The following is a 144,179-nucleotide window of genomic DNA, read 5'->3' as shown; positions in this document are numbered from 1 at the left end:
AGTGAAACCACACTTCCCAAACCTTCTCTGTGTCCCAACACTCAGTGAAACCACACTTCCAAAACCTTCTCTGTGTCCCAACACTCAGTGAAACCACACTTCCCAAACCTTCTCTGTGTCACAACACTCAGGGAAACCACGCTTCCCAAACCTTCTCTGTGTCCCAACACTCAGTGAAACCACACTTCCCAAACCTTCTCTGTGTCACAACACTCAGTGAAACCACGCTTCCCAAACCTTCTCTGTGTCACAACACTCAGTGAAACCACACTTCCCAAACCTTCTCTGTGTCACAACACTCAGTGAAACCACACTTCCCAAACCTTCTCTGTGTCCCAACACTCAGTGAAATCACACTTCCCAAACCTTCTCTGTGTCACAACACTCAGTGAAACCACACTTCCCAAACCTTCTCTGCGTCACAACACTCAGTAAAACCACACTTCCCAAACCTTCTCTGCGTCACAACGCTCAGTGAAACCCCGCTTCCCACAACGCTTCATCAACACAAATGAGGAAAAAAACATTTTGAATCACCTTGGCACTCTTTCAATTCCTGCCCCCACCGTCATCTCCTCCTGACCGCCCCTCCCTTCATCTCTGCATCGACACTTTCACTCTTTTGTCCCTGTCTGTGATTCGGTTCTGTCGTTTCCTCTCGTCATGTGACTCTTTCTCCATAACTACTGGTTTGCTCACACAGTCATTCACTCAGTCACTCAGTCACTCAGTCACTCAGTCACTCAGTCACTCATTCACTCAGTCACTCAGTCACTCAGTCACTCTCGCCATCTGTCTCTTTCGCCCTCTGTCACTCCCTTTCTACTCACCATTATCTATCCTGCAGTCTCCAGCTTTCCCCCTCCCTCCCTCCCTCCCTCCCTCCCTCCCTCCCTCCCTCCCTCCCTCCCTCCCTCCCTCCCTCCCTCCCTCCCTCCCTCCCTCCACCTCCACACCCACCACCTCCACACCCACCACCTCCACACACACTCCATGACCCCACACCAAAAAAATGCAACACTTTACAAGCCCACACACACAAACATACATGGACCCCCCCCACACACACAAACACACATGGACCCCCCCCCAACACACACACACACACACACACAAACACACATGGACCCCCCCTCCACACACATGGACCCCCCCCCTCACACATATGCACCAGCCCCCCCCTCACACACATGGACCAGCCCCATCCCCTCGCTAATCCTCCGTCACAGAACCTCCGTCATCAGTGCTTTTCTCGCTCCACCAAATCTGCCGTGACTCAAAACTATTTTCCTGAAATTTGTCATTCATTACCTCCCTCTACACCCCACCCCTCCCTCTACACCCCACCCCACCCCACCCCTCCCTCTTGCTACACCGTACATTACCAGATTCTTCAACTACATGTTGATTCCATTGACACACACTTGAGACATGGCCATAATTTCTGCAATTACAGCACTGTAATGTACAAACTATTTCATTTTTACATGTGTAGGCAGACTCTTCATCAAACATGAGTAAAACAGACTGTCTTTCTTCCTTCTTTCCCTCCACTACATGCTGCAGTCAACGTGCTCCCTCCACTCCTGGAATCTTCTTCTTAAGACATGAAGCCTCAATGTCCAGCGATACTCATGATTTCATATCTTTAATTGGCGCACTGCTCCAAAAATCAAAGCTCTCCACTTCAGATGTCGCTGACTTAAGCTTTCTTCCGCTGCTCTTCCCGAGACGCATGAAATCAGAACCAAATCCCTACTGGTAACTGACTGATTCTACTTTTCCTAATGCCTCCTTTATCATCTATGTGAACTGAAATGGATCTCCCCAAGTATACATCATTATTAACAAATCACACTCCAACAATAAATATTTTTGCTCTATTTTTCATTGCCAGTCTCCCACTCACTCAATGCGCCATCAGAATCAACCAGCACTTCTGCTTCCACCATTATTCTGCTCCTCCAACCTTCTCCCCACATCCTCCATCTCCACATCCTCCATCTCCACATCCTCCAGCTCCACATCCTCCAGCGCCACATCCTCCATCGCCTCATCCTCCATCTCCACATCCTCCATCTCCACATCCTCCATCGCCACATCCTCCATCTCCACATCCTCCATCTCCACATCCTCCATCGCCACATCCTCCATCGCCACATCCTCCATCGCAACATCTGCACTATTCACTGCCAGTTTGAAGCAGTTAATTAAACATGGCTCTCGATCTACCAGCAGTCCTAACAGTAATGTATGCTATTCACGCATAGAAATAAGAATGAATAAAACCCCATAGAAATAAGAATGAATAAAAAGGACATCTCTGTTCATGTCAATGGTGGCATAATGGGTGTATTGGTAGCCATTTTCAGTGTACCCATGCCAGGAAGTAAAAGCAGGAAGTGTACCCTGCTGTGGAAGGTGAGTAGAACACACCTTCCACGTCGTTGATTATATTCCATAGAACGCATGGCCCCTCGTTGATAGTCCCTTACACATTCCATTCCATGAGCCACATCACAGAATGAACATTCTACATTACCATGGCAATCCAGAATCAGTTGATAGAACATTCCTAAATACCATGGAACTGAATGCATCACAATACCAGGCAGCCATTGAGAGTGTACCCATGACTCACACGTTTACCAGCCAATTGCCAAGGTTAGAGCTTCCATGCCCGTTCTATGTATTCTTCTATAGCAAAACCGCTCCTGGTCTTCTTCTAAGGTATTATGGCGGTCCGCAAACAAACATTAGAGGTGCATGCCACCACCTACTGTACTGGAGTGTGTAGTCAATCACAGGTTACAGACTAAATGAATAAAGAAACAAACATTGTGAAATGTAACCCTCATACCTAATCCTGTACTGCTAAGAAAAAAGAGCCCTACTAACTTCTAACAGACCCTCGCTAATACCCCAAATCCCTTCCAACCCACATCCATCCCCGTCCAACCTCAATACCCATCAATATTTCCCTCTCTTCTACGTTTCGGTACTTACAACAATACTTTTACATGCTTGCCAACCAGATGTAATGATGAGTTCAATGTACAATGTCCGAGCAATGTCGCGGCCGAACAAACACCATCTCTTCTTCCTAATCTGACCTTTGAATCTCATACCACTAAACTTTCTTTGGCAGCATATTAATGCCGGCTTTGGCTTGCTATCCCACCTCTTCTGCCACACATCTATCATAATGGCTCTTATCTTACATTTGGCCTCACCCCCCTCTCCCGGTCATCCTGTCAGAACTTGACTGTGTATCAGAGTTCCTCACCTACCTCTCCCGGTCATCCTGTCAGAACTTGACTGTGTATCAGAGTTCCTCACCTACCTCTCCCGGTCATCCCGTCAGAACTAACTTGACTGTGTATCAGAGTTCCTCACCTACCTCTCCCGGTCATCCTGTCAGAACTTGACTGTGTATCAGAGTTCCTCACCTACCTCTCCCGGTCATCCTGTCAGAACTAACTTGACTGTGTATCAGAGTTCCTCACCTACCTCTCCCGGTCATCCTGTCAGAACTAACTTGAATGTGTATCAGAGTTCCTCACCTACCTCTCCCGGTCATCCTGTCAGAACTTGACTGTATATCAGAGTTCCTCACCTACCTCTCCCGGTCATCCTGTCAGAACTAACTTGACTGTGTATCAGAGTTCCTCACCTACCTCTCCCGGTCATCCTGTCAGAACTAACTTGACTGTGTATCAGAGTTCCTCACCTACCTCTCCCGGTCATCCTGTCAGAACTAACTTGACTGTGTATCAGAGTTCCTCACCTACCTCTCCCGGTCATCCTGTCAGAACTAACTTGACTGTGTATCAGAGTTCCTCACTTACCTCTCCCGGTCATCCTGTCAGAACTAACTTGACTGTATATCAGAGTTCCTCACCTACCTCTCCCGGTCATCCTGTCAGAACTAACTTGACTGTGTATCAGAGTTCCTCACCTACCTCTCCCGGTCATCCTGTCAGAACTAACTTGACTGTGTATCAGAGTTCCTCACCTACCTCTCCCGGTCATCCTGTCAGAACTAACTTGACTGTGTATCAGAGTTCCTCACCTACCTCTCCCGGTCATCCTGTCAGAACTAACTTGACTGTATATCAGAGTTACTCACCTACCCCTCCCGGTCATCCTGTCAGAACTTGACTGTGTATCAGAGTTCCTCACCTACCTCTCCCGGTCATCCTGTCAGAACTTGACTGTATATCAGAGTTCCTCACCTACCTCTCCCGGTCATCCTGTCAGAACTTGACTGTATATCAGAGTTCCTCACCTACCTCTCCCGGTCATCCTGTCAGAACTAACTTGACTGTGTATCAGAGTTCCTCACCTACCTCTCCCGGTCATCCTGTCAGAACTTGACTGTATATCAGAGTTCCTCACCTACCCCTCCCGGTCATCCGGTCAGAACTTGACTGTGTATCAGAGTTCCTCACCTATCTCTCCCGGTCATCCTGTCAGAACTTGACTGTATATCAGAGTTACTCACCTACCCCTCCCGGTCATCCTGTCAGAACTTGACTGTGTATCAGAGTCCCCAAATGGCGGTCCACGGGAGGTTTGTTTTTGTTGTTGTATTGTTTGTAAATCGTTGTATCTTTCAGTGTATCAGTTCTTTGTTACTTGTCATGTTTTGTGTTTTTTTTGTGGACACCAGGAAGAGTAGCTGCTGCTTCTGCAAAAGGATCCAAATAAACAAGTAAATGTCAATGTTTGGCTTGACGCGACATTCAGAAAATCCATTATGGGGGAAGTTACGTACCGTGGTAAATGTATTCCCTTTATGCAAATGTATGCATATTTAAATAAATATATAGTTAATAAACTAGTTATGTAATTGTAAGACCTTGTTACAGTTTGTCTAGTGTTTAACTTCAACTGTTAAGGAGCATTCCCATTTTGAAAACCAACCACTCTAGAATGCCATTGACAGCCAACGTTGTTTTATTCCATTTCATATAGTTATAGTGCACAGAAATAATATTTGGTGGCAGGATATGTGCTATTATCAGACCTTCTGGGAAAAAACCCTTTAAATTAATAAACCAAAAAACTACGTTTCAAGTGAAATATGAGCTTTTGTCTGAAGCCTATAAAAGACAGGAAATTCAAAAGCTAATTTGACCTTTGCACTAACAAGGCTTTTCAGCATCAGCAGCTTGACTACTGCTAGAGTACTGTACCGTTATTGATCTACTGTTCTTCAACAACAGATGTTGTTGGAATGTTTGATTAGGATTCAAACCTTCTCTGAAACAGCCTAATACACACTGTGACGTCCCTCCCACTCTGTCTGTTGGGATCTCCTGTATTGTAGTTGTTTGGATGTTAAATGACGAGACTGAGTCATTGATGCGTGTAACAAGTCTTGTTCAGCACACTGCAATGCATCCGGGTATATCAAGAACACTGGTAAAAAAAAAAACACTGGTGTTGCAATAATTAACATTTACCAACAGATGGCAACAACGTGCCATCTCACACCCATAATATTTTCCATTTTACAAAATAGGAGCTGTCAAATCACTAACAAAATGAACCTAGTAATAATATTCAACATGAACAGTTTCGTTTTTTTCCAGGTATAAAATTAACAACATATTTTGATAGTATCTTCACTTTTCCCATCCTTTTTTTGTGTGGGGGGGGGGGGTCTGAGGTAGTATCCTTGCAGAGTGTTGAGGTAGTATCCCTGCTGAGTGTTGAGGCAGTACCCCTGCTGAGTGTTGAGGTAGTATCCCTGCTGAGTGTTGAGGTAGTATCCCTGCTGAGTGTTGAGGTAGTATCCCTACTGAGTGTTGAGGTAGTATCCCTGCTGAGTGTTGAGGTAGTATCCCTGCTAAGTGTTGAGGTAGTATCCCTGCTGAGTGTTGAGGCAGTATCCCTGCTGAGTGTTGAGGTAGTATCCCTGCAGAGTGTTGAGGTAGTATCCCTGCTGAGTGTTGAGGTAGTATCCCTGCTGAGTGTTGAGGTAGTATCCCTGCTGAGTATTGAGGTAGTATCCCTGCTGAGTGTTGAGGTAGTATCCCTGCTGAGTGTTGAGGTAGTATCCCTGCTGAGTGTTGAGGTAGTATCCCTACTGAGTGTTGAGGTAGTGTCCGTGCTGAGTGTTGAGGTAGTGTCCCTGCTGAGTGTTGAGGTAGTATCCCTGCTAAGTGTTGAGGTAGTATCCCTGGTGAGTATTGAGGTAGTATCCCTGCTGAGTGTTGAGGTAGTATCCCTGCTGAGTGTTGAGGTAGTAACTCTGCTTAGTGTTGAGGTAGTATCCCTGCTGAGTGTTGAGGCAGTACCCCTGCTGAGTGTTGAGGTAGTATCCCTGCTGAGTGTTGAGGTAGTATCCCTACTGAGTGTTGAGGTAGTGTCCCTGCTGAGTGTTGAGGTAGTATCCCTGCTGAGTGTTGAGGTAGTATCCCTGCTGAGTGTTGAGGTAGTATCCCTGCTGAGTGTTGAGGTAGTATCCCTGGTGAGTGTTGAGGTAGTATCCCTGCTGAGTGTTGAGGTAGTATCCCTGCTGAGTGTTGAGGTAGTATGCCTACTGAGTGTTGAGGTAGTGTCCCTGCTGAGTGTTGAGGTAGTATCCCTGCTGAGTGTTGAGGTAGTATCCCTGCTGAGTGTTGAGGTAGTATCCCTGGTGAGTATTGAGGTAGTATCCCTGCTGAGTGTTGAGGTAGTATCCCTGCTGAGTGTTGAGGTAGTATACCTGCTGAGTGTTGAGGTAGTATCCCTACTGAGTGTTGAGGTAGTGTCCTGCTGAGTGTTGAGGTAGTGTCCCTACTGAGTGTTGAGGTAGTATCCCTGCTGAGTGTTGAGGTAGTAACTCTGCTTAGTGTTGAGGTAGTATCTCTGCTGAGTGTTGAGGTAGTATCCCTGCTGAGTGTTGAGGTAGTATCCCTGCTGAGTGTCGCGGTAGTATCCCTGCTGAGTGTCGATTGTAGTATCCCTGCTGAGTGTCGAGGCAGTACCCCTGCTGAGTGTTGAGGTAGTATCCTTGGTGATTGTTGATGTAGTATCCCTGCTGAGTGTTGAGGTAGTATCCCTGCTGAGTGTTGAGGTAGTATCCCTGCTGAGTGTTGAGGTAGTAACTCTGCTTAGTGTTGAGGTAGTATCCCTGCTGAGTGTTGAGGCAGTACCCCTGCTGAGTGTTGAGGTAGTATCCCTGCTGAGTGTTGAGGTAGTATCCCTACTGAGTGTTGAGGTAGTGTCCCTGCTGAGTGTTGAGGTAGTATCCCTGCTGAGTGTTGAGGTAGTATCCCTGCTGAGTGTTGAGGTAGTATCCCTGCTGAGTGTTGAGGTAGTATCCCTGGTGAGTGTTGAGGTAGTATCCCTGCTGAGTGTTGAGGTAGTATCCCTGCTGAATGTTGAGGTAGTATGCCTACTGAGTGTTGAGGTAGTGTCCCTGCTGAGTGTTGAGGTAGTATCCCTGCTGAGTGTTGAGGTAGTATCCCTGCTGAGTGTTGAGGTAGTATCCCTGGTGAGTATTGAGGTAGTATCCCTGCTGAGTGTTGAGGTAGTATCCCTGCTGAGTGTTGAGGTAGTATCCCTGCTGAGTGTTGAGGTAGTATCCCTACTGAGTGTTGAGGTAGTGTCCTGCTGAGTGTTGAGGTAGTGTCCCTACTGAGTGTTGAGGTAGTATCCCTGCTGAGTGTTGAGGTAGTAACTCTGCTTAGTGTTGAGGTAGTATCTCTGCTGAGTGTTGAGGTAGTATCCCTGCTGAGTGTTGAGGTAGTATCCCTGCTGAGTGTCGAGGTAGTATCCCTGCTGAGTGTCGATTGTAGTATCCCTGCTGAGTGTCGAGGCAGTACCCCTGCTGAGTGTTGAGGTAGTATCCTTGGTGATTGTTGATGTAGTATCCCTGCTGAGTGTTGAGGTAGTATCCCTGCTGAGTGTTGAGGTAGTATCCCTGCTAAGTGTTGAGGTAGTATCCCTGCTGAGTGTTGAGGCAGTACCCCTGCTGAGTGTTGAGGTAGTATCTCTGCTGGGTGTTGAGGTAGCATCCCTGCTAAGTGTTGAGGTAGTATCCCTGCTGTGTGTTGAGGTAGAATCTCTGCTGAGAATTGAGGTAGTATCCCTGCTGAGTGTTGAGGTAGTATCTCTGCTAAGTGTCGAGGTAGTATCTCTGCTGAGTGTTGAGGTAGTATCCCTGGTGAGTATTGAGGTAGTATCCCTGCTGAGTGTTGAGGTAGTATCCCTGCTGAGTGTTGAGGTAGTAACTCTGCTTAGTGTTGAGGTAGTATCCCTGCTGAGTGTTGAGGCAGTACCCCTGCTGAGTGTTGAGGTAGTATCCCTGCTGAGTGTTGAGGTAGTATCCCTACTGAGTGTTGAGGTAGTGTCCCTGCTGAGTGTTGAGGTAGTATCCCTGCTGAGTGTTGAGGTAGTATCCCTGCTGAGTGTTGAGGTAGTATCCCTGCTGAGTGTTGAGGTAGTATCCCTGGTGAGTGTCGATTGTAGTATCCCTGCTGAGTGTCGAGGCAGTACCCCTGCTGAGTGTTGAGGTAGTATCCTTGGTGATTGTTGATGTAGTATCCCTGCTGAGTGTTGAGGTAGTATCCCTGCTGAGTGTTGAGGTAGTATCCCTGCTGAGTGTTGAGGTAGTATCCCTGCTGAGTGTTGAGGTAGTATCCCTGCTGAGTGTTGAGGTAGTATCCCTGCAGAGTGTTGAGGTAGTATCCCTGCTGATTGTTGAGGTAGTATCCCTGCTGAGTGTTGAGGTAGTATCCCTGCTGAGTGTTGAGGTAGTATCCCTGGTGAGTATTGAGGTAGTATCCCTGCTGAGTGTTGAGGTAGTATTCCTGCTGAGTGTTGAGGTAGTATCCCTGCTGAGTGTTGAGGTAGTATCCCTACTGAGTGTTGAGGTAGTGTCCCTGCTGAGTGTTGAGGTAGTGTCCCTACTGAGTGTTGAGGTAGTATCCCTGGTGAGTGTTGAGGTAGTATCCCTGGTGAGTATTGAGGTAGTATCCCTGCTGAGTGTTGAGGTAGTATCCCTGCTGAGTGTTGAGGTAGTAACTCTGCTTAGTGTTGAGGTAGTATCCCTGCTGAATGTTGAGGCAGTACCCCTGCTGAGTGTTGAGGTAGTATCCCTGCTGAGTGTTGAGGTAGTATCCCTGCTAAGTGTTGAGGTAGTGTCTCTGCTAAGTGTTGAGGTAGTATCTCTGCTGAGTGTTGAGGTAGTATCTCTGCTGAGTGTTGAGGTAGTATCCCTGCTGAGTGTTGAGGTAGTATCCCTGCTGAGTGTCGCGGTAGTATCCCTGCTGAGTGTCGATTGTAGTATCCCTGCTGAGTGTCGAGGCAGTACCCCTGCTGAGTGTTGAGGTAGTATCCTTGGTGATTGTTGATGTAGTATCCCTGCTGAGTGTTGAGGTAGTATCCCTGCTGAGTGTTGAGGTAGTATCCCTGCTGAGTGTTGAGGTAGTAACTCTGCTTAGTGTTGAGGTAGTATCCCTGCTGAGTGTTGAGGCAGTACCCCTGCTGAGTGTTGAGGTAGTATCCCTGCTGAGTGTTGAGGTAGTATCCCTACTGAGTGTTGAGGTAGTGTCCCTGCTGAGTGTTGAGGTAGTATCCCTGCTGAGTGTTGAGGTAGTATCCCTGCTGAGTGTTGAGGTAGTATCCCTGCTGAGTGTTGAGGTAGTATCCCTGGTGAGTGTTGAGGTAGTATCCCTGCTGAGTGTTGAGGTAGTATCCCTGCTGAATGTTGAGGTAGTATGCCTACTGAGTGTTGAGGTAGTGTCCCTGCTGAGTGTTGAGGTAGTATCCCTGCTGAGTGTTGAGGTAGTATCCCTGCTGAGTGTTGAGGTAGTATCCCTGGTGAGTATTGAGGTAGTATCCCTGCTGAGTGTTGAGGTAGTATCCCTGCTGAGTGTTGAGGTAGTATCCCTGCTGAGTGTTGAGGTAGTATCCCTACTGAGTGTTGAGGTAGTGTCCTGCTGAGTGTTGAGGTAGTGTCCCTACTGAGTGTTGAGGTAGTATCCCTGCTGAGTGTTGAGGTAGTAACTCTGCTTAGTGTTGAGGTAGTATCTCTGCTGAGTGTTGAGGTAGTATCCCTGCTGAGTGTTGAGGTAGTATCCCTGCTGAGTGTCGAGGTAGTATCCCTGCTGAGTGTCGATTGTAGTATCCCTGCTGAGTGTCGAGGCAGTACCCCTGCTGAGTGTTGAGGTAGTATCCTTGGTGATTGTTGATGTAGTATCCCTGCTGAGTGTTGAGGTAGTATCCCTGCTGAGTGTTGAGGTAGTATCCCTGCTAAGTGTTGAGGTAGTATCCCTGCTGAGTGTTGAGGCAGTACCCCTGCTGAGTGTTGAGGTAGTATCTCTGCTGGGTGTTGAGGTAGCATCCCTGCTAAGTGTTGAGGTAGTATCCCTGCTGTGTGTTGAGGTAGAATCTCTGCTGAGAATTGAGGTAGTATCCCTGCTGAGTGTTGAGGTAGTATCTCTGCTAAGTGTCGAGGTAGTATCTCTGCTGAGTGTTGAGGTAGTATCCCTGGTGAGTATTGAGGTAGTATCCCTGCTGAGTGTTGAGGTAGTATCCCTGCTGAGTGTTGAGGTAGTAACTCTGCTTAGTGTTGAGGTAGTATCCCTGCTGAGTGTTGAGGCAGTACCCCTGCTGAGTGTTGAGGTAGTATCCCTGCTGAGTGTTGAGGTAGTATCCCTACTGAGTGTTGAGGTAGTGTCCCTGCTGAGTGTTGAGGTAGTATCCCTGCTGAGTGTTGAGGTAGTATCCCTGCTGAGTGTTGAGGTAGTATCCCTGCTGAGTGTTGAGGTAGTATCCCTGGTGAGTGTCGATTGTAGTATCCCTGCTGAGTGTCGAGGCAGTACCCCTGCTGAGTGTTGAGGTAGTATCCTTGGTGATTGTTGATGTAGTATCCCTGCTGAGTGTTGAGGTAGTATCCCTGCTGAGTGTTGAGGTAGTATCCCTGCTGAGTGTTGAGGTAGTATCCCTGCTGAGTGTTGAGGTAGTATCCCTGCTGAGTGTTGAGGTAGTATCCCTGCAGAGTGTTGAGGTAGTATCCCTGCTGATTGTTGAGGTAGTATCCCTGCTGAGTGTTGAGGTAGTATCCCTGCTGAGTGTTGAGGTAGTATCCCTGGTGAGTATTGAGGTAGTATCCCTGCTGAGTGTTGAGGTAGTATTCCTGCTGAGTGTTGAGGTAGTATCCCTGCTGAGTGTTGAGGTAGTATCCCTACTGAGTGTTGAGGTAGTGTCCCTGCTGAGTGTTGAGGTAGTGTCCCTACTGAGTGTTGAGGTAGTATCCCTGGTGAGTGTTGAGGTAGTATCCCTGGTGAGTATTGAGGTAGTATCCCTGCTGAGTGTTGAGGTAGTATCCCTGCTGAGTGTTGAGGTAGTAACTCTGCTTAGTGTTGAGGTAGTATCCCTGCTGAATGTTGAGGCAGTACCCCTGCTGAGTGTTGAGGTAGTATCCCTGCTGAGTGTTGAGGTAGTATCCCTGCTAAGTGTTGAGGTAGTGTCTCTGCTAAGTGTTGAGGTAGTATCTCTGCTGAGTGTTGAGGTAGTATCCCTGCTGAGTGTCGAGGTAGTATCCCTGCTGAGTGTTGAGGTAGTAACTCTGCTTAGTGTTGAGGTAGTATCTCTGCTGAGTGTTGAGGTAGTATCCCTGCTGAGTGTTGAGGTAGTATCCCTGCTGAGTGTTGAGGTAGTATCCCTGCTGAGTGTTGAGGTAGTAACTCTGCTTAGTGTTGAGGTAGTATCCCTGCTGAGTGTTGAGGCAGTACCCCTGCTGAGTGTTGAGGTAGTATCCCTGCTGAGTGTTGAGGTAGTATCCCTACTGAGTGTTGAGGTAGTGTCCCTGCTGAGTGTTGAGGTAGTATCCCTGCTGAGTGTTGAGGTAGTATCCCTGCTGAGTGTTGAGGTAGTATCCCTGCTGAGTGTTGAGGTAGTATCCCTGGTGAGTGTCGATTGTAGTATCCCTGCTGAGTGTCGAGGCACTACCCCTGCTGAGTGTTGAGGTAGTATCCTTGGTGATTGTTGATGTAGTATCCCTGCTGAGTGTTGAGGTAGTATCCCTGCTGAGTGTTGAGGTAGTATCCCTGCTAAGTGTTGAGGTAGTATCCCTGCTGAGTGTTGAGGCAGTACCCCTGCTGAGTGTTGAGGTAGTATCTCTGCTGGGTGTTGAGGTAGCATCCCTGCTAAGTGTTGAGGTAGTATCCCTGCTGAGTGTTGAGGTAGTATCCCTACTGAGTGTTGAGGTAGTGTCCCTGCTGAGTGTTGAGGTAGTGTCCCTGCTGAGTGTTGAGGTAGTATCCCTGCTGAGTGTTGAGGTAGTATCCCTGGTAAGTATTGAGGTAGTATCCCTGCTGAGTGTTGAGGTAGTATCCCTGCTGAGTGTTGAGGTAGTATCTCTGCTAAGTGTCGAGGTAGTATCTCTGCTGAGTGTTGAGGTAGTATCCCTGGTGAGTATTGAGGTAGTATCCCTGCTGAGTGTTGAGGTAGTATCCCTGCTGAGTGTTGAGGTAGTAACTCTGCTTAGTGTTGAGGTAGTATCCCTGCTGAGTGTTGAGGCAGTACCCCTGCTGAGTGTTGAGGTAGTATCCCTGCTGAGTGTTGAGGTAGTATCCCTACTGAGTGTTGAGGTAGTGTCCCTGCTGAGTGTTGAGGTAGTATCCCTGCTGAGTGTTGAGGTAGTATCCCTGCTGAGTGTTGAGGTAGTATCCCTGCTGAGTGTTGAGGTAGTATCCCTGGTGAGTGTCGATTGTAGTATCCCTGCTGAGTGTCGAGGCACTACCCCTGCTGAGTGTTGAGGTAGTATCCTTGGTGATTGTTGATGTAGTATCCCTGCTGAGTGTTGAGGTAGTATCCCTGCTGAGTGTTGAGGTAGTATCCCTGCTAAGTGTTGAGGTAGTATCCCTGCTGAGTGTTGAGGCAGTACCCCTGCTGAGTGTTGAGGTAGTATCTCTGCTGGGTGTTGAGGTAGCATCCCTGCTAAGTGTTGAGGTAGTATCCCTGCTGAGTGTTGAGGTAGTATCCCTACTGAGTGTTGAGGTAGTGTCCCTGCTGAGTGTTGAGGTAGTGTCCCTGCTGAGTGTTGAGGTAGTATCCCTGCTGAGTGTTGAGGTAGTATGCCTACTGAGTGTTGAGGTAGTGTCCCTGCTGAGTGTTGAGGCAGTACCCCTGCTGAGTGTTGAGGTAGTATCCCTGCTGAGTGTTGAGGTAGTATCCCTGCTGAGTGTTGAGGTAGTAACTCTGCTTAGTGTTGAGGTAGTATCCCTGCTGAGTGTTGAGGCAGTACCCCTGCTGAGTGTTGAGGTAGTATCCCTGCTGAGTGTTGAGGTAGTATCCCTACTGAGTGTTGAGGTAGTATCCCTGCTGAGTGTTGAGGTAGTATCCCTGCTGAGTGTTGAGGTAGTATCCCTGGTGAGTGTTGAGGTAGTATCCCTGCTGAGTGTTGAGGTAGTATCCCTGCTGAATGTTGAGGTAGTATGCCTACTGAGTGTTGAGGTAGTGTCCCTGCTGAGTGTTGAGGTAGTATCCCTGCTGAGTGTTGAGGTAGTATCCCTGCTGAGTGTTGAGGTAGTATCCCTGGTGAGTATTGAGGTAGTATCCCTGCTGAGTGTTGAGGTAGTATCCCTGCTGAGTGTTGAGGTAGTATCCCTGCTGAGTGTTGAGGTAGTATCCCTACTGAGTGTTGAGGTAGTGTCCTGCTGAGTGTTGAGGTAGTGTCCCTACTGAGTGTTGAGGTAGTATCCCTGCTGAGTGTTGAGGTAGTAACTCTGCTTAGTGTTGAGGTAGTATCTCTGCTGAGTGTTGAGGTAGTATCCCTGCTGAGTGTTGAGGTAGTATCCCTGCTGAGTGTCGAGGTAGTATCCCTGCTGAGTGTCGATTGTAGTATCCCTGCTGAGTGTCGAGGCAGTACCCCTGCTGAGTGTTGAGGTAGTATCCTTGGTGATTGTTGATGTAGTATCCCTGCTGAGTGTTGAGGTAGTATCCCTGCTGAGTGTTGAGGTAGTATCCCTGCTAAGTGTTGAGGTAGTATCCCTGCTGAGTGTTGAGGCAGTACCCCTGCTGAGTGTTGAGGTAGTATCTCTGCTGGGTGTTGAGGTAGCATCCCTGCTAAGTGTTGAGGTAGTATCCCTGCTGTGTGTTGAGGTATAATCTCTGCTGAGAATTGAGGTAGTATCCCTGCTGAGTGTTGAGGTAGTATCTCTGCTAAGTGTCGAGGTAGTATCTCTGCTGAGTGTTGAGGTAGTATCCCAGGTGAGTATTGAGGTAGTATCCCTGCTGAGTGTTGAGGTAGTATCCCTGCTGAGTGTTGAGGTAGTAACTCTGCTTAGTGTTGAGGTAGTATCCCTGCTGAGTGTTGAGGCAGTACCCCTGCTGAGTGTTGAGGTAGTATCCCTGCTGAGTGTTGAGGTAGTATCCCTACTGAGTGTTGAGGTAGTGTCCCTGCTGAGTGTTGAGGTAGTATCCCTGCTGAGTGTTGAGGTAGTATCCCTGCTGAGTGTTGAGGTAGTATCCCTGCTGAGTGTTGAGGTAGTATCCCTGGTGAGTGTCGATTGTAGTATCCCTGCTGAGTGTCGAGGCAGTACCCCTGCTGAGTGTTGAGGTAGTATCCTTGGTGATTGTTGATGTAGTATCCCTGCTGAGTGTTGAGGTAGTATCCCTGCTGAGTGTTGAGGTAGTATCCCTGCTAAGTGTTGAGGTAGTATCCCTGCTGAGTGTTGAGGCAGTACCCCTGCTGAGTGTTGAGGTAGTATCTCTGCTGGGTGTTGAGGTAGCATCCCTGCTAAGTGTTGAGGTAGTATCCCTGCTGAGTGTTGAGGTAGTATCCCTACTGAGTGTTGAGGTAGTGTCCCTGCTGAGTGTTGAGGTAGTGTCCCTGCTGAGTGTTGAGGTAGTATCCCTGCTGAGTGTTGAGGTAGTATCCCTGGTGAGTATTGAGGTAGTATCCCTGCTGAGTGTTGAGGTAGTATCCCTGCTGAGTGTTGAGGTAGTAACTCTGCTTAGTGTTGAGGTAGTATCCCTGCTGAGTGTTGAGGCAGTACCCCTGCTGAGTGTTGAGGTAGTATCCCTGCTGAGTGTTGAGGTAGTATCCCTACTGAGTGTTGAGGTAGTGTCCCTGCTGAGTGTTGAGGTAGTATCCCTGCTGAGTGTTGAGGTAGTATCCCTGCTGAGTGTTGAGGTAGTATCCCTGCTGAGTGTTGAGGTAGTATCCCTGCTGAGTGTTGAGGTAGTATCCCTGCTGAGTGTTGAGGTAGTATCCCTGCTGAGTGTTGAGGTAGTATGTATCCCTGCAGAGTGTTGAGGTAGTATCCCTGCTGATTGTTGAGGTAGTATCCCTGCTGAGTGTTGAGGTAGTATCCCTGCTGAGTGTTGAGGTAGTATCCCTGGTGAGTATTGAGGTAGTATCCCTGCTGAGTGTTGAGGTAGTATTCCTGCTGAGTGTTGAGGTAGTATCCCTGCTGAGTGTTGAGGTAGTATCCCTACTGAGTGTTGAGGTAGTGTCCCTGCTGAGTGTTGAGGTAGTGTCCCTACTGAGTGTTGAGGTAGTATCCCTGGTGAGTGTTGAGGTAGTATCCCTGGTGAGTATTGAGGTAGTATCCCTGCTGAGTGTTGAGGTAGTATCCCTGCTGAGTGTTGAGGTAGTAACTCTGCTTAGTGTTGAGGTAGTATCCCTGCTGAATGTTGAGGCAGTACCCCTGCTGAGTGTTGAGGTAGTATCCCTGCTGAGTGTTGAGGTAGTAACTCTGCTTAGTGTTGAGGTAGTATCTCTGCTGAGTGTTGAGGTAGTTTCCCTGCTGAGTGTTGAGGTAGTATCCCTGCTGAGTGTCGAGGTAGTATCCCTGCTGAGTGTCGATTGTAGTATCCCTGCTGAGTGTCGAGGCAGTACCCCCTGCTGAGTGTTGAGGTAGTATCCTTGGTGATTGTTGATGTAGTATCCCTGCTGAGTGTTGAGGTAGTATCCCTGCTGAGTGTTGAGGTAGTATCCCTGCTAAGTGTTGAGGTAGTATCCCTGCTGAGTGTTGAGGCAGTACCCCTGCTGAGTGTTGAGGTAGTATCTCTGCTGGGTGTTGAGGTAGCATCCCTGCTAAGTGTTGAGGTAGTATCCCTGCTGTGTGTTGAGGTAGAATCTCTGCTGAGAATTGAGGTAGTATCCCTGCTGAGTGTTGAGGTAGTATCTCTGCTAAGTGTCGAGGTAGTATCTCTGCTGAGTGTTGAGGTAGTATCCCTGGTGAGTATTGAGGTAGTATCCCTGCTGAGTGTTGAGGTAGTATCCCTGCTGAGTGTTGAGGTAGTAACTCTGCTTAGTGTTGAGGTAGTATCCCTGCTGAGTGTTGAGGCAGTACCCCTGCTGAGTGTTGAGGTAGTATCCCTGCTGAGTGTTGAGGTAGTATCCCTACTGAGTGTTGAGGTAGTGTCCCTGCTGAGTGTTGAGGTAGTATCCCTGCTGAGTGTTGAGGTAGTATCCCTGCTGAGTGTTGAGGTAGTATCCCTGCTGAGTGTTGAGGTAGTATCCCTGGTGAGTGTCGATTGTAGTATCCCTGCTGAGTGTCGAGGCACTACCCCTGCTGAGTGTTGAGGTAGTATCCTTGGTGATTGTTGATGTAGTATCCCTGCTGAGTGTTGAGGTAGTATCCCTGCTGAGTGTTGAGGTAGTATCCCTGCTAAGTGTTGAGGTAGTATCCCTGCTGAGTGTTGAGGCAGTACCCCTGCTGAGTGTTGAGGTAGTATCTCTGCTGGGTGTTGAGGTAGCATCCCTGCTAAGTGTTGAGGTAGTATCCCTGCTGAGTGTTGAGGTAGTATCCCTACTGAGTGTTGAGGTAGTGTCCCTGCTGAGTGTTGAGGTAGTGTCCCTGCTGAGTGTTGAGGTAGTATCCCTGCTGAGTGTTGAGGTAGTATCCCTGGTGAGTATTGAGGTAGTATCCCTGCTGAGTGTTGAGGTAGTATCCCTGCTGAGTGTTGAGGTAGTAACTCTGCTTAGTGTTGAGGTAGTATCCCTGCTGAGTGTTGAGGCAGTACCCCTGCTGAGTGTTGAGGTAGTATCCCTGCTGAGTGTTGAGGTAGTATCCCTACTGAGTGTTGAGGTAGTGTCCCTGCTGAGTGTTGAGGTAGTATCCCTGCTGAGTGTTGAGGTAGTATCCCTACTGAGTGTTGAGGTAGTATCCCTGCTGAGTGTTGAGGTAGTATCCCTGCTGAGTGTTGAGGTAGTATCCCTGCTGAGTGTTGAGGTAGTATCCCTATCCCTGCTGAGTGTTGAGGTAGTATCCCTGCTGAGTGTTGAGGTAGTATCCCTGCTGAGTGTTGAGGTAGTATCCCTGCTGAGTGTTGAGGTAGTATCCCTGCTGAGTGTTGAGGTAGTATCCCTGCTGAGTGTTGAGGTAGTATCCCTGCAGAGTGTTGAGGTAGTATCCCTGCTGATTGTTGAGGTAGTATCCCTGCTGAGTGTTGAGGTAGTATCCCTGCTGAGTGTTGAGGTAGTATTCCTGCTGAGTGTTGAGGTAGTATCCCTGCTTAGTGTTGAGGTAGTATCCCTACTGAGTGTTGAGGTAGTGTCCCTGCTGAGTGTTGAGGTAGTGTCCCTACTGAGTGTTGAGGTAGTATCCCTGCTGAGTGTTGAGGTAGTATCCCTGCTGAGTGTTGAGGTAGTATCCCTGCTGAGTGTTGAGGTAGTAAATCTGCTTAGTGTTGAGGTAGTATCCCTGCTGAATGTTGAGGCAGTACCTCTGCTGAGTGTTGAGGTAGTATCCCTGCTGAGTGTTGAGGTAGTATCCCTGCTAAGTGTTGAGGTAGTGTCTCTGCTAAGTGTTGAGGTAGTAACTCCGCTGAGTGTTGAGGTAGTATCCCTGCTGAGTGTCGAGGTAGTATCCCTGCTGAGTGTTGAGGTAGTATCCCTGCTGAGTGTTGAGGTAGTATCCCTGGTGAGTATTGAGGTAGTATCCCTGCTGAGTGTTGAGGTAGTATCCCTGCTGAGTGTTGAGGTAGTAACTCTGCTTAGTGTTGAGGTAGTATCCCTGCTGAGTGTTGAGGCAGTACCCCTGCTGAGTGTTGAGGTAGTATCCCTGCTGAGTGTTGAGGTAGTATCCCTACTGAGTGTTGAGGTAGTGTCCCTGCTGAGTGTTGAGGTAGTATCCCTGCTGAGTGTTGAGGTAGTATCCCTACTGAGTGTTGAGGTAGTATCCCTGCTGAGTGTTGAGGTAGTATCCCTGCTGAGTGTTGAGGTAGTATCCCTGCTGAGTGTTGAGGTAGTATCCCTGCTGAGTGTTGAGGTAGTATCCCTGCTGAGTGTTGAGGTAGTATCCCTGCTGAGTGTTGAGGTAGTATCCCTGCTGAGTGTTGAGGTAGTATCCCTGCTGAGTGTTGAGGTAGTATCCCTGCTGAGTGTTGAGGTAGTATCCCTGCTGAGTGTTGAGGTACTATCCCTGCTGAGTGTTGAGGTAGTATCCCTGCAGAGTGTTGAGGTAGTATCCCTGCTGATTGATGAGGTAGTATCCCTGCTGAGTGTTGAGGTAGTATCCCTGGTGAGTATTGAGGTAGTATCCCTGCTGAGTGTTGAGGTAGTATTCCTGCTGAGTGTTGAGGTAGTATCCCTGCTGAGTGTTGAGGTAGTATCCCTACTGAGTGTTGAGGTAGTGTCCCTGCTGAGTGTTGAGGTAGTGTCCCTACTGAGTGTTGAGGTAGTATCCCTGCTGAGTGTTGAGGTAGTATCCCTGCTGAGTGTTGAGGTAGTATCCCTGCTGAGTGTTGAGGTAGTAACTCTGCTTAGTGTTGAGGTAGTATCCCTGCTGAATGTTGAGGCAGTACCTCTGCTGAGTGTTGAGGTAGTATCCCTGCTGAGTGTTGAGGTAGTATCCCTGCTAAGTGTTGAGGTAGTGTCTCTGCTAAGTGTTGAGGTAGTAACTCTGCTGAGTGTTGAGGTAGTATCCCTGCTGAGTGTCGAGGTAGTATCCCTGCTGAGTGTTGAGGTAGTAACTCTGCTTAGTGTTGAGGTAGTATCTCTGCTGAGTGTTGAGGTAGTATCCCTGCTGAGTGTTGAGGTAGTATCCCTGCTGAGTGTCGAAGTAGTATCCCTGCTGAGTGTCGATTGTAGTATCCCTGCTGAGTGTCGAGGCAGTACCCCTGCTGAGTGTTGAGGTAGTATCCTTGGTGATTGTTGATGTAGTATCCCTGCTGAGTGTTGAGGTAGTATCCCTGCTGAGTGTTGAGGTAGTATCCCTGCTAAGTGTTGAGGTAGTATCCCTGCTGAGTGTTGAGGCAGTACCCCTGCTGAGTGTTGAGGTAGTATCTCTGCTGGGTGTTGAGGTAGCATCCCTGCTAAGTGTTGAGGTAGTATCCCTGCTGTGTGTTGAGGTAGAATCTCTGCTGAGAATTGAGGTAGTATCCCTGCTGAGTGTTGAGGTAGTATCTCTGCTAAGTGTCGAGGTAGTATCTCTGCTGAGTGTTGAGGTAGTATCCCTGGTGAGTATTGAGGTAGTATCCCTGCTGAGTGTTGAGGTAGTATCCCTACTGAGTGTTGAGGTAGTGTCCCTGCTGAGTGTTGAGGTAGTGTCCCTACTGAGTGTTGAGGTAGTATCCCTGCTGAGTGTTGAGGTAGTATCCCTGGTGAGTATTGAGGTAGTATCCCTGCTGAGTGTTGAGGTAGTATCCCTGCTGAGTGTTGAGGTAGTAACTCTGCTTAGTGTTGAGGTAGTATCCCTGCTGAATGTTGAGGCAGTACCTCTGCTGAGTGTTGAGGTAGTATCCCTGCTGAGTGTTGAGGTAGTATCCCTGCTAAGTGTTGAGGTAGTGTCTCTGCTAAGTGTTGAGGTAGTAACTCTGCTGAGTGTTGAGGTAGTATCCCTGCTGAGTGTCGAGGTAGTATCCCTGCTGAGTGTTGAGGTAGTAACTCTGCTTAGTGTTGAGGTAGTATCTCTGCTGAGTGTTGAGGTAGTATCCCTGCTGAGTGTTGAGGTAGTATCCCTGCTGAGTGTCGAAGTAGTATCCCTGCTGAGTGTCGATTGTAGTATCCCTGCTGAGTGTCGAGGCAGTACCCCTGCTGAGTGTTGAGGTAGTATCCTTGGTGATTGTTGATGTAGTATCCCTGCTGAGTGTTGAGGTAGTATCCCTGCTGAGTGTTGAGGTAGTATCCCTGCTAAGTGTTGAGGTAGTATCCCTGCTGAGTGTTGAGGCAGTACCCCTGCTGAGTGTTGAGGTAGTATCTCTGCTGGGTGTTGAGGTAGCATCCCTGCTAAGTGTTGAGGTAGTATCCCTGCTGTGTGTTGAGGTAGAATCTCTGCTGAGAATTGAGGTAGTATCCCTGCTGAGTGTTGAGGTAGTATCTCTGCTAAGTGTCGAGGTAGTATCTCTGCTGAGTGTTGAGGTAGTATCCCTGGTGAGTATTGAGGTAGTATCCCTGCTGAGTGTTGAGGTAGTATCCCTGCTGAGTGTTGAGGTAGTAACTCTGCTTAGTGTTGAGGTAGTATCCCTGCTGAGTGTTGAGGCAGTACCCCTGCTGAGTGTTGAGGTAGTATCCCTGCTGAGTGTTGAGGTAGTATCCCTACTGAGTGTTGAGGTAGTGCCCCTGCTGAGTGTTGAGGTAGTATCCCTGCTGAGTGTTGAGGTAGTATCCCTGCTGAGTGTTGAGGTAGTATCCCTGCTGAGTGTTGAGGTAGTATCCCTGGTGAGTGTCGATTGTAGTATCCCTGCTGAGTGTCGAGGCACTACCCCTGCTGAGTGTTGAGGTAGTATCCTTGGTGATTGTTGATGTAGTATCCCTGCTGAGTGTTGAGGTAGTATCCCTGCTGAGTGTTGAGGTAGTATCCCTGCTAAGTGTTGAGGTAGTATCCCTGCTGAGTGTTGAGGCAGTACCCCTGCTGAGTGTTGAGGTAGTATCTCTGCTGGGTGTTGAGGTAGCATCCCTGCTAAGTGTTGAGGTAGTATCCCTGCTGAGTGTTGAGGTAGTATCCCTACTGAGTGTTGAGGTAGTGTCCCTGCTGAGTGTTGAGGTAGTGTCCCTGCTGAGTGTTGAGGTAGTATCCCTGCTGAGTGTTGAGGTAGTATCTCTGCTGAGTGTTGAGGCAGTACCCCTGCTGAGTGTTGAGGTAGTATCCCTGCTGAGTGTTGAGGTAGTATCCCTACTGAGTGTTGAGGTAGTGTCCCTGCTGAGTGTTGAGGTAGTATCCCTGCTGAGTGTTGAGGTAGTATCCCTGCTGAGTGTTGAGGTAGTATCCCTGCTGAGTGTTGAGGTAGTATCCCTGCTGAATGTTGAGGTAGTATCCCTGCTGAGTGTTGAGGTAGTATCCCTGCTGAGTGTTGAGGTAGTATCCCTGCAGAGTGTTGAGGTAGTATCCCTGCTGATTGTTGAGGTAGTATCCCTGCTGAGTGTTGAGGTAGTATCCCTGCTGAGTGTTGAGGTAGTATCCCTGGTGAGTATTGAGGTAGTATCCCTGCTGAGTGTTGAGGTAGTATTCCTGCTGAGTGTTGAGGTAGTATCCCTGCTGAGTGTTGAGGTAGTATCCCTACTGAGTGTTGAGGTAGTGTCCCTGCTGAGTGTTGAGGTAGTGTCCCTACTGAGTGTTGAGGTAGTATCCCTGCTGAGTGTTGAGGTAGTATCCCTGCTGAGTGTTGAGGTAGTAACTCTGCTTAGTGTTGAGGTAGTATCCCTGCTGAATGTTGAGGCAGTACCCCTGCTGAGTGTTGAGGTAGTATCCCTACTGAGTGTTGAGGTAGTGTCCCTGCTGAGTGTTGAGGTAGTGTCCCTACTGAGTGTTGAGGTAGTATCCCTGCTGAGTGTTGAGGTAGTATCCCTGCTGAGTGTTGAGGTAGTAACTCTGCTTAGTGTTGAGGTAGTATCCCTGCTGAATGTTGAGGCAGTACCCCTGCTGAGTGTTGAGGTAGTATCCCTGCTGAGTGTTGAGGTAGTATCCCTGCTAAGTGTTGAGGTAGTGTCTCTGCTAAGTGTTGAGGTAGTATCTCTGCTGAGTGTTGAGGTAGTATCCCTGCTGAGTGTCGAGGTAGTATCCCTGCTGAGTGTCGATTGTAGTATCCCTGCTGAGTGTCGAGGCAGTACCCCTGCTGAGTGTTGAGGTAGTATCCTTGGTGATTGTTGATGTAGTATCCCTGCTGAGTGTTGAGGTAGTATCCCTGCTGAGTGTTGAGGTAGTATCCCTGCTAAGTGTTGAGGTAGTATCCCTGCTGAGTGTTGAGGTAGAATCTCTGCTGAGAATTGAGGTAGTATCCCTGCTGAGTGTTGAGGTAGTATTTCTGCTAAATGTCGAGGTAGTATCTCTGCTGAGTGTTGAGGTAGTATCCCTGCTGAGTGTTGAGTTAGTATCCCTGCTAAGTGTCGAGGTAGTATCTCTGCTGAGTGTTGAGGTAGTATCCCTGGTGAGTATTGAGGTAGTATCCCTGCTGAGTGTTGAGGTAGTATCCCTGCTGAGTGTTGAGGTAGTAACTCTGCTTAGTGTTGAGGTAGTATCCCTGCTGAGTGTTGAGGCAGTACCCCTGCTGAGTGTTGAGGTAGTATCCCTGCTGAGTGTTGAGGTAGTATCCCTACTGAGTGTTGAGGTAGTGTCCCTGCTGAGTGTTGAGGTAGTATCCCTGCTGAGTGTTGAGGTAGTATCCCTGCTGAGTGTTGAGGTAGTATCCCTGCTGAGTGTTGAGGCAGTACCCCTGCTGAGTGTTGAGGTAGTATCTCTGCTGGGTGTTGAGGTAGCATCCCTGCTAAGTGTTGAGGTAGTATCCCTGCTGAGTGTTGAGGTAGTATCCCTACTGAGTGTTGAGGTAGTGTCCCTGCTGAGTGTTGAGGTAGTGTCCCTGCTGAGTGTTGAGGTAGTATCCCTGCTGAGTGTTGAGGTAGTATCTCTGGTGAGTATTGAGGTAGTATCCCTGCTGAGTGTTGAGGTAGTATTCCTGCTGAGTGTTGAGGTAGTATCCCTGCTGAGTGTTGAGGTAGTATCCCTACTGAGTGTTGAGGTAGTGTCCCTGCTGAGTGTTGAGGTAGTGTCCCTACTGAGTGTTGAGGTAGTATCCCTGCTGAGTGTTGAGGTAGTATCCCTGCTGAGTGTTGAGGTAGTAACTCTGCTTAGTGTTGAGGTAGTATCCCTGCTGAATGTTGAGGCAGTACCCCTGCTGAGTGTTGAGGTAGTATCCCTACTGAGTGTTGAGGTAGTGTCCCTGCTGAGTGTTGAGGTAGTGTCCCTACTGAGTGTTGAGGTAGTATCCCTGCTGAGTGTTGAGGTAGTATCCCTGCTGAGTGTTGAGGTAGTAACTCTGCTTAGTGTTGAGGTAGTATCCCTGCTGAATGTTGAGGCAGTACCCCTGCTGAGTGTTGAGGTAGTATCCCTGCTGAGTGTTGAGGTAGTATCCCTGCTAAGTGTTGAGGTAGTGTCTCTGCTAAGTGTTGAGGTAGTATCTCTGCTGAGTGTTGAGGTAGTATCCCTGCTGAGTGTCGAGGTAGTATCCCTGCTGAGTGTCGATTGTAGTATCCCTGCTGAGTGTCGAGGCAGTACCCCTGCTGAGTGTTGAGGTAGTATCCTTGGTGATTGTTGATGTAGTATCCCTGCTGAGTGTTGAGGTAGTATCCCTGCTGAGTGTTGAGGTAGTATCCCTGCTAAGTGTTGAGGTAGTATCCCTGCTGAGTGTTGAGGTAGAATCTCTGCTGAGAATTGAGGTAGTATCCCTGCTGAGTGTTGAGGTAGTATTTCTGCTAAGTGTCGAGGTAGTATCTCTGCTGAGTGTTGAGGTAGTATCCCTGCTGAGTGTTGAGTTAGTATCCCTGCTAAGTGTCGAGGTAGTATCTCTGCTGAGTGTTGAGGTAGTATCCCTGGTGAGTATTGAGGTAGTATCCCTGCTGAGTGTTGAGGTAGTATCCCTGCTGAGTGTTGAGGTAGTAACTCTGCTTAGTGTTGAGGTAGTATCCCTGCTGAGTGTTGAGGCAGTACCCCTGCTGAGTGTTGAGGTAGTATCCCTGCTGAGTGTTGAGGTAGTATCCCTACTGAGTGTTGAGGTAGTGTCCCTGCTGAGTGTTGAGGTAGTATCCCTGCTGAGTGTTGAGGTAGTATCCCTGCTGAGTGTTGAGGTAGTATCCCTGCTGAGTGTTGAGGTAGTATCCCTGGTGAGTGTCGATTGTAGTATCCCTGCTGAGTGTCGAGGCACTACCCCTGCTGAGTGTTGAGGTAGTATCCTTGGTGATTGTTGATGTAGTATCCCTGCTGAGTGTTGAGGTAGTATCCCTGCTGAGTGTTGAGGCAGTACCCCTGCTGAGTGTTGAGGTAGTATCTCTGCTGGGTGTTGAGGTAGCATCCCTGCTAAGTGTTGAGGTAGTATCCCTGCTGAGTGTTGAGGTAGTATCCCTACTGAGTGTTGAGGTAGTGTCCCTGCTGAGTGTTGAGGTAGTGTCCCTGCTGAGTGTTGAGGTAGTATCCCTGCTGAGTGTTGAGGTAGTATCTCTGGTGAGTATTGAGGTAGTATCCCTGCTGAGTGTTGAGGTAGTATCCCTGCTGAGTGTTGAGGTAGTAACTCTGCTTAGTGTTGAGGTAGTATCCCTGCTGAGTGTTGAGGCAGTACCCCTGCTGAGTGTTGAGGTAGTATCCCTGCTGAGTGTTGAGGTAGTATCCCTACTGAGTGTTGAGGTAGTGTCCCTGCTGAGTGTTGAGGTAGTATCCCTGCTGAGTGTTGAGGTAGTATCCCTGCTGAGTGTTGAGGTAGTATCCCTGCTGAGGGTTGAGGTAGTATCCCTGCTGAGTGTTGAGGTAGTATCCCTGCTGAGTGTTGAGGTAGTATCCCTGCTGAGTGTTGAGGTAGTATCCCTGCAGAGTGTTGAGGTAGTATCCCTGCTGATTGTTGAGGTAGTATCCCTGCTGAGTGTTGAGGTAGTATCCCTGCTGAGTGTTGAGGTAGTATCCCTGGTGAGTATTGAGGTAGTATCCCTGCTGAGTGTTGAGGTAGTATTCCTGCTGAGTGTTGAGGTAGTATCCCTGCTGAGTGTTGAGGTAGTATCCCTACTGAGTGTTGAGGTAGTGTCCCTGCTGAGTGTTGAGGTAGTGTCCCTACTGAGTGTTGAGGTAGTATCCCTGCTGAGTGTTGAGGTAGTATCCCTGGTGAGTATTGAGGTAGTATCCCTGCTGAGTGTTGAGGTAGTATCCCTGCTGAGTGTTGAGGTAGTAACTCTGCTTAGTGTTGAGGTAGTATCCCTGCTGAATGTTGAGGCAGTACCCCTGCTGAGTGTTGAGGTAGTATCCCTGCTGAGTGTTGAGGTAGTATCCCTGCTAAGTGTTGAGGTAGTGTCTCTGCTAAGTGTTGAGGTAGTATCTCTGCTGAGTGTTGAGGTAGTATCCCTGCTGAGTGTCGAGGTAGTATCCCTGCTGAGTGTCGATTGTAGTATCCCTGCTGAGTGTCGAGGCAGTACCCCTGCTGAGTGTTGAGGTAGTATCCTTGGTGATTGTTGATGTAGTATCCCTGCTGAGTGTTGAGGTAGTATCCTTGGTGATTGTTGATGTAGTATCCCTGCTGAGTGTTGAGGTAGTATCCCTGCTGAGTGTTGAGGTAGTATCCCTGCTAAGTGTTGAGGTAGTATCCCTGCTGAGTGTTGAGGTAGAATCTCTGCTGAGAATTGAGGTAGTATCCCTGCTGAGTGTTGAGGTAGTATTTCTGCTAAGTGTCGAGGTAGTATCTCTGCTGAGTGTTGAGGTAGTATCCCTGCTGAGTGTTGAGTTAGTATCCCTGCTAAGTGTCGAGGTAGTATCTCTGCTGAGTGTTGAGGTAGTATCCCTGGTGAGTATTGAGGTAGTATCCCTGCTGAGTGTTGAGGTAGTATCCCTGCTGAGTGTTGAGGTAGTAACTCTGCTTAGTGTTGAGGTAGTATCCCTGCTGAGTGTTGAGGCAGTACCCCTGCTGAGTGTTGAGGTAGTATCCCTGCTGAGTGTTGAGGTAGTATCCCTACTGAGTGTTGAGGTAGTGTCCCTGCTGAGTGTTGAGGTAGTATCCCTGCTGAGTGTTGAGGTAGTATCCCTGCTGAGTGTTGAGGTAGTATCCCTGCTGAGTGTTGAGGTAGTATCCCTGGTGAGTGTCGATTGTAGTATCCCTGCTGAGTGTCGAGGCACTACCCCTGCTGAGTGTTGAGGTAGTATCCTTGGTGATTGTTGATGTAGTATCCCTGCTGAGTGTTGAGGTAGTATCCCTGCTGAGTGTTGAGGCAGTACCCCTGCTGAGTGTTGAGGTAGTATCTCTGCTGGGTGTTGAGGTAGCATCCCTGCTAAGTGTTGAGGTAGTATCCCTGCTGAGTGTTGAGGTAGTATCCCTACTGAGTGTTGAGGTAGTGTCCCTGCTGAGTGTTGAGGTAGTGTCCCTGCTGAGTGTTGAGGTAGTATCCCTGCTGAGTGTTGAGGTAGTATCTCTGGTGAGTATTGAGGTAGTATCCCTGCTGAGTGTTGAGGTAGTATCCCTGCTGAGTGTTGAGGTAGTAACTCTGCTTAGTGTTGAGGTAGTATCCCTGCTGAGTGTTGAGGCAGTACCCCTGCTGAGTGTTGAGGTAGTATCCCTGCTGAGTGTTGAGGTAGTATCCCTACTGAGTGTTGAGGTAGTGTCCCTGCTGAGTGTTGAGGTAGTATCCCTGCTGAGTGTTGAGGTAGTATCCCTGCTGAGTGTTGAGGTAGTATCCCTGCTGAGGGTTGAGGTAGTATCCCTGCTGAGTGTTGAGGTAGTATCCCTGCTGAGTGTTGAGGTAGTATCCCTGCTGAGTGTTGAGGTAGTATCCCTGCAGAGTGTTGAGGTAGTATCCCTGCTGATTGTTGAGGTAGTATCCCTGCTGAGTGTTGAGGTAGTATCCCTGCTGAGTGTTGAGGTAGTATCCCTGGTGAGTATTGAGGTAGTATCCCTGCTGAGTGTTGAGGTAGTATTCCTGCTGAGTGTTGAGGTAGTATCCCTGCTGAGTGTTGAGGTAGTATCCCTACTGAGTGTTGAGGTAGTGTCCCTGCTGAGTGTTGAGGTAGTGTCCCTACTGAGTGTTGAGGTAGTATCCCTGCTGAGTGTTGAGGTAGTATCCCTGGTGAGTATTGAGGTAGTATCCCTGCTGAGTGTTGAGGTAGTATCCCTGCTGAGTGTTGAGGTAGTAACTCTGCTTAGTGTTGAGGTAGTATCCCTGCTGAATGTTGAGGCAGTACCCCTGCTGAGTGTTGAGGTAGTATCCCTGCTGAGTGTTGAGGTAGTATCCCTGCTAAGTGTTGAGGTAGTGTCTCTGCTAAGTGTTGAGGTAGTATCTCTGCTGAGTGTTGAGGTAGTATCCCTGCTGAGTGTCGAGGTAGTATCCCTGCTGAGTGTCGATTGTAGTATCCCTGCTGAGTGTCGAGGCAGTACCCCTGCTGAGTGTTGAGGTAGTATCCTTGGTGATTGTTGATGTAGTATCCCTGCTGAGTGTTGAGGTAGTATCCCTGCTGAGTGTTGAGGTAGTATCCCTGCTAAGTGTTGAGGTAGTATCCCTGCTGAGTGTTGAGGTAGAATCTCTGCTGAGAATTGAGGTAGTATCCCTGCTGAGTGTTGAGGTAGTATTTCTGCTAAGTGTCGAGGTAGTATCTCTGCTGAGTGTTGAGGTAGTATCCCTGCTGAGTGTTGAGTTAGTATCCCTGCTAAGGGTGTGTGTGTGTGTGTGTGTGTGTGTGTGTGTGTGTGTGTGTGTGTGTGTGTGTGTGTGTGTGTGTGTGTGTGTGTCTGAGGCAGTATCCCTGCTGAGTGTTTGTGTATGTGTGTGTGTGTGTCTGATGCAGTATTCCTGCTGAATGTTTGTGTGTGTGTGTGTGTGTGTGTGTGTCTGATGCAGTATTCCTGCTGAGTGTGTGTGTGTGTGTATGTCTGATGCAGTATTCCTGCTGAGTGTGTGTGTGTCTGATGCAGTATTCCTGCTGAGTGTTTGTGTGTGTGTGTTTGTGTGTGTCTGATGCAGTATTCCTGCTGAGTGTGTGTGTGTGTGTCTGATGCAGTATTCCTGTTGAGTGTGTGTGTGTGTGTGTCTGATGCAGTATTCCTGCTGAGCATGTCACTCACATACATATCCTGTCCTATACAGCACCGTGAGGTTGCATCTTTGTATAGCCAGTAACATGCTTTGCAGTCATTTCAGGGTGTTCAGAAAAGGCTTGCTGAATACAGCAACAAGTGGCTTGCGATCTGTCTCCGCGGTAATGTTGTCTTATCTGTACAGGTAGTTGAGGAAGCATTGGCCTGCAAACACAATGCTGAGTCACTCCTCTATCTGGGCATAGCTCTGCTCTGTTGGAGTGAGTGCCCTAGAGGCCTATGCCACAGGCTGGCCCTCCTGCATGAGGCAACAGTCCAGGCCATACTGGCTTGAGTCACTCTGAATCGTGACAGGTTTTCACACATTGTAGTATCGCAGTACAGGTGTCTGGGTGAGCAGGTGTCTGGGTGAGCAGGTGTCTGGGTGAGCAGGTGTCTGGTTGACCAGGTGTCTGGGTGACCAGTTGCTTTATTTGCCTCACCTCTGTGCCGTGTTTTGGAAGCCAATGCCAGATGGCGTCCTTGTCACGCCAGATGGCATCCTTGTCCATGAGCCTCTTTAGTGGCTCACACAACTTGGCCAGGGAGGTTACGAATTGAAGGGCTGCACTGCCTTAACATCAGATGTCCAATATAGCCTTCACTTTCTCAGGATCCGCCTTCAATCCGGTGGAGGACAAGATGTGGCCAAGAAAGCGAACATCTGGCACTTTGAGCTGACGATTTTTTATGCTTAGCTTTAGCTTGACCTGTCTGCATCTGTCCATCAGGTCCAGCAGCTTGGCGTCATGGTCACATTCTGCCTCCTCATCACTGTCCCCACAACGAGGATGCCATCTGCTATGGGTTCCACGCTATCTGCTATGGGTTCCACGCCACTGAGTCCCATTAGCAGCTTGTGCTGTTTCTGCTGAGCCACGGAGACCGCAAACGGGAGCTGCAACCACCTCTTCCTGCCCCAGGGTGTCCAAAAGGTGGTCATGTGTCTGCTGGGCTCGTCGAGCTTGCATTGCAGGAGGCATCTCTGGCGTCCATGAGGGTGAAGACTCTGGCCTTTGGGAGCTTGTAAAGAACATCCTCCAACGTGGGCATAATGTAATGTGAACGTCGCAGAGCCTGGTTGAGGTGTTTAGGATCAATGCATATCCGTAGCTTGTCTGGATTCTTGACGATAACCATACTACTTATCCAGTCTGCAGGCTCTGTGACAGATATGATGTTGCCATCTGCTTCTTATTTGTCAAGTTGAGCCTTCACAGCTGCTACATGGCCACTGGTACATTGCGGGGTGCACACTGGACAGGCTGGACTGCTGCGTCCAACTTAAGGTGGACTTCGCCGGGGATCTGACAGGACCGGTACATTGAAGACATCATGGTATTTGCTTAGGAGTGTCTCCTTGCTCCATGGCCTGGACTTTGTATATTTAAGGTCTGCTGGGATGGTGAAGATAATCTGAGGCGCTCGCATGTGGACCCTGACAGTAATGGCTGTTGATTAGCCTCAACTATTTTAAACTCTGGCCACGCACAACACAATGTCACAAGCAGGCCTAAAAAGGTCAATAATCTGGCCTGAAAACAGTTTCATCTTGGTGCTACTCTGTGTGGTTTTGTCTCTGGCCCCTGAATCTAGTTGGTATTGCTGTGGTTATTAAGACAAACCACCTTTTTCCTTTGGCCCTCACTGCCCCTAAGCACTCGCTAGCATAGACATCCTTCTGTGTGTGGTTGTTCCCTTCATCTGTGTTTGTTTCAATGGACTTTACCCTCATTTCTCTTGCTTTTCATGCAGACCCTCGCAAAGTGATTAGCTGTACCACAGGATTTGCATATTTTCCCATAGGCAGTGTTCTTTTCCCCCGTCCACGAGAAATGCCACAATATCTGCACGTATTGGGGCTGTCTATTGCGGAGTTGACTGAAGTATTAGCATTAGCAATTTAATTACTGGCTGCCTGAATGTAACATTGACATTGTCCAAATGTTGCCTTTCTAGCTCTATGGACCTTATATGGATATCAGTAAGCTCTGTTGTATGGCATGTCTCCACTGCCAAGACCAGCGCCCAGCCACACTCTGCTGCACGGCATGTCTCCACTGCCAAGACCAGCGCCCGGTCACGCTCTGCTGCGCGGCATGTCTCCACTGCCAAGACCAGCACCCGGTCACGCTCTGCTGCACGGCATGTCTCCACTGCCAAGACCAGCGCCCGGTCACGCTCTGCTGCGCGGCATGTCTCCACTGCCAAGACCAGCACCCAGTCACGCTCTGCTGCGCGGCATGTCTCCACTGCCAAGACCAGCACCCGGTCACGCTCTGCTGCGCGGCATGTCTCCACTGCCAAGACCAGCGCCCGGTCACGCTCTGCTGCGCGGCATGTCTCCACTGCCAAGACCAGCGCCCGGTCACGCTCTGCTGCGCGGCATGTCTCCACTGCCAAGACCAGCACCCGGTCACGCTCTGCTGCGCGGCATGTCTCCACTGCCAAGACCAGCACCCGGTCACGCTCTGCTGCGCGGCATGTCTCCACTGCCAAGACCAGCACCCGGTCACGCTCTGCTGCACGGCATGTCTCCACTGCCAAGACCAGCACCCGGTCACGCTCTGCTGCACGTCATGTCTCCACTGCCAAGACCAGCGCCCGGTCACATTCTCTCAGCAAACGTCTACCCCTCAACAGCTGTACCAAGCGCTATCTTATCTCTGATCAGTTCATCTCTTAAAGCACCATATTCAAACTGTTCCCTGGTGACGAAGCTGTCAATGGACTCCCCGTCCTTCTATTTGCTACAGCCGAAAACATAACGATTGTGGATAACGTTGCTGGCTTAAAGTAAATGTTGAAGAGCATCAAGAATAGCTGTTGCGTTACCTTGCTGAGCTGCTGTTAGGTTCAGGTTGTGTTGGTATTCGGCTCCCATTATAGTCCTCAATGTGGCAGCCACTACATCATCATCCTTTTCCAGAAGTTCTGTGGCTAGTGTATAGTACTCCCATTCATCTCTAAACGTATCCCAGTTCATGCTCCAATCTCCGCTGACCTTCATAACAGCAGGAGGAGGAATGTTCTAACAACATTGAAGCTAACTGCTAACTAGCAAACTTACTGTAGCTAAGGTGAATTACGGCTAAATTTTACTCATGGGAGCATATTTTGTAAACCAGAACAGTTTGCTCTAATTTCCGGAAATCATGGATAGTTATCCCACTTCTGTCACCATGTTTGGATGTTAAATGTGTTGCAATAATGAACATTTACCAAAAGATGGCACCATCGTGATATATTACACCCATAACACTAGTCTGCTTGTTGCAGGTGGACAGTGGGTAGAGCTGGGAGGATTGTCAGCTGATGTGGCAAACTTGGGCGGGCTTGGTCTGTAGGCTATAAAGGGTTGCCACATCAGCCAAAACTATCTCTCTTCCCTGACTGGCAGGCTGGCTTCCTCCACCTTTTGGTTGCTGGTCTGTTTTCACCATACAACACTGTTTCTCTTCCCTGACTGGCAGGCTGGCTTCCTCCACCTTTTGGTTGCTGGTCTGTTTTCACCAACACCCTCTCCCCTCATCCACAAACTGCAGACACTACCAACCCGACACACGTCTACAGCTTGTTACATTTTAGTATTTAGTTTAATAAATGTATTCCTTTTTCCATTTCAGTCATGTGTGGTCTCCATTTGTTGTTATGAACTATGAGCCAGGTCCTAACAATATTCGTAGATTAGGTTAACTCATTAATGTATTTGGTAATGTAAACACGTTTTTTTCAGCCAGGAAGTACTGGGAGATGGAGTTGGCTGCTATAGAATCACTGAGACAGTCAGAGACAGAGAGATGTACTTAGTCAGTGTGGCAGAACAGGGGGTTTGGTCAAAATATTTACACAGATCAGACACGGACAGAGTAGGATTAGCTCGGATTCAAGGGTGTTTATTTGAATAACAAACCAAAAGAAAAGGTCTCCCCCATGAGACCCTCTCCGGGAAATCATCTTCTGGGCTCCGGGTATTGCTGTATCCTGTGGGGAACAAAAACGGAACTCCTTTAACTTCTGGAACCGTCCGGTGAACAGGTCAGGGTTCCATAGTCGCAGGCAGAACAGTTGAAACTGGAGCAGCAGCACGGCCAGGTAGTCCTGAGGCATGGTCCAGGGCTCAGGTCCTCCGAGAGAGAGAAAGAAAGAGAGAATTAGAGAGAACATACTTAAATTCACACAAGACACCGGATAAGACAGGAGAAGTACTCCAGATATAACAAACTGACCCTAGCCCCCCGACACATAAACTACTGCAGCATTAATACTGGAGGCTGAGACAGGAGGGGTCAGGAGACACTGTGGCCCCATCCGATGATACCCCCGGACAGGGCCAAACAGGCAGGATATAACCCCACCCACCTTGCCAAAGCACAGCCCCCACACCCCTAGAGGTATAACTTCAACCACCAACTTACCATCCTGACACAAGGCCGAGTATAGCCCACAAAGATCTCCGCCACGGCACAACCCAAGGCGTGGCGCCAACCCAGACAGGAAGATCACGTCAGTGACTCAACCCACTCAAGTGACGCACCCCTCCTAGGGATGGCATGGAAGAGCACCAGTAATCCAGTGACTCAGCCCCTGTAATAGAGTTAGAGGCAGAGAATCCCAGTGGAAAGAGGGGAACCGGCCAGGCAGAGACAGCAAAGGCGTTTCGTTGCTCCAGAGCCTTTCCGTTCACCTTAACACTCCTGGGCCAGACTACACTCAATCATATGACCTACTGAAGAGATGAGTCTTCAGTAAAGACTTAAAGGTTGAGACCGAGTCTGCGTCTCTCACATGGGTAGGCAGACCATTCCATAAAAATGCAGCTCTATAGGAGAAAGTCCTGCCTCCAGCTGTTTGCTTAGAAATTCTAGGGACAATTAGGAGCCCATGTAATGCTTTGTAGGTTGGCTGCAATAGAACCCTGACACCTGAACCATGACCCTATAGAGGACGAGGGAGGTGTGACGACAATAATGAAGACCATAACACGCCACGCAAACCAGATAGAGGAAGAGAGTGTTAATGAGAGAATTCAGACAGTTGACCACGTCTCCAGTTATCACCTGGGGCCAGCTACACTGTAAGGTAATCCAACATGATACACCTGGGGCCAGCTACCCTGTAAGGTAATCCAACATGATACACCTGGGGCCAGCTACCCTGTAAGGTAATCCAACATGATACACCCGGGGCCAGCTACCCTGTAAGGTAATCCACCATGATACACCTGGGGCCAGCTACCCTGTAAGGTAAAACACCATGATACACCCGGGGCCAGCTACCCTGTAAGGTAACACACCATGATACACCTGGGGCCAGCTACCCTGTAAGGTAACACACACCATGATACACCTGGGGCCAGCTACCCTGTAAGGTAATCCACCATGATACACCTGGGGCCAGCTACCCTGTAAGGTAATCCACACCATGATACACCTGGGGCCAGCTACCCTGTAAGGTAACACACACCATGATACACCTGGGGCCAGTTACCCTGTAAGGTAATCCACCATGATACACCTGGGGCCAGCTACCCTGTAAGGTAACACACACCATGATACCCCTGGGGCCAGCTACCCTGTAAGGTAATCCACCATGATACACCTGGGGCCAGCTACCCTGTAAGGTAATCCACCATGATACACCCGGGGCCAGCTACCCTGTAAGGTAACACACACCATGATACACCTGGGGCCAGCTACCCTGTAAGGTAATCCACCATGATACACCTGGGGCCAGCTACCCTGTAAGGTAATCCACCATGATACACCCTGAGCCAGCTACCCTGTAAGGTAATCCAACATGATACACCCGGGGCCAGCTACCCTGTAAGGTAATCCAACATGATACACCTGGTGCCAGCTACCCTGTAAGGTAACACACACCATAATACACCTGGGGCCAGCTACCCTGTAAGGTTATCCACCATGATACACCTGGGGCCAGCTACCCTGTAAGGTAATCCAACATGATACACCTGGTGCCAGCTAACCTGTAAGGTAACACACACCATAATACACCTGGGGCCAGCTACCCTGTAAGGTAATCCACCATGATACACCTGGGGCCAGCTACCCTGTAAGGTAATCCACCATGATACACCCGGGGCCAGCTACCCTGTAAGGTAATCCAACATGATACACCCGGGGCCAGCTACCCTGTAATGTAATCCAACATGATACACCTGGTGCCAGCTACCCTGTAAGGTAACACACACCATAATACACCTGGGGCCAGCTACCCTGTAAGGTAATCCACCATGATACACCTGGGGCCAGCTACCCTGTAAGGTAATCCACCATGATACACCTGGGGCCAGCTACCCTGTAAGGTAATACACCATGATACACCCGGGGCCAGCTACCCTGTAAGGTAATACACCATGATACACCTGGGGACAGCTACCCTGTAAGGTAATACACCATGATACACCTGGGGCCAGCTACCCTGTAAGGTAACACACCATGATACACCTGGGGCCAGCTACCCTGTAAGGTAATCCAACATGATACACCTGGGGCCAGCTACCCTGTAAGGTAAAACACACCATAATACACCTGGGGCCAGCTACCCTGTAAGGTTATCCACCATGATACACCTGGGGCCAGCTACCCTGTAAGGTAATCCAACATGATACACCTGGGACCAGCTACCCTGTAAGGTAATCCAACATGATACACCTGGGGCCAGCTACCCTGTAAGGTTATCCACCATGATACACCTGGGGCCAGCTACCCTGTAAGGTAATCCAACATGATACACCTGGGGCCAGCTACCCTGTAAGTAATCCACCATGATACACCTGGGGCCAGCTACCCTGTAAGGTAATCCACCATGATACACCCGGGGCCAGCTACCCTGTAAGGTCATCCAACTTGATACACCTGGGGCCAGCTACCCTGTAAGGTAATCCACCATGATACACCTGGGGCCAGCTACCCTGTAAGGTAATCCAACATGATACACCTGGGGCCAGCTACCCTGTAAGTAATCCACCATGATACACCTGGGGCCAGCTACCCTGTAAGGTAATCCACCATGATACACCCGGGGCCAGCTACCCTGTAAGGTCATCCAACTTGATACACCTGGGGCCAGCTACCCTGTAAGGTAACACCCACCATAATACACCTGGGGCCAGCTACCTTGTAAGGTAACACACACCATGATACACCTGGGGCCAGCTACCCTGTAAGGTAATACACCATGATCCACCTGGGGCCAGCTACCCAGTAAGGTAATCCAACATGATACACCTGGGGCCAGCTACCCTGTAAGGTAACACACACCATAATACACCTGGGGCCAGCTACCCTGTAAGGTAATCCACCATGATACACCCGGGGCCAGCTACCCTGTAAGGTCATCCAACTTGATACACCTGGGGCCAGCTACCCTGTAAGGTAACACCCACCATAATACACCTGGGGCCAGCTACCTTGTAAGGTAACACACACCATGATACACCTGGGGCCAGCTACCCTGTAAGGTAATACACCATGATCCACCTGGGGCCAGCTACCCAGTAAGGTAATCCAACATGATACACCTGGGGCCAGCTACCCTGTAAGGTAATACACCATGATCCACCTGGGGCCAGCTACCCAGTAAGGTAATCCAACATGATACACCTGGGGCCAGCTACCCTGTAAGGTCATCCAACATGATACACCCGGGGCCAGCTACCCTGTAAGGTCATCCAACATGATACACCTGGGGCCAGCTACCCTGTAACATCTCATTTACAACGGCGACCTGGCCAAGATAAAGCAAAGTAGTGCGACACAAACAACAACACAGAGTTACACATGGAGTAAACAAACATATAGTAAAATAAGTCTATATACAGTGTGTGCAAATGGCGTGAGGAGGTAAGGCAATAAATAGGCCATAGTAGCGAAGTAATTACAATTTAGCAAATTAACACTGGACTGATAGATGAGCAGATGATGATGTGCAAGTAGAAATACTGGTGTGCAAAAGAGCAAAAACATAAATAAAAACAATATGGGGATGAGTTAGGTAGATTGGATGGGCTATTTATAGATGGGCTATTTACATATGGGCTATTTACATATGGGCTATTTACAGATGGGTATTTACAGATGGGCAATTTACAGATGGCACAGGCCAAATGACAGCCGGTATGACGTAGCATTTTGATGAAGCTACCTGGCTCTGACAACTTGGATGGGATATTACGGAGGATAATAGGAGTGTCAATATCTTCCGCTATTTTTAATCAACCTTATAATAGGTAATGATTTATATATTTCCAAAAGAAAGACGCATGTACAGTATTTGTTCCTCAACGTCTTTGCTTTTGTTAATAAAATAATGATTAAAAAAGACTCAAAATGCAGATGTTTATTACAACTACATCTTAATGAATCAATGAAATGTACAGTTGAAGTAGGAAGTTTACATACACTTAGGTTGGAGTCATTAAAACTCATTTTTCAACCACTCCACACATTTCTTGTAAACAATCTATAGTTTTGGCAAGTCAGTTAGGACATCTACTTTGTGCATGACACAAGTAATTTTTCCAACAATTATTTACAGACAGATTATTTCACTGTATCACAATTCCAGTGGGTCAGAAGTTTACATACACTAAGTTCAATGTGCCTTTAAATAGCTTGGAAAATTCCAGAAAATTATGTCATGGGCTAATTGACATAATTTGAGTCAATTGGAGGTGTACCTGTGGATATATTTCAAGGCCTACCTTCAAACTCAGTGCCTCTTTGCTTGACATCATGGGAAAATCAAAATAATTCAGCCAAGACCTCAAACGAAATTGTAGACCTCCACAAGTCTGGAGCAATTTCCAAACACCTGAAGGTACCACGTTCATCTGTACACACAATAGTATGCAAGTATAAACACCATCGGACCACGCAGCCACCATACTGCTCAGGAAGGAGAAGCGTTCTGTCTCCTAGAGATAAACGTACTTTGGTGCGAAAAGTGCAAATCAATCCCAGAACAACAGCAAAGGACCTTGTGAAGTTCCTCGGCGTACACATCACAGACAAACTGAATTGGTCCACCCACACAGACAGCATCATGAAGAATGCGCAGCAGCGCCTCTTCAACCTCAGGAGGGTGAAGAAATTCGGCTTGTCACCAAAAGCACTCACAAACTTCTACAGATGCACAATCGAGAGCATCCTGTCGGGCTGTATCACCGCCTGGTACGGCAACTGCTCCGCCCACAACCGTAAGGCTCTCCAGAGGGTAGTGAGGTCTGCACAACGCATCACCAGGGGCAAACTACCTGCCCTCCAGGACACCTACACCACCCGATGCCACAGGAAGGCCATAAAGATCATCAAGGACAACAACCACCCGAGCCACTGTCTGTTCACCCCGCTATCATCCAGAAGGCGAGGTCAGTACAGGTGCATCAAAGCTGGGATCGAGAGACTGAAAAACAGCTTCTATCTCAAGGCCATCAGACTGTTAAACAGCCACCACTAACATTGAGTGGCTGCTGCCAACACACTGACTCAACTCCAGCCACTTTAATAATGGGAATTGATGTAAAAATATATCACTAGCCACTTTAAAGAATGCTACTTAATATAAAGTTTACATACCCTACATGATTTATCTCATATGTATACGTATATACTGTACTCTATATCATCGACTGCATCCTTATGTAATACATGTATCACTAGCCACTTTAAACTATGCCACTTTGTTTACATACTCATCTCATATGTATATACTGCACTCGATACCATCTACTGCATCTTGCCTATGCCGCTCTGTACCATCACTCATTCATATATCTTTATGTACATATTCTTTATCCCTTTACATTTGTGTGTATAAGGTAGTAGTTTTGGAATTGTTAGTTAGATTACTTGTTGGTTATTACTGCATTGTCGGAACTAGAAGCACAAGCATTTCGCTACACTCGCATTAACATCTGCTAACCATGTGTATGTGACAAATAACATGTGATTTGATTTGATTTGATTTGAAGATGCTGGAGGAAACGTAAAAAAGTACCTGTATAGAAGTGTCTATATTCACAGTAAAACAAGTCCTATATCGACATGACCTGAAAGTCTGCTCAGCAAGGAAGAAGCCATTGCTCCATAACCGCCATAGAAAAGTCAGACAAGGGTTTGCAACTGCACATGGGGACAAAGATCATACTTTGTGGAGAAATGTCCTCTGGTCTGATGAAAAAAAAATTGAACTGCTTGGCCATAATGACCATTGTTGTGTTTGGAGGAAAAAGGGGGAGGCTTGCAAGCCAAAGAACACCATCCCAACCGTAAAGCACGGAGGTGGCAGAATCATCTTGTGGGGGTGCTTTGCTGCAGGAGGGGCTGGTGCACTTCACAAAATAGATAGCTTCATGATGGAGCAAAATTATGTGGATATATTGAAGCAACATCTCAAGACATCAGTCGGGAAGTTAAAGCTTGGTCACATATGGGTCTTCCAAATGGACAATGACCCCAAGCATACTTCCAAAGTTATGGCATAATGGCTTAAGGACAACAAAGTCAAGGTATTGGAGTGGCCATCACAAAGCCCTGACCTCAATCCTATAGAAAATTTGTGGGCAGAACTGAAAAAGCGTGTGCGAGCAAGGAGGCCTACAAACCTGACTCAGATACACCAGCTCTGTCAGGAGGAATGGGCCAAAATTCACCCAATTTATTGTGGGAAGCTTGTGGAAGGCTCCCCGAAAGTTAAGTTATACAATTTAAAGGCAATGCCAACAAATACTAATTGAGTATGTAAACTTCTGCCCCACTGGGAATGTGATGAAAGAAATAAAAGCTGAAATAAATCATTCTCTCTACTATTATTCTGACATTTCATATTCTTAAAATTAAGTGGTGTTCCTAACTGACCTAAGACAATTTTTACTAGGATTAAATGTCAGGAATTGTGAAAAACTGAGTTTAAATGTATTTGGCTAAGGTGTATGTAAACTTCCGACCTGAACATAGCCCTGACCTGTTCACCGGACGTGCACCTGTCCTGACCTGCTGTTTGACTCGCTCTCTACCGCACCTGCTGTCTCCAACTCTGACACTTAGAGGACCGGCCACCCCTCATAGCCTGGTTCCTCTCTAGGTTTTCCACCGTGCTTCTACACCTGCATTGTTTGCTGTTTGGGGTTTTAGGCTGGGTTTCTGTACATCACTTTGAGATATCAGCTGATTTAAGAAGGGCTATATAAATAAATTTGATCATCGCTTGGTATGGCAACTGCTTGGCATCCAACCGCAAGGCGCTATAAAGGGTTGTGCGAACAGCCTAGTAAATCACTGGGGCTGACCAAGCTCCCTGTCATCCAGGACCTATAAATATTGTCAAAGACTCCATCCACCCAAGTCATAGACTGTTCTCTCTGCTATTCCATGCTACCGATGCACAAAGTCTGAAACCAACAGGACAGCTTCTATCCCCAAGCCACAAGACTGCTATACAGTTTGTTGAATAGTTAACCAAATAGCTACCCGGACTCTCTGCATTGACCCTATTTGCACCAACTCTTTTGACTGCTTAAATACGCTGCTGTTACTGTTTATCTATCCTGTTGTCTAGTCACAATACCCCTACCTACAGTATACTGCTATTACTGTCTATCCTTTACCCCTACCTACAGTATACTGCTGTTACTGTCTATTATCTATCCTTTACCCCTACCTACAGTATACTGCTGTTACTGTCTATTATCTATCCTTTACCCCTACCTACAGTATACAGCTGTTACTGTCTATCCTTTACCCCTACCTACAGTATACTGCTGTTACTGTCTATTATCTATCCTTTACCCCTACCTACAGTATACTGCTGTTACTGTCTATTATCTATCCTTTACCCCTACCTACAGTATACTGCTGTTACTGTCTATTATCTATCCTTTACCCCTACCTACAGTATACTGCTGTTACTGTCTATTAGCTATCCTTTACCCCTACCTACAGTATACTGCTGTTACTGTTTATCCTTTACCCCTACCTACAGTACACTACTGTTACTGTCTATCCTTTACCCCTACCTACAGTATAGTGCTGTTACTGTCTATTATCTATCCTTTACCCCTACCTACAGTATACTGCTGTTACTGTCTATTATCTATCCTTTACCCCTACCTACAGTATACTGCTGTTACTGTCTATCCTTTACCCCTACCTACAGTATACTGCTGTTACTGTCTATTATCTATCCTTTACCCCTACCTACAGTATACTGCTGTTACTGTCTATTATCTATCCTTTACCCCTACCTACAGTATACTGCTGTTACTGTCTATTATCTATCCTTTACCCCTACCTACAGTATACTGCTGTTACTGTCTACTATTTACGTAATGCATTCCACCTCTATACATGCAGTGGGGCAAAAACGTATGTAGTCAGCCACCAATTGTGCAAGTTCTCCCACTTAAAAAGATGAGTGAGGCCTGTAATTTTCATCATAGGTACACATCAACTATGACAGACAAAATGAGAAAAAAAATCTAGAAAATCACATTGTAGGATTTTTAATGAATTTATTTGCAAATTATGGTGGAAAATAAGTATTTGGTCAATAACAAAACTTTCTCTAAATACTTTGTTATATACCCTTTGTTGGCAATGACAGAGGTCAAACGTTTTCTGTAAGTCTTCAAAAGGTTTTCACACACTGTTGCTGGTATTTTGGCCCATTCCTCCATGCAGATCTCCTCTAGAGCAGTGATGTTTTGGGGCTGTTGCTGGGCAACACGGACTTTCAACTCCCTCCAAAGACTTTCTATGGGGTTGAGATCTGGAGACTGGCTAGGCCACTCCTGGACCTTGAAATGCTTCTTACGAAGCCACTCCTTCGTTGCCCGGGCGGTGTGTTTGGGATCATTGTCGTGCTGAAAGACCCAGCCACATTTCATCTTCAATGCCCTTGCTGATGGAAGGAGGTTTTCACTCAAAATCTCACGATACATGGCCCCATTCATTCTTTCCTTTACACGGATCAGTCATCCTGGTCCCTTTGCAGATAAACAGCTCCAAAGCATGATGTTTCCACCCCCATGCTTCACAGCAGGTATGGTGTTCTTTGGATGCAACTCAGCATTCTTTGTCCTCCAAACACGACGAGTTGAGTTTTTACCAAAAAGTTATATTTTGGTTTCATCTGACCATATGACATTCTCCCAATCTTCTTCTGGATCATCCAAATGCTCTCTAGCAAACTTCAGACGGACCTGGACATGTACTGGCTTAAGCAGGGGGACACGTCTGGCACTGCAGGATTTGAGTCCCTGGCGGCGTAGTGTGTTACTGATGGTAAGTGGGAGAACTTGCACAATTGGTGGCTGACTAAATACTTTTTTGCCCCACTGTTTCTACCTTTACATAATGCATTCCACCCCTATACATATCTACCTTTACATAATGCATTCCACCCCTATACATATCTACCTTTACATAATGCATTCCACCCCTATACATATCTACCTTTACATAATGCATTCCACCCTACATATCTACCTTTACATAATGCATTCCACCCTACATATCTACCTTTACATAATGCATTCCACCCTACATATCTACCTTTACATAATGCATTCCACCCCTATACATATCTACCTTTACATAATGCATTCCACCCCTATACATATCTACCTTTACATAATGCATTCCACCCTACATATCTACCTTTACATAATGCATTCCACCCCTATACATATCTACCTTTACATAATGCATTCCACCCCTATACATATCTACCTTTACATTGTAGTCACTCTAGCAGCATGAGCTACTAGTGAACAAACATCCCAAAATGGAAACATCACAAATAACAAGTAGACATGTTCATCATTTATCAGACACTCTTATCCAGAGCGAGGGTTAAGTGCCTTGCTCAATGGCACAGAGAGATTTTCACCTAATCGGCTAAGGGATTCAAATCAGCAACCTTTCAGTTACTAGTTCAATGCTCTTAACCTCTAGGCAAATTGCCGCCCCAAGTAACAAAATCAATCTTCTCAGGACCTGTTGATGAATGAAGTTGACACCTACCAGAATAATGATCCCATGGTACAGGGTCCTCCTCTCATATAGGGTATTGCTTGGTCTGCTACTTCATCATTGTGGACATGACAGGTCAACTTGCATGCATGATATCAGACAGGCTACAACATTTTTTTAAATGGCTAAATAAGCTATTTTACTGACTGTTTAGGAATTATTAATAGCCAGAATAGTGGTGTTTCCCTTTGAAGCTAATATTGCATCAGGGCTGCTAATGTTGTTTTCTTCTAATGAGTAGGTTTACATTGTGATGAATTAATACAACTATCATACCCGGGCATATTATTAAATGACAATGATGCTCAAGATAACAGTTTTATTGTGATCGATAACTAATATTGAAAAGGTAATATGATGCAATCTAACTAGATTGGTCTAAGGTCTAAAATACCTCATCCTAATGTAAGATACATAGATTGGAGAGTGATAAAGGATAACATGTCCAATATAATTCTATAAATATATATCAAACAGGAATATAAACTCAGGGTCCAGTTTATTATTATTTATTACCTCCCCTGTTCACTAAAATGGATCGCTCCTACAGACAGTGAGTCACGTGGCCAACGGCTTACTATATAAAGCAGGCAGACAGGCATCAAGTCATTCAGTTACTGTTCCATTGAATGATAGAATGGGTGAAAGGAGTGACCTAAGCGACTTTAAGCATGGTATGATCGTCGGTGAGAGGCGTGTTGGTTTATTATCTCAGAAACAGCTTTTCACACAGGACAGTGTCTAGGGTTTAGAATCTCGCAATCTAATAGGCAGGCCACAAACAGGCAAATAACTGTGCAGGACAACAGTGGTGAGAAGAAAGGCTTCTCGGAATGCACAACTCGTCGGTCATTGTCACAGATGTGCTATTGCAGTAGACAACCACTCCTATCATCTAAAAACAAGAAGAAGTGGCTCCAGTTGGCACGAGAACACCAACACTGGACACTTGAGGAGTGGAGAAATGTTGCACGTTCTGATGAATCCTGGTTCCCGTTGCATCATGCTGATGGCAGAGTTAGGATTTGTCAAAAGAAGCACGAGCCCATGGCCCCATCTTGCATGGTGTCAATGATACAGGGTGGTGGCGGTGGTGTAATGGTGAGGGGAATGTTTTCCTGGCAAAATGTCCATCCCTTGACAGCAATTAAGCACTGTTTCCATGTCTTGAAGAATTCATGCTGTTCTGGAGGTAAAGAGGTCTGACCCGGCACTAGGTGGATGTACCTGAGTGTACACTACAGTGTATACACAGTACCAGTAAAAACCTACTCATTCAAAGGTTTTTCTTTATTTTTACTATTTTCTACATTGTAGAATAGTAGTGAAGATATCAAAACTATGAAATAACACACATGGAATCATGTAGTAACCAAAAAATGTAAACAAATTAAAATACATTTTATATTCTTCAAAGTAGCCATCGTTTGTCTTGATGACAGGTTTGCACACTATTTGCATTCTCTCAACCAGCTTCACCTGTAATGCTTTTCCAACAGTCTTGAAGGAGTTCCCACATATGCTGAGCACTTGCTGACTGCTTTTCCTTCACTCTGCGGTCCAACTCATCCCAAGCCATCTCAATTGGGTTGAGGTTGGGTGATCACTCTCCATCTTGGTCAAATAGCCCTTACACAGTCTGAAGATGTGTTTTGGGTCAGTGTTGAGGATCAGCAGGAGTGGAGATGTTGTTTCCTACCTTCACCACCTGGGGGTGGCCCGTTAGGAAGTCCAGGTTAAGTTGCACAGGACGGGGTCAAGACCCAGCGACTCAAACTTAATGATGAGTTTGGTGGGTACTATGGTGTTGAATGCTGAGCTGTCGTCAATGAACAGCATTCTTACATAGGTATTCCTCTTGTCCAGATGGGATAGGGCAGTGTGATGGTGATTTCATCGTCTGTGGACCCATTGGGGAAGTGCGGAAATTGAAGTGGGTCTATGGTGACAGGTAAGGTGGAGGTGATATGATCCTTTACTAGTCTCTCAACTTCCGGCGTCGACAGAGATGGTCGCCTTGCTTCGCGTTCCTAGGAAACTATGCAGTTTTTTTTACATGTTATTTCTTACATTTGTACCCCAGGTCATCTTAGGTTTCATTACATACAGTCGAGAAGAACTACTGAACATAAAAGCAGCGTCAACTCACCATCAGTACGACCAAGAATATGACTTTCGCGAAGCGGATCCTGTGTTCTGCCTTTCACCCAGGACAACGGAATGGATCCCAGCCGGCGACCCAAAAAAACGACTTCGTAAAAGGGGGAAACGGAGCGGTCTTCTGATCAGACTCCGGAGACGGGCACATCGTGCACCACCCTCTAGCATTCTTCTCGCCAATGTCCAGTCTCTTGACAACAAGGTTGATGAAATCCGAGCAAGGGTAGCATTCCAGAGGGACATCCGAGACTGTAACGTTCTTTGCTTCACAGAAACATGGCTCACTGGAGACACGCTATCGGAGTCGGTGCAGCCAACTGGTTTCTCCATGCATCGCGCAGACAGAAACAAACATCTTTCTGGTAAGAAGAGGGGGGGGGTGTATGCTTCATGGTTAACGTGACGTGGTGTGATCATAACAACATACAGGTACTCAAGTCCTTCTGTTCACCTGATTTAGAATTCCTCACAATCAAATGTCGACCGCATTATCTACCAAGGGAATTCTCTTTGATTATAATCACAGCCGTATATATTCCCCCCCAAGCAGACACATCGATGGCTCTGAACGAACTTTATTTGACTTTGCAAACTGGAATCCATTTATCCGGAGGCTGCATTCATTGTAGCTGGGTATTTTAACAAGGCTAATCTGAAAACAAGACTCCCTCCGATTGCGCAACCAGGGCTGGAAAAACCTTGGATCACTGCTATTCTAACTTCCGCAATGCATATAAGGCCCTGCCCCGCCCTCCTTTCGGAAAAGCTGACCACGACTCCATTTTGTTGATCCCTGCCTACAGACAGAAACTAAAACAAGAAGCTCCCACGCTGAGGTCTGTTCAACGCTGGTCCGACCAATCTGATTCCACACTCCAAGACTGCTTCCATCACGTGGACTGGGATATGTCAGACAACAACATTGACGAATACGCTGATTCGGTGAGTGAGTTCATTAGAACGTGCGTTGAAGATGTCGTTCCCATAGCAACGATTAAAACATTCCCAAACCAGAAACCGTGGATTGATGGCAGCATTCGCGTGGAACTGAAAGCCTGAACCACTGCTTTTAATCAGGGCAAGGTGACCGGAAACATGACCGAATACAAACAGTGTAACTATTCCCTCCGCAAGGCAATCAAACAAGCTAAGCGTCAGTATAGAGACAAAGTAGAATCTCAATTCAACGGCTCAGACACAAGAGGTATGTGGCAGGGTCTACAGTCAATCACGGATTACAAGAAGAAAACCAGCCCCGTCACGGACCAGGATGTCTTGCTCCCAAGCAGACTAAATAACTTTTTTGCCCGCTTTGAGGACAATACAGTGCCACTGACACGGCCCGCAACTAAAACATGCGGACTCTCCTTCACTGCAGCCGACGTGAGGAAAACATTTAAACGTGTCAACCCTCGCAAGGCTGCAGGCCCAGACGGCATCCCCAGCCGCGCCCTCAGAGCATGCGCAGACCAGCTGGCTGGTGTGTTTACGGACATATTCAATCAAACCTATCCCAGTCTGTTGTTCCCACATGCTTCAAGAGGGCCACCATTGTTCCTGTTCCCAAGAAAGCTAAGGTAACTGAGCTAAACGACTACCGCCCCGTAGCACTCACTTCCGTCATCATGAAGTGCTTTGAGAGACTAGTCAAGGACCATATCACCTCCACCCTACCTGACACCCTAGACCCACTCCAATTTGCGTACCGCCCAAATAGGTCCACAGACGATGCAATCTCAACCACACTGCACACTGCCCTAACCCATCTGGACAAGAGGAATACCTATGTGAGAATGCTGTTCATCGACTACAGCTCGGCATTTAACACCATAGTGCCCTCCAAGCTCGTCATCAAGCTCGAGACCCTGGGTCTCGACCCCGCCCTGTGCAACTGGGTACTGGACTTCCTGACGGGCCGCCCCCAGGTGGTGAGGGTAGGCAACAACATTTCCACCCCGCTGATCCTCAACACTGGGGCCCCACAAGGGTGCGTTCTGAGCCCTCTCCTGTACTCCCTGTTCACCCACGACTGCGTGGCCACGCACGCCTCCAACTCAATCATCAAGTTTGCGGACGACACAACAGTGGTAGGCTTGATTACCAACAACGACGAGACGGCCTACAGGGAGGAGGTGAGGGCCCTCGGAGTGTGGTGTCAGGAAAATAACCTCACACTCAACGTCTACAAAACTAAGGAGATGATTGTGGACTTCAGGAAACAGCAGAGGGAACACCCCCCTATCCACATCGATGGAACAGTAGTGGAGAGGGTAGTAAGTTTTAAGTTCCTCGGCGTACACATCACAGACAAACTGAATTGGTCCACCCACACAGACAGCATCGTGAAGAAGGTGCAGCAGCGCCTCTTCAACCTCAGGAGGCTGAAGAAATTTGGCTTGTCACCAAAAGCACTCACAAACTTCTACAGATGCACAATCGAGAGCATCCTGTCGGGCTGTATCACCGCCTGGTACGGCAACTGCTCCGCCCACAACCGTAAGGCTCTCCAGAGGGTAGTGAGGTCTGCACAACGCATCACCGGGGGCAAACTACCTGCCCTCCAGGACACCTATACCACCCGATGTCACAGGAAGGCCATAAAGATCATCAAGGACAACAACCACCCGAGCCACTGCCTGTTCACCCCGCTATCATCCAGAAGGCGAGGTCAGTACAGGTGCATCAAAGCTGGGACTGAGAGACTGAAAAACAGCTTCTATCTCAAGGCCATCAGACTGTTAAACAGCCACCACTAACATTGAGTGGCTGCTGCCAACACACTGACTCAACTCCAGCCACTTTAATAATGGGAATTGATGGGAAATTATGTAAAATATATCACTAGCCACTTTAAACAATGCTACCTAATATAATGTTTACATACCCTACATTATTCATCTCATATGTATATGTATATACTGTACTCTATATCATCTACTGCATCTTTATGTAATACATGTATCACTAGCCACTTTAACTATGCCACTTTGTTTACATACTCATCTCATATGTACAGTGCCTTGCGAAAGTATTCGGCCCCCTTGAACTTTGCGACCTTTTGCCACATTTCAGGCTTCAAACATAAAGATATAAAACTGTATTTTTTTGTGAAGAATCAACAACAAGTGGGACACAATCATGAAGTGGAACGACATTTATTGGATATTTCAAACTTTTTTAACAAATCAAAAACTGAAAAATTGGGCGTGCAAAATTATTCAGCCTCCTTAAGTTAATACTTTGTAGCGCCACCTTTTGCTGCGATTACAGCTGTAAGTCGCTTGGGGTATGTCTCTATCAGTTTTGCACATCGAGAGACTGAAATATTTGCCCATTCCTCCTTGCAAAACAGCTCGAGCTCAGTGAGGTTGGATGGAGAGCATTTGTGAACAGCAGTTTTCAGTTCTTTCCACAGATTCTCGATTGGATTCAGGTCTGGACTTTGACTTGGCCATTCTAACACCTGGATATGTTTATTTTTGAACCATTCCATTGTAGATTTTGCTTTATGTTTTGGATCATTGTCTTGTTGGAAGACAAATCTCCGTCCCAGTCTCAGGTCTTTTGCAGACTCCATCAGGTTTTCTTCCAGAATGGTCCTGTATTTGGCTCCATCCATCTTCCCATCAATTTTAACCATCTTCCCTGTCCCTGCTGAAGAAAAGCAGGCCCAAACCATGATGCTGCCACCACCATGTTTGACAGTGGGGATGGTGTGTTCAGGGTGATGAGCTGTGTTGCTTTTACGCCAAACATAACGTTTTGCATTGTTGCCAAAAAGTTCAATTTTGGTTTCATCTGACCAGAGCACCTTCTTCCACATGTTTGGTGTGTCTCCCAGGTGGCTTGTGGCAAACTTTAAACGACACTTTTTATGGATATCTTTAAGAAATGGCTTTCTTCTTGCCACTCTTCCATAAAGGCCAGATTTGTGCAATATACGACTGATTGTTGTCCTATGGACAGAGTCTCCCACCTCAGCTGTAGATCTCTGCAGTTCATCCAGAGTGATCATGGGCCTCTTGGCTGCATCTCTGATCAGTCTTCTCCTTGTATGAGCTGAAAGTTTAGAGGGACGGCCAGGTCTTGGTAGATCGCTTGCACAGTGCTCCTTGGGATGTTTAAAGCTTGGGAAATCTTTTTGTATCCAAATACGGCTTTAAACTTCTTCACAACAGTATCTCGGACCTGCCTGGTGTGTTCCTTGTTCTTCATGATGCTCTCTGCACTTTTAACGGACCTCTGAGACTATCTCAGTGCAGGTGCATTTATACGGAGACTTGATTACACACAGGTGGATTGTATTTATCATCATTAGTCATTTAGGTCAACATTGGATCATTCAGAGATCCTCACTGAACTTCAGGAGAGAGTTTGCTGCACTGAAAGTAAAGGGGCTGAATAATTTTGCACGCCCAATTTTTCAGTTTTTGATTTGTAAAAAAAGTTTGAAATATCCAATAAATGTTGTTCCACTTCATGATTGTGTCCCACTTGTTGTTGATTCTTCACAAAACAATACAGTTTTATATCTTTATGTTTGAAGCCTGAAATGTGGTAAAAGGTCGCAAAGTTCAAGGGGGCCGAATACTTTCGCAAGGCACTGTATATACTTCACTCAATACCATCTACTGTATCTTGCCTATGCCGCTCTGTACCATCACTCATTCATATATCTTTATGTACATATTCTTTATCCCCTTACACTTGTGTCTATAAGGTAGTAGTTTTGGAATTGTTAGCTAGATTACTTGTTGGTTATTACTGCATTGTCGGAACTAGAAGCACAAGCATTTCGCTACACTCGCATTAACATCTGCTAACCATGTGTATGTGACAAATAACATTTGATTTGATTTGATTTGATTTGACTTCATGATGACAGAAGTGAGTGCTAAGGGGTGATAGCCATTTAGTTCAGTTACATTTGCCTTCTTGGGTACAGGAAAAATGGTGGCCATCTTGAAGCATGTGGGGACAGCAGACTGGGATAGGGAGAGATTGAATATGTCCGTAAACACACCACCCAGCTGGTCTTCGCATGCTCTGAGAACGCGGCTAGACATGCCTTCTGGGCCGGCAGCCTTGTGAGGGTTAACATGTTTAAATGTCTTACTCACATCGGCCATAGAGAAGGAGAGGGGGGGGGCAAAGTCCTTGGTAGCAGGCCGCGGGTCGGTGGCACTGTATTATGAAAAAGTCCATTTACAAATTCACTTGTGCTTTATTCCTGGTCCCCCAAGCATAGCCTCCGTGCTTTATTCTTGGTCCCCAAAGCATAGCCTCCGTGCTTTATTCTTGGTCCCCCAAGCATAACCTCCGTGCTTTATTCTTGGTCCCCCAAGCATAGCCTCCGTGCTTTATTCTTGGTCCCCCAAGCATAGCCTCCGTGCTTTATTCCTGGTCCCCAAAGCAAAGCCTCTGTGCTTTATTCCTGGTCCCCCAAGCATAGCCTCCGTGCTTTATTCCTGGTCCCCCAAGCATAGCCTCCGTGCTTTATTCTTGGTCCCCCAAGCATAGCCTCCGTGCTTTATTCTTGGTCCCCCAAGCATAACCTCCGTGCTTTATTCTTGGTCCCCCAAGCATAGCCTCCGTGCTTTATTCTTGGTCCCCCAAGCATAGCCTCCATGCTTTATTCCTGGTCCCCAAAGCATAGCCTCCGTGCTTTATTCTTGGTCCCCCAAGCATAGCCTCCGTGCTTTATTCTTGGTCCCCCAAGCATAACCTCCGTGCTTTATTCTTGGTCCCCCAAGCATAGCCTCCGTGCTTTATTCTTGGTCCCCCAAGCATAGCCTCCATGCTTTATTCCTGGTCCCCAAAGCAAAGCCTCTGTGCTTTATTCCTGGTCCCCCAAGCATAGCCTCCGTGCTTTATTCCTGGTCCCCCAAGCATAGCCTCCGTTCTTCACCTGACTCACAGTGCTCCTCTGGCACCACTAGGTTTGTATTTATTTATTTTATTTAACCTTTATTTAACTAGGCAAGTCAGTAGAGAAAAAAAATATTATTTACAATGACGGCTTACAGCGGCCAACCCCAATCACGGCCGGTTGTGATACAGCCTGGAATCGAACCCGTGTCTGTAGGGACGTGGGGAGCCTACTCGGAAGCGCACTCAACAAAGAGCTGCAGTTATGTTCAGAATGGGTGGCAAGGAATAAGTTAATCTTAAAAATTTCAAAAACTAAAAGCATTGTGTTTGGCACAAATCCTTCACTAAACCCTAAACCTTAACTAAATCTTGTAATGAATAATGTGGAAATTGAGCAAGTTGAGATGACTGTCATGGTCAAAACATATTGATGCAACATTAGCTAAGATGGGGAGAAGTCTGTCTATAATAAAGCACTGCTCTGCATTCTTAACAACACTATCAACAAGGCAGGTCCTACAGGCCCTAGTTTCTACCTTCTTAACAACACTATCAACAAGGCAGGTCCTACAGGCCCTAGTTTCTACCTTCTTAACAACACTATCAACAAGGCAGGTCCTACAGGCTCTAGTTTCTACCTTCTTAACAACACTATCAACAAGGCAGGTCCTACAGGCCCTAGTTTCTACCTTAACAACACTATCAACAAGGCAGGTCCTACATGCTCTAGTTTCTACGTTCTTAACAACAATATCAACAAGGCAGGTCCTACATGCTCTAGTTTCTACGTTCTTAACAACAATATCAACAAGGCAGGTCCTACAGGCTCTAGTTTCTACCTTCTTAACAACACTATCAACAAGGCAGGTTCTACAGGCTCTAGTTCTACCTTCTTAACAACAATATCAACAAGGCAGGTCCTACAGGCTCTAGTTTTGTCGCACCTGGACTTCTGTTCAGGTGTTTGATCAGGTGCCACAAAGAGGGACCTCGGAAAATTACAATTGGCTCAGAACAGGGCCCTTAAATGTATGCGGAGAGCTAACATTAGTAATATGCAGTGGTGTAAAGTACTTAAGTAAAAATACTTAAGTCGTTTTTAAGTGTATCTGCACTTTACTTTGGTATTTATATTTTTGGCAACGTTTCCTTTTCCTTCACTTCTAAAGAAAATAATGTACTTTCTACTCCATACATTTCCCGAAGGGTACTCTTTACATTTTGAGAGGTTAAAGGTCACACACTTATCAAGAGAACATCCATGGTCCATCCCTACTGCCTCTGATCTGGAGGACTCACTAAACAGAGAACATCCCTGGTCATCCATACTGCCTCTGATCTGGAGGACTCACTAAACAGAGAACATCCCTGGTCATCCCTACTGCCTCTGATCTGGTGGACTCTCTAAACAGAGAACATCCCTGGTCATCCATACTGCCTCTGATCTAGAGGACTCACTAAACAGAGAACATCTCTGGTCATCCCTACTGCCTCTGATCTGGTGGACTCACTAAACAGAGAACATCCCTGGTCATCCATACTGCCTCTGATCTAGAGGACTCACTAAACAGAGAACATCTCTGGTCATCCCTACTGCCTCTGATCTGGTGGACTCACTAAACAGAGAACATCCCTGGTCTTCCATACTGCCTCTGATCTGGTGGACTCACGAAACAGAGAACATCCCTGGTCATCTCTACTGCCTCTGATCTGGAGGACTCACTAAACAGAGAACATCCCTGGTCATCCCTACTGCCTCTGATCTGGTGGACTCTCTAAACAGAGAACATCCCTGGTCATCCCTACTGCCTCTGATCTGGTGGACACTCTAAACAGAGAACATCCCTGGTCATCCATACTGCCTCTGATCTGGAGGACTCACTAAACAGAGAACATCTCTGGTCATCCCTACTGCCTCTGATCTGGTGGACTCACGAAACAGAGAACATCCCTGGTCATCTCTACTGCCTCTGATCTGGTGGACTCACTAAACAGAGAACATCCCTGGTCATCCCTACTGCCTCTGATCTGGTGGACTCACTAAACAGAGAACATCCCTGGTCACCCCTACTGCCTCTGATCTGGAGGACTCACTAAACAGAGAACATCCCTGGTCATCCATACTGCCTCTGATCTGGTGGACTCACTAAACAGAGAACATCCCTAGTCATCCACACTGCCTCTGATCTGGCGGACTCACTAAACACAAATGCTTCATATGTAAGAGTGTTGGAGTGTTGCCCCTGGCTATCTGTAAATAAAATAAAAACAAGGTTTGGTTGGTTTGCATAATATAAGGAAGTTAACATGATTTATATTTTTGCTTTTGATACTTAAATATATTTAAAACCAAATACTTTTACTCAAGTAGTATTTTACTGGGCGACTTTTACTTGAGTCATTTTGTATTAAGGTATCTTTACTTTTATTCAAGACAACTTAGTACTTTTTCCACCACTGGTATTATGCATGTACATCTGACAAGGCTCAAAGTGGAGGAGAGATTGACTTCAGCACTACTCGTTTTTGCAAGAAGGGGCGGCAGGGTAGCCTAGTGGTTAGAGCGTTGGACTAGTAATCGGAAGGTTGCAAGTTCAAACCCCCCGAGCTGACAAGGTACAAATCTGTCGTTATGCCCCTGAACAGGCAGAACCCACTGTTCCAAGGCCGTCATTGAAAATAAGAATTTGTTCTTAACTGACTTGCCTAGTCAAATAAAGTTAAATAAAGGTAAAAAAAAATGCACCCAGGCGTCTGTTTAAACTATTAACACACCGCTCGGACACCCATACATTCCCTACAAGACAACCCACCAAAAGGTCTCTTCAACTGGGCTGTAGGCTCCTTACGCAATATCCTCGTGACGGGGGTGACGAGAATACGCCCCAAACTACAACACATGCGGCGGTGTCGACCTCCTGCTGTAGCCGACTGAGCGCTCTACATTTTTCGTTTGTTACTCTACACTCAGACACGCCAAAGGACCGTTCTGTATCAACAAGAGTTTCTGAAGTTGGTTGGGCAAACCTTACAGCCGCATATATCTCCTTTGCGCGCCCTCTCTTCCACATAATGGATAATTCTAAATCAAATCCTGTCGCGGTTAACGTAGTGAACGGACATTCTAAAAGTGATGAAGCTTCGGTTACCGAATCCACCGTAGAGTCACCCGTGTTTTGCTGCGGCTGTCTGAGGCGGATCAGAGGCTGGATCCCCGTGCATTATAAAGAAGAGATTGGCCAAATTCTGAAACTAGCGGGACCGGTGGTGAGACTGCAGGCTAAGAACGTTGTCTCTAACAATGAATGACCGGGTGTTGCTGAAATGTCATTCCTTTAGTTCATACCAAAGTAACTGTTGCAGTGATTGGTCCGTTGTTATGGTGGTGATAATGTATTTTTTTTCTGAATCTTTAGTTGTTCCATATATTTTCTTATAATATATACTAGTGTTGCTGAACTGCTATTCTTCTGCTCACACGAGGCATGATGATGGTGATAATTTCCTCTGTTCTCTCCAGGTTATATCCCAGCTGATGATCTTTCTGATCAGTTTTGTCAGCACCGTGTTCTGTGGTCACCTGGGGAAGACTGAGCTGGCTGGGGTGGCACTGGCTATAGCGGTGATACAATCCTATCTATCTGTCTATCTGTCTCTATCTATCTACCTACTTACCTACCTACAGTGGTAAGAAAAAGGATGTGAACCCTTTGGAATTATCTGTATTTCTGCATAAATTGGTCAATCTGATCTTCAGCTAAATTACAACAATAGACAAACACAGTCTGGTTAAACTAATAACACACAAACAATTATACATTTTCATTTCTTTATTGAACAAACCATGTAAACATTAAACTCCAAATGTATTTGTCACATACACATGGTTAGCAGATGTTAATGCGAGTGTAGCGAAATGATTGTGCTTCTAGTTTCAACAGTGCAGTAATATCTAACTAGTAATCTAACAATTCCCCAACAACTACCTAATACACACATCAAAAGGGATGAATGAGAATATGTACATATAAGTATCTGGATGAGTGATGGCCGAGCGGCATAGGCAAGATGCAGTAGATGGTATAAAATCAAACAATCAATCCAATTTATTTATATAGCCCTTCTTACATCAGCTGATATCTCAAAGTGCTGTACAGAAACCCAGCCTAAAACCCCAAACAGCAAGCAATGCAGGTGTAGAAGCACGGTGGCTAGGAAAAACTCCCTAGAAAGACCAGAACCCAGGAAGAAACCTAGAGAGGAACCAGGCTATGAGGGGTGGCCAGTCCTCTTCTGGCTGTGCTGGGGGGAGAGGAACCAGGCTCTGAGGGGTGGCCAGTTCTCTTCTGGACTGGGCGGGTGGAGATTATAACAAAACATGGCCAAGATGTTCAAATGTTTATAAATGACCAGCAGGATCAAATAATAATAATCACAGTGGTTGTCGAGGGTGCAACAGGTCAGCACCTCAGGAGTAAATGTCAGTTAGCTTTTCATAGCCGATCATTCAGAGTATCTCTACCGCTCCTGCGGTCTCTAGAGAGTTGAAAACGGCAGGCCTGGGACAGGTAGCACTTCCGGTGAACAGGTCAGGGTTCATAGCCACAGGAAGAATAGTTGAAACTGGAGCAGCAGCATGACCAGGTGGACTGGGGACCGCAAGGAGTCATCAGGCATGGTCCTAGGGCTCATGTCCTCTGAGAGAAAGAAAGAAAGAGAGAGAAAGAGAGAGAGAACTAGAGAGAGAGAATTAGAGAGAGCATAATTCAATTCACACAGGACACCGGATAAGACAGGAGAAGTACTCCAGATATAACAGACTGACCCTAGCCCCCTGCACAAACTACTGCAGCATAAATACTGGAGGCTGAGACAGGAGGGGTCGGGAGACACCGTGGCCTCATCCGACGATACCCCCGGACATGGCTAAACAGGCAGGATATAATCCCACCCACTTTGCCAAAGCATAGCCCCCACACCACTAGAGGGATATCTTCAACCACCAATTTACCATCCTGAGACGAGGCTGAGTATAGTCCACAAAGATCTCCGCCACGGCACAACCCAACGGGCGGGGGGGGGGGTCGCGTCAGTGACTCAACTCACTCAAGCGACGTACCCCTCCTAGAGACGGCATGGAAGAGCACCAGTAAGCCAGTGACTCAGCCCCTGTAATAGGGCTAGAGGCAGAGAATCCCAGTGGAGAGAGGGGAACTGGCCAGGCAGAGGTTCGTTGCTCCTGTGCCTTTCCGTTCACCTTCACACTCCTGGGTCAGACTACACTCAATCATATGACCCACTGAAGAGAAGAGTCTTCAGTAAAGATTTAAAGGTTGAGACAGTCTGCGTCTCTCACATGGGTAGGTAGACCATTCCATAAAACGGAGCTCTATACGAGAAAGCCCTGCCTCCAGCTGTTTGCTTAGAAATTCTAGGGACAATAAGGAGGCCTGCGTCTTGTGACCTTAGTGTACGTGTATGTATGTACGGCAGGACCAAATTGGAAAGATAGGTAGGAGCAAGCCCATGTAATGCTGTGTAGTTTATCAGTAAAACCTTGAAATCAGCCCTATCCTTAACAGCAAGCCAGTGTGGAGAGGCTAGCGCTGGAGTAATATGATCACATTTTTTGGTTCTAGTCAGGATTCTAGCAGCCGTGTTAAGCACTAACTGAATTTTATTTAGTGCTTTATCCGGGTAGCCGGAAAGTAGAGCATTGCAGTAGTCTAACCTAGAAGTAAAAAATGCATGGATTAATTTTTCTGCATCATTTTTGGACTGAAAGTTTCTGATTTTTGCAATGTTACGAAGATGGAAAAAAGTAGTCCTTTTAAGTCTTGATATGTTCGTCAAAAGAGAGATCAGGGTCCAGAGTAACGCAGAGTCCTTCACAGTTTTATTTGAGACGACTGTATAGCCATCAAGATTAATTGTCAGATTCAACAGAAGATCTTTGTTTCTTGGGACCTAGAACAAGCATCTCTGTTTTGTCCGAGTTTAAAAGTAGAACATTTGCAGCCATCCACTTCCTTATGTCTGAAACACAGGCTTCCAGGGAGTGCAATTTTGGGGCTTCACCTTGTTTCATTGAAATGTACAGCTGTGTGTCATCCGCATAGCAGTGAAAAGTTAACATTATGTTTACAAATGACATCACCAAGAAGTAAAATATATAGTGAAAACAATAGTGGTCCTAAAACGGAACTTTGAGGATCACTGAAATTTACAGTTGATTTGTCAGAGGACAAACCATTCACAGAGACAAACTGATATCTTTCCTACAGATAAGATCTAAACCAGGCCAAAACTTGTCCGTGTAGACCAATTTGGGTTTCCAATCTCTCCAAAAGAATGTGGTGATCGATGGTATCAAAAGCAGCACTAAGGTCTAGGAGCACGTGGACAGATGCAGAGTCTCGGTCTGACGCCATTAGAAGGTAATTTACCACCTTTACAAGTGCAGTCTCAGTGCTATGATGAAAATACTGTATATGTATACTGTACTGTACAATATGAGTAATGTAAGATATGTAAACATTATTAAAGTTGTATTATTTAGTGTGCATTTTATAAAGTGACTTGTGATCCATTTATTAAAGTGGCCTGTGATTTGGTCTCAATGTAGGCAGCAGCCACTCTAAGTGATTGCTGTTTAACAGTCTGGTGGCCTTAAGCTGAAGCTGTTTTTCAGTCTCTCGGTCCCAGCTTTGATGGACCTGTACTGACCTCGCCTTCTGGATGGTAGCGGTGTGAAACAGGTAGTCGATGATATCAAGCTATCCAGGCCCTGAGGCAGCAAAGAACATCAAGGCTTTTAGAAATACAGTGCCTTGCGAAAGTATTCGGCCCCCTTGAACTTTGCGACCTTTTGCCACATTTCAGGCTTCAAACATAAAGATATAAAACTGTATTTTTTTGTGAAGAATCAACAACAAGTGGGACACAATCATGAAGTGGAACGACATTTATTGGATATTTCAAACTTTTTTAACAAATCAAAAACTGAAAAATTGGGCGTGCAAAATTATTCAGCCCCTTTACTTTCAGTGCAGCAAACTCTCTCCAGAAGTTCAGTGAGGATCTCTGAATGATCCAATGTTGACCTAAATGACTAATGATGATAAATACAATCCACCTGTGTGTAATCAAGTTTCCGTATAAATGCACCTGCACTGTGATAGTCTCAGAGGTCCGTTAAAAGCGCAGAGAGCATCATGAAGAACAAGGAACACACCAGGCAGGTCCGAGATACTGTTGTGAAGAAGTTTAAAGCCGGATTTGGATACAAAAAGATTTCCCAAGCTTTAAACATCCCAAGGAGCACTGTGCAAGCGATAATATTGAAATGGAAGGAGTATCAGACCACTGCAAATCTACCAAGACCTGGCAGTCCCTCTAAACTTTCAGCTCATACAAGGAGAAGACTGATCAGAGATGCAGCCAAGAGGCCCATGATCACTCTGGATGAACTGCAGAGATCTACAGCTGAGGTGGGAGACTCTGTCCATAGGACAACAATCAGTCGTATATTGCACAAATCTGGCCTTTATGGAAGTGTGGCAAGAAGAAAGCCATTTCTTAAAGATATCCATAAAAAGTGTTGTTTAAAGTTTGCCACAAGCCACCTGGGAGACACACCAAACATGTGGAAGAAGGTGCTCTGGTCAGATGAAACCAAAATTGAACTTTTTGGCAACAATGCAAAACGTTATGTTTGGCGTAAAAGCAACACAGCATATCACCCTGAATACACCATCCCCACTGTCAAACATGGTGGTGGCAGCATCATGGTTTGGGCCTGCTTTTCTTCAGCAGGGACAGGGAAGATGGTTAAAATTGATGGGAAGATGGATGGAGCCAAATACAGGACCATTCTGGAAGAAAACCTGATGGAGTCTGCAAAAGACCTGAGACTGGGACGGAGATTTGTCTTCCAACAAGACAATGATCCAAAACATAAAGCAAAATCTACAATGGAATGGTTCAAAAATAAACATATCCAGGTGTTAGAATGGCCAAGTCAAAGTCCAGACCTGAATCCAATCGAGAATCTGTGGAAAGAACTGAAAACTGCTGTTCACAAATGCTCTCCATCCAACCTTACTGAGCTCGAGCTGTTTTGCAAGGAGGAATGGGCAAATATTTCAGTCTCTCGATGTGCAAAACTGATAGAGACATACCCCAAGCGACTTACAGCTGTAATCGCAGCAAAAGGTGGCGCTACAAAGTATTAACTTAAGGAGGCTGAATAATTTTGCATGCCCAATTTTTCAGTTTTTGATTTGTTAAAAAAGTTTGAAATATCCAATAAATGTCGTTCTACTTCATGATTGTGTCCCACTTGTTGTTGATTCTTCACAAAAAAATACAGTTTTATATCTTTATGTTTGAAGCCTGAAATGTGGCAAAAGGTCGCAAAGTTCAAGGGGGCCGAATACTTTCGCAAGGCACTGTACTTTTGTAACCCTTTCCAGCTTTATGCAAGTCAGCAATTCTTAATCTTCGGTCTTCTGAGATCTCATTTGTTCGAGGCATAGTTTACATCAGGCAATGCTTCATGTGAATAGTAAACTCACATTTTGTGAGTCTATTTTATATTGCAGTGCAGCTCGAACCAACATCTCCAATCTCATCTCATTGATTGGACTCCAGGATAGGTGACTCCTGACTCCAAATAGCCTAGTGGGTTTCACATACTTTTTCCAACCTACACTGTGAATGTTTAACTTATGTATTCAATATAGACAAGAAAAATGCAATAATTTGTGTGTTATTAGTTTAAGCACATTGTGTCTGTCTGTTGTTGTGACTTACAGGAAGATCAGATAACCAGGTAATTCCAAAGGGTTCACATACTTTATCTATCTATCTATCTATCTATTTTATCCATCTATCTTATCCATCCATCCATATGAACAAAAGTTGGGGTCACTTAGAAATGTCCTTGTTTTTGAAAGAAATACTTTTTTTTTGTCCATCAAAATAACATCAACTTGATCAGAAATACAGTGTAGACATGGTTAATGTTGTAAATGACTATTGTGGCTGGAAACGGCAGATTTTTATGGAATATCTACATAGTCGTACAGAGGCCAATAATCAGCAACCATCACCCCTGTGTTCCAATGGCACATTGTGTTAGCTAATCCAAGTTTATAATTTTAAAAGGCTAATTTATTATTAGAAAACCCTTTTGCAATTATGTTAGCACAGCTGAAAACTGTTGTTTTGATTAAAGAAGCAATAAAACTGGCCATTAGACTAGTTGAGTATGTGGAGCATCAGCTGTTGTGGGTTCAATTACAGGCTCAAAACGGCCAAAAACAAAGGACTTTCTTCTGAAACGCATCAGTCTATTCTTGTTCTGAGAAATTAAGGCTATTCCATGAGAGAAATTGCCAAGAAACTGAAGATCTCGTACAATGCTGTGTACTACTCCCTTCACAGAACAGCGCAAACTGTCTCTAACCAGAATAGAAAGAGGAGTGGGAGGCCCCGGTGCACAACTGAGCAAGAGGGCAAGTACATTAGAGTGTCTAGTTTGAGAAACAGACACCTCACAAGTCCTCAACTGGCAGCTTCATTAAATAGTACCAGCAAAACACCAGTCTCAATGTCAACAGTGACATTGACAAGTCTCCGGGATGCTGGCCTTCTAAGCAGAGTTCCTCTATCCAGTGTCTGTGTTCTTTTATCCATCTTAATTTTTTCTTTTTATTGGCCAGTCTGAGATTTGGCTTTTTCTTTGCTTAGAAGGCCGGCATCCCGGAGTCGTCTCCTCAATGGAGAGTCGTTTCTGTCCGTTTTGAGCCTGTAATCGAACCCACAAATGCTGATGCTCCAGATACTCAACTAGTCTAAAGAAGGCCAGTTATATTGCTGCTTTAATCAGAACAACAGTTTTCAGCTGTGCTAACATGATTGCAAAAGGGTTTTCTAATTTTTAAATGATAAACTTGGATTAGCTAACACAATGTGCCATTGGAACACAGGAGTGATGGTTGCTGATTATTGGCCTCTGTACGACTGTGTAGATTTTCCATAAAAATCATTTACAACATTAACAATGTCTACACTGTATTCCTGATCAATTTGATGTTTTTTTAATGGAACAAAAATGTGCTTTTCTTTCAAAACAAGGACATTTCTAAGTGACCAAAACCTTTTGAAAGGTAGTGTGTATGTATGACTGGGTTGGCACGGGCTATAGCTGTGAGGAAAGACAACCTTCACAATACAGTTAAACAGAATACAGGACACGTCTATTTATCGAGCAGAGCAGGGATTATCTCTTGGTTTGCTCTTTGACAATTGTTGGTAATTAATAATAGGTCCATAGCAGTTAATATCTCACAAACAATAACATAGAAAAGGATGTCTCTTTAACCCAGATCTTAGTTAATATGCTTTATGTAAACGGGATGTATTTTAAATAACTTTCCTTGATTGATTTAATGAAAGTTAGGCTGTAGTTTTTCCAGTTATCTTCAGTGTAATTTTGTTAGTGTTCTCTGTATAGACGGAACATATACACCAAGCCTATACCTGGTTCATATCCACCAAGTCTATACCTGGTTCATATCCACCAAGTCTATACCTGGTTCATATCCACCAAGTCTATACCTGGTTCATATCCACCAAGACTATACCTGGTTCATATCCACCAAGTCTATACCTGGTTCATATCCACCAAGTCTATACCTGGTTCATATCCACCAAGTCTATACCTGGTTCATATCCACCAAGTCTATACCAGGTTCATATCCACCAAGTCTATACCTGGTTCATATCCACCAAGTCTATACCTGGTTCATGTCCACCAAGTCTATACCTGGTTCATATCCACCAAGTCTATACCTGGTTCATGTCCACCAAGTCTATACCTGGTTCATATCCACCAAGTCTATACCTGGTTCATATGTACCTGCCTGTTCTGATTGTCTCCAGGTGATCAATGTCACCGGCCTCTCCATTGGCTCTGGCCTGGCATCAGCCTGTGATACTCTCATATCTCAGGTACGTTTCCTGGACAGGTGTGCTCACCTGAATAGGTTTACTGTTGATGTTCTGTCTTTCTGTGGTCGTTGGTGGATTGGGATGGTCACTCTTATCAACGTGTGAATATATCAATCAAGGCCATCCAGTGTTGGTCTTTTATGGAAAAGTTTGGGAGCGTTAATCTCCTCTCTCTCTCTCTCTCTCTCTCTGTCTCTCTGTCTCTCTGTCTCTCTGTCTCTCTGTCTCTCTGTCTCTCTGTCTCTCTGTCTCTCTGTCTCTCTGTCTCTCTGTCTCTCTGTCTCTCTGTCTCTCTGTCTCTCTGTCTCTCTGTCTCTCTGTCTCTCTGTCTCTCTGTCTCTGTGTGTGTAGACATTTGGCAGTGGTAATATGAATCGTGTTGGCATGATTCTACAAAGGGGGGTTCTGATTCTGCTCCTGGCCTGCTTCCCCTGCTGGGCTCTTCTCATCAACACTGAACCCATCCTATTGGCTGTTAAACAGAGCCCGGAGGTCGCCAGGTCAGCCAGAAACACACTCACTCACCACGCACACAAAATGTCACTGTGCTGTTCTAACTGAAGCACCTGACTACATAATGTAACTGAACCATCAGGCTACATAATGTGACAACCATCTGACTACATAATGTAACTGAACCATCAGACTACATAATGTGACAACCATCTGACTACATAACGTCACTGTACTAACTGAACCATCTGACTACATTACGTCACTGTACTAACTGAACCATCTGACGACATAATGTAACTGAACCATCTGACGACATAACGTCAATGTACTGTTCTAACTGAACCACCTGACTACATAATGTAACTGAACCATCAGACTACATAATGTGACAACCATCTGACTACATTACGTTACTGTACTAACCGAACCATCTGACTACATTACGTTACTGTACTAACTGAACCATCTGACCACATAATGTAACTGTGCAAACTGAACCATCTGACTACATAATGACACTGTTCTAACTGAACCATCTGACTACATAACGTCACTGTGCTGTACTGACTGAACCATCTGACTACATAATGTCACTGTGCTGTACTAACTGAACCATCTGACTACATTACATCAATTTACTGTGCAAACTGAACCATCTGACTACATAATGACACTGTTCTAACTGAACCATCTTACTACATAATGACACCGTACTGTACTGACTGAATCATCTGACTACATTACGTCACTGTACTAACTGAACCATCTGACTACGTAACGTCACTCTGCAAACTGAACCATCTGGCTACATTACGTCACTGTACTAACTGAACCATCTGACTACATAACGTCACTGTGCTGTACTGACTGAACCATCTGACTACATAATGTCACTGTGCTGTACTAACTGAACCATCTGACTACATTACATCAATTTACTGTGCAAACTGAACCATCTGACTACATAATGACACTGTACTAACTGAACCATCTGACTACATTACGTCACTGTACTAACTGAACAATCTGACTACATAATGACACTGTTCTAACTGAACCATCTGACTACATAATGACACCGTACTGTACTAACTGAACAATCTGACAACATTACGTCACTGTACTAACTGAACCATCTGTCTACATAACGTCACTCTGCAAACTGAACCATCTGGCTACATAATGACACTGTACTAACTGACTACATGAAGTCACTGTGCTGTACTGACTGAACCATCTGACTACATAATGACACTGTACTGACTGAACCATCTGACTACATTACGTCACTGTACTAACTGAACCATCCGACTACATAATGTAACTGAACCATCTGACTACATAATGTCACTGTGCTGTACTGACTGAACCATCTGACTACATTACGTCTATGTACTGTGCAAACTGAACCATCTGACTACATAATGACACTGTACTAACTGAACCATCTGACTACATAACGTTACTGTACTAACTGAACCATCTGACTACATAATGTAACTGAACCATCTGACGACATAACGTCAATGTACTGTACTAACTGAACCATCTGACTACATAATGTCACTGTGCTTTACTAACTGAACCATCTGACTACATAATGTAACTGAACCATCTGACTACATAATGTAACTGAACCATCTAACTACATAACGTCACTGTGCTTTACTAACTGAACCATCTGACTACATAATGTCACTGTGCTTTACTAACTGAACCATCTGACTACATAATGTCACTGTGCTGTATTAACTGAACCATCTGACTACATAATGTAACTGAACCATCTGACTACATAATGTCACTGTGCTTTACTAACTGAACCATCTGACTACATAACGTCACTGTGCTGTACTAACTGAACCATCTGACTACATAACGTCACTGTGCTGTACTGACTGAACCATCTGACTACATAACATCACTGTGCTGTACTGACTGAACCATCTGACTACATAACGTCACTGTGCTGTACTGACTGAACCATCTGACTACATAACGTCACTGTGCTGTACTAACTGAACCATCTGACTACATAACGTCACTGTGCTTTACTAACTGAACCATCTGACTACATAATGTCACTGTCCTGTACTAGCTGAACCATCTGACTACATAATGTCACTGTCCTGTACTAACTGAACCATCTGACTACATAATGTCACTGTGCTGTACTGACTGAACCATCTGACTACATAATGTCACTGTCCTGTACTAACTGAACCATCTGACTACATAGAGCATATAGCATCATGATTCATTGTGATTCAACATCTTGTGTTCCAGGCTCTCCCAGCTGTATGTGATGATCTTCATGCCAGCATTGCCGGTGAGTTCTCTCTGACATGTCTTGCTGCTCTCCTCTGTCTGCTCTCTCTCTCTCTCTCTCTCTCTCTCTCTCTCTCTCTCTACATGCCTTCTCTCTTTTCTCTTTCTATTCACTCTCTCATCTCAGACTCCCCTCTGTCTCTGCAGGCTGCCTTCATGTTCCTGCTGCAGGGGAAATATCTGCAGAATCAGGTGCAGTGTATTACAGCTCCATCATCAGGAGGACAGGTCTTCAGATAATGTATTGATGAGGAGGACATGTCTTTAGATAATGTATTGATCAGGAGGACATGTATTTTATATAATGTATTGACCAGTACAGGTCTTTAGATAATGTATTGATCAGAGGGACAGATCTTTAGATAATGTATTGATCAGGATCGCTCTTTATATAATGTATTGACCAGTACAGTTCTTTATATAATGTATTGATCAGAAGGACAGGTTTTTAGATACTTTAATGATCAGGAGGACATGTCTTTAGATAATATATTGATCAGGAGGACATGTCTTTAGATAATGTATTGATCAGGAGGACATATCTTTAGATAATGCATTGATCTGGAGGACAGGTCTTTAGATAATGTATTGATCTGGAGGACAGGTCTTTACATAATCTATTGATCAGGAGGACATGTCTATAGATAATGTATTGATCAGACAGACGTCCTTTGATAATGCATTGATCTGGAGGACAGGTCTTTACGTAATGTATTGATTAGGAGGAGATGTCTATAGATAATGTATTGATCAGGCAGACATGTCCTTTGATAATGCATTGATGCGTAGGACATGTCTTTAGATAATGCATCGATCTGGAGGACAGGTCTTTAGATTATGTATTGATCTTGAGGACATGTCTTTAGATAATGTATTGAGCTGGAGGACAGGTCTTCAGATAATCTATTGATCTGGAGGACAGGTCTTTAGATAATGCATTGATCAGACCGACATGTCCTTTGATAATGTATTGATCAGGAGGACATGTATTTTATATAATGTATTGACCAGTACAGGTCTTTAGATAATGTATTGGACAGGAGGACAGGTCTTTAGATAATGTATTGATCAGAAGGACATATCTTTAGATAATGTATTGATCAGGACTGGTCTTTAGATAATGTATTGATCAGAGGGACAGATTTTTAGATACTGTATTGATCAGGACTGGTCTTTAGATAATGTATTGATCAGAGGGACAGGTTTTTAGATACTTTAATGATCATAACAGGTCTTTAGGTAGTCAATCAAATTTATAAAGCCCTTCGTACATCAGCTGATATCTCAAAGTGCTGTACAGAAACCCAGCCTAAAACCCCAAACAGCAAGCAATGTAGGTGTAGAATCACGGTGGCTAGGAAAAACTCCCTAGAAAGGCCAGAACCTAAGAAGAAACCTAGAGAGGAACCAGGCTGTGAGTGGTGGCCAGTCCTCTCCTGGACTGGGCGGGTGGATATTATAACAGAACATGGCCAAGATGTTCAAATGTTCATAAATGACCAGCAGGATCAAATAATAATAATAATCACAGTGGTTGTCAAGGGAGCGCAGTCCTCAGGAGTAAATGTCAGTTGGCTTTTCTAGCTGATCATTCAGACTAGTCCTGAGGCATGGTCCTATGGCTCAGGTCCTCCGAGAGAGAGAAAGAAAGAAAGAAAGAGAGAGCATCCTTAAATTCACACAGGACACTGGATCAGACAGGAGAAATACTCCAGATATAACAGACTGACCCTAGCCCCCCGACACATAAACTACTGCAGCATAAATACTGGAGGCTGATAATGTATTGATCAGGAGGACAGGTCTTTAGAAAATGTATTGATCAGGAGGACATGTCTTTTGAAAATGTATTGATCAGGAGGACATGTCTTTAGATAATGTATTGATCAGGAGGACAGGTCTTTAGAAAATGTATTGATCAGGAGGACATGTCTTTAGATAATGTATTGATCAGGAGGACATGTCTTTTGAAAATGTATTGATCAGGAGGACATGTCTTTAGATAATGTATTGATCAGGAGGACAGGTCTTTAGAAAATGTATTGATCAGGAGGACAGGTCTTTAGAAAATGTATTGATCAGGAGGACATGTCTTTAGAAAATGTATTGATCAGGACAGGTCTTTAGATAATGTATTGATCAGGACAGGTCTTTAGAAAATGTATTGATCAGGAGGACATGTCTTTAGATAATGTATTGATCAGGAGGACAGGTCTTTAGAAAATGTATTGATCAGGAGGACATGTCTTTAGAAAATGTATTGATCAGGACAGGTCTTTAGATAATGTATTGATCAGGACAGGTCTTTAGAAAATTTATTGATCAGGACAGGTCTTTAGATAATGTTTTGTTCTGGACAGCTGACAGGTCTCTATATCTGTAATGAATTGAGTGGTGGGTCTATAGATAACAACATCTGGCCCTACAGTGGTAATAGGAGTGGTGGGTCTATAGATAACATCTGTCCCTACAGTGGTAATAGGAGTGGAGGGTCTATAGATAACAACATCTGTCCCTACAGTGGTAATAGGAGTGGTGGGTCTATAGATAACATCTGGACCTACAGTGGTAATAGGAGTGGTGGGTCTATAGAGAACAACATCTGGCCCTACAGTGGTAGTAGGAGTAGTGGGTCTATAGAGAACAACATCTGTCCCTACAGTGGTAATAGGAGTAGTGGGTCTATAGAGAACAACATCTGGCCCTACAGTGGTAATAGGAGTGGTGGGTCTATAGAGAACAACATCTGGCCCTACAGTGGTAATAGGAGTGGTGGGTCTATAGATAATGTTGTGTTTCTTCCTACAGGGTATCATCTGGCCTACCGTGCTAGTAGGAGTGGTGGGGAACATTCTCAATGCTCTCATCAACTACATCTTCCTCTACGTGCTGGACCTGGGCGTAGCGTGAGTCATACATACTATACATTCAGTGTAGATACCAGAGGTCTCCAACTCTGGATCGAGGAACACACAGAAGGAACTGCCAGATGCATCATTTCCCCCCCAGGACCAGCCACACTGGGAGACATATTTGAAATAGAATCCATGGTGCAGGGTGGAGAAAATCCCATTAAAACATGATTTTAAATGTTTCTCCTGAAAGGCTGTCATCACCATTCAATTAATACATTAAATATATACATTTCATCGTAGTGGAGCTATTTTATATTTTTTCCACGGGTCTTTTATTTCCCCATTTCAATCTCATGGCAACCCTATGCTTGGTGTGGCTGATATGAGCAAAGCAGACCATCTGATATGCCCTTCAATATTTTGTTAGGCAAACCTGAATTTAAGATGTAGTGATTCTATTGAAACGAATGTCACAATTGTCCCGTTTGCGAGCCATGTTGTTAGGCTATGTTTGATCATAGTTTCCTCTTCAGAGCACACTGGTGAGAAACAAAATAATTTAACTTCAAGTTTAGCACTGTATCTACACATGTTGAATGATCTGAATGATGATGATGGTGATTGAATTTACATTGGAAATTGGGTGGTTTGAGCCCTGAATTCTGATTGGCTGAAAGCCATGGTATGGCAGACCGTATACCACGGGTTTGACAAAACATGTATTTTTCCTGATCTAATTACGTTGGTAACCAGTTTATAATAACAATAAGGCACCTCTGGGGTTTGTGATATATGGTCAATATACCACGGCTAAGGGCTGTGTCCAGGCACCTCTGGGGTATGTGGTATATGACCAATATACCACGGCTAAGGGCTGTGTCCAGGCACCTCTGGGGTATGTGGTATATGACCTAAGGGCTGTGTCCAGGCACCTCTGGGGTATGTGGTATATGACCTAAGGGCTGTGTCCAGGCACTCCACATTGCGTTGTGCTTAAGAACAGCCCTTAGCCGTGGTATATTAGCCATATATACCACACCTCCTCGGGCCTTATTGGTTAAAAATACAACAGAGGTTGGCAACTAGGTTTGGCCTTCAGACAATTTTTTTCTGAGTTTGTTGCTAGTCGGCTGGCCAGAACATTACTATTAGCAATAGCCTACTAGCTGCCCAGTTCATAGGCCTACCCTATACATTTAACACATGTAATTAGTGGTCAAATCAATGACAATAACCTAAGGATTTCCATCTGATTTACAGTGGTAAAATCACCAACATCTGGCCCTACAGTGGTAATAGGATTATTTAATACCTACTCAGGCTATTCATCTTACCGTGATCTGCCACTGCGAGGATGATCAGCAGTTCGTCCTGTCTTCCTGTAGCGCCGTCTTAGGCATCTCACATTGCAGTCTATTGCCCTGGCCACATCTGCAGTCCTCATGCCTCCTTGCTGCTTTTTATTTGACCTTTATTTAACTCGGCAAGTCAGTAAGAACAAATTCTTATTTTCAATGACGGCCTAGGAACAGTGGGTTAACTGCCTGTTCAGGGGCAGAACGACAGATTTGTACCTTGTCAGCTCGGGGGTTTGAACTTGCAACCTTCCGGTTACTAGTCCAACACACTAACCACTAGGCTATCCTGCCGCCCCATTATGACAGACCAGCTAGATGACTACTAACTAGTAGCTAGTTAGCTGGCTAGCTTCTGAAGGGGATTCCGTTAATAGAAATAGCAGATCCATACCACATTGGGTGAGGTGGGTTGCAGGAGAGTATATTCAGTCCTTAGATGGAAAGACTAAAGAGATTAAAGTATACAGGGAAAAAAACGAGGAAAACAATATTTACACGAGACAGGACAGGACAAGACCAAACTCACGACCGACTGCTACGCCATTTTGGAACAATTCTTGTAGGAGTAGGTTAGCTATACTAGGCTATTAGACTACATGTCAGTGAAGTAGGCTAAACTATACTATTTCATTTGTTCACGTCATCTAAACTGATTGGATACCCCTCTCCAAAACTCTCTCTACTGAACAAATGTGCTATACAGCACAAACCCCGCCAGCCAAATGATCTCCAGCCCACACCACCCATTCCGACACTGTTTTCATCTCCCATCAGCTCAGAGAAATCAGCCAATTAAATGGCTGCGACCTCCGGGAGGAGTTTCACCTCAGGGGTTATTTCTATTATGGGATGGGAGGGTAGGTATCTGTCTGACTGTTTCTATTATGGGATGGGAGGGTAGGTATCTGTCTGACTGTTTCTATTATGGGATGGGAGGGTAGGTATCTGTCTGACTGTTTCTATTATGGGATGGGAGGGTGGGTATCTGTCTGACTGTTTCTATTATGGGATGGGAGGGTAGGTATCTGTCTGACTGTTTCTATTATGGGATGGGAGGGTAGGTATCTGTCTGACTGTTTCTATTATGGGATGGGAGGTATCTGTCTGACTGTTTCTATTATGGGATGGGAGGTATCTTGTCTGACTGTTTCTATTATGGGATGGGAGGTATCTGTCTGACTGTTTCTATTATGGGATGGGAGGGTAGGTATCTGTCTGACTGTTTCTATTATGGGATGGGAGGTATCTGTCTGACTGTTTCTATTATGGAATGGGAAGGTGGGTATCTGTCTGACTGTTTCTATTATGGGATGGGAGGTATCTGTCTGACTGTTTCTATTATGGGATGGGAGGGTAGGTATCTGTCTGACTGTTTCTATTATGGGATGGGAGGTATCTGTCTGACTGTTTCTATTATGGGATGGGAGGGTAGATATCTGTCTGACTGTTTATATTATGGGATGGGAGGGTAGGTATCTGTCTGACTGTTTCTATTATGGGATGGGAGGTATCTGTCTGACTGTTTCTATTATGGAATGGAATGGGAGGGTGGGTATCTGTCTGACTGTTTCTATTATGGGATGGGAGGGTAGGTATCTGTCTGACTGTTTCTATTATGGGATGGGAGGGTAGGTATCTGTCTGACTGTTTCTATTATGGAATGGGAGGTATCTGTCTGACTGTTTCTATTATGGGATGGAAGGGTAGGTATCTGTCTGACTGTTTCTATTATGGGATGGGAGGTATCTGTCTGACTGTTTCTATTATGGAATGGGAGGGTGGGTATCTGTCTGACTGTTTCTATTATGGGATGGGAGGTATCTGTCTGACTGTTTCTATTATGGGATGGGAGGGTAGGTATCTGTCTGACTGTTTCTATTATGGGATGGGAGGGTAGGTATCTGTCTGACTGTTTCTATTATGGGATGGGAGGTATCTGTCTGACTGTTTCTATTATGAATGGGAGGGTGGGTATCTGTCTGACTGTTTCTATTATGGGATGGGAGGTATCTGTCTGACTGTTTCTATTATGGGATGGGAGGGTAGGTATCTGTCTGACTGTTTCTATTATGGGATGGGAGGTATCTGTCTGACTGTTTCTATTATGGGATGGGAGGGTAGGTATCTGTCTGACTGTTTCTATTATGGGATGGGAGGTATCTGTCTGACTGTTTCTATTATGGGATGGGAGGGTAGGTATCTGTCTGACTGTTTCTATTATGGGATGGGAGGTATCTGTCTGACTGTTTCTATTATGGAATGGGAGGGTGGGTATCTGTCTGACTGTTTCTATTATGGGATGGGAGGTATCTGTCTGACTGTTTCTATTATGGGATGGGAGGGTAGGTATCTGTCTGACTGTTTATATTTTGGGATGGGAGGGTAGGTATCTGTCTGACTGTTTCTATTATGGGATGGGAGGTTTCTGTCTGACTGTTTCTATTATGGTATGGGAGGGTAGGTATCTGTCTGACTTTCGATTATGGGATGGGAGGTATCTGTCTGACTGTTTATATTATGGGATGGGAGGGTAGGTATCTGTCTGACTGTTTCTATTATGGGATGGGAGGTATCTGTCTGACTGTTTCTGTCTGTTTTTTCCTGCAGTGTTTCCTATACAGTATGTTTTGTTTGTGTTAATTAAATGCTCAGATTTTCCTTTTCAAATAAACACGAATCTAAATAGTTTTGCTTTTCCGTTGACATGCATTTAAACAGCCTTTTTCAGGACCCTGTCTTTCAAAGATAAATCGTAAAATCCGAATAACTTCACAGGTCTTCATTGTAAAGGGTTTAAACACTGTTCCCATGCTTGTTCAATGAACCATAAACAATTAATAAACATGCACCTGTGGAACGGTCATTAAGACACTAACAGCTTACAGACGGTAGGCAATTTTATTTTTATTTATTTTTATTTCACCTTTATTTAACCAGGTAGGCTAGTTGAGAACAAGTTCTCATTTACAACTGCGACCTGGCCAAGATAAAGCATAGCAGTGTGAGCATACAACAAAGAGTTACACATGGAGTAAACAATTAACAAGTCAATAACACAGTAGAAAACGAAGGGGGGGTCTATATACAATGTGTGCAAAAGGCATGAGGAGGTAGGCAAATAATTACAATTTTGCAGATTAACACTGGAGTGATAAAAGATCAGATGGTCATGTACAGGTAGAGATATTGGTGTGCAGAAGAGCAGAAAAGTAAATAAATAGAAACAGTACGGGGATGAGGTAGGTGAAAAGGGTGGGCTATTTACCAATAGACTATGTACAGCTGCAGCGATCGGTTAGCTGCTCAGATAGCTGATGTTTGAAGTTGGTGAGGGAGATAAAAGTCTCCAACTTCAGCGATTTTTGCAATTCGTTCCAGTCACAGGCAGCAGAGTACTGGAACGAAAGGCGGCCAAATGAGGTGTTGGCTTTAGGGATGATCAGTGAGATACACCTGCTGGAGCGCGTGCTACGGATGGGTGTTGCCATCGTGACCAGTGAGCTGAGATAAGGCGGAGCTTTACCTAGCATAGACTTGTAGATGACCTGGAGCCAGTGGGTCTGGCGACGAATATGTAGCGAGGGCCAGCCGACTAGAGCATACAAGTCGCAGTGGTGGGTAGTATAAGGTGCTTTAGTGACAAAACGGATGGCACTGTGATAGACTGCATCCAGTTTGCTGAGTAGAGTGTTGGAAGCCATTTTGTAGATGACATCGCCGAAGTCGAGGATCGGTAGGATAGTCAGTTTTACTAGGGTAAGCTTGGCGGCTTGAGTGAAGGAGGCTTTGTTGCGGAATAGAAAGCCGACTCTTGATTTGATTTTCGATTGGAGATGTTTGATATGAGTCTGGAAGGAGAGTTTGCAGTCTAGCCAGACACCTAGGTACTTATAGACGTCCACATATTCTAGGTCGGAACCATCCAGGGTGGTGATGCTAGTCGGGCATGCAGGTGCAGGCAGCGACCGGTTGAAAAGCATGCATTTGGTCTTACTAGCGTTTAAGAGCAGTTGGAGGCCACGGAAGGAGTGTTGTATGGCATTGAAGCTTGTTTGGAGGTTAGATAGCACAGTGTCCAAAGACGGGCCGAAAGTATATAGAATGGTGTCGTCTGCGTAGAGGTGGATCAGGGAATCGCCCGCAGCAAGAGCAACATCATTGATATACACAGAGAAAAGAGTCGGCCCGAGAATTGAACCCTGTGGCACCCCCATAGAGACTGCCAGAGGACCGGACAGCATGCCCTCCGATTTGACACACTGAACTCTGTCTGCAAAGTAATTGGTGAACCAGGCAAGGCAGTCATCCGAAGAACCGAGGCTACTGAGTCTGCCGATAAGAATATGGTGATTGACAGAGTCGAAAGCCTTGGCGAGGTCGATGAAGACGGCTGCACAGTACTGTCTTTTATCGATGGCGGTTATGATGTCGTTTAGTACCTTGAGTGTGGCTGAGGTGCACCCATGACCGGCTCGGAAACCAGATTGCACAGCGGAGAAGGTACGGTGGGATTCGAGATGGTCAGTGACCTGTTTGTTGACTTGGCTTTCGAAGACCTTAGATAGGCAGGGCAGGATGGATATAGGTCTGTAACAGTTTGGGTCCAGGGTGTCTCCCCCTTTGAAGAGGGGGATGACTGCGGCAGCTTTCCAATCCTTGGGGATCTCAGACGAGATGAAAGAGAGGTTGAACAGGCTGGTAATAGGGGTTGCGACAATGGTGGCAGATAGTTTCAGAAATAGAGGGTCCAGATTGTCAAGCCCAGCTGATTTGTACGGGTCCAGGTTTTGCAGCTCTTTCAGAACATCTGCTATCTGGATTTGGGTAAAGGAGAACCTGGAGAGGCTTGGGCGAGGAGCTGCGGGGGGGGCGGAGCTGTTGGCCGAGGTTGAAGTAGCCAGGCGGAAGGCATGGCCAGGTCACTGTCACGTCTAATCAAGGTGGGTGGAATCAGGCGCAGAGAGCAGATAGCGATATAGAGTTTATTCTCCAGTGAACAAAACAAACACGGTCAACCCAAACACACACAGGGTGAAATGATCCAACACAGGATAACAGACTAACCGGAGAATAAGAAACACAATAACACCGACAGACGAAAATGAATGACAAAATAAACAATCCTGCACAAAACAAGGGTGGGACAACCTACATTATATACAGACACTAATTAACTAAACAACACACAGGTGAAACCAATCAGACAAAACCAACAGATACACGAAAAGGGATCGGTAGTGGCTAGTAGGACGGTGACGACGACCGCCGAGCACCGCCCGAACGGGCAGGAGAGCCAACCTCGTGACAGTCACAGTCATGAAAACTTAGGACACTAAGGAGGCCTTTCTACTGAAAAACACCAAAAGAAAGATGGCCAGGGTCCCTGCTCATCTGCGTGAACATGCCTTAGGCATGCGGCAGGTAGCCTAGTGGTTAGAACGTTGGACTAGTAACCGAAAGGTTGCAGTGTCAAATCCCCAAACTGACAATGTACAAATCTGTTGTTCTCCCCCTGAACACGGCAGTTAATCCACTATACCTAGGCCGTCATTGAAAATAACAATTTGGTCTTAAAACCTCTTAAAGCTAGGGGGCAGAATTGTCACTTTTGGATAAATAGCGTGCCCAATTTCAACTTCCTGCTACACATGCCAAGAATATAAGATATGCATATTATTCATAGATTTGGATAGAAAAGTTTATAAAACTGTTTGAATCATGTCTGTGAGTGTAACAGAACTTATGTAGCAGGCAAAACCCTGAGGACTAACTGTTCAGATTTTTTCCACCTCTCTGTTCACTATATTGTCTTTGCCATTGGATATTTCATGGGAACCTATTTTCAGTTCCTACCGCTTCCACACGATGTCGCCGGTCTTTGGAATATGGTTGAGTTTATTCCTTTGTGCTATGAAGAAGTAGGCCAACTCGGAACTGGGGACACTTTTGTGAGTTGCGCAAAACGTGAAAGCAGTGCTGGTTTCTTTTCGTTCCTATATTGAATACAGATTGCTCCGTCTACAATTTGACCGATTATTAACGTTTAAAAATACCTAATGTTGTATTACAAAAGTAGTTTGAAATATTTTGGCAAAGTTTATAGGCAACCTTTGAAATATTTTGTACTGACGTTGCATTTTTGTAAGCTGTTTTTTTCTGGATCAAACGCGCTTTATAAATGGACATTTTGGATATATATGGACGGAATTAATCAAACAAAAGGACCAATTGTGATGTTTATGGGACATATTGGAGTGCCAACAAAAGAAGCTCGTCAAAGGTAATGCATATTTTATATTTTATTTCAGCGTTTTGTGCAGCGCCTGCAGGGTTGTAATTTGCTAGCTCCTTTGTTCACTGCTGGTGCAGATGGTGCAGGCAATCAGATAATAGCTTCTTATGCTTTTGCCGAAAAGCATTTTTTATAGCATTTTATTTGAATCTCGCGCTCTGCATTTCCCCTGGCAATTGGCCAGTTGAGACGTTAGCGTCTCCGCTATCCATAAGAGGTTTTAACTGACTTGCCTAGTTAAATAAAGGTAAAAACAATAATAATAATTATACAATATATATATATATATATAATTCTCTGTCTGTCTCAGTGGTTCTATAATAACCAACTCCATCTCCCAGTACTACTTGACTTTATAAATCTCTGTCTGTCTCAGTGGTTCTGCTGCAGCCAACTCCATCTCCCAGTACTCCCTGGCTGTCTTTCTCTACTGCTATATTGTCTGGCAGGGTCTGCACAAGGCCACCTGGGAAGGTATGTGTAACTCTAACCCCTAACCACAAGCACCTATTACCTAAACACTAGCCGCTAGCCACTACGCCCTAATCCCCAGCACCTTCCCCTAGCCACTACGCCCAATCCCTAGCACATTCCCCTAGCCACTACGCCCTAATCCCCAGCACCTTCCCCTAGCCACTACGCCCTAATCCCCAGCACATTCCCCGAGCCACTACGCCCTAATCCCCAGCACATTCCCCTAGCCACTACGCCCTAATCCCTAGCACATTCCCCTAGCCACTACGCCCTAATCCCTAGCACATTCCCCTAGCCACTACGCCCTAATCCCCAGGACCTTCCCCTAGCCACTACGCCCTAACCCCCAGCACCTTCCCCAAGCCACTACGACCTAGCCCCTACCACGTACCCTGAAAAGCAGTGATCTCAGGGCAGATGTCCTCTCCTGGTCAGCCTAAATTGACCCTAGTGTCTCAGTGTAATAGTAATACGTGACAGGAGATGTTATATCACAAGGCTACTCTTTAACCACCTGGGAGGGAGGGAGGGAGGCAGGGAGCGAGGGAGAGGGAGCGAGGGAGGGAGGGAGCAAGGGAGGGAGCAAGGGAGGGAGCGAGGGAGCGAGCGAGGGAGGTCAGAACAGGAAGGCTTTGTTCACGTTATGACATAACCTTTAGTTGTAGTTTGGTCAGAGATGGTCTATAATGTTGAGGTTGTATTTGAGCTCCGGTCCCAGGCCAGAGTCCAACTGTGTGTGAACAGATCATCTATCTGAGAGAGGAGTAGCAGTCTGTTCTGTTCCCATGCACTATAGGGTTTCCCAATCCTGCTCCTGGGAACCCAAAGGGATGCACATTTCTGGTTTTGGCCGTAGCACTAACATACTTGATTCAACTAATCAATGTATCATCAAGCCTTAAGTTTGAATCCGGTGTGTAGCACTAGGGCTGAGTGCTAAGGATCAGGATTGAGAAACCCTACAGTAAAAGGTTCTGTATCACCACTAACCTTCCATATCAAAGGTTCTGTATCACCTCTAACCTGCCATCTCAAAGGTTCTGTATCACCTCTAACCTGCCATCTCAAAGGTTCTGTATCACCTCTAACCTGCCATCTCAAAGGTTCTGTATCACCTCTAACCTGCCATCTCAAAGGTCCTGTTTCACTCCACTAACCTGCCATCTACGCATTCTGAGACGTTTCTATTGGTGGGGGTGATCCCTGACCTCTTACCCCTAGGTTGGTCAGCTGACTACCTGCAGGAATGGGGTCAGTTCCTCACCCTGGCCTCTTACTCCTAGGTTGGTCAGCTGACTACCTGCAGGAATGGGGTCAGTTCCTCACCCTGACCTCTTACTCCTAGGTTAGTCAGCTGACTACCTGCAGGAATGGGGTCAGTTCCTCACCCTGACCTCTTACCCCTAGGTTGGTCAGCTGACTACCTGCAGGAATGGGGTCAGTTCCTCACCCTGACCTCTTACCCCTAGGTTGGTCAGCTGACTGCCTGCAGGAGTGGGGTCAGTTCATCACACTGGCCATCCCAAGTATGCTAATGCTGTGTCTGGAATGGTGGACCTATGAGATCGGCGGTTTCCTGGCAGGTACGGTTGTATAATAAGAATAATTCAGCCTATGTCTAAAATGGCACCCTATTCCAGCGTTTCCCAAATGTTGGTCGCCGGGAGCCCAAGGGGTGCACGGTTAGTTTATGCCCCAACATTACACAGCTGATTTAAATGATCAAAGCTTCATGATGATTTCAATCAGCTGTTTAGTGTTAGGGCAATAACCAAAACGTGCACCCCTTGCGGTCCCTAGGACCGAGTTTGGGAAAGTTTCTGCCCTATTCCATATATACAGCCCCACACTGGAAGTGTCATAATACCCATAAAACCTAGCAGCCAAACAGGGAAATGGGTCCAATTGTTTTTCCACAATGAATTTTTCACATAGGGGATTTTAAAAACACTTCAAATAAGGGCTGTGTTCAGTGTAGGTTTACCCTGGCGTTTTGATAACCATGTAAATCTATAGAACAAGGTGACTTTTCAATATGTTCGGCTCTACTCTCCCCGCTCTCCTCTCTCCACTCTCTCCCCGCTCTCCTCTCTCCCCTCTCTCCCCGCTCTCCCCGCTCTCCTTTCTCCACTCTCTCCCCGCTCTCCTCTCTCCCCTCTCTCCCTGCTCTCCTCTCTCCCCTCTCTCCCCGCTCTCCCCCGCTCTCCTCTCTCCCCTCTCTCCCCGCTCTCCCCGCTCTCCTCTCTCCACTCTCTCCCCGCTCTCCTCTCTCCCCGCTCTCCTCCCTCCCCTCTCTCCCGCTCTCCTCTCTCCACTCTCTCCCCGCTCTCCTCTCTCCCCGCTCTCCTCCTCCCTCTCTCCCCGCTCTCCTCTCTCCCCTCTCTCCCCGCTCTCCCCTCTCTCCCCGCTCTCCTCTCTCCTCTCTCCCCTCTCTCCCCGCTCTCCTCTCTCCACTCTCTCCCCTCTCTCCCCGCTCTCCTCTCTCCCCGCTCTCCTCTCTCCCTCTCTCCCCGCTCTCCTCTCTCCACTCTCTCTCCTCTCCACTCTCTCCTCTCTCCCCTCTCTCCCCGCTCTCCTCTCACCCCGCTCTCCTCTCTCCCCTCTCTCTCCTCTCTCCCCTCTCTCCCCCGCTCTCCTCTCTCCCCGCTCTCCTCTCTCCCCGCTCTCCTCTCTCCCCGCTCTCCTCTCTCCCCGCTCTCCCCGCTCTCCTCTCTCCTCTCTCCCCTCTCTCCCCGCTCTCCTCTCTCTCCTCTCTCCACTCTCTCCCCGCTCTCCTCTCTCCCCGCTCTCCCCCTCTCTCCTCGCTCTCCTCTCTCCACTCTCTCCCCGCTCTCCTCTCTCCACTCTCTCCCTGCTCTCCCCTCTCTCCCCGCTCTCCTCTCTCCCCGCTCTCCTCTCTCCCCTCTCCCCTCTCTCCCTGCTCTCCTCTCTCCCCTCTCTCCCCGCTCTCCTCTCTCCCCGCTCTCCTCTCTCCACTCTCTCCCCTCTCTCCCCGCTCTCCTCTCTCCCCTCTCTCCCCGCTCTCCTCTCTCTCCTCTCTCCCTGCTCTCCTCTCTCCCCGCTCTCCTCTCTCCCCTCTCTCCCCGCTCTCCTCTCTCCACTCTCTCCCCTCTCTCCCCGCTCTCCTCTCTCCACTCTCTCCCCGCTCTCCTCTCTCCACTCTCTCTCCTCTCCACTCTCTCCTCTCTCCCCTCTCTCCCCGCTCTCCTCTCTCCCCTCTCTCCCCTCTCCCCTCTCTCCCCGCTCTCCTCTCTCCCCTCTCTCCCCTCTCTCCTCTCTCCTCTCTCCCCCCTCTCTCCCCGCTCTCCTCTCTCTCCTCTCTCCACTCTCTCCCCGCTCTCCTCTCTCCCCGCTCTCCTCTCTCCCCGCTCTCCTCTCTCCCCTCTCTCCCCCGCTCTCCTCTCTCCCCTCTCTCCACTCTCTCCCCTCTCTCCCCGCTCTCCTCTCTCCCCTCTCTCCCCGCTCTCCTCTCTCCACTCTCTCCCCGCTCTCCTCTCTCCACTCTCTCTCCGCTCTCCCTGTCCCCTCATCATCACTCTCTCCATATGTTCCCTTTCTTTCCTCATCTCCCCTCTCCCCGTCTCCTCATCATCACTCTCTCCTCATCACCCCTCTCTCCATATCTTCCCTTTCTCTCCTCATCACCCCTCTCTCCATATCTTCCCTTTCTCTCCTCATCACCCCTCTCTCCATATCATCACTCTCTCCTCATCACCCCTCTCTCCATATCTTCCCTTTCTCTCCTCATCACCCCTCTCTCCATATCTTCCCTTTCTCTCCTCATCACCCCTCTCTCCATATCATCACTCTCTCCTCATCACCCCTCTCTCCATATCATCACTCTCTCCTCATCACCCCTCTCTCCATATCTTCCCTTTCTCTCCTCACCCCCCCTCTCTCCATATCTTCCCTTTCTCTCCTCATCACCTCTGTCCTCATCACCCCTCTCTCCTCATCACCCCTCTCCATATCTTCCCTCTATTTCCCTCTGCCTCTCACCCCCTCTCTCGATTTCTCCTCTCTCCCTCTACCTCTTTCCCCTCTCTCGTCTCTCTCCTGATCTCCCCTCTCTCCATATCTTCCCACTCTTGATTCTCTCCTGTCTCTCTCCATTCTCTCTCCCTTTCTCTCTTCCCCCTTCCCTTCTCTATCTTATGTATCTTCCCTCTCTCCCTATGTCCCCTTCTCTCTCCATCTCTCCCCTCTCCCATTTCTTAATCTCTCCTTATCTTCCCATCTTCTGCCTCTCCCCTCTCATAGGTCTTATCAGTGAGGTGGAGTTGGGGGCTCAGTCTGTTGTCTATCAGCTAGCTGTCATCACCTACATGGTAACATCACACTGTCTATCAGCTAGCTACCATGGTAACATCACACTGTCTATTTGCTAGCTACCATCACCTACATGCTAACATCACACTGTCTATCAGCTAACTACCATGGTAACATCACAATGTCTATTAGCTATCTACCATGGTAACATCACACTGTCTATCAGCTAGCTACCATGGTAACATCACACTGTCTATCAACTATCTACCATGGTAACATCACACTGTCTATCAGCTAGCTACCATGGTAACATCACACTGTCTATTTGCTAGCTACCATCACCTACATGGTATCATCACACTGTCTTTCAGCTAGCTACCATGGTAACATCACACTGTCTATCAGCTAGCTACCATCACCTACATGGTAACATCACAATGTCTATCAGTTAGCTACAATGGTAACATCACACTGTCTATCAACTATCTACCATGGTAACATCACACTGTCTATCAGCTAGCTACCATGGTAACATCACACTGTCTATCAACTAGCTACCATGGTAACATCACACGGTCTATTAGCTAGCTACCATCACCTACATGGTAACATCACAATGTCTATCAGTTAGCTACCATGGTAACATCACACCGTCTATTTGCTATCTACCATGGTAACATCACACTGTCTATCAGCTAGCTACCATGGTAACATCACACTGTCTATCAGCTAGCTACCATGGTAACATCACACTGTCTATCAGCTGTCTACCATGGTAACATCACACTGTCTATCAAATCAAATCAAATGTATTTATATAGCCCTTCGTACATCAGCTGATATCTCAAAGTGCTGTATAGAAACACAGCCTAAAACCCCAAACAGCAAGCAATGCAGGTGTAGAACTGTCACACTGTCTATTTGCTATCTACCATGGTAACATCACACTGTCTATCAGCTATCTATCATGGTAACATCACACTGTCTATTTGCTATCTACCATGGTAACATCACACTGTCTATCAGCTATCTATCATGGTAACATCACACTGTCTATCAGCTAGCTACCATCACCTACATGGTAACATCACAATGTCTATTTGCTATCTACCATGGTAACATCACACTGTCTATCAGCTATCTATCATGGTAACATCACACTGTCTATCAGCTATCTATCATGGTAACATCACACTGTCTATCAAGTATCTACCATGGTAACATCACAGTGTCTATCAACTAGCTACCATGGTAACATCACACGGTCTATCAGCTATCTATCATGGTAACATCACAATGTCTATCAGTTAGCTACCATGGTAACATCACACTGTCTATCAGCTATCTATCATGGTAACATCACACAGTCTATTAGCTAGCTACCATCACCTACATGCTAACATCACACTGTCTATCAGCTAGCTACCATGGTAACATCACACTGTCAATCAGTTCGCTACCATGGTAACATCACACTGTCTATCAGCTATCTATCATGGTAACATCACACAGTCTATTTGCTAGCTACCGTCACCTACATGCTAACATCACACTGTCTATCAGCTAGCTACCATGGTAACATCACACTTCCTATTAGCTATCTACCATGGTAATATCACACTGTGTATCAGCTAGTTACCATGGTAACATCACACTGTCTATCAACTATCTACCATGGTAACATCACGCTGTCTATCAGCTATCTACCATGGTAACATCACACTGTCTATCAACTATCTACCATGGTAACATCACACTGTCTATCAGCTAGCTACCATGGTAACATCACACTGTCTATTTGCTAGCTACCATCACCTACATGGTAACATCACACGGTCTATCAGCTAGCTACCATGGTAACATCACACTGTCTATCAACTATCTACCATGGTAACATCACACTGTCTATCAGCTAGCTACCATGGTAACATCACACTGTCTATTTGCTAGCTACCATCACCTACATGCTAACATCACACTGTCTATCAGCTAGCTACCATGGTAACATCACACTATCTATTTGCTAGCTACCATCACCTACATGCTAACATCACACTGTCTATCAGCTAGCTGTCATCACCTACATGGTAACATCACACTGTCTATCAGCTAGCTACCATGGTAACATCACACTGTCTATTTGCTAGCTACCATCACCTACATGCTAACATCACACTGTCTATCAGCTAACTACCATGGTAACATCACACTGTCTATTAGCTATCTACCATGGTAACATCACACTGTCTATCAGCTAACTACCATGGTAACATCACACTGTCTATCAGCTAACTACCATGGTAACATCACACTGTCTATCAGCTATCTACCATTGTAACATCACACTGTCTATCAGCTAACTACCATGGTAACATCACACTGTCTATTAGCTATCTACCATGGTAACATCACACTGTCTATCAGCTAACTACCATGGTAACATCACACTGTCTATTAGCTAGCTACCATGGTAACATTACACTGTCTATCAGCTAGCTAACATTACACTAAGATACATTACATCATGATATTTAGAACAAAAATATAATTTTTCTAGCTCACATCTCTCTCTCTCTCTCTCTCTCTCTCTCTCTCTCTCTCTCTCTCTCTCTCTCTCTCTCTCTCTCTCTCTCTCTCTCTCTCTCTCTCTCTCTCTCTCTCTCTCTCTCTCTCTCTCTCTCTCTCTCTCTCTCTCTCTCTCTCTCTCTCTCTCTCTCTCTCTCTCTCTCTCTCTCTCTCTCTGTCTCTCTCTCTGTCTCTCTCTCTGTCTCTCTCTCTGTCTCTCTCTCTGTCTCTCTCTCTGTCTCTCTCTGTCTCTCTCTCTGTCTCTCTCTGTCTCTCTTTCTCTCTGTCTCCTCTCTCTCTGTCTGTCTGTCTGTCTGTCTCTGCCTTTCTCTCTGTCTCTCTCTGTCTCTCTCCTTCTCTCCCCACATCGTCCTCTTTCAGTTTCCTCTTGGATTCTCAGTAGCAGCCAGTGTGAGGGTGGGCAACGCTCTGGGTGCAGGGAACACAGAACAGGCCAAGCTGTCTGGGAAGGTTGCCTCCATCTGTGCATGTACGTAGCAGCAACTAGCTAGTGATGCTAGCATGGCTCTAATATGGGCCAGATCTTAATGGACCAAGCATGACAGGTCCTGTTTCACTCCACTAACCTGCCATCTAGCATTCTGAGACGTTTCTATTGGTGGGGGTGATCCCTGACCTCTTAACCCTAGGCTGGTCAGCTGACTGCCTGCAGGAGTGGGGTCAGTTCAACTCTAGAGCCAGAATAAAATAAAATTAAAAAATTGTTTTCTTTTTGTCTTTATGAGGATGTTTTATTGAATCCATTTTAGAATAAGGCCGTAATGTAACAAAGTGTGGATAAGGTCAAGGGGTCTGAATACTTTCCGAATGCACTGTATAATGAATAATATTAATGATTGTCAGAATGGTTACTAACTCTTTGTCTTTTCTGTCCAGTCATCGTCTCGTGTTTTGTCAGTACGTTTGTCCTCGTGACTAAAGACGTGATGGGGTACATCTTTACCACAGAACAGTGAGTACAGACACACACCCACCACACTGATTAACTTTAGAAACCTTGTGTGTGTGTGTGTGTGTGTGTGTGTGTGTGTGTGTGTGTGTGTGTGTGTGTGTGTGTGTGCGTGTGTGTGTGTGACATCTTGTAGACACACAGACACCACATAACTTCCGTAACATCCAGTAATCATGTTATAACCTGCTTCACCAACAGCATGACACTGTAGGCGTTATGAACCCGTAGATCTCTGTAGTACCTTAGCCTGGAGGCCAGTTTGTTTGGAATGTTACCACCAATAGGTCTGGGACCACTCTAGTAGAACCCAGTGGCACCTTAGCCTGGGGGCAAGTTTGTTTGGAATGTTAGCACCAACAGGTCTGGGACCACTCTAGTAGAACCCAGTGGCCCCTTAGCCTGGGGGCCAGTTTGTTTGGAATGTTAGCACCAACAGGTCTGGGACCACTCTAGTAGAACCCAGTGGCCCCTTAGCCCTGAAGAACCTGTCTCTCTGTGTGTTCCAGGGACATTGTGAAGAGGGTGGCTGACATCATGATCCTGTATGGCTTCTTCCATCTGGCAGACACCTTCGTGGTGAGATTACACTGTGTGTGTGTGACAGGGCGTAATGTGTGTGTGACAGGGCGTGATTTGTGTGTCGTGACAGGGCGTGATGTGTGTGTCGTGACAGGGAGTAATGTGTGTGTCGTGACAGGGCGTGATGTGTGTGTCGTGACAGGGCGTGATGTGTGTGTCGTGACAGGGAGTGATGTGTGTCGTGAGATGGTGTAATGTGTGTGTCGTGACAGGGCGTGATGTGTGTGTCGTGACAGGGAGTGATGGGCAGTGTCGTGACAGGGCGTGATGTGTGTGTCGTGACAGGGCGTAATGTGTGTGTCGTGACAGGGCGTGATGAGCAGTGTCGTGACAGGGCGTGATGTGTGTGTCGTGACAGGGCGTGATGTGTGTGTCGTGAAAGGGCGTGATGTGTGTGTCGTGACAGGTCATGATGTGTGTCATGACAGGACGTGATGTGTGTCGTGACAGGACGTGATGTGTGTCGTGACAGGGCGTAATCTGTGTGTCGTGACAGGGCATGATGTGTGTGTCGTGACAGGGAGTGATGGGCAGTGTTGTGACAGGGCGTGATGTGCGTGTCGTGACAGGGCGTGATGTGGGTGTCGTGACAGAGTGTAATGTGTGTGTCGTGACAGGGGGTGATGGGCTGTGTCGTGACAGGGTGTGGTGTGTGTGTCGTGACAGGGCGTGATGTGTGTGTCGTGACAGGGCGTGATGTGTGTGTCGTGACAGGGCGTAATTTGTGTGTCGTGACAGGGCGTGATGTGTGTGTCGTGACAGGGCGTGATGTGTAAGTCGTGACAGGGCGTGATGTGTGTGTCGTGACAGGGCATGATGTGTGTGTCGTGACAGGGAGTGATGGGCAGTGTTGTGACAGGGCGTGATGTGCGTGTCGTGACAGGGCGTGATGTGGGCGTGATGTGTGTGTCGTGACAGGGGGTGATGGGCAGTGTCGTGACAGGGCGTGATGTGTGTGTCGTGACAGGGCGTGATGTGTGTGTCGTAAAAGGCGTGATGTATGTGTCGTGACAGGGCGTAATGTGTGTGTCGTGACAGGGCGTAATGTGTGTGTCGTGACAGGGCGTGATGGGCAGTGTCGTGACAGGGCGTGATGTGTGTGTTGTGACAGGGCATGATGGGCAGTGTCGTGACAGGGCGTGATGTGTGTGTCGTGACAGGGCGTGATGTGTGTGTCGTAAAAGGCGTGATGTATGTGTCGTGACAGGGCGTGATGTGTGTGTCGTGACAGGGCTTGATGTTTGTGTCGTGACAGGGCGTAATGTGTGTGTCGTGACAGGGCGTGATGAGCAGTGTCGTGATGTGTGTTTCTTGACAGGGCGTGATGTGTGTGTCATGAGAGGGTGTAATATGTGTGTCGTGACAGGGTGTGATGTGTGTGTCGTGACATGACGTGATGTGTGTGTCGTGACAGGGCCTAATATGTGTGTGTCGTGACGGGGACTAATATGTGTGTCGTGACAGGGCCTAATGTGTGTCGTGACAGGGCGTAATGTGTGTGTCGTGAGAGGGCGTAATGTGTGTGTCGTGACAGGGCGTGATGTGTGTGTTGTGACAGGGCATGATGGGCAGTGTCGTGACAGGGCGTGATGTGTGTGTCGTGACAGGGCGTGATGTGTGTGTCGTAAAAGGCGTGATGTATGTGTCGTGACAGGGCGTGATGTGTGTGTCGTGACAGGGCTTGATGTTTGTGTCGTGACAGGGCGTAATGTGTGTGTCGTGACAGGGCGTGATGAGCAGTGTCGTGATGTGTGTTTCGTGACAGGGCGTAATATGTGTGTGTCGTGACAGGGACTAATATGTGTGTCGTGACAGGGCCTAATGTGTGTCGTGACAGGGCGTAATGTGTGTGTCGTGAGAGGGCGTAATGTGTGTGTCGTGACAGGGCGTGATGTGTGTGTCGTGACAGGGCGTGATGTGTGTGTCGTGACAGGGTGTGGTTTGTGTTTCGTGAGAGGGCGTAATATGTGTGTCGTGACAGGGCGTGATGTGTGTGTCGTGACAGGGCGTGATGTGTGTGTCGTGACAGGCCGTGATGTGTGTGTCATGACAGGGAGTAATGTCTTTCATGAGAGGGCGTAATGTGTGTGTCGTGACAGGGCGTAATGTGTGTTTCGTGAGAGGGCGTGATGTGTGTGTCGTGACAGGGCGTGATGAGTGTGTCGTGACAGGACGTAATGTGTTTGTCGTGACAGGGCGTGATGTGTGTGTCGTGACAGGGCGTGATGTGTGTATCGTGACAGGGCCTAATATGTGTGTCGTGACAGGGCGTAATGTGTGTGTCGTGACAGGGCGTGATGTGTGTGTCGTGACAGGGCGTGATGTGTGTGTCGTGACAGGGTGTGGTTTGTGTTTCGTGAGAGGGCGTATTATGTGTGTCGTGACAGGGCGTGATGTGTGTGTCGTGAGAGGGTGTATTATGTGTGTCGTGACAGGGCGTGATGTGTGTGTCGTGAGAGGGTGTAATGTGTGTGTCGTGACAGGGCGTGATGTGTGTGTCGTGACAGGGCGTAATGTGTTTGTCGTGACAGGGCGTAATGTGTGTGTCGTGACACGGCGTGATGTGTGTGTCGTGACAGGGCGTGATGTGTGTGTCGTGACAGGGCGTAATGTGTGTGTCGTGAGAGGGCGTAATGTGTGTGTCGTGACAGGGCGTGATGTGTGTGTCATGAGAGGGTGTAATATGTGTGTCGTGACAGGGCGTGATGTTTGTGTCGTGACAGGACGTGATGTGTGTGTCGTGACAGGGCCTAATATGTGTGTGTCGTGACAGGGACTAATATGTGTGTCGTGACAGGGCCTAATGTGTGTCGTGACAGGGCGTAATGTGTGTGTCGTGAGAGGGCGTAATGTGTGTGTCGTGACATTGCGTGATGTGTCTGTCATGAGAGGGTGTAATATGTGTGTCATGACAGGGCGTAATGTGTGTGTCGTGACAGGGTGTGGTTTGTGTTTCGTGAGAGGGTGTAATATGTGTGTCGTGACAGGGCGTGATGTGTGTGTCATGACAGGGCGTGATGTGTGTGTCGTGACAGGGCGTAATGTGTGTTTCGTGACAGGGCGTAATGTGTTTGTCGTGACACGGCGTGATGTGTGTGCCGTGACAGGGCGTGATGTGTGTGTCATGACAGGGCGTGATGTGTGTGTCGTGACAGGGCGTAATGTGTGTGTCGTGAGAGGGCGTAATGTGTGTGTCGTGACAGGGCATGATGTGTGTGTCGTGACAGGGCGTGATGTGTGTTTCGTGAGAGGGCGTATTGTGTGTGTCGTGACAGGGCGTGATGTGTGTTTCGTGAGAGGGCGTATTGTGTGTGTCGTGACAGGGCGTGATGTGTGTGTCGTGACAGGACGTGATGTGTGTGTCGTGACAGGGCGTAATGTGTGTGTCGTGAGAGGGCGTAATGTGTGTGTCGTGACAGGGCATGATGTGTGTGTCGTGACAGGGCGTGATGTGTGTTTCGTGAGAGGGCGTATTGTGTTTGTCGTGAGAGGGCGTAATGTGTGTGTCGTGAGAGGGCGTAATGTGTGTGTCGTGACAGGGCGTGATGTGTGTGTCATGAGAGGGTGTAATATGTGTGTCGTGACAGGGTGTAATGTGTGTCGTGACAGGGTGTAATGTGTGTGTCGTGACAGGGCGTAATGTGTGTGTCGTGACAGGGCGTAATGTGTGTGTCGTGACACGGCGTGATGTGTGTGCCGTGACAGGGCGTGATGTGTGTGTCATGACAGGGCGTGATGTGTGTGTCGTGACAGGGCGTAATGTGTGTGTCGTGAGAGGGCGTAATGTGTGTGTCGTGACAGGGCATGATGTGTGTGTCGTGACAGGGCGTGATGTGTGTTTCGTGAGAGGGCGTATTGTGTGTGTCGTGACAGGGCGTGATGTGTGTTTCGTGAGAGGAGGTATTGTGTGTGTCGTGACAGGGCGTGATGTGTGTGTCGTGACAGGGCGTGATGTGTGTGTCGTGACAGGGCGTAATGTGTGTGTCGTGAGAGGGCGTAATGTGTGTGTCGTGAGAGGGCGTAATGTGTGTGTCGTGACAGGGCGTGATGTGTGTGTCATGAGAGGGTGTAATATGTGTGCCGTGACAGGGTGTAATGTGTGTCGTGACAGGGTGTAATGTGTGTGCCGTGACAGGGCGTAATGTGTATGTCGTGACAGGGCGTAATGTGTGTATCGTGGCACGGCGTGATGTGTGTGTCGTGACATGGCGTGATGGGTGTGTCATGACAGGGTGTGATGTGTGTGTCGCGACAGGGCGTGATGTGTGTGTCGTGACAGGGCATAATGGGCGGTGTCGTGACAGGGCGTAATGTGTTTGTCGTGACAGGGCGTGATGGGCGGTGTCGTGCGTGGAGCAGGAAAGCAGAAGATTGGAGCGTTGTGTAATCTGGTGGGCTACTACTTCATTGGCTTCCCCATTGGAGTCTCCCTCATGTTCCCTAACAAGATGGGCATCATAGGTGAGTAGAGGATAAATAACAGCATGGTAATATATCAGAGGTGAGTAGAGGAGAGACAACATGGTAATATACCCTCTCTCTCTCTCTTTCTATTCTCTCTCTCTGCCTCCCCTATTCTCCCTCTTTTCCCCTCCCTCTCTCTTTCTCTCAGGTTTGTGGATAGGCCTGTTTACCTGTGTGTTAATCCAGTCCTTGTTCTTGGTAGTTCTGCTGTGTAAACTGGACTGGAAAAAAGCCAGTCAAGAGGTCAGTCACTATTTATGTCCTGTGTTTTAACCTCACTAGTTGCCTCTAATAGCTGATTTGTTTCGTCAGGCCCTGCTCTCTCTCTCTCTGTGTGTGTGTGTGTGTGTGTGTGTGTGTGTGTGTGTGTGTGTGTGTGTGTGTGTGTGTGTGTGTGTGTGTGTGTGTGTGTGTGTGTGTGTGTGTGTGTGTGTGTGTGTGTGTGTGTGTGTGGTGGGGGGGGTTGGTTTTCTGGTACCCACAAGGATAGTAAAACTTCGCACAAGTGGGGACATTTCACCAGACCCCACAAGGAACAATGCAATTGTAGTGTTAGGTTAAGGGTTGGGGTTAAGGAAAATAGCATTTTGAATGGGAATCATTTGTTAGGTTCCCCCCCCCAAAAAAAAAAAATATGTGTGTGTTGTTAGGCTCTGGTGAGGGCAGGAGTCCAGCTCCCTGAAAGGAAAGAAGAGCAGTTTGGACTGGAGATGAGAGGTAACATTCCAGCAGTTCCATATATTCTAAATCCCATGGTTCCATTCATTCTAAATCCCATGGTTCCACATATTCTAAATGCCACTGTTCCATATATTCTAAATCACACAGTTCCACATATTCTAAATCCCACGGTTCCATTTATTCTAAATCCCACGGTTCCATATATTCTAAATCTCAAGGTCCATATATTCTAAATCACACAGTTCCATATATTCCAAGTTAAGGTTCCATATATTCTAAATCCCACGGTTCCATATATTCCCAGTTTTACGGTTCCTTATATTCTAAATCGCACGGTTCCATATATTCTAACTCCCACAGTTCCATATATTCCAAGTTTTACGGTTCCATATATTCTAAATCCCACGGTTCCATATATTCTAAATCCCACGGTTCCATATATTCTAAAACCCACGGTTCCATTTATTCCAAGTTTTACGGTTCCATATATTCTAAATCTCAGGGTTCCATATATTCTAAATCTCAGGGTTCCATATATTCTAAATCCCACGGTTCCATATATTCCAAGTTTTACTGTTCCATATATTTTAAATCCCACGGTTCCATATATTCTAAATCTCAGGGTTCCATATATTCTAAATCCCACGGTTCCATATACTCTAAATCCCACGGTTCCATATATTCCAAGTTTTACGGTTCCATATATTCTAAATCCCACGGTTCCATATATTCTAAATCTCAGGGTTCCATATATTCTAAATCCCACGGTTCCATATACTCTAAATCCCACGGTTCCATATATTCCAAGTTTTACGGTTCCATATATTCTAAATCCCACGGTTCCATTTATTCCAAGTTTTACGGTTCCATATATTCTAAATCCCACGGTTCCATATATTCTAAATCTCAGGGTTCCATATATTCTAAACCTCACGGTTCCATATATTCTAAGTTTTACGGTTCCATATATTCTAAATCCCACGGTTCCATATATTCCAAGTTTTACGGTTCCATATATTCTAAATCTCAGGGTTCCATATATTCTAAATCCCACGGTTCCATATATTCTAAGTTTTACGGTTCCATATATTCTAAATCTCAGGGTTCCATATATTCTAAATCCCATGGTTCCATATATTCTAAATCCCACGGTTCCATATATTCCAAGTTTTACGGTTCCATATATTCTAAATCCCACGGTTCCAAATATTCCAAGTTTAAAGGTTCCATATATTCTAAATCTCACAGTTCCATATATTCTAAATCCCATGGTTCCATATATTCTAAATCCCACGGTTCCAAATATTCCAAGTTTTACGGTTCCATATATTCTAAATCTCACGGTTCCATATATTCTAAGTTTAAAGGTTCCATATATTCTAAATCCCACGGTTCCATATATTCTAAGTTTAAAGGTTCCATATATTCTAAATCCCACGGTTCCATATATTCTAAGTTTTACGGTTACATATATTCCAAGTTTTACGGTTCCATATATTCTAAATCTCACGGTTCCATATATTCTAAATCCCAAGGTTCCATACATTCTGAGTTTTAGGGTTCCATATATTCTAAATCCCACGGTTCCATATATTCCAAGTTTTACAGTTCCATATATTCTAAATCCCACGGTTCCATATATTCTAAATACCACGGTTCCATATATTATGAATCCCGCGGTTCCATATATTCCAAGTTTTACGGTTCCATATATTCTAAATCCCACGGTTCCATATATTCTAAATCCCACAGTTCCATATATTCTAAATCCCACAGTTCCATATATTCCAAAATGTATGTTTCCATATATTCTAAATCCCACGGTTCCATATATTCTAAAACCCACGGTTCCATATTTTCCAAGTTTTACGGTTCCATATATTCTAAATCCCACAGTTCCATATATTCCAAGTTTCATGGTTACATATATTCTAAATCCCACGGTTCCATATATTCTAAATCCCACGGTTCCATATATTCTAAATCCCACGGTTCCATATATTCCAAGTTTCATGGTTCCATATATACCAAGTTTTACGGTTCCATATATTGCAAATACCACGGTTCCATATATTCCAAGTTCCATGATTACATATACAGTATGACATTTGACATATAGAGCTCTGAAAGCTTTGCCATGCTTTTTTTTTTACAGCAGCCCTATGTCTTTACATGGTGTGTAACTTTACATGGTGTGTAACCCTCTAGGCTGGTCGGAGGCGGTCCCACCCAGCGATGAGAGCCCTGGGGAGGGAAAGACGGACGTGGAGGGGCTGGGTGGGGACAGGGGGGAAGGCGGGGGGGAGTTAGAGGCTGAGGCGGGGCCGGTGGTCAGTACGGTGAGGTTGACTGTCAGACAGCTGGTGCTTCGTCGTGGGCTAGTTGTCATCCTCATGTTCCTCATCCTCACTGCTGGAATCATCCTCAGTGAACTGCTCACCAGCCTGCTGCTCAGATAAACTGAGCCAAAGAGATTACCCACAGCCACATATACAGTACAGGAGGTTACTACAGCCACATATACAGTACAGGAGGTTACTACAGCCACATATACAGTACAGGAGGTTACCACAGCCACATATACAGTACAGGAGGTTACTACAGCCACATATACAGAACAGGAGGTTACCACAGCCACATATACAGTACAGGAGGTTACTACAGCCACATATACAGACAGGAGGTTACTACAGCCACATATACAGAACAGGAGGTTACCACAGCCACATATACAGTACAGGAGGTTACTACAGCCACATATACAGTACAGGAGGTTACCACAGCCACATATACAGTACAGGAGGTTACCCACAGTACAGGAGGTTACCACAGCCACATATACAGTACAGGAGGTTACTACAGCCACATATACAGTACAGGAGGTTACTACAGCCACATATACAGAACAGGAGGTTACTACAGCCACATATACAGTACAGGAGGTTACTACAGCCACATATACAGTACAGGAGGTTACTACAGCCACATATACAGTAAAGGAGGTTACCACAGCCACATATACAGTACAGGAGGTTACCCACAGTACAGGAGGTTACCACAGCCACATATAAGGTACAGGAGGTTACTACAGCCACATATACAGAACAGGAGGTTACCACAGCCACATATAAAGTACAGGAGGTTACTACAGCCACATATACAGACAGGAGGTTACTACAGCCACATATACAGAACAGGAGGTTACCACAGCCACATATACAGTACAGGAGGTTACTACAGCCACATATACAGTACAGGAGGTTACCACAGCCACAGCCACATATATAGTACAGGAGCTTTCCCACAGCCACATATACAGTACAGGAGGTTACCCACAGCCACATATGCAGTACAGGAGGTTACCCACAGCCACATATGCAGTACAGGAGGTTACCCACAGTACAGGAGGTTACACACAACCACATATACAGTACAGGAGGTTACCACAGCCACATATACAGTGCTTGAGGTAACCAATAGCCACATATACAGTACAGGAGGTTACCCACAGTACAGGAGGTTACACACAACCACATATACAATACAGGAGTTACTCACAGCCACATATACAGTACAGGAGGTTACACACAGCCACATATACAGGAGGTTACACACAGCCACATATACAGTACAGGAGGTTACACACAGCCACATATACAGGAGGTTACACACAGCCACATATACAGGAGGTTACACACAGCCACATATACAGGAGGTTACACACAGCCACATATACAGGAGGTTACACACAGCCACATATACAGGAGGTTACACACAGCCACATATACAGGAGGTTACACACAACCACATATACAGTACAGGAGGTTACACACAACCACATATACAGGAGGTTACAGTCAACCACATATACATGAGGTTACAGTCAACCACATACACAGTACAGGGAGTTACAGTCAACCACATATACAGGAGGTTACACACAACCACACAACGTGCTTCTACACCTGCATTGCTTGCTGTTTGGGGTTTTAGGCTGGGTTTCTGTATAGCACTTTGAGATATCAGCTGATGTACGAAGGGCTATCTAAATAAATTTGATTTGATTTGAACCACATATACAGTACAGGAGGTTACACACAACCGCATATACAGTACAGGAGGTTACCCACAGCCACATATACAGTACAGGAGGTTACCCACAGCCACATATACAGTACAGGAGGTTACCCACAACCACATATACAGGAGGTTACAGTCAACCACATATACAGTACAGGGGGTTACAGTCAACCAAATATACAGGAGGTTACACATAACCACATATACAGTACAGGAGGTTACACACAACCACATATACAGTACAGGAGGTTACCCACAGCCACATTTACAGTCAGGAGGTTACCCACAGTACAGGAGATTACCCACAGCCACAGCCACATATATAGTACAGGAGCTTTCCCACAGCCACATATACAGTACAGGAGGTTACCCACAGCCACATATGCAGTACAGGAGGTTACCCACAGTACAGGAGGTTACACACAACCACATATATAGTACAGGAGCTTTCCCACAGCCACATATATAGTACAGGAGCTTTCCCACAGCCACATATACAATACAGGAGGTTACCCACAGCCACATATACAGTGCTTGAGGTAACCAATAGCCACATATACAATACAGGATGTTACTCACAACCACATATACAGTACAGGAGGTTACCACAGCCACATATACAGTACAGGAGGTTACTCACAACCACATATACAGGAGGTTACACACAACCACATATACAGTACAGGAGGTTACCACAGCCACATATACAGTACAGGAGGTTACTCACAACCACATATACAGGAGGTTACAGTCAACCACATATACAGGAGGTTAAAGTCAACCACATATACAGTACAGGGAGTTACAGTCAACCACATATACAGGAGGTTACACACAACCACATATATAGTACAGGAGGTTACCCACAGCCACATATACAGGAGGTTACTCACAACCACATATACAGGAGGTTACACACAACCACATATATAGTACAGGAGCTTTCCCACAGCCACATATACAGTACAGGAGGTTACTCACAACCACATATACAGGAGGTTACACACAACCACATATATAGTACAGGAGGTTTCCCACAGCCACATATACAGTACAGGAGGTTACTCACAACCACATATACAGGAGGTTACAGTCAACCACATATACAGTACAGGAGGTTACAGTCAACCACATATACAGTACAGGAGGTTACAGTCAACCACATATACAGTACAGGAGGTTACAGTCAACCACATATACAGTACAGGAGGTTACAGTCAACCACATATACAGTGCAGGAGGTTACAGTCAACCACATATACAGTGCAGGAGGTTACAGTCAACCACATATACAGTACAGGAGGTTACAGTCAACCACATATACATGAGCCATATATATTTCAACCAAAGATGGTACTCACACAGCCATACAGGAGTTACTGTATGACCCAAAGGGTTCACTGCTGTGGACATTTAGTCATGGACAATAGAAGGGAATGATCACTAACCCAGAATGCAACATTTGGCACATTATGTCGTCTTAATAATGTAATTTACTGGTTATTAACTGGATAAGAATTTGTATAGCCAGATGACAACCCTGGTCTCTGTTACCAGTTAGACATATCTTGACAAGATCAGGATGGGAAGGATTTTGGTTGTTATCAGATTACAGACAGATGTATTTTTCTGGTTGGTAAAAAGACGTTAACAAAACTTCCTACAACCGGTATACAACCTGACCATTGTGACCAGTTTTGCCCACTGGGAACAGGTTCAGGGTTGGTCATCCCTTGAAGGTTATTAACACTGTTAGCATTGCAGGGCATGTCGGAATGGCTTTCACTGACTTGAGAAGGTCGTGGAAACAATGCTCTTCATTAGATAAGGAGATATGTGTTCCATAACAAAGCTCTTTTTTAAGTGGATGTTTTTCTGGTGGCTACTAATAACAATAAGTCTGTTGTGTTTTGAAGTGGAGCTGGTTCCCTATTCTGCTTTTCACGTTCTGTCATCATTAAATTAAATCTGCATAAACTGTGCTGTGCTCTTCTTGTTTCACTGGCATGGGTATACAATGCTGACAATCCCTAGCATGGGTTTATAGGATGCTAGTCCCTAGCATGGGTTTATAGGAAGCTAGTCCCTAGCATGGGTTTATAGGAAGCTAGTCCCTAGCATGGGTTTATAGGAAGCTAGTCCCTAGCATGGGTTTATAGGAAGCTAGTCCCTAGCATGGGTTTATAGGATGTGTAGAGAAATGCTAATTCTTATGTAGGTGACCAAACTATTGTTAAGGGGGGGCTACCACTCAGAGTTGAGCCTGGGGGGTCCCCTACAGGATAGCTCCCGCATTACACTAATGGCCAAAACCAGCGCACACACACATGATCTCCTTTGTCTCTGAACGTTGAATGCCCGAAGAGGATTCTACGATGACGGACAGACTACTGAGCCAATGGCGGAAGACTACAGACTACACCCCAGCTGAACCAATCCAAAGATCCGATCTTCCAGAATCAACCTACTTTCTTTTCTATATAATAGTGGTGTACTGATTGTAACGGCCTCTTCTTCGTCTGCGCTTCCGTACGAACCAGCGGGAGAGCCGTAATTACGCTGTTCTAGATATCTTCACTCTGAATAAACTGTAGCTTGTCATACAATTTACCACCTTGTCTGAGTCGATCCTTGACCGACTCGTCCGTCTACATATCCAATTACTAACAGATGCTAGTCCCTAGCATGGGTTTATAGGATGCTAGTCCCTAGCATGGGTTTATAGGAAGCTAGTCCCTAGCATGGGTTTATAGGAAGCTAGTCCCTAGCATGGGTTTATAGGAAGCTAGTCCCTAGCATGGGTTTATAGGATGTGTAGAGAAATGCTAATTCTTATGTAGGTGACCAAACTATTGTTAAGGGGGGGCTACCACTCAGAGTTGAGCCTGGGGGGTCCCCTACAGGATAGCTCCCGCATTACACTAATGGCCAAAACCAGCGCACACACACATGATCTCCTTTGTCTCTGAACGTTGAATGCCCGAAGAGGATTCTACGATGACGGACAGACTACTGAGCCAATGGCGGAAGACTACAGACTACACCCCAGCTGAACCAATCCAAAGATCCGATCTTCCAGAATCAACCTACTTTCTTTTCTATATAATAGTGGTGTACTGATTGTAACGGCCTCTTCTTCGTCTGCGCTTCCGTACGAACCAGCGGGAGAGCCGTAATTACGCTGTTCTAGATATCTTCACTCTGAATAAACTGTAGCTTGTCATACAATTTACCACCTTGTCTGAGTCGATCCTTGACCGACTCGTCCGTCTACATATCCAATTACTAACAGATGCTAGTCCCTAGCATGGGTTTATAGGATGCTAGTCCCTAGCATGGGTTTATAGGAAGCTAGTCCCTAGCATGGGTTTACAGGATGCTAATGTTCCTAGCATGGGTTTATAGGACACTAGTCCCTAGCATGGGTTTATAAGATGCTAGTCCCTAGCATGGGTTTATAGGATGCTAGTCCCTAGCATGGGTTTATAGGAAGCTAGTCCCTAGCATGGGTTTATAGGAAGCTAGTCCCTAGCATGGGTTTATAGGATGCTAGTCCCTAGCATGGGTTTATAGGATGCTAGTCCCTAGCATGGGTTTATAGGATGCTAGTCCCTAGCATGGGTTTATAGGATGCTAGTCCCTAGCATGGGTTTATAGGATGCTAGTCCCTAGCATGGGTTTATAGGATGCTAGTCCCTAGCATGGGTTTATAGGATGCTAGTCCCTAGCATGGGTTTACAGGATGCTAATGTTCCTAGCATGGGTTTATAGGATGCTAGTCCCTAGCATGGGTTTATAGGATGCTAGTCCCTAGCATGGGTTTACAGGATGCTAATGTTCCTAGCATGGGTTTATAGGATGCTAGTCCCTAGCATGGGTTTATAGGATGCTAGTCCCTAGCATGGGTTTATAGGATGCTAATGTTCCTAACATAGGCATGTGTGTGTTGTGCATTATTACGAACAAAACAAATACAAAACAGAAATATACAAACAAGAGTACATAATCCGAACAGACGGGTGTATTACATATCGAGATACATTTTCAATTTGTCAAAATGTCACACTTACTGATAATTTCAAAATAATATTCAAATTCTGTCTTTAACCAGGTGAAGAGGGGTTTGTACTCCGACAGCTTCATTTTATGGATGAAGAATTTGCCATGAAAGATAAACAAATGAACAACGAAAGGTTTAAATCAGGGTCCATATCATTTGGATCAAAATAAAACAGAATATCAGAGACTCAGATTAACATTAATCTTCTAACTCACTTCAAAATCTTCTGACATAAGAGCAGTCCCTAAATAAATGGTGAAGAGTCTCTGGGTCACAACCACAAAATACACATTTGTTATCAACAGCTAATTAGAATCTGTGTATAATAAAGGTCTTTACAGGGTAGATTCTATTAATGAGTTTGTATGATACTTCTGTCACCTTATTAGATACAATATTTACCAGACAACAATGAAACGTTGTTCCAGTTACCTTGTCCTAGGGCTGTATTCCAGTACATTTTAGCAGTGGGAATAGTAACATATTGACATAGTTTCCTTATATACATGTTATTACATTTATAGTTTAAAATGTAAATTCCTTCTAATTGTATTGAGGCTACAACATCCTCAACAGTTGCACAGGAGTATTGTTATATTCTCCCAAGAGAAGAATAGCACCTTTAGGGACAACTCTAACAGCACCTTTAGGGACAGCTCTAACAACACCTTTAGGGACAGCTCTAACAACACCTTTAGGGACAGCTCTAACAACACCTTTAGGGACAGCTCTAACAACACCTTTAGGGACAACACCTTTAGGGACAGCTCTAACAACACCTTTAGGGACAGCTCTAACAGCACCTTTAGGGACAGCTCTAACAGCACCTTTAGAGACAGCTCTAACAACACATTTAGGGACAACACCTTTAGGTAGAGCTCTAACAACACCTTTAGGGACAGCTCTAACAGCACCTTTAGGGACAGCTCTAACAACACATTTAGGGACAGCTCTAACAGCACCTTTAGGGACAGCTCTAACAACACCTTTAGGGACAGCTCTAACAACACCTTTAGGGACAGCTCTAACAACACCTTTAGGGACAGCTCTAACACACATTTAGGGACAGCTCTAACAACACCTTTAGGGACAGCTCTAACAACACCTTTAGGGACAACACCTTTAGGGACAGCTCTAATAGCACCTTTGGGGACAGCTCTAACAGCACCTTTAGAGACAGCTCTAACAACACCTTTAGGGACAACACCTTTAGGTAGAGCTCTAACAACACCTTTAGGGACAGCTCTAACAACACCTTTAGGGACAGCTCTAACAACACCTTTAGAGACAGCTCTAACAACACCTTTAGGGACAACACCTTAGGGACAGCTCTAACAACACCTTTAGGGACATCTCTAACAACACCTTCAGGGACAGCTCTAACAACACCTTACGGACAACACCTTTAGGGACAACACCTTTAGGGACAGCTCTAACAACACCTTTAGGGACAGCTCTAACGACACCTTTAGGGACAATACTAACAACACCTTTAGGGACAGCTCTAACAACACCTTTAGGGACAACACCTTTAGGGACAACAACACCTTTAGGGACAGCTCTAACAACACCTTTAGGGACAGCTCTAGCAACACCTTTAGGGACAGCTCTAGCAACACCTTTAGGGACAGCTCTAGCAACACCTTTAGGGACAGCTCTAGCAACACCTTTAGGGACAGCTCTAACAACACCTTTAGGGACAGCTCTAACAACACCTTTAGGGAAAACAACACCTTTAGGGACAGCTCTAACAACACCTTTAGGGAAAGCTGTAATAGCACCTTTAGGGACAGCTCTAACAGGACCTTTAGGGACAGCTCTAACAACACCTTTAGGGACAGCTCTAACAACACCTTTAGGGACAGCTCTAACAGCACCTTTAGGGACAGCTCTAACAACACCTTTAGGGACAGCTCTAACAACACCTTTAGGGACAGCTCTAACAACACCTTTAGGGACAACACCTTTAGGGACAGCTCTAACAGCACCTTTAGGGACAGCTCTAACAACACCTTTAGGGACAGCTCTAACAACACCTTTAGGGACAGCTCTAACAACACCTTTAGGGACAACACCTTTAGGGACAGCTCTAACAACACCTTTAGGGACAGCTCTAACAGCACCTTTAGGGACAGCTCTAACAGCACCTTTAGGGACAGCTCTAACAACACCTTTAGGGACAGCTCTAACAACACCTTTAGGGACAGCTCTAACAACACCTTTAGGGACAACACCTTTAGGGACAGCTCTAACTACACCTTTAGGGACAGCTCTAACAGCACCTTTAGGGACAGCTCTAACAGCACCTTTAGGGACAGCTCTAACAACACCTTTAGGTACAACACCTTTAGGGACAGCTCTAACAACACCTTTTGGGACAGCTCTAACAACACCTTTAGGGACAGCTCTAACAACACCTTCAGGGACAGCTCTAACAGCACCTTTAGGGACATCTCTAACAGCACCTTCAGGGACAGCTCAAACAACACCTTTAGGGACAGCTCTAACAACACCTTCAGGGACAGCTCTAACAGCACCTTTAGGGACAGCTCTAACAGCACCTTCAGGGACAGCTCTAACAACACCTTTAGGGACAGCTCTAACAACACCTTTAGGGACAGCTCTAACAACACCTTTAGGGACAGCTCTAACAGCACCATTAGGGACAGCTCTAACAGCACCTTTAGGGACAGCTCTAACAACACCTTTAGGTACAACACCTTTAGGGACAGCTCTAACAACACCTTTAGGGACAGCTCTAACAACACCTTTAGGTACAACACCTTTAGGGACAGCTCTAACCACACCTTTATGGACATCCCTAACAGCACCTTTAGGGACAGCTCTAACAACACCTTTAGGGACAGCTCTAACAGCACCTTTAGGGACAGCTCTAACAGCACCTTTAGGGACAGCTCTAACAACACCTTTAGGGACAGCTCTAACAACACCTTTAGGGACAGCTCTAACAACACCTTTAGGGACAACACCTTTAGGGACAGCTCTAACTACACCTTTAGGGACAGCTCTAACAGCACCTTTAGAGACAGCTCTAACAGCACCTTTAGGGACAGCTCTAACAGCACCTTTAGGGACAGCTCTAACAACACCTTTAGGGACAGCTCTAACAACACCTTTAGGGACAACACCTTTAGGGACAGCTCTAACTACACCTTTAGGTACAACACCTTTAGGGACAGCTCTAACAACACCTTTTGGGAGAGCTCTAACAACACCTTTAGGGACAGCTCTAACAACACCTTCAGGGACAGCTCTAACAGCACCTTTAGGGACATCTCTAACAGCACCTTCAGGGACAGCTCAAACAACACCTTTAGGTACAACACCTTTAGGGACAGCTCTAACAACACCTTTAGGGACAGCTCTAACAACACCTTCAGGGACAGCTCTAACAGCACCTTTAGGGACAGCTCTAACAGCACCTTCAGGGACAGCTCTAACAACACCTTTAGGGACAGCTCTAACAACACCTTTAGGGACAGCTCTAACAACACCTTTAGGTACAACACATTTAGGGACAGCTCTAACAGCACCTTTAGGGACAGCTCTAACAACACCTTTAGGGACAGCTCTAACAACACCTTTAGGGACAGCTCTAACAACACCTTTAGGGACAGCTCTAACAACACCTTTAGGGACAACACCTTTAGGGACAGCTCTAACTACACCTTTAGGGACAGCTCTAACAGCACCTTTAGGGACAGCTCTAACAGCACCTTTAGGGACAGCTCTAACAACACCTTTAGGTACAACACCTTTAGGGACAGCTCTAACAACACCTTTTGGGACAGCTCTAACAACACCTTTAGGGACAGCTCTAACAACACCTTTAGGGACAGCTCTAACAGCACCTTTAGGGACAGCTCTAACAACACCTTTAGGGACAGCTCTAACAACACCTTTAGGGACAGCTCTAACAACACCTTTAGGGACAACACCTTTAGGGACAGCTCTAACAGCACCTTTAGGGACAGCTCTAACAACACCTTTAGGGACAGCTCTAACAACACCTTTAGGGACAGCTCTAACAACACCTTTAGGGACAACACCTTTAGGGACAGCTCTAACAACACCTTTAGGGACAGCTCTAACAGCACCTTTAGGGACAGCTCTAACAGCACCTTTAGGGACAGCTCTAACAACACCTTTAGGTACAACACCTTTAGGGACAGCTCTAACAACACCTTTAGGGACAGCTCTAACAACACCTTTAGGTACAACACATTTAGGGACAGCTCTAACAGCACCTTTAGGGACAGCTCTAACAACACCTTTAGGGACAGCTCTAACAGCACCTTTAGGGACAGCTCTAACAACACCTTTAGGGACAACACCTTTAGGGACAGCTATAACTACACCTTTAGGGACAGCTCTAACAGCACCTTTAGGGACAGCTCTAACAGCACCTTTAGGGACAGCTCTAACAACACCTTTAGGTACAACACCTTTAGGGACAGCTCTAACAACACCTTTTGGGACAGCTCTAACAACACCTTTAGGGACAGCTCTAACAACACCTTCAGGGACAGCTCTAACAGCACCTTTAGGGACATCTCTAACAGCACCTTTAGGGACAGCTCTAACAGCACCTTTAGGGACAGCTCTAACAACACCTTTAGGGACAACACCTTTAGGGACAGCTCTAACTACACCTTTAGGGACAGCTCTAACAGCACCTTTAGGGACAGCTCTAACAGCACCTTTAGGGACAGCTCTAACAACACCTTTAGGTACAACACCTTTAGGGACAGCTCTAACAACACCTTTTGGGACAGCTCTAACAACACCTTTAGGGACAGCTCTAACAACACCTTCAGGGACAGCTCAAACAACACCTTTAGGGACAGCTCTAACAACACCTTCAGGGACAGCTCTAACAGCACCTTTAGGGACAGCTCTAACAGCACCTTCAGGGACAGCTCAAACAACACCTTTAGGGACAGCTCTAACAACACCTTCAGGGACAGCTCTAACAGCACCTTTAGGGACAGCTCTAACAGCACCTTCAGGGACAGCTCTAACAACACCTTTAGGGACAGCTCTAACAACACCTTTAGGGACAGCTCTAACAACACCTTTAGGGACAGCTCTAACAGCACCATTAGGGACAGCTCTAACAGCACCTTTAGGGACAGCTCTAACAACACCTTTAGGTACAACACCTTTAGGGACAGCTCTAACAACACCTTTAGGGACAGCTCTAACAACACCTTTAGGTACAACACCTTTAGGGACAGCTCTAACAACACCTTTAGGGACAGCTCTAACAACACCTTTAGGGACAACACCTTTAGGGACAGCTCTAACAACACCTTTAGGGACAGCTCTAACAGCACCTTTAGGGACAGCTCTAACAGCACCTTTAGGGACAGCTCTAACAACACCTTTAGGTACAACACCTTTAGGGACAGCTCTAACAACACCTTTAGGGACAGCTCTAACAACACCTTTAGGTACAACACATTTAGGGACAGCTCTAACAGCACCTTTAGGGACAGCTCTAACAACACCTTTAGGGACAGCTCTAACAGCACCTTTAGGGACAGCTCTAACAACACCTTTAGGGACAACACCTTTAGGGACAGCTATAACTACACCTTTAGGGACAGCTCTAACAGCACCTTTAGGGACAGCTCTAACAGCACCTTTAGGGACAGCTCTAACAACACCTTTAGGTACAACACCTTTAGGGACAGCTCTAACAACACCTTTTGGGACAGCTCTAACAACACCTTTAGGGACAGCTCTAACAACACCTTCAGGGACAGCTCTAACAGCACCTTTAGGGACATCTCTAACAGCACCTTTAGGGACAGCTCTAACAGCACCTTTAGGGACAGCTCTAACAACACCTTTAGGGACAACACCTTTAGGGACAGCTCTAACTACACCTTTAGGGACAGCTCTAACAGCACCTTTAGGGACAGCTCTAACAGCACCTTTAGGGACAGCTCTAACAACACCTTTAGGTACAACACCTTTAGGGACAGCTCTAACAACACCTTTTGGGACAGCTCTAACAACACCTTTAGGGACAGCTCTAACAACACCTTCAGGGACAGCTCAAACAACACCTTTAGGGACAGCTCTAACAACACCTTCAGGGACAGCTCTAACAGCACCTTTAGGGACAGCTCTAACAGCACCTTCAGGGACAGCTCAAACAACACCTTTAGGGACAGCTCTAACAACACCTTCAGGGACAGCTCTAACAGCACCTTTAGGGACAGCTCTAACAGCACCTTCAGGGACAGCTCTAACAACACCTTTAGGGACAGCTCTAACAACACCTTTAGGGACAGCTCTAACAACACCTTTAGGGACAGCTCTAACAGCACCATTAGGGACAGCTCTAACAGCACCTTTAGGGACAGCTCTAACAACACCTTTAGGTACAACACCTTTAGGGACAGCTCTAACAACACCTTTAGGGACAGCTCTAACAACACCTTTAGGTACAACACCTTTAGGGACAGCTCTAACCACACCTTTATGGACATCCCTAACAGCACCTTTAGGGACAGCTCTAACAGCACCTTTAGGGACAGCTCTAACAACACCTTTAGGTACAACACCTTTAGGGACAGCTCTAACAACACCTTTAGGGACAGCTCTAACAGCACCTTTAGGGACAGCTCTAACAGCACCTTTAGGGACAGCTCTAACAACACCTTTAGGGACAGCTCTAACAACACCTTTAGGGACAGCTCTAACAACACCTTTAGGGACAACACCTTTAGGGACAGCTCTAACTACACCTTTAGGGACAGCTCTAACAGCACCTTTAGGGACAGCTCTAACAGCACCTTTAGGGACAGCTCTAACAGCACCTTTAGGGACAGCTCTAACAACACCTTTAGGGACAGCTCTAACAACACCTTTAGGGACAACACCTTTAGGGACAGCTCTAACTACACCTTTAGGTACAACACCTTTAGGGACAGCTCTAACAACACCTTTAGGGACAGCTCTAACAACACCTTCAGGGACAGCTCTAACAGCACCTTTAGGGACAGCTCTAACAGCACCTTCAGGGACAGCTCTAACAACACCTTTAGGGACAGCTCTAACAACCCCTTTAGGGACAGCTCTAACAACACCTTTAGGTACAACACCTTTAGGGACAGCTCTAACAACACCTTTAGGGACAGCTCTAACAACACCTTCAGGGACAGCTCTAACAGCACCTTTAGGGACAGCTCTAACAGCACCTTCAGGGACAGCTCTAACAACACCTTTAGGGACAGCTCTAACAACACCTTTAGGGACAGCTCTAACAACACCTTTAGGGACAACAACTTTAGGGACAGCTCTAACAACACCTTTAGGGACAGCTCTAACAGCACCATTAGGGACAGCTCTAACAGCACCTTTAGGGACAGCTCTAACAACACCTTTAGGTACAACACCTTTAGGGACAGCTCTAACAACACCTTTAGGGACATCTCTAACAACACCTTTAGGGGCAGCTCTAACAACACCTTTAGGAAAACACCTTTAGGGACAGCTCTAACAACACCTTTAGGGACAACACCTTTAGGGACAACAACACCTTTAGGGACAGCTCTAAAAACACCTTTGGGGACAGCTCTAACAACACCTTCAGGGACAGCTCTAACAACACCTTTAGGGACAGCTCTAACGACACCTTTAGGGACAACACCTTTAGGGTCAACAACACCTTTAGGGACAGCTCTAACAACACCTTTAGGGACAACACCTTTAGGTACAGCTCTAACAACACCTTTAGGGACAGCACCTTTAGGGACAAAAACACCTTTAGGGACAGCTCTAAAGACACCTTTAGGGACATCACCTTTAGGGACAACAACACCTTTAGTGACAGCACTAACAACACCTTTAGGGACAACAACTTTAGGGACAGCTCTAACAACTCTAACAACACCTTTAGGGACAGCTCTAACAACACCTTTAGGGACAACAACACCTTTAGGGACAGCTCTAACAACACCTTTAGTGACAGCTCTAACAGCACCTTTAGGGACAGCTCTAACAACACCTTTAGGGACAGCTCTAACAACACCTTTAGGGACAGCTCTAACAACACCTTTAGGGATAGCTCTAACATCACCTTTAGGGACAACACCTTAGGGACAGCTCTAACAACACCTTTAGGGACAACACCTTTAGGTACAGCTCTAACAACACCTTTAGGGACAACAACACCTTTAGGGATAGCTCTAACAACACCTTTAGGGACTGCTCTAACGACACCTTTAGGGACAACACCTTTAAGAACAACAACACCTTTAGGGACAGCTCTAACAGCACCTTTAGGGACAGCTCTAACAACACCTTTAGGGACAGCTCTAACAACACCTTTAGGGACAGCTCTAACAACACCTTTAGGGATAGCTCTAACAACACCTTTAGGGACAACACCTTAGGGACAGCTCTAACAACACCTTTAGAGACATCTCTAACAACACCTTTAGGGACAGCTCTAACAACACCTTTAGGGACAACACCTTTAGGTACAGCTCTAACAACACCTTTAGGGACAACAACACCTTTAGGGATAGCTCTAACAACACCTTTAGGGACTGCTCTAACGACACCTTTAGGGACAACACCTTTAAGAACAACAACACCTTTAGGGACAGCTCTAAAAACACCTTTGGGGACAGCTCTAACAACACCTTCGGGGACAGCTCTAACAACACCTTTAGGGACAGCTCTAACAACACCTTTAGGGACAACAACACCTTTAGGGACAACAACACCTTTAGGGACAGCTCTAACGACACCTTTAGGGACAACACCTTTAGGGACAACAACACCTTTAGTGACAGCACTAACAACACCTTTAGGGACAACAACTTTAGGGACAACAACACCTTTAGGGACAGCTCTAATAGCACCTTTAGGGACAGCTCTAACAGCACCTTTAGGGACAGCTCTAACAACACCTTGAGGGACAACACTAACAACACCTTTAGGGACAGCTCTACAACACCTTTAGGGACAACACCTTTAGGGACAACAATACCTTTAGGGACAGCTCTAAAAACACCTTTAGGGACAGCTCTAACAACACCTTTAGGGACAACACCTTTAGGGACAGCTCTAACAACACCTTTTGGGAGAGCTCTAACAACACCTTTAGGGACAGCTCTAACAACACCTTCAGGGACAGCTCTAACAGCACCTTTAGGGACATCTCTAACAGCACCTTCAGGGACAGCTCAAACAACACCTTTAGGTACAACACCTTTAGGGACAGCTCTAACAACACCTTTAGGGACAGCTCTAACAACACCTTCAGGGACAGCTCTAACAGCACCTTTAGGGACAGCTCTAACAGCACCTTCAGGGACAGCTCTAACAACACCTTTAGGGACAGCTCTAACAACACCTTTAGGGACAGCTCTAACAACACCTTTAGGTACAACACATTTAGGGACAGCTCTAACAGCACCTTTAGGGACAGCTCTAACAACACCTTTAGGGACAGCTCTAACAACACCTTTAGGGACAGCTCTAACAACACCTTTAGGGACAGCTCTAACAACACCTTTAGGGACAACACCTTTAGGGACAGCTCTAACTACACCTTTAGGGACAGCTCTAACAGCACCTTTAGGGACAGCTCTAACAGCACCTTTAGGGACAGCTCTAACAACACCTTTAGGTACAACACCTTTAGGGACAGCTCTAACAACACCTTTTGGGACAGCTCTAACAACACCTTTAGGGACAGCTCTAACAACACCTTTAGGGACAGCTCTAACAGCACCTTTAGGGACAGCTCTAACAACACCTTTAGGGACAGCTCTAACAACACCTTTAGGGACAGCTCTAACAACACCTTTAGGGACAACACCTTTAGGGACAGCTCTAACAGCACCTTTAGGGACAGCTCTAACAACACCTTTAGGGACAGCTCTAACAACACCTTTAGGGACAGCTCTAACAACACCTTTAGGGACAACACCTTTAGGGACAGCTCTAACAACACCTTTAGGGACAGCTCTAACAGCACCTTTAGGGACAGCTCTAACAGCACCTTTAGGGACAGCTCTAACAACACCTTTAGGTACAACACCTTTAGGGACAGCTCTAACAACACCTTTAGGGACAGCTCTAACAACACCTTTAGGTACAACACATTTAGGGACAGCTCTAACAGCACCTTTAGGGACAGCTCTAACAACACCTTTAGGGACAGCTCTAACAGCACATTTAGGGACAGCTCTAACAACACCTTTAGGGACAACACCTTTAGGGACAGCTATAACTACACCTTTAGGGACAGCTCTAACAGCACCTTTAGGGACAGCTCTAACAGCACCTTTAGGGACAGCTCTAACAACACCTTTAGGTACAACACCTTTAGGGACAGCTCTAACAACACCTTTTGGGACAGCTCTAACAACACCTTTAGGGACAGCTCTAACAACACCTTCAGGGACAGCTCTAACAGCACCTTTAGGGACATCTCTAACAGCACCTTTAGGGACAGCTCTAACAGCACCTTTAGGGACAGCTCTAACAACACCTTTAGGGACAACACCTTTAGGGACAGCTCTAACTACACCTTTAGGGACAGCTCTAACAGCACCTTTAGGGACAGCTCTAACAGCACCTTTAGGGACAGCTCTAACAACACCTTTAGGTACAACACCTTTAGGGACAGCTCTAACAACACCTTTTGGGACAGCTCTAACAGCACCTTTAGGGACATCTCTAACAGCACCTTCAGGGACAGCTCAAACAACACCTTTAGGGACAGCTCTAACAACACCTTCAGGGACAGCTCTAACAGCACCTTTAGGGACAGCTCTAACAGCACCTTTAGGGACAGCTCTAACTACACCTTCAGGGACAGCTCTAACAACACCTTCAGGGACAGCTCTAACAGCACCTTTAGGGACAGCTCTAACAGCACCTTCAGGGACAGCTCTAACAACACCTTTAGGGACAGCTCTAACAACACCTTTAGGGACAGCTCTAACAACACCTTTAGGGACAGCTCTAACAGCACCATTAGGGACAGCTCTAACAGCACCTTTAGGGACAGCTCTAACAACACCTTTAGGGACAGCTCTAACAACACCTTTAGGTACAACACCTTTAGGGACAGCTCTAACCACACCTTTATGGACATCCCTAACAGCACCTTTAGGGACAGCTCTAACAGCACCTTTAGGGACAGCTCTAACAACACCTTTAGGTACAACACCTTTAGCGACAGCTCTAACAACACCTTTTGGGACAGCTCTAACAACACCTTTAGGGACAGCTCTAACAACACCTTTAGGGACAGCTCTAACAACACCTTTAGGTACAACACCTTTAGGGACAGCTCTAACCACACCTTTATGGACATCCCTAACAGCACCTTTAGGGACAGCTCTAACAACACCTTTAGGGACAGCTCTAACAGCACCTTTAGGGACAGCTCTAACAGCACCTTTAGGGACAGCTCTAACAACACCTTTAGGGACAGCTCTAACAACACCTTTAGGGACAGCTCTAACAACACCTTTAGGGACAACACCTTTAGGGACAGCTCTAACTACACCTTTAGGGACAGCTCTAACAGCACCTTTAGGGACAGCTCTAACAGCACCTTTAGGGACAGCTCTAACAGCACCTTTAGGGACAGCTCTAACAACACCTTTAGGGACAGCTCTAACAACACCTTTAGGGACAACACCTTTAGGGACAGCTCTAACTACACCTTTAGGTACAACACCTTTAGGGACAGCTCTAACAACACCTTTTGGGAGAGCTCTAACAACACCTTTAGGGACAGCTCTAACAACACCTTCAGGGACAGCTCTAACAGCACCTTTAGGGACATCTCTAACAGCACCTTCAGGGACAGCTCAAACAACACCTTTAGGTACAACACCTTTAGGGACAGCTCTAACAACACCTTTAGGGACAGCTCTAACAACACCTTCAGGGACAGCTCTAACAGCACCTTTAGGGACAGCTCTAACAGCACCTTCAGGGACAGCTCTAACAACACCTTTAGGGACAGCTCTAACAACACCTTTAGGGACAGCTCTAACAACACCTTTAGGTACAACACCTTTAGGGACAGCTCTAACAACACCTTTAGGGACAGCTCTAACAACACCTTCAGGGACAGCTCTAACAGCACCTTTAGGGACAGCTCTAACAGCACCTTCAGGGACAGCTCTAACAACACCTTTAGGGACAGCTCTAACAACACCTTTAGGGACAGCTCTAACAACACCTTTAGGGACAACAACTTTAGGGACAGCTCTAACAACACCTTTAGGGACAGCTCTAACAGCACCATTAGGGACAGCTCTAACAGCACCTTTAGGGACAGCTCTAACAACACCTTTAGGTACAACACCTTTAGGGACAGCTCTAACAACACCTTTAGGGACATCTCTAACAACACCTTTAGGGGCAGCTCTAACAACACCTTTAGGAAAACACCTTTAGGGACAGCTCTAACAACACCTTTAGGGACAACACCTTTAGGGACAACAACACCTTTAGGGACAGCTCTAAAAACACCTTTGGGGACAGCTCTAACAACACCTTCAGGGACAGCTCTAACAACACCTTTAGGGACAGCTCTAACGACACCTTTAGGGACAACACCTTTAGGGTCAACAACACCTTTAGGGACAGCTCTAACAACACCTTTAGGGACAACACCTTTAGGTACAGCTCTAACAACACCTTTAGGGACAGCACCTTTAGGGACAGCTCTAAAGACACCTTTAGGGACATCACCTTTAGGGACAACAACACCTTTAGTGACAGCACTAACAACACCTTTAGGGACAACAACTTTAGGGACAGCTCTAACAACTCTAACAACACCTTTAGGGACAGCTCTAACAACACCTTTAGGGACAACAACACCTTTAGGGACAGCTCTAACAACACCTTTAGTGACAGCTCTAACAGCACCTTTAGGGACAGCTCTAACAACACCTTTAGGGACAGCTCTAACAACACCTTTAGGGACAGCTCTAACAACACCTTTAGGGATAGCTCTAACATCACCTTTAGGGACAACACCTTAGGGACAGCTCTAACAACACCTTTAGAGACATCTCTAACAACACCTTTAGGGACAGCTCTAACAACACCTTTAGGGACAACACCTTTAGGTACAGCTCTAACAACACCTTTAGGGACAACAACACCTTTAGGGATAGCTCTAACAACACCTTTAGGGACTGCTCTAACGACACCTTTAGGGACAACACCTTTAAGAACAACAACACCTTTAGGGACAGCTCTAACAGCACCTTTAGGGACAGCTCTAACAACACCTTTAGGGACAGCTCTAACAACACCTTTAGGGACAGCTCTAACAACACCTTTAGGGATAGCTCTAACAACACCTTTAGGGACAACACCTTAGGGACAGCTCTAACAACACCTTTAGAGACATCTCTAACAACACCTTTAGGGACAGCTCTAACAGCACCTTCAGGGACAGCTCTAACAACACCTTTAGGGACAGCTCTAACAACACCTTTAGGGACAGCTCTAACAACACCTTTAGGTACAACACCTTTAGGGACAGCTCTAACAACACCTTTAGGGACAGCTCTAACAACACCTTCAGGGACAGCTCTAACAGCACCTTTAGGGACAGCTCTAACAGCACCTTCAGGGACAGCTCTAACAACACCTTTAGGGACAGCTCTAACAACACCTTTAGGGACAGCTCTAACAACACCTTTAGGGACAACAACTTTAGGGACAGCTCTAACAACACCTTTAGGGACAGCTCTAACAGCACCATTAGGGACAGCTCTAACAGCACCTTTAGGGACAGCTCTAACAACACCTTTAGGTACAACACCTTTAGGGACAGCTCTAACAACACCTTTAGGGACATCTCTAACAACACCTTTAGGGGCAGCTCTAACAACACCTTTAGGAAAACACCTTTAGGGACAGCTCTAACAACACCTTTAGGGACAACACCTTTAGGGACAACAACACCTTTAGGGACAGCTCTAAAAACACCTTTGGGGACAGCTCTAACAACACCTTCAGGGACAGCTCTAACAACACCTTTAGGGACAGCTCTAACGACACCTTTAGGGACAACACCTTTAGGGTCAACAACACCTTTAGGGACAGCTCTAACAACACCTTTAGGGACAACACCTTTAGGTACAGCTCTAACAACACCTTTAGGGACAGCACCTTTAGGGACAGCTCTAAAGACACCTTTAGGGACATCACCTTTAGGGACAACAACACCTTTAGTGACAGCACTAACAACACCTTTAGGGACAACAACTTTAGGGACAGCTCTAACAACTCTAACAACACCTTTAGGGGCAGCTCTAACAACACCTTTAGGAAAACACCTTTAGGGACAGCTCTAACAACACCTTTAGGGACAACACCTTTAGGGACAACAACACCTTTAGGGACAGCTCTAAAAACACCTTTGGGGACAGCTCTAACAACACCTTCAGGGACAGCTCTAACAACACCTTTAGGGACAGCTCTAACGACACCTTTAGGGACAACACCTTTAGGGTCAACAACACCTTTAGGGACAGCTCTAACAACACCTTTAGGGACAACACCTTTAGGTACAGCTCTAACAACACCTTTAGGGACAGCACCTTTAGGGACAGCTCTAAAGACACCTTTAGGGACATCACCTTTAGGGACAACAACACCTTTAGTGACAGCACTAACAACACCTTTAGGGACAACAACTTTAGGGACAGCTCTAACAACTCTAACAACACCTTTAGGGACAGCTCTAACAACACCTTTAGGGACAACAACACCTTTAGGGACAGCTCTAACAACACCTTTAGTGACAGCTCTAACAGCACCTTTAGGGACAGCTCTAACAACACCTTTAGGGACAGCTCTAACAACACCTTTAGGGACAGCTCTAACAACACCTTTAGGGATAGCTCTAACATCACCTTTAGGGACAACACCTTAGGGACAGCTCTAACAACACCTTTAGAGACATCTCTAACAACACCTTTAGGGACAGCTCTAACAACACCTTTAGGGACAACACCTTTAGGTACAGCTCTAACAACACCTTTAGGGACAACAACACCTTTAGGGATAGCTCTAACAACACCTTTAGGGACTGCTCTAACGACACCTTTAGGGACAACACCTTTAAGAACAACAACACCTTTAGGGACAGCTCTAACAGCACCTTTAGGGACAGCTCTAACAACACCTTTAGGGACAGCTCTAACAACACCTTTAGGGACAGCTCTAACAACACCTTTAGGGATAGCTCTAACAACACCTTTAGGGACAACACCTTAGGGACAGCTCTAACAACACCTTTAGAGACATCTCTAACAACACCTTTAGGGACAGCTCTAACAGCACCTTCAGGGACAGCTCTAACAACACCTTTAGGGACAGCTCTAACAACACCTTTAGGGACAGCTCTAACAACACCTTTAGGTACAACACCTTTAGGGACAGCTCTAACAACACCTTTAGGGACAGCTCTAACAACACCTTCAGGGACAGCTCTAACAGCACCTTTAGGGACAGCTCTAACAGCACCTTCAGGGACAGCTCTAACAACACCTTTAGGGACAGCTCTAACAACACCTTTAGGGACAGCTCTAACAACACCTTTAGGGACAACAACTTTAGGGACAGCTCTAACAACACCTTTAGGGACAGCTCTAACAGCACCATTAGGGACAGCTCTAACAGCACCTTTAGGGACAGCTCTAACAACACCTTTAGGTACAACACCTTTAGGGACAGCTCTAACAACACCTTTAGGGACATCTCTAACAACACCTTTAGGGGCAGCTCTAACAACACCTTTAGGAAAACACCTTTAGGGACAGCTCTAACAACACCTTTAGGGACAACACCTTTAGGGACAACAACACCTTTAGGGACAGCTCTAAAAACACCTTTGGGGACAGCTCTAACAACACCTTCAGGGACAGCTCTAACAACACCTTTAGGGACAGCTCTAACGACACCTTTAGGGACAACACCTTTAGGGTCAACAACACCTTTAGGGACAGCTCTAACAACACCTTTAGGGACAACACCTTTAGGTACAGCTCTAACAACACCTTTAGGGACAGCACCTTTAGGGACAGCTCTAAAGACACCTTTAGGGACATCACCTTTAGGGACAACAACACCTTTAGTGACAGCACTAACAACACCTTTAGGGACAACAACTTTAGGGACAGCTCTAACAACTCTAACAACACCTTTAGGGACAGCTCTAACAACACCTTTAGGGACAACAACACCTTTAGGGACAGCTCTAACAACACCTTTAGTGACAGCTCTAACAGCACCTTTAGGGACAGCTCTAACAACACCTTTAGGGACAGCTCTAACAACACCTTTAGGGACAGCTCTAACAACACCTTTAGGGATAGCTCTAACATCACCTTTAGGGACAACACCTTAGGGACAGCTCTAACAACACCTTTAGAGACATCTCTAACAACACCTTTAGGGACAGCTCTAACAACACCTTTAGGGACAACACCTTTAGGTACAGCTCTAACAACACCTTTAGGGACAACAACACCTTTAGGGATAGCTCTAACAACACCTTTAGGGACTGCTCTAACGACACCTTTAGGGACAACACCTTTAAGAACAACAACACCTTTAGGGACAGCTCTAACAGCACCTTTAGGGACAGCTCTAACAACACCTTTAGGGACAGCTCTAACAACACCTTTAGGGACAGCTCTAACAACACCTTTAGGGATAGCTCTAACAACACCTTTAGGGACAACACCTTAGGGACAGCTCTAACAACACCTTTAGAGACATCTCTAACAACACCTTTAGGGACAGCTCTAACAACACCTTTAGGGACAACACCTTTAGGTACAGCTCTAACAACACCTTTAGGGACAACAACACCTTTAGGGACTGCTCTAACGACACCTTTAGGGACAACACCTTTAAGAACAACAACACCTTTAGGGACAGCTCTAAAAACACCTTTGGGGACAGCTCTAACAACACCTTCGGGGACAGCTCTAACAACACCTTTAGGGACAGCTCTAACAACACCTTTAGGGACAACAACACCTTTAGGGACAACAACACCTTTAGGGACAGCTCTAACGACACCTTTAGGGACAACACCTTTAGGGACAACAACACCTTTAGTGACAGCACTAACAACACCTTTAGGGACAACAACTTTAGGGACAACAACACCTTTAGGGACAGCTCTAATAGCACCTTTAGGGACAGCTCTAACAGCACCTTTAGGGACAGCTCTAACAACACCTTGAGGGACAACACTAACAACACCTTTAGGGACAGCTCTACAACACCTTTAGGGACAACACCTTTAGGGACAACAATACCTTTAGGGACAGCTCTAAAAACACCTTTAGGGACAGCTCTAACAACACCTTTAGGGACAGCTCTAGCAACAACTTTAGGGACAGCTCTAGCAACACCTTTAGGGACAGCTCTAGCAACACCTTTAGGGACAGCTCTAACAACACCTTTAGGGACAACAACACCTTTAGGCACAGCTCTAACAACACCTTTAGGGACAACACCTTTAGGGACAACAACACCTTTAGGGACAGCTCTAACAACACCTTTAGGGACAGCTCTAACGACACCTTTAGGGACAACACTAACAACACCTTTAGGGACAGCTCTAACAACACCTTTAGGGACAGCTCTAACAACACCTTTAGGGACAGCTCTAACAACACATTTAGGGACAACAACACCTTTAGGCACAGCTCTAATAGCACCTTTAGGGACAGCTCTAACAGCACCTTTAGGGACAGCTCTAACAACACCTTGAGGGACAACACCTTTAGGGACAGCTCTAACAACACCTTCAGGGACAGCTCTAACAACACCTTTAGGGACATCTCTAACAAGACCTTTAGGGACAACACCTTTAGGGACAGCTCTAACAACACCTTTAGTGACAGCTCTAACAGCACCTTTAGGGACAGCTCTAACAACACCTTTAGGGACAGCTCTAACAACACCTTTAGGGACAGCTCTAACAACACCTTTAGGGATAGCTCTAACAACACCTTTAGGGACAACACCTTAGGGACAGCTCTAACAACACCTTTAGGGACATCTCTAACAACACCTTTAGGGACAGCTCTAACAACACCTTTAGGAACAACACCTTTAGGGACAGCTCTAACGACACCTTTAGGGACAACACCTTTAGGGACAACAACACCTTTAGGGACAGCTCTAAAAACACCTTTAGGGACAGCTCTAACAACACCTTTAGGGACAACACCTTTAGGGGCAACAACACCTTTAGGGACAGCTCTAACAACACCTTTAGGGACAACACCTTTAGGTACAGCTCTAACAACACCTTTAGGGACAACACCTTTAGGGACAACAACACCTTTAGTGACAGCACTAACAACACCTTTAGGGACAACAACTTTAGGGACAGCTCTAACAACTCTAACAACACCTTTAGGGACAGCTCTAACAACACCTTTAGGGACAACAACACCTTTAGGGACAGCTCTAACAGCACCTTTAGGGACAGCTCTAACAGCACCTTTAGGGACAGCTCTAACAACACCTTTAGGGACAGCTCTAACAGCACCTTTAGGGACAGCTCTAACAACACCTTTAGGGATAGCTCTAACAACACCTCTAGGGACAACACTAACAACACCTTTAGGGACAGCTCTAACAACACCTTTAGGGACAACACCTTTAGGGACAACAATACCTTTAGGGACAGCTCTAAAACACCTTTAGGGACAGCTCTAACAACACCTTTAGGGACAGCTCTAACGACACCTTTAGGGACAACACTAACAACACCTTTAGGGACAGCTCTAACAACACCTTTAGGGACAACACCTTTAGGGACAACAATACCTTTAGGGACAGCTCTAAAAACACCTTTAGGGACAGCTCTAACAACAACTTTAGGGACAGCTCTAGCAACACCTTTAGGGACAGCTCTAGCAACACCTTTAGGGACAGCTCTAACAACACCTTTAGGGACAACAACACCTTTAGGCACAGCTCTAACAACACCTTTAGGGACAACACCTTTAGGGACAACAACACCTTTAGGGACAGCTCTAACAACACCTTTAGGGACAGCTCTAACGACACCTTTAGGGACAACACTAACAACACCTTTAGGGACAGCTCTAACAACACCTTTAGGGACAGCTCTAACAACACCTTTAGGGACAGCTCTAACAACACCTTTAGGGACAACACCTTTAGGGACAGCTCTAACAACACCTTTAGTGACAGCTCTAACAGCACCTTTAGGGACAGCTCTAACAACACCTTTAGGGACAGCTCTAACAACACCTTTAGGGACAGCTCTAACAACACCTTTAGGGATAGCTCTAACAACACCTTTAGGGACAACACCTTAGGGACAGCTCTAACAACACCTTTAGGGACATCTCTAACAACACCTTTAGGGGCAGCTCTAACAACACCTTTAGGAAAACACCTTTAGGGACAGCTCTAACGACACCTTTAGGGACAACACCTTTAGGGACAACAACACCTTTAGGGACAGCTCTAAAAACACCTTTGGGGACAGCTCTAACAACACCTTCAGGGACAGCTCTAACAACACCTTTAGGGACAGCTCTAACGACACCTTTAGGGACAACACCTTTAGGGACAAAAACACCTTTAGGGACAGCTCTAAAGACACCTTTAGGGACATCACCTTTAGGGACAACAACACCTTTAGTGACAGCACTAACAACACATTTAGGGACAACAACTTTAGGGACAGCTCTAACAACTCTAACAACACCTTTAGGGACAGCTCTAACAACACCTTTAGGGACAACAACACCTTTAGGGACAGCTCTAACAACACCTTTAGTGACAGCTCTAACAGCACCTTTAGGGACAGCTCTAACAACACCTTTAGGGACAGCTCTAACAACACCTTTAGGGACAGCTCTAACAACACCTTTAGGGACAGCTCTAACGACACCTTTAGGGACAACACTAACAACACCTTTAGGGACAGCTCTAACAACACCTTTAGGGACAGCTCTAACAACACCTTTAGGGACAGCTCTAACAACACCTTTAGGGACAACACCTTTAGGGACAGCTCTAACAACACCTTTAGTGACAGCTCTAACAGCACCTTTAGGGACAGCTCTAACAACACCTTTAGGGACAGCTCTAACAACACCTTTAGGGACAGCTCTAACAACACCTTTAGGGATAGCTCTAACAACACCTTAGGGACAACACCTTAGGGACAGCTCTAACAACACCTTTAGGGACATCTCTAACAACACCTTTAGGGGCAGCTCTAACAACACCTTTAGGAAAACACCTTTAGGGACAGCTCTAACGACACCTTTAGGGACAACACCTTTAGGGACAACAACACCTTTAGGGACAGCTCTAAAAACACCTTTGGGGACAGCTCTAACAACACCTTCAGGGACAGCTCTAACAACACCTTTAGGGACAGCTCTAACGACACCTTTAGGGACAACACCTTTAGGTACAGCTCTAACAACACCTTTAGGGACAACACCTTTAGGGACAAAAACACCTTTAGGGACAGCTCTAAAGACACCTTTAGGGACATCACCTTTAGGGACAACAACACCTTTAGTGACAGCACTAACAACACCTTTAGGGACAACAACTTTAGGGACAGCTCTAACAACTCTAACAACACCTTTAGGGACAGCTCTAACAACACCTTTAGGGACAACAACACCTTTAGGGACAGCTCTAACAACACCTTTAGTGACAGCTCTAACAGCACCTTTAGGGACAGCTCTAACAACACCTTTAGGGACAGCTCTAACAACACCTTTAGGGACAGCTCTAACAACACCTTTAGGGATAGCTCTAACAACACCTTTAGGGACAACACCTTAGGGACAGCTCTAACAACACCTTTAGGGACAACACCTTTAGGGACAAAAACACATTTAGGGACAGCTCTAAAGACACCTTTAGGGACATCACCTTTAGGGACAACAACACCTTTAGTGACAGCACTAACAACACCTTTAGGGACAACAACTTTAGGGACAGCTCTAACAACTCTAACAACACCTTTAGGGACAGCTCTAACAACACCTTTAGGGACAACAACACCTTTAGGGACAGCTCTAACAACACCTTTAGTGACAGCTCTAACAGCACCTTTAGGGACAGCTCTAACAACACCTTTAGGGACAGCTCTAACAACACCTTTAGGGACAGCTCTAACAACACCTTTAGGGATAGCTCTAACAACACCTTTAGGGACAAACACCTTAGGGACAGCTCTAACAACACCTTTAGAGACATCTCTAACAACACCTTAGGGACAGCTCTAACAACACCTTTAGGGACAACACCTTTAGGTACAGCTCTAACAACACCTTTAGGGACAACAACACCTTAGGGATAGCTCTAACAACACCTTTAGGGACTGCTCTAACGACACCTTTAGGGACAACACCTTTAAGAACAACAACACCTTTAGGGACAGCTCTAAAAACACCTTTGGGGACAGCTCTAACAACACCTTCGGGGACAGCTCTAACAACACCTTTAGGGACAGCTCTAACACCACCTTTAGGGACAACAACACCTTTAGGGACAACAACACCTTTAGGGACAGCTCTAACGACACCTTTAGGGACAACACCTTTAGGGACAACAACACCTTTAGTGACAGCACTAACAACACCTTTAGGGACAACAACTTTAGGGACAGCTCTAACAACACCTTTAGGGACATCTCTAACAGCACCTTTAGGGACAGCTCTAACAGCACCTTCAGGGACAGCTCTAACAACACCTTTAGAGACAGCTCTAACAGCACCTTTAGGGACAGCTCTAACAACACCTTTAGGGACAGCTCTAACAGCACCTTTAGGGACAGCTCTAACAACACCTTTAGGGACAGCTCTAACAACACCTTTAGGGACAGCTCTAACAACACCTTTAGGTACAGCTCTAACAGCACCTTCAGGGACAGCTCTGACAACACCTTTAGAGACAGCTCTAACAGCACCTTTAGGGACATCTCTAACAACACCTTTACGGACAGCTCTAACAACACCTTTAGAGACAGATCTAACAGCACCTTTAGGGACAGCTCTAACAACACCTCTAGGGACAGCTCTAACAGCAGCTTTAGGGACAGCTCTAACAGCACCTTTAGGGACAGCTCTAACAACACCTTTAGGGACAGCTCTACAACACCTCTAGGGACAACACTAACAACACCTTTAGGGACAGCTCTAACAACACCTTTAGGGACAACACCTTTAGGGACAACAATACCTTTAGGGACAGCTCTAAAAACACCATTAGGGACAGCTCTAACAACACCTTTAGGGACAGCTCTAGCAACACCTTTAGGGACAGCTCTAGCAACACCTTTAGGGACAGCTCTAGCAACACCTTTAGGGACAGCTCTAACAACACCTTCAGGGACAGCTCTAACAACACCTTTAGGGACAACACCTTTAGGTAGAGCTCTAACAACACCTTAAGGGACAACACCTTTAGGGACAACAACACCTTTAGGGACAGCTCTAACAACACCTTTAGGGACAGCTCTAACGACACCTTTAGGGACAACACTAACAACACCTTTAGGGACAGCTCTAACAACACCTTTAGGGACAGCTCTAACAACACCTTTAGGGACAACAACACCTTTAGGCACAGCTCTAACAGCACCTTTAGGGACAGCTCTAACAGCACCTTTAGGACAGCTCTAACAACACCTTGAGGGACAACACCTTTAGGGACAGCTCTAACAACACCTTTAGGGACAGCTCTAACAACACCTTTAGGGACAGCTCTAACAACACCTTTAGGGACAGCTCTAACAACACCTTTAGGGACAGCTCTAACAACACCTTTAGGGACAGCTCTAACAGCACCTTTAGGGACAGCTCTAACAACACCTTTAGGGACAGCTCTAACAACACCTTTAGGGACAGCTCTAACAACACCTTTAGGGACAGCTCTAACAACACCTTTAGGGACAGCTCTAACAACACCTTTAGGGACAGCTCTAACAACACCTTTAGGGACAGCTCTAACAACACCTTTAGGGACAACACCTTTAGGGACAGCTCTAACAACACCTTTAGGGACAGCTCTAACAACACCTTTAGGGACAGCTCTAACAGCACCTTTAGGGACAGCTCTAACAACACCTTTAGGGACAACTCTAACAACACCTTTAGGGACAGCTCTAACAACACCTTTATTGACAGCTGTAACAACACCTTAGGGACAGCTCTAACAACACCTTTAGGGACAGCTCTAACAACACCTTTAGGGACAACACCTTTATTGACATCTCTACAAACACCTTTAGGGACAGCTCTAACAGCACCTTAGGGACAGCTCTAACAACACCTTTAGGGACAGCTCCTAACAACACCTTTAGGGACAGCTCTAACAACACCTTTAGGGACAGCTCTAACAACACCTTTAGGGACAGCTCTAACAACACCTTTAGGGACAACACCTTTAGGGACAGCTCTAACAACCACCTTTAGGGACAGCTCTAACAAACACCTTTAGGACAGCTCTAACAACACCTTTAGGGGACAGCTCTAACAACACCTTTAGGGACAGCTCTAACAACACCTTTAGTGACAACACCTTTATTGACATCTCTAACAACACCTTTAGGGACAGCTCTAACAGCACCTTTAGGGACAGCTCTAACAGCACCTTTAAGGACAGCTCTAACAATACCTTTAGGTACAACACCTTTAGGGAAAGCTCTTAACAACACCTTTAGGGACAGCTCTAACAACACCTTTAGGGACAGCTCTAACAACACCTTTAGGGACAGCTCTAACAACACCTTTAGGGACATCTCTAACAGCACCTTTAGGGACAGCTCTAACAGCACCTTCAGGGACAGCTCTAACAACACCTTTAGAGACAGCTCTAACAGCACCTTTAGAGACAGCTCTAACAGCACCTTTAGGGACAGCTCTAACAACACCTTTAGGGACAGCTCTAACGACACCTTTAGGGGACAACACTAACAACACCTTAGGGACAGCTCTAACAACACCTTTAGGGACAGCTCTAACAACACCTTTAGGGACAGCTCTAACGACACCTTTAGGGACAACACTAACAACACCTTTAGGGACAGCTCTAACAACACCTTTAGGGACAGCTCTAACAACACCTTTAGGGACAGCTCTAAACTAAAACACCTTTAGGGACAACACCTTTAGGACAGCTCAAACAACACCTTTAGTGACAGCTCTAACAGCACCTTTAGGGACAGCTCTAACAACACCTTTAGGGACACAGCTCTAACAACACCTTTAGGGACAGCTCTAACAACACCTTTAGGGATAGCTCTAACAAACACCTTAGGGACAACACCTTAGGGACAGCTCTAACAACACCTTTAGGGACATCTCTAACAACACCTTTAGGGGCAGCTCTAACAACACCTTTAGGAAAACACCTTTAGGGACAGCTCTAACGACACCTTTAGGGGACAACCCCTTTAGGGACAACAACACCTTTAGGGACAGCTCTAAAAACACCTTTGGGGACAGCTCTAACAACACCTTCAGGGACAGCTCTAACAACACCTTTAGGGACAGCTCTAACGACACCTTTAGGGACAACACCCTTTAGGTAACAGCTCTACAACACCTTTAGGGACAACACCTTTAGGGACAAAAACACCTTTAGGGACAGCTCTAAAGACACCTTTAGGGACATCACCTTTAGGGACAACAACACCTTTAGTGACAGCACTAACAACACCTTTAGGGACAACAACTTTAGGGACAGCTCTAACAACTCTAACAACACCTTTAGGGACAGCTCTAACAACACCTTTAGGGACAACAACACCTTTAGGGACAGCTCTAACAACACCTTTAGTGACAGCTCTAACAGCACCTTTAGGGACAGCTCTAACAACACCTTTAGGGACAGCTCTAACAACACCTTTAGGGACAGCTCTAACAACACCTTTAGGGATAGCTCTAACAACACCTTTAGGGACAACACCTTAGGGACAGCTCTAACAACACCTTAGGGGACAACACCTTTAGGGACAAAACACATTTTAGGGACAGCTCTAAAGACACCTTTAGGGACATCACCTTTAGGGACAACAACACCTTAGTGACAGCACTAACAACACCTTAGGGACAACAACTTTAGGGACAGCTCTAAACAACTCTAACAACACCTTTAGGGACAGCTCTAACAACACCTTTAGGGACAACAACACCTTTAGGGACAGCTCTAACAACACCTTTAGTGACCGCTCTAACAGCACCTTTAGGGACAGCTCTAACAACACCTTTAGGGACAGCTCTAACAACACCTTTAGGGACAGCTCTAACAACACCTTTAGGATAGCTCTAACAACACCTTTAGGGACAACACCTTAGGGACAGCTCTAACAACACCTTTAGAGACATCTCTAACAACACCTTTAGGGACAGCTCTAACAACACCTTTAGGGACAACACCTTTAGGTACAGCTCTAACAACACCTTTAGGACAACAACACCTTTAGGGATAGCTCTAACAACACCTTTAGGGACTGCTCTAACGACACCTTTAGGGACAACACCTTTAAGAACAACAACACCTTTAGGGACAGCTCTAAAAACACCTTTGGGGACAGCTCTAACAACACCTTCGGGGACAGCTCTAACAACACCTTTAGGGACAGCTCTAACACCACCTTAGGGACAACAACACCTTTAGGGACAACAACACCTTTAGGGACAGCTCTAACGACACCTTTAGGGACAACACCTTTAGGGACAACAACACCTTTAGTGACAGCACTAACAACACCTTTAGGGACAACAACTTTAGGGACAGCTCTAACAACACCTTTAGGGACATCTCTAACAGCACCTTTAGGGACAGCTCTAACAGCACCTTCAGGGACAGCTCTAACAACACCTTTAGAGACAGCTCTAACAACACCTTTAGGGACAGCTCTAACAACACCCTTTAGGGACAGCTCTAACAGCACCTTTAGGGACAGCTCTAACAACACCTTTAGGGACAGCTCTAACAACACCTTTAGGGACAGCTCTAACAACACCTTTAGGTACAGCTCTAACAGCACCTTCAGGGACAGCTCTGACAACACCTTTAGAGACAGCTCTAACAGCACCTTTAGGGACATCTCTAACAAACACCTTTACGGACAGCTCTAACAACACCTTTAGAGACAGATCTAACAGCACCTTTAGGGACAGCTCTAACAACACTCTAGGGACAGCTCTAACAGCAGCTTTAGGGACAGCTCTAACAGCACCTTTAGGGACAGCTCTAACAACACCTTTAGGGACAGCTCTAACAACACCTCTAGGGACAAACACTAACAACACCTTTAGGGACAGCTCTAACAACACCTTTAGGGACAACACCTTTAGGGACAACAATACCTTTAGGGACAGCTCTAAAAAACACCATTAGGGACAGCTCTAACAACACCTTTAGGGACAGCTCTAGCAACACCTTTAGGGACAGCTCTAGCAACACCTTTAGGGACAGCTCTAGCAACACCTTTAGGGACAGCTCTAACAACACCTTCAGGGACAGCTCTAACAACACCTTTAGGGACAACACCTTTAGGTAGAGCTCTAACAACACCTTAAGGGACAACACCTTTAGGGACAACAACACCTTTAGGGACAGCTCTAACAACACCTTTAGGGACAGCTCTAACGACACCTTTAGGGACAACACTAACAACACCTTTAGGGACAGCTCTAACAACACCTTTAGGGACAGCTCTAACAACACCTTTAGGGACAACAACACCTTTAGGCACAGCTCTAATAGCACCTTTAGGGACAGCTCTAACAGCACCTTTAGGGACAGCTCTAACAACACCTTGAGGGACAACACCTTTAGGGACAGCTCTAACAACACCTTCAGGGACAGCTCTAACAACACCTTTAGGGACAGCTCTAACAACACCTTTAGGGACAACACCTTTAGGGACAGCTCTAACAACACCTTTAGGGACAGCTCTAACAGCACCTTTAGGGACAGCTCTAACAACACCTTTAGGGACAGCTCTAACAACACCTTTAGGGACAGCTCTAACAACACCTTTAGGGACAGCTCTAACAGCACCTTTAGGGACAGCTCTAACAACACCTTTACGGACAGCTCTAACAGCACCTTTAGGGACAGCTCTAACAACACCTTTAGGGACAGCTCTAACAACACCTTTAGGGACAGCTCTAACAACACCTTTAGGGACAGCTCTAACAACACCTTTAGGGACAGCTCTAACAACACCTTTAGGGACAACACCTTTAGGGACAGCTCTAACAACACCTTTAGGGACAGCTCTAACAACACCTTTAGGGACAGCTCTAACAGCACCTTTAGGGACAGCTCTAACAACACCTTTAGGGACAGCTCTAACAACACCTTTAGGGACAGCTCTAACAACACCTTTAGGGACAGCTCTAACAACACCTTTAGGGACAGCTCTAACAACACCTTTAGGGACAGCTCTAACAACACCTTTAGGGACAACACCTTTAGGGACAGCTCTAACAACACCTTTAGGGACAGCTCTAACAGCACCTTTAGGGACAGCTCTAACAACACCTTTAGGGACAGCTCTAACAACACCTTTAGGGACAGCTCTAACAACACCTTTAGGGACAGCTCTAACAACACCTTTAGGGACAGCTCTAACAACACCTTTAGGGACAACACCTTTAGGGACAGCTCTAACAACACCTTTAGGGACAGCTCTAACAACACCTTTAGGGACAGCTCTAACAGCACCTTTAGGGACAGCTCTAACAACACCTTTAGGGACAACTCTAACAACACCTTTAGGGACAGCTCTAACAACACCTTTAGGGACAGCTCTAACAACACCTTTAGGGACAGCTCTAACAACACCTTTAGGGACAGCTCTAACAACACCTTTAGTGACAACACCTTTATTGACATCTCTAACAACACCTTTAGGGACAGCTCTAACAGCACCTTTAGGGACAGCTCTAACAGCACCTTTAAGGACAGCTCTAACAATACCTTTAGGTACAACACCTTTAGGGAAAGCTCTAACAACACCTTTAGGGACAGCTCTAACAACACCTTTAGGGACAGCTCTAACAACACCTTTAGGGACAGCTCTAACAACACCTTTAGGGACAGCTCTAACAACACCTTTAGGGACAGCTCTAACAGCACCTTTAGGGACAGCTCTAACAACACCTTTAGGGACAGCTCTAACAGCACCTTTAGGGACAGCTCTAACAACACCTTTAGGGACAGCTCTAACAACACCTTTAGGGACAGCTCTAACAACACCTTTAGGGACAGCTCTAACAACACCTTTAGGGACAGCTCTAACAACACCTTTAGGGACAGCTCTAACAGCACCTTTAGGGACAGCTCTAACAACACCTTTAGGGACAGCTCTAACAACACCTTTAGGGACAACACTAACAACACCTTTAGGGACAGCTCTAACAACACCTTTAGGGACAACACCTTTAGGGACAACAATACCTTTAGGGACAGCTCTAAAAACACCTTTAGGGACAGCTCTAACAACACCTTTAGGGACAGCTCTAGCAACACCTTTAGGGACAGCTCTACAACACCTTTAGGGACAGCTCTAACAACACCTTCAGGGACAGCTCTAACAACACCTTTAGGGACAACACCTTTAGGTAGAGCTCTAACAACACCTTAAGGGACAACACCTTTAGGGACAACAACACCTTTAGGGACAGCTCTAACAACACCTTTAGGGACAGCTCTAACGACACCTTTAGGGACAACACTAACAACACCTTTAGGGACAGCTCTAACAACACCTTTAGGGACAGCTCTAACAACACCTTTAGGGACAACAACACCTTTAGGGACAGCTCTAATAGCACCTTTAGGGACAGCTCTAACAGCACCTTTAGGGACAGCTCTAACAACACCTTGAGGGACAACACCTTTAGGGACAGCTCTAACAACACCTTTAGGGACAGCTCTAACAACACCTTTAGGGACAGCTCTAACAACACCTTTAGGGACAACACCTTTAGGGACAGCTCTAACAACACCTTTAGGGACAGCTCTAACAGCACCTTTAGGGACAGCTCTAACAACACCTTTAGGGACAGCTCTAACAACACCTTTAGGGACAGCTCTAACAACACCTTTAGGGACAGCTCTAACAACACCTTTAGGGACAGCTCTAACAGCACCTTTAGGGACAGCTCTAACAACACCTTTAGGGACAGCTCTAACAACACCTTTAGGGACAGCTCTAACAACACCTTTAGGGACAGCTCTAACAGCACCTTTAGGGACAGCTCTAACAACACCTTTAGGGACAGCTCTAACAGCACCTTTAGGGACAGCTCTAACCACACCTTTAGGGACAGCTCTAACAACACCTTTAGGGACAGCTCTAACAACACCTTTAGGGACAGCTCTAACAACACCTTTAGGGACAGCTCTAACAGCACCTTTAGGGACAGCTCTAACAGCACCTTTAGGGACAGCTCTAACACACCTTTAGGGACAGCTCTAACAGCACCTTTAGGGACAGCTCTAACAACACCTTTAGGGACAGCTCTAACAACACCTCTAGGGACAACACTAACAACACCTTTAGGGACAGCTCTAACAACACCTTTAGGGACAACACCTTTAGGGACAACAATACCTTTAGGGACAGCTCTAAAAACACCTTTAGGGACAGCTCTAACAACACCTTTAGGGACAGCTCTAGCAACACCTTTAGGGACAGCTCTAGCAACACCTTTAGGGACAGCTCTAACAACACCTTCAGGGACAGCTCTAACAACACCTTTAGGGACAACACCTTTAGGTAGAGCTCTAACAACACCTTAAGGGACAACACCTTTAGGGACAACAACACCTTTAGGGACAGCTCTAACGACACCTTTAGGGACAACACTAACAACACCTTTAGGGACAGCTCTAACAACACCTTTAGGGACAGCTCTAACAACACCTTTAGGGACAACAACACCTTTAGGCACAGCTCTAACAGCACCTTTAGGGACAGCTCTAACAGCACCTTTAGGGACAGCTCTAACAACACCTTGAGGGACAACACCTTTAGGGACAGCTCTAACAACACCTTCAGGGACAGCTCTAACAACACCTTTAGGGACAGCTCTAACAACACCTTTAGGGACAACACCTTTAGGGACAGCTCTAACAACACCTTTAGTGACAGCTCTAACAGCACCTTTAGGGACAGCTCTAACAACACCTTTAGGGACAGCTCTAACAACACCTTTAGGGACAGCTCTAACAACACCTTTAGGGACAGCTCTAACAGCACCTTTAGGGACAGCTCTAACAGCACCTTTAGGGACAGCTCTAACAACACCTTTAGGGACAGCTCTAACAGCACCTTTAGGGACAGCTCTAACAACACCTTTAGGGACAGCTCTAACAGCACCTTTAGGGACAGCTCTAACAACACCTTTAGGGACAGCTCTAACAACACCTTTAGGGACAGCTCTAACAACACCTTTAGGGACAGCTCTAACAACACCTTTAGGGACAGCTCTAACAACACCTTTAGGGACAGCTCTAACAACACCTTTAGGGACAGCTCTAACAACACCTTTAGGGACAGCTCTAACAACACCTTTAGGGACAGCTCTAACAACACCTTTAGGGACAGCTCTAACAACACCTTTAGGGACAGCTCTAACAACACCTTTAGGGACAGCTCTAACAACACCTTTAGGGACAACACCTTTAGGGACAGCTCTAACAACACCTTTAGGGACAGCTCTAACAACACCTTTAGGGACAGCTCTAACAACACCTTTAGGGACAGCTCTAACAACACCTTTAGGGACAGCTCTAACAACACCTTTAGGGACAGCTCTAACAACACCTTTAGGGACAGCTCTAACAACACCTTTAGGGACAGCTCTAACAACACCTTTAGGGACAGCTCTAACAGCACCTTTAGGGACAGCTCTAACAATACCTTTAGGTACAACACCTTTAGGGACAGCTCTAACAACACCTTTAGGGACAGCTCTAACAACACCTTTAGGGACAGCTCTAACAACACCTTTAGGGACAGCTCTAACAACACCTTAGGGACAGCTCTAACAACACCTTTAGGGACAGCTCTAACAACACCTTTAGGGACAGCTCTAACAACACCTTTAGGGACAGCTCTAACAGCACCTTTAGGGACAGCTCTAACCACACCTTTAGGGACAGCTCTAACAGCACCTTTAGGGACAGCTCTAACAACACCTTTAGGGACAGCTCTAACAACACCTTTAGGGACAACTCTAACAACACCTTTAGGGACAGCTCTAACAACACCTTTAGGGACAACACCTTTAGGGACAGCTCTAACAACACCTTTAGGGACAGCTCTAACAACACCTTTAGGGACAGCTCTAACAACACCTTTAGGGACAGCTCTAACAACACCTTTAGGGACAGCTCTAACAACACCTTTAGGGACAGCTCTAACAACACCTTTAGGGACAGCTCTAACAACACCTTTAGGGACAGCTCTAACAACACCTTTAGGGACAGCTCTAACAGCACCTTTAGGGACAGCTCTAACAACACCTTTAGGTACAACACCTTTAGGGACAGCTCTAACAACACCTTTAGGGACAGCTCTAACAACACCTTTAGGGACAGCTCTAACAACACCTTTAGGGACAGCTCTAACAACACCTTGGGGACATCTCTAACAGCACCTTTAGGGACAGCTCTAACAGCACCTTCAGGGACAGCTCTAACAACACCTTTAGAGACAGCTCTAACAGCACCTTTAGGGACAGCTCTAACCACACCTTTAGGGACAGCTCTAACAGCACCTTTAGGGACAGCTCTAACAACACCTTTAGGGACAGCTCTAACTACACCTCTAGGGACAACACTAACAACACCTTTAGGGACAGCTCTAACAACACCTTTAGGGACAACACCTTTAGGGACAACAATACCTTTAGGGACAGCTCTAAAAACACCTTTAGGGACAGCTCTAACAACACCTTTAGGGACAGCTCTAGCAACACCTTTAGGGACAGCTCTAGCAACACCTTTAGGGACAGCTCTAACAACACCTTCAGGGACAGCTCTAACAACACCTTTAGGGACAACACCTTTAGGTAGAGCTCTAACAACACCTTAAGGGACAACACCTTTAGGGACAACAACACCTTTAGGGACAGCTCTAACAACACCTTTAGGGACAGCTCTAACGACACCTTTAGGGACAACACTAACAACACCTTTAGGGACAGCTCTAACAACACCTTTAGGGACAGCTCTAACAACACCTTTAGGGACAACAACACCTTTAGGCACAGCTCTAATAGCACCTTTAGGGACAGCTCTAACAGCACCTTTAGGGACAGCTCTAACAACACCTTGAGGGACAACACCTTTAGGGACAGCTCTAACAACACCTTCAGGGACAGCTCTAACAACACCTTTAGGGACAGCTCTAACAACACCTTTAGGGACAACACCTTTAGGGACAGCTCTAACAACACCTTTAGTGACAGCTCTAACAGCACCTTTAGGGACAGCTCTAACAACACCTTTAGGGACAGCTCTAACAACACCTTTAGGGACAGCTCTAACAACACCTTTAGGTACAGCTCTAACAGCACCTTCAGGGACAGCTCTGACAACACCTTTAGAGACAGCTCTAACAGCACCTTTAGGGACAGCTCTAACAACACCTTCAGGTACAGCTCTAACAGCACCTTCAGGGACAGCTCTAACAACACCTTTAGAGACAGCTCTAACAGCACCTTTAGGGACAGCTCTAACAACACCTTTAGGGACAGCTCTAACAGCACCTTTAGGGACAGCTCTAACAACACCTTTAGGGACAGCTCTAACAACACCTTTAGGGACAACACCTTTAGGGACAGCTCTAACAACACCTTTAGGGACAGCTCTAACAACACCTTTAGGGACAGCTCTAACAGCACCTTTAGGGACAGCTCTAACAACACCTTTAGGGACAACTCTAACAACACCTTTAGGGACAGCTCTAACAACACCTTTAGGGACAGCTCTAACAACACCTTTAGGGACAGCTCTAACAACACCTTTAGGGACAGCTCTAACAGCACCTTTAGGGACAGCTCTAACAATACCTTTAGGTACAACACCTTTAGGGAAAGCTCTAACAACACCTTTAGGGACAGCTCTAACAACACCTTTAGGGACAGCTCTAACAACACCTTTAGGGACAGCTCTAACAACACCTTTAGGGACAGCTCTAACAACACCTTAGGGACATCTCTAACAGCACCTTTAGGGACAGCTCTAACAGCACCTTCAGGGACAGCTCTAACAACACCTTTAGAGACAGCTCTAACAGCACCTTTAGAGACAGCTCTAACAGCACCTTTAGGGACAGCTCTAACAACACCTTTAGGGACAGCTCTAACAGCACCTTTAGGGACAGCTCTAACAACACCTTTAGGGACAGCTCTAACAACACCTTTAGGGACAACACCTTTAGGGACAGCTCTAACAACACCTTTAGGGACAGCTCTAACAACACCTTTAGGGACAGCTCTAACAGCACCTTCAGGGACAGCTCTAACAACACCTTTAGGGACAGCTCTAACAGCACCTTTAGGGACAGCTCTAACAACACCTTTAGGGACAGCTCTAACAGCACCTTTAGGGACAGCTCTAACAACACCTTTAGGGACAGCTCTAACAGCACCTTTAGGGACAGCTCTAACAACACCTTTAGGGACAGCTCTAACAACACCTTTAGGGACAGCTCTAACAACACCTTTAGGGACAGCTCTAACAACACCTTTAGGGACAGCTCTAACAACACCTTTAGGGACAACACCTTTAGGGACAGCTCTAACAACACCTTTAGGGACAGCTCTAACAACACCTTTAGGGACAGCTCTAACAGCACCTTTAGGGACAGCTCTAACAACACCTTTAGGGACAACTCTAACAACACCTTTAGGGACAGCTCTAACAACACCTTTAGGGACAGCTCTAACAACACCTTTAGGGACAGCTCTAACAACACCTTTAGGGACAGCTCTAACAACACCTTTAGGGACAGCTCTAACAACACCTTTAGGGACAGCTCTAACAACACCTTAGGGACAGCTCTAACAACACCTTTAGGGACAGCTCTAAACAGCACCTTTAGGGACAGCTCTAACAACACCTTTAGGGACAGCTCTAACAGCACCTTTAGGGACAGCTCTAACCACACCTTTAGGGACAGCTCTAACAGCACCTTTAGGGACAGCTCTAACAACACCTTTAGGGACAGCTCTAACAACACCTTTAGGGACAACTCTAACAACACCTTTAGGGACAGCTCTAACAACACCTTTAGGGACAACACCTTTAGGGACAACAACACCTTTAGGGACAGCTCTAAAAACACCTTTAGGGACAGCTCTAACAACACCTTTAGGGACAGCTCTAGCAACACCTTTAGGGACAGCTCTAACAACACCTTTAGGGACAGCTCTAACAACACCTTCAGGGACAGCTCTAACAACACCTTTAGGGACAACACCTTTAGGTACAGCTCTAACAACACCTTAAGGGACAACACCTTTAGGGACAACAACACCTTTAGGGACAGCTCTAACAACACCTTTAGGGACAGCTCTAACGACACCTTTAGGGACAACACTAACAACACCTTTAGGGACAGCTCTAACAACACCTTTAGGGACAGCTCTAACAACACCTTTAGGGACAACAACACCTTTAGGGACAGCTCTAACAGCACCTTTAGGGACAGCTCTAACAGCACCTTTAGGGACAGCTCTAACAACACCTTGAGGGACAACACCTTTAGGGACAGCTCTAACAACACCTTTAGGGACAGCTCTAACAACACCTTTAGGGACAGCTCTAACAACACCTTTAGGGACAACACCTTTAGGGACAGCTCTAACAACACCTTTAGGGACAGCTCTAACAGCACCTTTAGGGACAGCTCTAACAACACCTTTAGGGACAGCTCTAACAACACCTTTAGGGACAGCTCTAACAACACCTTTAGGGACAGCTCTAACAACACCTTTAGGGACAGCTCTAACAACACCTTTAGGGACAGCTCTAACAGCACCTTTAGGGACAGCTCTAACAACACCTTTAGGGACAGCTCTAACAACACCTTTAGGGACAGCTCTAACAACACCTTTAGGGACAGCTCTAACAGCACCTTTAGGGACAGCTCTAACAACACCTTTAGGGACAGCTCTAACAACACCTTTAGGGACAGCTCTAACAACACCTTTAGGGACAGCTCTAACAACACCTTTAGGGACAACACCTTTAGGGACAGCTCTAACAACACCTTTAGGGACAGCTCTAACAACACCTTTAGGGACAGCTCTAACAGCACCTTTAGGGACAGCTCTAACAACACCTTTAGGGACAACTCTAACAACACCTTTAGGGACAGCTCTAACAACACCTTTAGGGACAGCTCTAACAACACCTTTAGGGACAGCTCTAACAACACCTTTAGGGACAGCTCTAACAGCACCTTTAGGGACAGCTCTAACAATACCTTTAGGTACAACACCTTTAGGGAAAGCTCTAACAACACCTTTAGGGACAGCTCTAACAACACCTTTAGGGACAGCTCTAACAACACCTTTAGGGACAGCTCTAACAACACCTTTAGGGACAGCTCTAACAACACCTTAGGGACATCTCTAACAGCACCTTTAGGGACAGCTCTAACAGCACCTTTAGGGACAGCTCTAACAACACCTTTAGGGACAGCTCTAACAGCACCTTTAGGGACAGCTCTAACAACACCTTTAGGGACAGCTCTAACAACACCTTTAGGGACAACACTAACAACACCTTTAGGGACAGCTCTAACAACACCTTTAGGGACAACACCTTTAGGGACAACAACACCTTTAGGGACAGCTCTAAAAACACCTTTAGGGACAGCTCTAACAACACCTTTAGGGACAGCTCTAACAACACCTTTAGGGACAGCTCTAACAACACCTTTAGGGACAGCTCTAACAACACCTTTAGGGACAGCTCTAACAACACCTTTAGGGACAACACCTTTAGGTACAGCTCTAACAACACCTTTAGGGACAACACCTTTAGGGACAACAACACCTTTAGGGACAGCTCTAACAACACCTTTAGGGACAGCTCTAACAACACCTTTAGGGACAACACTAACAACACCTTTAGGGACAGCTCTAACAACACCTTTAGGGACAGCTCTAACAACACCTTTAGGGACAACAACACCTTTAGGGACAGCTCTAACAGCACCTTTAGGGACAGCTCTAACAGCACCTTTAGGGACAGCTCTAACAACACCTTTAGGGACAACACCTTTAGGGACAGCTCTAACAACACCTTTAGGGACAGCTCTAACAACACCTTTAGGGACAGCTCTAACAACACCTTTAGGGACAACACCTTTAGGGACAGCTCTAACAACACCTTTAGGGACAGCTCTAACAACACCTTTAGGGACAGCTCTAACAACACCTTTAGGGACAGCTCTAACAACACCTTTAGGGACAGCTCTAACAACACCTTTAGGGACAGCTCTAACAACACCTTTAGGGACAGCTCTAACAACACCTTTAGGGACAGCTCTAACAACACCTTTAGGGACAGCTCTAACAACACCTTTAGGGACAGCTCTAACAACACCTTTAGGGACAGCTCTAACAACACCTTTAGGGACAGCTCTAACAACACCTTTAGGGACAGCTCTAACAACACCTTTAGGGACAGCTCTAACAACACCTTTAGGGACAGCTCTAACAACACCTTTAGGGACAGCTCTAACAACACCTTTAGGGACAACACCTTTAGGGACAGCTCTAACAACACCTTTAGGGACAGCTCTAACAACACCTTTAGGGACAGCTCTAACAACACCTTTAGGGACAGCTCTAACAACACCTTTAGGGACAGCTCTAACAACACCTTTAGGGACAGCTCTAACAACACCTTTAGGGACAGCTCTAACAACACCTTTAGGGACAGCTCTAACAACACCTTTAGGGACAGCTCTAACAACACCTTTAGGGACAGCTCTAACAACACCTTTAGGTACAACACCTTTAGGGACAGCTCTAACAACACCTTTAGGGACAGCTCTAACAACACCTTTAGGGACAGCTCTAACAACACCTTTAGGGACAGCTCTAACAACACCTTTAGGGACAGCTCTAACAACACCTTAGGGACAGCTCTAACAACACCTTTAGGGACAGCTCTAACAACACCTTTAGGGACAGCTCTAACAACACCTTTAGGGACAGCTCTAACAACACCTTTAGGGACAGCTCTAACAACACCTTTAGGGACAGCTCTAACAACACCTTTAGGGACAGCTCTAACAACACCTTTAGGGACAGCTCTAACAACACCTTTAGGGACAGCTCTAACAACACCTTTAGGGACAACACCTTTAGGGACAGCTCTAACAACACCTTTAGGGACAGCTCTAACAACACCTTTAGGGACAGCTCTAACAACACCTTTAGGGACAGCTCTAACAACACCTTAGGGACAGCTCTAACAGCACCTTTAGGGACAGCTCTAACAACACCTTTAGGGACAGCTCTAACAACACCTTTAGGGACAGCTCTAACAGCACCTTTAGGGACAGCTCTAACACACCTTTAGGGACAGCTCTAACAGCACCTTTAGGGACAGCTCTAACAACACCTTTAGGGACAGCTCTAACAACACCTTTAGGGACAGCACTAACAACACCTTTAGGGACAGCTCTAACAACACCTTTAGGGACAACACCTTTAGGGACAACAACACCTTTAGGGACAGCTCTAAAACACCTTTAGGGACAGCTCTAACAACACCTTTAGGGACAGCTCTAGCAACACCTTTAGGGACAGCTCTACAACACCTTTAGGGACAGCTCTAACAACACCTTCAGGGACAGCTCTAACAACACCTTTAGGGACAACACCTTTAGGTACAGCTCTAACAACACCTTAAGGACAACACCTTTAGGGACAACAACACCTTTAGGGACAGCTCTAACAACACCTTTAGGGACAGCTCTAACGACACCTTTAGGGACAACACTAACAACACCTTTAGGGACAGCTCTAACAACACCTTTAGGGACAGCTCTAACAACACCTTTAGGGACAACAACACCTTTAGGCACAGCTCTAATAGCACCTTTAGGGACAGCTCTAACAGCACCTTTAGGGACAGCTCTAACAACACCTTGAGGGACAACACCTTTAGGGACAGCTCTAACAACACCTTCAGGGACAGCTCTAACAACACCTTTAGGGACAGCTCTAACAACACCTTTAGGGACAACACCTTTAGGGACAGCTCTAACAACACCTTTAGTGACAGCTCTAACAGCACCTTTAGGGACAGCTCTAACAACACCTTTAGGGACAGCTCTAACAACACCTTTAGGGACAGCTCTAACAACACCTTTAGGGACAGCTCTAACAGCACCTTTAGGGACAGCTCTGACAACACCTTTAGGGACAGCTCTAACAGCACCTTTAGGGACAGCTCTAACAACACCTTTAGGGACAGCTCTAACAACACCTTAGGGACAGCTCTGACAACACCTTTAGAGACAGCTCTAACAGCACCTTTAGGGACAGCTCTAACAACACCTTTAGGGACAGCTCTAACAGCACCTTTAGGGACAGCTCTAACAACACCTTTAGGGACAGCTCTAACAACACCTTTAGGGACAACACCTTTAGGGACAGCTCTAACAACACCTTTAGGGACAGCTCTAACAACACCTTTAGGGACAGCTCTAACAGCACCTTTAGGGACAGCTCTAACAACACCTTTAGGGACAACTCTAACAACACCTTTAGGGACAGCTCTAACAACACCTTTATTGACAGCTCTAACAACACCTTTAGGGACAGCTCTAACAACACCTTTAGGGACAGCTCTAACAGCACCTTTAGGGACAGCTCTAACAATACCTTTAGGTACAACACCTTTAGGGAAAGCTCTAACAACACCTTTAGGGACAGCTCTAACAACACCTTTAGGGACAGCTCTAACAACACCTTTAGGGACAGCTCTAACAACACCTTTAGGGACAGCTCTAACAACACCTTGGGGACATCTCTAACAGCACCTTTAGGGACAGCTCTAACAGCACCTTCAGGGACAGCTCTAACAACACCTTTAGAGACAGCTCTAACAGCACCTTTAGGGACAGCTCTAACACACCTTTAGGGACAGCTCTAACAACACCTTTAGGGACAGCTCTAACAGCACCTTTAGGGACAGCTCTAACAACACCTTTAGGGACAGCTCTAACAACACCTTTAGGGACAGCTCTAACAACACCTTTAGGGACAGCTCTAACAACACCTTTAGGGACAGCTCTAACAACACCTTTAGGGACAGCTCTAACAACACCTTTAGGGACAGCTCTAACAGCACCTTTAGGGACAGCTCTAACAACACCTTTAGGGACAGCTCTAACACACCTTTAGGGACAGCTCTAACAACACCTTTAGGGACAGCTCTAACAACACCTTTAGGGACAGCTCTAACAACACCTTTAGGGACAGCTCTAACAACACCTTTAGGGACAGCTCTAACAACACCTTTAGGGACAGCTCTAACAACACCTTTAGGGACAGCTCTAACAACACCTTTAGAGACAGCTCTAACAGCACCTTTAGGGACAGCTCTAACAACACCTTTAGGGACAGCTCTAACAGCACCTTTAGGGACAGCTCTAACAAGCACCTTTAGGGACAGCTCTAACAACACCTTTAGGGACAGCTCTAACAACACCTTTAGGGACAGCTCTAACAACACCTTTAGGGACAGCTCTAACAACACCTTTAGGGACAGCTCTAACAACACCTTTAGGGACAGCTCTAACAACACCTTTAGGGACAGCTCTAACAGCACCTTTAGGGACAGCTCTAACAACACCTTTAGGGACAGCTCTAACCACACCTTTAGGGACAGCTCTAACAGCACCTTTAGGGACAGCTCTAACAACACCTTTAGGGACAGCTCTAACAACACCTTTAGGGACAACACTAACAACACCTTTAGGGACAGCTCTAACAACACCTTTAGGGACAACAACACCTTTAGGGACAGCTCTAAAAACACCTTTAGGGACAGCTCTAACAACACCTTTAGGGACAGCTCTACCAGCTCTAGCAACACCTTTAGGGACAGCTCTAGCAACACCTTTAGGGACAGCTCTAACAACACCTTCAGGGACATCTCTAACAACACCTTTAGGGACAACACCTTTAGGTAGAGCTCTAACAACACCTTTAGGGACAACACCTTTAGGACAACAACACCTTTAGGGACAGCTCTAACGACACCTTTAGGGACAACACCTTTAGGGACAACAACACCTTTAGTGACAGCACTAACCACACCTTTAGGGACAACAACTTTAGGGACAGCTCTAACAACTCTAACAACACCTTTAGGGACAGCTCTAACAACACCTTTAGGGACAGCTCTAACGACACCTTTAGGGACAGCTCTAACAACACCTTTAGGGACAACAACACCTTTAGGGACAGCTCTAACAACACCTTTAGGGACAACAACACCTTTAGTGACAGCTCTAACAGCACCTTTAGGGACAGCTCTAACACCACCTTGAGGGACAACACCTTTAGGGACAGCTCTAACAACACCTTTAGTGACAGCTCTAACAGCACCTTTAGGGACAGCTCTAACAACACCTTTAGGGACAGCTCTAACAACACCTTTAGGGACAACACCTTTAGGGACAGCTCTAACAACACCTTTAGAGACAGCTCTAACAGCACCTTTAGGAACAACACCTTTAGGGACAGCTCTAACGACACCTTTAGGGACAACACCTTTAGGGACAACCAATACCTTTAGGGACAGCTCTAAAAACACCTTTGGGGACAGCTCTAACAACACCTTCAGGGACAGCTCTAACAACACCTTTAGGGGACAACTCTAACGACACCTTTAGGGACAACACCTTTAGGGGCAACAACACCTTTAGGGAGAGCTCTAACAACACCTTTAGGGACAACACCTTTATGTACAGCTGTAACAACACCTTTAGGGACAACACCTTTAGGGACAACAACACCTTTAGGGACAGCACTAACCACACCTTTAGGGACAACAACTTTAGGGGACAGCTCTAACAACTCTAACAACACCTTTAGGGACAGCTCTAACAACACCTTTAGGGACAACAACACCTTTAGGGACAGCTCTAACAACAACTTTAGTGACAGCTCTAACAGCACCTTTAGGGACAGCTCTAACAACACCTTTAGGGACAGCTCTAACAACACCTTTAGGGACAGCTCTAACAACACCTTTAGGGATAGCTCTAACAACACCTTTAGGGACAACACCTTAGGGACAGCTCTAACAACACCTTTAGGGACATCTCTAACAACACCTTTAGGGACAGCTCTAACAACACCTTTAGGGACAACACCTTTAGGGACAACACCTTTAGGGACAGCTCTAAACAACACCTTTAGGGACAGCTCTAAGGACACCTTTAGGGACAAACACCTTTAGGGGCAACAACACCTTTAGGGACAGCTCTAACAACACCTTTAGGGACAACACCTTTAGGTACAGCTCTAACAACACCTTTAGGGACAACACCTTTAGGGACAACAACACCTTTAGGGACAGCTCTAACGACACCTTTAGGGACAACACCTTTAGGGACAACACCACCTTTAGTGACAGCACTAACAACACCTTTAGGGACAACAACTTTAGGGACAGCTCTACAACACCTTTAGGGACAGCTCTAACAGCACCTTTAGGGACAGCACTAACAGCACCTTTAGGGACAGCTCTAACAATAACTTTAGGTACAACACCTTTAGGGACATCTCTAACAACACCTTCAGGGACATCTCTAACAACACCTTTAGGGACAACACCTTTAGGTAGAGCTCTAACAACACCTTTAGGGACAACACCTTTAGGGACAACAACACCTTTAGGGACAGCTCTAACAAAACCTTTAGGGACAGTGCTAACGACACCTTTAGGGACAACACTAACAACACCTTTAGGGACAGCTCTAACAACACCTTTAGGGACAGCTCTAACAACACCTTTAGGGACAACAACACCTTTAGGCACAGCTCTAATAGCACCTTTAGGGACAGCTCTAACAGCACCTTTAGGGACAGCTCTAACAACACCTTGAGGGACAACACTAACAACACCTTTAGGGGGAACACCTTTAGGGACAACAATACCTTTAGGGACAGCTCTAAAAACACCTTTAGGGACAGCTCTAACAACACCTTTAGGGACAGCTCTAGCAACACCTTTAGGGACAGCTCTAGCAACACCTTTAGGGACAGCTCTAGCAACACCTTTAGGGACAGCTCTAGCAACACCTTCAGGGACAGCTCTAACAACACCTTTAGGGACAGCTCTAACGACACCTTTAGGGACAACACTAACAACACCTTTAGGGACACCAACACCTTAGGGACAGCTCTAACAAAACCTTTAGGGACATCTCTAACAACACCTTTAGGGACAGCTCTAACAACACCTTTAGGAACAACACCTTTAGGGACAGCACTAACCACACCTTTAGGGACAACAACTTTAGGGACAGCTCTAACAACTCTAACAACACCTTTAGGGACAGCTCTAACAACACCTTTAGGGACAACAACACCTTTAGGGACAGCTCTAACAACACCTTTAGTGACAGCTCTAACAGCACCTTTAGGGACAGCTCTAACAACACCTTTAGGGACAGCTCTAACAACACCTTTAGGGACAGCTCTAACAACACCTTTAGGGATAGCTCTAACAACACCTTTAGGGACAACACCTTAGGGACAGCTCTAACAACACCTTTAGGGACAGCTCTAACAACACCTTTAGTGACAGCTCTAACAGCACCTTTAGGGACAGCTCTAACAACACCTTTAGGGACAGCTCTAACAACACCTTTAGGGACAGCTCTAACAACACCTTAGGGACAGCTCTAACAACACCTTTAGGGACAGCTCTAACAACACCTTTAGGGACAGCTCTAACAACACCTTTAGGGACAGCTCTAACAACACCTTTAGGGACAGCTCTAACAACACCTTTAGAGACAGCTCTAACAGCACCTTTAGGGACAGCTCTAACAACACCTTTAGGGACATCTCTAACAGCACCTTTAGGGACAGCTCTAACAGCACCTTTAGGGACAGCTCTAACAGCACCTTTAGGGACAGCTCTAACAACACCTTTAGGGACAGCTCTAACAACACCTTTAGGGACAGCTCTAACAACACCTTTAGGGACAGCTCTAACAACACCTTCAGGGACAGCTCTAACAACACCTTAGAGGACAGCTCTAACAGCACCTTTAGGGACAGCTCTAACAACACCTTTAGGGACAAGCTCTAACAGCACCTTTAGGGGCAGCTCTAACAGCACCTTTAGGGACAGCTCTAACAACGCCTGTAGGGACAGCTCTAACAGCACCTTTAGGGACAGCTCTAACAGCACCTTTAGGGACAGCTCTAACAACACCTTTAGGGACAGCTCTAACAACACCTTTAGGGACAGCTCTAACAACACCTTTAGGGACAGCTCTAACAGCACCTTTAGGGACAGCTCTAACAACACCTTTAGGGACAGCTCTAACCACACCTTTAGGGACAGCTCTAACAGCACCTTTAGGGACAGCTCTAACAACACCTTTAGGGACAGCTCTAACAACACCTCTAGGGACAACACTAACAACACCTTTAGGGACAGCTCTAACAACACCTTTAAGGACAACAATACCTTTAGGGACAGCTCTAAAAACACCTTTAGGGACAGCTCTAGCAACACCTTTAGGGACAGCTCTAGCAACACCTTTAGGGACAGCTCTAGCAACACCTTTAGGGACAGCTCTAACAACACCTTCAGGGACATCTCTAACAACACCTTTAGGGACAACACCTTTAGGTAGAGCTCTAACAACACCTTTAGGGACAACAACACCTTTAGGCACAGCTCTAATAGCACCTTTAGGGACAGCTCTAACAGCACCTTTAGGGACAGCTCTAACAACACCTTGAGGGACAACACAAACAACACCTTTAGGGACAACACCTTTAGGGACAACAATACCTTTAGGGACAGCTCTAAAAACACCTTTAGGGACAGCTCTAACAACACCTTTAGGGACAGCTCTAGCAACACCTTTAGGGACAGCTCTAGCAACACCTTTAGGGACAGCTCTAGCAACACCTTTAGGGACAGCTCTAGCAACACCTTCAGGGACAGCTCTAACAACACCTTCAGGGACAGCTCTAACAACACCTTTAGGGACAGCTCTAACGACACCTTTAGGGACAACACTAACAACACCTTTAGGGACAACAACACCTTTAGGGACAGCTCTAACAACACCTTTAGGGACAACAACACCTTTAGGGACAGCTCTAACAACACCTTTAGGGACAACAACACCTTTAGGGACAGCTCTAACAGCACCTTTAGGGACAGCTCTAACAACACCTTGAGGGACAACACCTTTAGGGACAGCTCTAACAACACCTTTAGTGACAGCTCTAACAGCACCTTTAGGGACAGCTCTAACAACACCTTTAGGGACAGCTCTAACAACACCTTTAGGGATAGCTCTAACAACACCTTTAGGGACAACACCTTAGGGACAGCTCTAACAAAACCTTTAGGGACATCTCTAACAACACCTTTAGGGACAGCTCTAACAACACCTTTAGGAACAACACCTTTAGGGACAGCTCTAACGACACCTTTAGGGACAACACCTTTAGGGACAACAACACCTTTAGGGACAGCTCTAAAAACACCTTTGGCGACAGCTCTAACAACACCTTCAGGGACAGCTCTAACAACACCTTTAGGGACAGCTCTAACGACACCTTTAGGGACAACACCTTTAGGGACAGCTCTAACGACACCTTTAGGGACAACACCTTTAGGGACAACAACACCTTTAGGGACAGCTCTAAAAACACCTTTGGGGACAGCTCTAACAACACCTTCAGGGACAGCTCTAACAACACCTTTAGGGACAGCTCTAACGACACCTTTAGGGACAACACCTTTAGGGGCAACAACACCTTTAGGGAGAGCTCTAACAACACCTTTAGGGACAACACCTTTATGTACAGCTGTAACAACACCTTTAGGGACAACACCTTTAGGGACAACAACACCTTTAGGGACAGCTCTAACGACACCTTTAGGGACAACACCTTTAGGGACAACAACACCTTTAGTGACAGCACTAACCACACCTTTAGGGACAACAACTTTAGGGACAGCTCTAACAACTCTAACAACACCTTTAGGGACAGCTCTAACAACACCTTTAGGGACAGCTCTAACGACACCTTTAGGGACAGCTCTAACAACACCTTTAGGGACAACAACACCTTTAGGGACAGCTCTAACAACACCTTTAGGGACAACAACACCTTTAGGGACAGCTCTAACGACACCTTTAGGGACAACACCTTTAGGGACAACACCACCTTTAGTGACAGCACTAACAACACCTTTAGGGACAACAACTTTAGGGACAGCTCTACAACACCTTTAGGGACAGCTCTAACAGCACCTTTAGGGACAGCACTAACAGCACCTTTAGGGACAGCTCTAACAATAACTTTAGGTACAACACCTTTAGGGACATCTCTAACAACACCTTCAGGGACATCTCTAACAACACCTTTAGGGACAACACCTTTAGGTAGAGCTCTAACAACACCTTTAGGGACAACACCTTTAGGGACAACAACACCTTTAGGGACAGCTCTAACAACACCTTTAGGGACAGTGCTAACGACACCTTTAGGGACAACACTAACAACACCTTTAGGGACAGCTCTAACAACACCTTTAGGGACAGCTCTAACAACACCTTTAGGGACAACAACACCTTTAGGCACAGCTCTAATAGCACCTTTAGGGACAGCTCTAACAGCACCTTTAGGGACAGCTCTAACAACACCTTGAGGGACAACACTAACAACACCTTTAGGGGGAACACCTTTAGGGACAACAATACCTTTAGGGACAGCTCTAAAAACACCTTTAGGGACAGCTCTAACAACACCTTTAGGGACAGCTCTAGCAACACCTTTAGGGACAGCTCTAGCAACACCTTTAGGGACAGCTCTAGCAACACCTTTAGGGACAGCTCTAGCAACACCTTCAGGGACAGCTCTAACAACACCTTTAGGGACAGCCCTAACGACACCTTTAGGGACAACACTAACAACACCTTTAGGGACACCAACACCTTAGGGACAGCTCTAACAAAACCTTTAGGGACATCTCTAACAACACCTTTAGGGACAGCTCTAACAACACCTTTAGGAACAACACCTTTAGGGTCAGCTCTAACGACACCTTTAGGGACAACAACACCTTTAGGGACAGCTCTAAAAACACATTTGGGGACAGCTCTAACAACACCTTCAGGGACAGCTCTAACAACACCTTTAGGGACAGCTCTAACGACACCTTTAGGGACAACACCTTTAGGGACATCTCTAACAACACCTTCAGGGACATCTCTAACAACACCTTTAGGGACAACACCTTTAGGTAGAGCTCTAACAACACCTTTAGGGACAACACCTTTAGGGACAACAACACCTTTAGGGACAGCTCTAACAACACCTTTAGGGACAGTGCTAACGACACCTTTAGGGACAACACTAACAACACCTTTAGGGACAGCTCTAACAACACCTTTAGGGACAGCTCTAACAACACCTTTAGGGACAACAACACCTTTAGGCACAGCTCTAATAGCACCTTTAGGGACAGCTCTAACAGCACCTTTAGGGACAGCTCTAACAACACCTTGAGGGACAACACTAACAACACCTTTAGGGGGAACACCTTTAGGGACAACAATACCTTTAGGGACAGCTCTAAAAACACCTTTAGGGACAGCTCTAACAACACCTTTAGGGACAGCTCTAGCAACACCTTTAGGGACAGCTCTAGCAACACCTTTAGGGACAGCTCTAGCAACACCTTTAGGGACAGCTCTAGCAACACCTTCAGGGACAGCTCTAACAACACCTTTAGGGACAGCTCTAACGACACCTTTAGGGACAACACTAACAACACCTTTAGGGACACCAACACCTTAGGGACAGCTCTAACAAAACCTTTAGGGACATCTCTAACAACACCTTTAGGGACAGCTCTAACAACACCTTTAGGAACAACACCTTTAGGGTCAGCTCTAACGACACCTTTAGGGACAACAACACCTTTAGGGACAGCTATAAAAACACCTTTGGGGACAGCTCTCTCAACACCTTCAGGGACAGCTCTAACAACACCTTTAGGGACAGCTCTAACGACACCTTTAGGGACAACACCTTTAGGGGCAACAACACCTTTAGGGAGAGCTCTAACAACACCTTTAGGGACAACACCTTTATGTACAGCTGTAACAACACCTTTAGGGACAACACCTTTAGGGACAACAACACCTTTAGGGACAGCTCTAACGACACCTTTAGGGACAACACCTTTAGGGACAACAACACCTTTAGTGACAGCACTAACCACACCTTTAGGGACAACAACTTTAGGGACAGCTC

The 144,179-nt window shown here is 46.1% G+C and overlaps 1 protein-coding gene across 4 annotated transcripts; it reads left to right on the top strand.

Moving 5' to 3' along the window:
- Positions 1 to 52,946: 52,946 nt before the first annotated feature.
- slc47a2.1 (solute carrier family 47 member 2, tandem duplicate 1) lies at positions 52,947 to 93,656 on the top strand. 4 transcript variants are annotated; one of them, XM_031807962.1, is made up of 18 exons: positions 52,950 to 53,336; positions 53,590 to 53,691; positions 61,017 to 61,085; positions 61,437 to 61,585; positions 63,828 to 63,870; positions 64,017 to 64,061; positions 66,678 to 66,775; positions 74,751 to 74,848; positions 76,318 to 76,431; positions 79,109 to 79,176; positions 82,064 to 82,172; positions 82,580 to 82,655; positions 83,162 to 83,231; positions 87,563 to 87,695; positions 87,847 to 87,941; positions 88,349 to 88,415; positions 90,588 to 90,883; positions 93,546 to 93,656. In XM_031807962.1, exons 1-17 carry the CDS (start codon positions 53,142 to 53,144, stop codon positions 90,836 to 90,838), a joined length of 1,782 nt encoding a protein of 593 aa, XP_031663822.1. In that variant the 5' UTR covers positions 52,950 to 53,141; the 3' UTR covers positions 90,839 to 90,883; positions 93,546 to 93,656. The 4 variants fall into 4 exon arrangements, with proteins under 4 accessions (XP_031663825.1, XP_031663822.1, XP_031663823.1 ...); XM_031807963.1 differs by lacking the exon at positions 93,546 to 93,656 and adding an exon at positions 93,344 to 93,448; XM_031807964.1 differs by lacking the exon at positions 93,546 to 93,656 and adding an exon at positions 92,646 to 92,748.
- The last annotated feature ends 50,523 nt before the right edge of the window (positions 93,657 to 144,179 follow it).

Source organism: Oncorhynchus kisutch, linkage group LG28 (assembly GCF_002021735.2).
Source record: "Oncorhynchus kisutch isolate 150728-3 linkage group LG28, Okis_V2, whole genome shotgun sequence".
In the NCBI taxonomy this organism is placed as follows: domain Eukaryota; kingdom Metazoa; phylum Chordata; class Actinopteri; order Salmoniformes; family Salmonidae; genus Oncorhynchus; species Oncorhynchus kisutch.
This window is presented reverse-complemented; position numbering and strand designations above follow the sequence as displayed.

Excerpts from the sequence above, each read along its gene's own strand:
- slc47a2.1 (XM_031807962.1), top strand. The coding sequence starts at position 53,142 with ATGGATAATTCTAAATCAAATCCTGTCGCGGTTAACGTAGTGAACGGA. Across the intron at positions 61,086-61,436 it reads GTGATACTCTCATATCTCAG|ACATTTGGCAGTGGTAATAT; the intron begins GTACGTTTCCTG and ends CTGTGTGTGTAG. Across the intron at positions 63,871-64,016 it reads TCTTCATGCCAGCATTGCCG|GCTGCCTTCATGTTCCTGCT; the intron begins GTGAGTTCTCTC and ends CTGTCTCTGCAG.